Below are 121,844 nucleotides of genomic sequence, written 5' to 3'. Positions count from 1 at the left end.
GTAGCCAACAGTCCCATCTTTCCGGTGAAAAAGAGTGATGGGAGGGGTTATATGCTGGTACAAGACCTTAGAGGTGTTAATAAGGTTGTATAGAGCCAATTCCCCGTAGTGCCAAATCCAGCTGTCATCCTGATGCAGATCCCACCAAATGCAACCCATTTCACTGTCATTGACCTCTGTTCTGCTTTCTTCTCTGTGCCCCTCCACCCTGTCAGTATCTATTCGCATTTACATACAGAGGTGTGCAATATACATGGACACGGTTTCCCCAAGGTTTCATAGACAGCCCCAGTATCTTTTCCCAGGCATTGCACGACTGTTTACAATCTTTTCAACCTGCCAATGGATCTGTTCTAATTCAATATGTGGACGATTTATTGCTGTGTTCTGATTCGTTAATGTCATGTTTGAATGATACTAAACTTTTGTTGCTTCATCTCTCGCATACAGGACACAAGGTGGCTAAGGACAAACAGCAACCGTGCCAATCCAGAGTAAAATATTTGGGACACTGCCTAACCCAGGGGTTAAGACATCTCACAAATGATAGAATCCAGGCCATACAGAACATGACACTGCCGCAGAATCAACAGCAAATTCGTACCTTCTTGGGAATGTGTGGATACTGTAGAATGTGGATCCCAGGTTTTTCTATTTTGGCCTTGCCTTTACAGGACTTAATCTCTTCCTCAAAGCCCGATCGTGTCATACACACAGAGGAATCAGAGCAGGCTTTCCTTAATCTTAAGGTTAGTTTGACAAAAGCACCTGCATTGGGAATACCTGATTATGAAAAACCTTTTGATTTGTATTGTACGGAAGCCGATGGTTGTGCTGCAGGTGTCCCCACCTGTTTGAGAAGTGTAGCAGCTACCACTCTATTGGTGAGTAAAAGTGAGGACGTAGTATTGGGTTATGATATGATTGTATACACTCCCCACGCTGTATCTGCTCTGCTGAACTCTGCTCAAACCAGACACGTCTCTTCGGCTAGGTTTACCAAATGGGAACTAGCTCTAATCGCACCTGCAAACATCACTGTTAAACATTGCAGCACGCTGAATCCAGCAACGTATTTACCATATGTACAACATGATGTACAAAGGGTGGAAGGAGATGAGTTGCTGGCGGAGGGTGAGTTCAGCGGACATAATGATACACACGATTGTATGGAATATCTGAATCAGACCTTTACTGCTAGACCTGACATACACGACACACCTTTAGAGAATGTAGATGTGACTTTTTACCCGGATGGGAGTTGTCATAGACAAACAGACACAGGTGAATTATGTACAGGTTATGCTGTTGTAAATGACACAGACATCATAGAAGCTAAACCTCTTGGTCCTCCTCACTCAGCCCAGGTGGCAGAGTTAGTAGCACTAACTAGAGCATGTGAACTGGCAGCAGGCAAATCTGCTAACATTTACACTGACTCAAGGTACGCGTTCGGGGTGGTGCACGATTTCAGGGCTCTATGGCATCTGAGAAATTTTATGACAGCAGCAGGCACACCAGTTGCACATTCCCGACACATAAAACATCTTTTAGAAGCAATCCAACTGCCCAAAGCGGTGGCAGTAATCAAGTGTAAATCCCATACATGTGAGGATGACCCGGTGTCACTGGGCAACAACAGAGCCGATGAAGCTGCAAAATGGGCAGCAGGGTTAAAAATGTTTTCTCCCACTCAAAAAAATTATGTCTTTCCAAACAATTGATATGCTGAAATTAATTGAGATGCAAAATTTGTGTTCAATTCAGGAAAAGTCCATTTGGAAGTTCAAGGGATGTGGACAAGAGTCCTTCGGGCTCTAAGGGGAATGGACAAGCCAGTAGCCCTCAAGGCATGTTACCCCAGCCTGGCTGAGGCAGCACACGGTCTGACTCATCTGGGAAAGCAAGGTATGTGCAAGTTGGTGAGAGCATACTGGTGCGCACCAGATTTTTCTTCACAAGCAGAAAATATAGCAATGTCCTGTCTGACCTGCTTGAGGAAGAACATAGGGAAAGCGATCACTACCGAACCATCCCACATTCCACCGACTGATGGACCTTTCCAGGTGATACAAATTGATTTCATCCAATTACCACCCTGCAGGAATCTTAAGTATGTATTAGTGTGCACTGATGTATTTTCTAATTGGGATGAGGCCTACCCAGCGGCCACTAATACTGCTGCGTTTACTGCCAAGAAAATAGTTCAGGAATTTGTATGCAGGTACGGTATCCCTAAAATCATTGAAAGTGACAGGGTTACTCATTTCACAGGTGATGTTTTTCAACATGTGTAAGCTGATGGATATTAATAGTCGACTTCACACCCCCTACCGACCGCAAGCCAGTGCCAAGGTAGAGAGGATAAACGGGACTATTAAAAATAAGCTAAGTAAAATCATGGCAGAGACTGGACTAGGATGGCCAGAAGCGTTACCTTTGGTCCTACATAGCATAAGGACCACTCCTAGACCCCCCCTAAATCTGTCCCCATTTGAAATACTGTTCGGTAGACAACCTCATTTGAATATAAGTCGACAGGAAGACTTGAAGGGTAACAACGAGGTAACTGTAAAGTATAATTTCAATGAGTAAGCAGTTAAAACAACAGCAGCAGAAACTGAAATTGTTGTCCAATGATATGCCTGATACTGTCATTATGTTGAACCAGGAGAATATGTTATGATCAGACATTTCTTGTGTTCAGGTTGTTTGACTGATCGGTGGAAAGGTCCGTACCAGGTGCTGCTGACAAGTACTACATCTTTGAAGGTGGCTGAGAGAGATACCTGGGTCCATTCCACTCACTGCAAAAAGGTCAACCAACCAGTGGGGAAACGAGTCGGAGACAAGGCTGATAGCGTGGACCTGTTGCTCGTGAGCTTGTTCCGGGAGGTTTGAAAAGGTCATAGTGAGATACCTGAACTATAAGAAATCTGCAGGTCTTGTTGTGGCAATGGACTGGCCTGCTGTGTTCATTTTCATGTTCTCTTTTAGAGTGTTCACCATCCTGGTCGGTTCGGGAATGTCTGGTTTCGGTGAAGGGGGACCGATTGTGGAGAGGGGAGTTGATGGCAGTGCTGATGGAGTGGAGTCAGAAGGAGTGCAATGCCAATCAGGGGAGTGTCTAACCAATTTTAGTACTGTTATTGTTAAGAGAGCTGTTATTCCGGATACTCGGGGACGGTGTGGAGGTTTATCGTCTGAAGATTCCTGTATTTGTGAGCTTTGTGGGTCCCTAGTTGATGAGAATTGTGTCCAACGGTGCCAGCCTAAATATAACCTGTACTGGGGTGGGTATCCTTTAGAGGATTATCATAGCATGGTAGGCAAAGTGTTAAATCTAACTGATTGCTGGGTGTGTTCACATGTGCCACAGGGACAGCATAATGTAGGGTTGGTGCCATTTCCGCTGACTATCACGGAAATTTTAGAATTACAGAAAGGGAAAACATTGGATGGAAAATTCCTCTCATCCAAACCACCTCATTTCAAACTATATCAATTCCAAGTAGATAGATCACTTTTGTGTTTAAACATAACCAACCCCAATAAACCCGGGAGTTGGGAAGTGACAGGGAATAATCAGACGATGACCTTCTCACAAAGAGCTGATAATGAGTCCATAAACCATGATCTATTACGCTCAAATAAATCTAGTGGGAGACATTTTAGGTACCGGTATACATTGAGTTCCACCAAAGAAATTATTGGTAAGGTGCCAGATTGTTATTGTGCTAAAATAATACAGCCAGAGACTTGCATGTACCAGATGGAAGACCCAGAAATAGGATTGTTTACAAGGGAAATGTGCTTAATGATAATGATGCATACCATTCCTTATGTTCTCCCTGATAATGTATATTTTATATGTGGAAGAAAAGCGTATAATTGGCTCTACCCAAGTTCCGAAGGTTTGTGTTACCTGGGAAGAGTAGTCCCAGAAGTTATGACCCTCACAGATGTTGAAATGCTTGGTATACATAAAAACACACCATCACAATATCTTCACACGCAATATGAACACAGAGGCAAACAAAATATGATACCTGGTGACGTGCATAAAGCCACTCAGTTAATTAGTGAGACAACTGGCTTTCAAGTTTTAGTCGCATTGGATCCCACCAGGATCTCTCGGGGTACATTAAATTTTAGATATATTCAGGAACTTTCTAAATTAATAGATAATATCACCGAGATGTACGATGACACATTCAGGTATACATGGAGAGAATTGCAAGCGTACAAGAAAGAACTGGTGCAACACAGGCTAGTGTTAAATTATTTAACTGCTGTTACTGGAGGGTACTGTGTAACTTTGGCCACCCAATTTGGAGTAAAATGTTGCACCTATGTCACCAATGATACCAGCGACCCCAAGGAGGTGATAGACCGAAAGACGGATGAAATTCTGCAACTAAAATGGGAATTTCGTAAGAACCATAATGCTTATGTGGCTGAAGTAGGGGAGAAGATAGAAGGATGGGTTTCATGGCTGAACCCAGTGAAATGGTTCTCAGGTCTAGGGGAATGGGTCCAGGAAGTGATCACCAGCATAGGCAAATTCTTAATCCTTATACTGATTGTCATCATAATAATTGGTATATGTGTCCGGTGTGTTCCTATTGTGTTGAAGTGTGGAAAATGTAAAAATAGAGTAAAACGAAAGAACGAAATTATGATGGTGGTCAGTAAATACAGAACTGCATTACAACCCTGAACTAGGAAATACCATAATTTAATGTATTATATTTAGACCTGCATAGAATGTATTATTGAAATGTTATTTTAAAACACCTCAGATAATGTAAAGTCTCAAATTTCCCCTTCAAGACTGCCTTTATAGGACTGGTGTATCCCCACACCTTTCACATGATCTTCCAAGATCCGCGGTGTGCGTATAATAGTAGTTTTATGTCCCCACTCAGAGATACATTATTGATGGATTAAGAACCACCTTGTGCCATCCCATAATAACAGTAAATAGTATATAAATGTAAGCCTAAATTATATTTTAAAATCAGATTGTGATAGCATGTTGTTCGCTATCAAAGGGTGGACTGTTGAAGCTGGATAATTGGCTGAGACAAGATCAGTTTAAAATTGGATCGCAGCGATGCCATCTTGCGACTGGCCGCAAGACGCCATTTTGGAAATGAAATCGCAAGACACCATTTTGCGAATGGCCGCCCAAGCGCCATTTTAGATAAACTCACACTTTAGTACATGTGGCGATATTACTATTAGCATCATGCGATTGCATCTTACACCATTTCTCATACACACATTAATACGCACAGTTAACTAGTCGCATATTAGCGAATGCATAAGATCCTGTATGAAAACACCGAATATTAGCTTCATGCACACGCATCTGCCCCAAGTTAACTAGCGTATTTACATCAAACCCCACATACTCACACATTACATATCCACATACAAGGTTCCATAAGCTTTAAGGTATAAGATTCAAGTATACACATTTACTATAATTGCTATGAAATAAAGATTATTTTGTAACTAAGGTTTTATATGTGATAAGTAAGCCATGTTTCGTATTGTACTGATGCGTACTCTCTCAGCAGTATTCCGGTAACATCGATGTAGAGATCGCAACAGGCATTCTCAAATGTACATTATATGACCAACTGTTAGGATTTGCATGAGGCGGGAAACCAGAGACCACCAGTTGTTAGAGGCTGGACTGTGTCTATTTGAACCAACCTGTTAGATGCCTTGTAACATATGCCCTCTCCTTTAGGACCAATGGTATTAGCAACAAACTTCTCTATTGTGTTGTCTATTTCTGGGGGGTATAAATATGTGTGCTCTGACCCTGGGTTGCGCTGATTGACGAGGGGTTTCTTGATGATGCCTACATTTGGTCCAGAGCGCTGCGTATGTATAACTGTACTTGGGTCTGTATAATTCCTTTGCGCTAAATTGTACTTATAACTAGCGTGTAACTGACTGTACTTTTACTTAAATAATACTTTGTGCTTTGGAACCACAGGTTCTAAGTCTGGAGTCTTTATTTGCTGTATAACTGCGTACGCAAAATAGCATCATCCTTAGAGGTTTATAGGCAGGATATCAGAAGGTATAGGCAGGGGTGTATAGATGTTCAAAGGCAGTATTGTTAATTTATGGGGGTGCCCGCTACTGGGGGCACTGTATAGGGGGGGCACTACTGGGGGCGTGGCCACTACTAGGGGCACTGTTTAGGGGGGACTACTACTGGGGGCACTGTATAGGGGGGACTACTACTGGGGGCACTGTATAGGGGGGACTACTACTGGGAGCACTGTATTGGGAGACTACTACTGGGGGCAATGCAGCATAGGGAGGACTTCTACTGGTGGCACTGTATAGGAGGGACTACTGGGGCACTGTATAGGGGGACTACTACTGGGGGCACTATATAGGGGGGACTACTACTGGGGGCAATGCAGCATAGTGGGGACTACTACTGGGGGCAATGCAGCATAAGGGGGGTTAATACTGGGGGCACTGTATAGGGAGGACAACTACTGGGGCAATGCAGCATAGGGGTGATTACTACTGGGGGCACTGCATAGGGGGGGAGGGGGGCTCCAGTCCATTACATTGCCAGGAGCGCTTGGATCCCTAAATACACCCCTGCCTCACATTAACGACACCTAGCTCAGATTATGTGTGCAGGTGCTTCGATCACTTACTATCCTTCAGGAGGGTTAGTGGGTACGCGTAATTGTTTTATATATTAATTTCTGTTTTAAAAATTTGCATTAAAATGACAGTTATGACCTGTAATTAAAACCTTCTAAAAATTGTGTGTTTCTATCAAGCTTTTAAAAAAATAAAGAAAAATCTTTGTTTTCAATTAAATTTATAAGCAATGGAATGGAACAAAAAAATAAGCTTTCAAATACCATATTGAATTTTTTTGGCATTTACTCGTGCACATTTTTTCATCTTGTGGTTTATCATGGAAATAACGCACAAGCATAAAAAATATTCTTTAGTTACATATTTTCCAATTGAAAACTAAACAGATGTAATTTATCAGTACAAGGACAAAGCATTGCTCCATATACAGACTGGAATATTCAAATGTTACATGCAATATTGGAGCACAAGAAATCTTGGTATATATATGCTGACACTTCGGGCCTAATACAGAGGTACATGCAGATGCCGCAGCATCTTTATGCTAATGCTGCGACCAATTCTGATCATACTGAGACGTCCACTTGCAGTGGCGCTAATCTGTCAAGGTATGTCTATAGACGCAACAACAGTGGCACCATTGAATCTTGCACCAGCCCTTTGGCAGGTGCAATTTCTCCATCTGCACATGATGTCCAGTGCCAGCTCTACTGCGTCTTTAGATGTAGTCGCTGTCAGCTCATGTGTCTAAATTAATTCTGTGTCTCCTTGTAGTAGTTATCAGGATGCATGCAAAGTGCAATTCAGGTGCATGCACAGTACTTCCATCAGCCAAATGGTGCATATCAGCAGGACCGCCGTCAGGGGGGACAGGCAGCACGCCCGATTTGACAGGGATGCCCGCTGGCGTCCATGATTCAGACTGCAAACTGCTTATATTTGTTTCTTCCTACTACTGCCACCACACAGGGGTACCGAGAGGCAGTGGGAGCAGGTACTGATTTCCCAAACCCAGGCCTTTTGGAGGGGCCTGGTGGGGACTCAGGCCAGCTGCAGAGGTGGACTATAGTTTTCTTACCAGCACTGCACATAGTATTTTGTATTCTTTTTTTCTCGGATGGAGCGTGACTATACCTCTTGGTTTTGGCCACTCCCCATTCAGCACCCAGGCCCATAGCTGTCTCTACGGCCCTGCCTTCACATATGATCTGCCCCTGTATATTGTATAAATGTGTGTATATATTATATATACTGTATATGACTATCAATCATACGTTAGTGGAACATCCGGAAGGCTCCTGATAATCGGGTAGCCCGGGAAAAGTGGGTAAGTCTCTTGGCGCTCCACCTACCCTTGGACAATCACACAAACACCCCCACAGTGGTGGGGGATGATGCAATTCGCGCTGAATTGCGTCACAGTGGCGGCGCTCCCTGCTTTAAAGTCCCAGTAATCTCGGCATTGTGTAGCGGGGGAGTGGGGCCATTATGATGTGATTGTGTGATCATGCCCCCCACTCCACCCCCAATAAAGCATCATGTCCCCACCACACCCGCTTATGCCAAGCCATGACCCCCTGCTATGGTGACCTGCAACTGGTTAAGAAGGCTATTCTCAAGGTATGGAATGAAAAGACAAAGATACAGCTAAAAGGTCGATAAGCACCCCATTGTGAAAAAAAGAGGACTGTGCTCTGCAGAGCTACAGTACTTAGCCTAATGCTGAGATATCTCTGATATCTCCTGCTTTAGGATGTTGTTAAATAGCCCTGTTACCTAAATCATGTGGAAACTAGTATCTGCATAATTTTAAGGTTAAAGGGTATTGAGAAATAGATCCCTTTACGTTTGCATGCTATGGTCTGTTTCTGTGCATGCTATGGTCTGTTTCTGTGCATGCTATGGTTTTTAAAGTAACTTACAACAGTACACAGCTGAACTGTGTTGCAGGCTACTAGACACAGCTACTAAATCCTGGAATTAGCAAGGCTGTGGGCCTGATGCTGAGTCGGCGGCAATGACGATGTTACACACAATTCAGCAATTTTTTTATACTGGCTGCACATTCATCTAAGTCACACTATGCATGCATCCAGAGTCCGTGCACACAGAGTCACATGTGATTGAGATGCGCGGTGTCTCTGAGATTTCTCAAAAATGTATTTTAACAGAAAGTAACCCGTATCTTATTGGTGGGGGGGGTTTGGCTAGGGTGCCAGGAAACCTTGCTCCGGCCCTGATCAAACGTCCCAACTGTCCTGATTTGTGGGGACTGTTTGGAAAGTTAATACACATATACCGTATATACTCGAGTATAAGCCGAGTTTTTCAGCACAAAAAATGTGCTGAAAAAGTCCCCCTCGGCTTATACTCGAGTCAAGTGTAGCGCTGACCGGACGGAGTTCGGTCAGCGCTACACACTGCCAAACACATAGCCGCCGGAGCCGGCAGCTATGTGTTTGCTGTAATCAGCAGCCGCTGAGAGTCTGTCAGACTCTCAGCGGCTGCTGCTGCTCCCACTGCGGGAGCCATCTTCCGGCTCCCGCAGTGGGTGATGGGAGACACGTTGTCATGACGACGTCTCTCCCATGCAAAGCGGCCGGAGGAGCAGACAGCGGCGGGACCAGGAGCGGACAGCGGCGGGACCAGGAGCGGGAGTTTCAGGTAAGTGTTTATTTTTTTTTTTATTGTTATCACGTCTCTCTCTACTAGGGGGGGGGGACTACAGGGGCGATGACTGCAGGGGGCACTACCAGGGGGCGATGACTACAGGGGGCATTATCAGGGGGCGATTACTACAGGGGGCACTAAAAGGGGGGAATACCACTTGGGGAACTACCAGGGGGGGATTACTACAGGGGGCACTACCAGGGGGGGATTACTACAGGGGGCACTAAAAGGGGGGATTACTACTGGGGGTACTACCAGGGGGGATTACTACTGGGGGTACTACCAGGGGGGGATTACTACTGGAGGCACTGAAAGGGGGGATTACCACTGGGGGCACTACCAGGGGGGGATTACTACTGGGGGCACAACCAGGGGGAATTACTACTGGGGGCACTACCAGCTGTTGCCATTTCCCACACTAGGCTTATACTCGAGTCAGTAAGTTTTCCCAGTTTTTTTCTGTAAAAGTAGGTACCTCGGCTTATATTCGGGTCGACTTATACTCGAGTATATACGGTACATCTGCAGTATATTGTAGTGAATGACAATATTATTTACTTGTAAAATGGTACCACCATCTAGAGGGAATTTTGTGAATTGCAGCCAGCAGTCTTATTTTAGAATGAAATCTCCCAATAAACAGGAAGAACATGATAAGAGTTGGGACAAGTGGCATGATAATTATGTTGTTAACTCAGTGGTCCGAGAACAATGGACAAGGTTCTCTAAGACACCAGCACATTATAATAAAAATGTGTAGATGAGAAAATAAAACATAGGCACATTTTAAACTATAACCTTCTTTATATGTTCTTCATCTGTCATAATCCAATGGGAAATTTTGCTGATCGCTACAAGCTCTCGCCGCATTATGATCCTTAACAGTAGGTTAGACAAAAACTTAGTGGTAAGGGCGTATCTTTAGTGTTGTGTCCAACTTTCCTGCTCCCAAAACCCCAAACATGTTTTTTTGTTAAACAGACACTTCCTTTTAATTAGGTATTTTTGAGGGGCACAATAAATGGAAATTTGGGTGCAAAAGGTGTGCTTGTTGCTATACTTATTGCGCCAGATTGAATCAGCCCCTTTATAGTTTTTAAAAAGCCTACTTAATAACACTGATGTCTATTTGTAGCAAATAGAACCTTACATACAACTCTTGGTTGACCAAAACTAATATAAACCTCTTAAAAATGAGTATAGTTCATTTCCAATATTTACATAACGAAATGTTAGTAATTATTACATACTAGCTTTGATTAATGTTGCACCGTTCAATCTCACTGATTTTACTTGCATTAAACAACTAAAGCACAGCATGTTTGCACATACAGTGCATTAAGAGGGACAGGTTTGTGGGGATGCATAATGTATTCATTTATAAATATCTATTTTTGATCATTGACAATATGGTTTGTGAAATGTTACCACCTTCTAGGGAAAATTGTGTGAATTGCAGTCAGCAGTCTGTCCACTAAGAAATTGTGGTAAAATACTTGACTATGGGACTGATTCAGAGATGGCCCAATGCTGATATTTACGCAGTTTGAGCAATTGTTTGCCATCGTGCATGTGTGTAAGCCGCACTGCGCATGCGCAGTGATTGAATTGTGATTACGCTCGCACAGAGGATTTACTCCCAAAGTGAGTGACAGGTAGAGAATGCGGTCCGCACTACACTGACTTTACCGGCAGACTTGGAGCGCCCAGAGCAAGAGCCCCAGCCGACCTGCCCTAGTTACGCCACTGTCCAGGATGGATACTAACTTTACAGTAGAAGGGGTTTTAATGGCTGAAACAAGAAAAGGTCCAAAGTAGCATTCTGCCAACTTTGATGAAGGATGCCTTAGATTGAGGAATTTGGTGGATAGCCAAACTTTATCCCCAATGTGTAATTGGGAAGCTGATTGACAATGCTTATCTGCTTGCAATTTGTGTCTTGATTGAACTTCTTGCAAATTAAGAGTTAAATGTCTCTTTACTTCACAAAACTTTTCATGCAACTTTTTAATTTGAGGAACTTCTGGTTCAGGTAGAATGTCAGGGATGGCTTGTGGATGAAGCCCATCATTGGAATAGAATATACTTTCTTTAACTGAAGAATGTATTTCATTACTGTATGCAAATTCAGCCAAAGGAAGTATCTCTACCCAGTCGTCATTTTTTTAGGGGTGTAACTAGACCTATGGGGGCCCTATTGCAAACTTTCCATGGATTGTGGACAATGGAAAATCAGGGGATGCAATTAGTAGATTTGTTGAAGAAAGACCTTGGCTGTTTGAGGAGCGTTAGGTAATTTTTTTTAGAGGAATGAAATGTGCCGGTCTAGGTAAATCTATCTACAACAGCATTTGTCATGAACCCTTGAGAAGGAGGAAGCTCTGAGATGATGTCAATGGAGATATCTTTACAATAACCATTTGGTATTGGCAGAGGCTGTAAGAGAGTGCATGATAGGGTGTGCAAGAATTTTTGTCTGGGGCAACTGAGCAGGTCTGCACATAAGTTGTGATATCTTGTGTAAATTTACTAGGGCGATTGTGTTTTTGAGTGACTTCCCATCAGTTTTGCAATTCGAAGACTTACTAAAGGCAAAATAGCCAAAAACCGGACTTTAGAACAAGTTAGAACATCGGACCAACAATCGATACTTTTATATATAGACAACAATAGAATCCAGAGATTTACTAACGGTCGGTTCGGAAAATGACCAAAAACCGATGTGAAACCCTTCCAAACAATAGACCTGAGTTTAGGAAAATAACTGCATAGATCAGTATGATCTGAGCAGACTTTAAAAGAAAGAAAAGTATAAACTTTAAAAAAAAAAAAACACTGCACGGGTCCGCCCTATATTCATAACTAGCCCAGGACCTTTCATCCTGGTTTGGTACTAGAATATTGGTTGAAAAATTGGGGGAAAAACGGCATAGGGTCCCCCTGATTTTCCAATAATCAGCATTGGGCTGAACCAGCTGGGGGCTTACACTACTACCTGCAGTGTCCATGTCCTGTCACTTCAGGTACCAGTGAGCCCTTAATTTCTTGGAAGGCATGATATCTTTTGTAGATGTCCTCCTGCTTGAAGGCAGAATTTGGAAAAAATAATCTAGAAAACAACAAAATGAAGTCTTTGAATTCCAGGATATTGAATTATGATCTTGTTTTATTCTTTAAAAGTCTTGGAAGATTTAGCTATTCTAGATTGAAAAGTCTGTAAGCCCAATTAGGCATTTATTCAGGTGGATATTTTCAAGAACTTCCTATTAGGGCAAAATTTACTAAGTGGTGGGTTCTAAACCCCGGCGGTTTGGCAGCGGTTTGGAGGAGCTTTTACTATCCGCAGAATTACTAATACCAAATCCACTGCTAAACCGCCATCAAAGCACACTTTAGAACAGAATTGAATATCAAAGCACCATCAATGTTTTATAGACCATAGAAAGAATAGAATAGAAAAGAAACCCCTAATTTATCAAGCAGGGGTTTTGAAGACCACCATAAAACTGGCAGCAAACCCGCCCAAAAATTGACTATCCTTAGACATGCATGTTTGCTGAAATAACAGGTAAATTAATTGATTTTAACAGGCAATTTTGACAGTAATATTATCCAATTGGACTATGGAAGATTATGATGTATCTAACCAGACATGACTGGTCTTTAACAGATATACAAAAATAAATAAAAATATAAAACAAAAAATATGATACAAACACACAATCACACTGCACTCACACACACAAAACATCACACACAGGACTTAAAAAAACTCACTATGGAAAACACATCTCAAATAGAACATACAGAACAAGAAACAAAATAACATAAAGAAAAATCACCACAATTAGCAATCACTTTATATCTTTCCCCTTATACTTTCCTACAACTTTCTCCTTCTCCACCTACACTCCACACAGACTCACAAAGTGAAAGTAACCATCTGTCTGTTTCTATGATGTCAGGTGGGTGTGGATTAACAGATAGACAGTAAAAAGATACACAATGTCTAGATAGACACCAGATGTTAGACAGTCAATAGGTCGACATGTAAGAAGGTCGACTGGTACAAGTGGTCAACAGTCAAAAGGACAACATGAAAATGACATGGGTTCCGGATAATAGATAGACATGAAAATGATCAACAAGTGATTATTTTTTAGCCCTAATATTCACCCTAACCTTCCCCTTGGTGCCTAACCCTAACCTTCCCCTTGGTGCCTAACCCTAACCCTCCCCTTGGTGCCTAACCCTTCCTCCTGGTGCCTAACCCTAACCGTCCCTCCTGGTGCCTAACAATAACTGTTGGGGCATGTGCCTGACCCTAACTGTCCCTTCTAGTGCCTAACCCTCCCGCCTGGTGCCTAATCCTACAGTAAGTGCCTAACCCTAAAAAAAATTAAAATCATGTGTCGCCCATTTTCATGTCGACCTTTTGACCCTGTCTACCATTTGTACCTGTCAACCTTCTTACATGTCTACCTTTAGTGTGTCGACCTTTTGTCCCAGTCAACCTATTGACTGTCTAACATCTGATGTCTATCTAGACATTGTTGACCTTTTACTGTCTATTGTCCGGAACCCTTGTCGGGTACATACTGATTCTGCAAAAGCCCCATTAAATGAATAGAAATAGAATAGTATCTAATCCACTGTGGTCTGTTTCTATGATAAAATAGTTTGCTGCTTTCTATAACAAATAAATGACGAATAGAATAGCTTCTATTTCTCAGTGCTCTGTTTCTATGATGTCAATTGAATGTTCTTTGTATAAAAGCACTATTAAATGAATATGAATAGAATAGATTCTAATTTGCAGTGTTTCAATAGAAAACAGTTAAGTAGAATAGAAACCACTATCAAATCGAACACACCACGGCGTCTCGTTTAGAAACCACCGGGGATCGGCGGAGTTTCAGTCTAGACATCAAAACTGACCTTTAGTAAATGCTGTCAATTAGAAATAGAAACCGCCATCAATTGGTGGTTTATGGCGGTTTCTAAATTACACCAAAACCGCAGCTTAGTAACTTTAGCCCTCAGTCTTTTAATATTGACGATACAAAACATGGGAGAACATGTTGTTTTCTCTTCTTTGGGACAAAAATGCACCACCTGCAGAACTTGAGACATCTACTTCAAGAGTAAACCGTTGAGTTGGATCTGGATGTACTAATATAGAAGCAATTTGAAAAGTCTTTTTTTTTCAGACTTATAAAAGGCTTTTTGAGCTAAACCAGACCACATAAAAGGAACGTGTTTATGAGTTAATTTAGTGAGAGGCAGAATATTTGAGATTTTTTTTAATGAAATGTCTGTAGTAGTTTGGGAAGCCCATGAACCTCTGCACTGACTTCACATCCTGAGGCACAGTTCACTCTTGGAGTTTGGATTCAGGGCCGGAGTTACTATTAGGCAGCTGCCTAGGGGCGCCGGCCCCTGGGGCAGAGCTGGCCCGAGGCATAGGCAACAGGCAAATGCCTAGGGGCATTTCAAGCCTAGGACAGGTACTAATAATGAGTCAGACTGACTCATTATAGTACGCTGACAGCCACGTGCCGTAATGAAGAGACAGAAGGAGCTCCACTCACCTCTGGTCATCTCCCCCCTGGCGCCGCCTCTCTGAGTGGATCCTCCCCTCCTGCAGTTGCCGCCGGGGATTTACTTTTTTTTAACTGTCCCCGGCGTGACAAAAGAAAACAGAGAAAAAAAAAGAGAAACCCTGCTAGCCCAGCACAGCCAAACCAGCCCTGTGACCTGTCTGCCTGTCCTGCCTTGCCTGCTCCCGGTAAATACATGTCCTCTGGGTGGGGAGACGGGGGGGGGGGCATTCTGTCACGGCTAATGTGTTTGAATATTTTCCTGTGTGGGGCAATGTATTTTTTCCCTGTGGGGGAAATGTGTATGATTTATTTTTCTGTGTGGGGCAATGTGTTTTTTTTCCTGTGGGGGCAATGTATATAATTTTCCCCTGTTTGGGGCAGTGTATTTTCCAACCACCAAGCCCAGCAAGGACTAGGAGCCGGGAAGCAACTGCAGGGGCAGACGTATGGCAGCTGCATTCTCATATTGTGTTTCAGCAATCAGTTCACAGGTAGCCTGGCAACTCTTAAGAGTGAGGTTTTTACTTATGCAGGGTACCTACTAGACTATATGTCATCTGATCTGGCGGATCGGATGACATATCTGGCACATTGGCCAGTGTGTACCCACTATGTTGCTGACGATGCGTGCTCCTGCGCATTGTCAGCAACTTGCCCGTCGGACCTGCATACAAGTCCGACAGGCGATATTGTCAGCGGGGGCCATGCTGCTGAATGCAGCATGGCTTCCGTTGTTGTTGCCGGCATCGGTAAGCGTGTATCCATTTGCAGATGTGGGCACCCGCTGGGTTCTGCTGCATGCAACATCAGCGCTGGGTACACGTCGCTAAGTGTATACCCAGCTTAATATGAGTGAGGGGTGCTGTGTTCTGGCCAGGTGATGGGTGATCGATGCTGCTGCTGTGATCTGTGCTGCTGGGTGAGGGGCCCTATGCTGGTTAAGGATTGCTGTGGCCGAATGTGTTGCTGGCTGCTGCAGTGATCTGTGCTGCTGAGAGAGGAGTGCTGGGACAGAGGCGGAACTAGTGGCGGTGCTAGGGGGCACCAGCCAAAATTTTGCCTAGGACATCAAATTGGTTAGGGACAGCTCTGCCCTGGGGGCCCCACTGAAGCCATCAAACTACAAAAATGAAGGGTGTCCCTGTACGATACATCCTCCTTTTACATTGCACTGGCGGCGTTTGTAAGTATAATCAGCTACAGCCATTGCTATCAGGCTGTGCTGCCTAGTGCCACAGCCTCAGTGCTTCATCTGGCCTGGCACATGTAAAATCATGTCACGTGACAGCATATAGAAGGCTGTTGTAATTAGGGCTCCCAAGGGGCACCACTTAGAGCATTGATGCACCTTCTCCAGGCATCTGGATCCCAGCTTTCCAGCAGCACGTAACTACTTATTTGCATCCGGCAGTGTTGCTGTAATGCTCCTGCTGCCTGTCAGAGGAACCTTGCCAATGAGGAGAGAAAACAAGAAAACAGCTAAAGGGTTTTTTTGCGGGACCACACGACAGTACAGATCTTACAGCCCGATAGGTGGAAGGGGCACTAAGAACAATAGGGAAAACACAGACACTGGGGCACAGTGCCTTCCATTGTCTGTGCTCATAGAGTCACTTGATGGTAACAAGAACCCTACCTGCTCAATGTCTATTGCATAATTTGGTGGATAGCATAGCACAATATGAGACACTTTGCTTGGATTATATATCAAAATTCCACCAGATTTATCAAGACACCTGATCCTAAATCTTAATAGTCCAAAAGTGTATTCTCAGCAGCAGTCTGCGTAGGCAGCAATGCAGTCAGAAGCCTGGAGCAAAAGTCATAGCCAGGATCCCATGGGAAAAAAAATTGTAAAAAAAACCTCATGAATCATATATTGTTTAACACCAACATTAAAGGTTACTTACCCAACAGCCACCCCTTGGGGATTTCTTCCACCTCAAACTGAATAGAGGGATGAGTGTCTGAGGATAAAGGCATTGTGACACGAACCAGGATAGCTAGCTACAACACTCATTATTTGTTTTGCATCACACCACCTGCACATTCATGAAATAGGCATGGTGCCTATATATGTAACTATCTGCCCTATTCTCAGATCGTCGCCTTCAAGTGTGAGGGCAATCTATAGCTCTTAGGACATTAGTAATATCTACAATACTATAGAAAACTACCCTTTGTTCATGCTGCTGTAACTCCTGGGAAGCAGATATAGGGCTGCCATGACCTGGGTGAAATGGCTGCTAAAAGTTGGCTGAGATATGACCAGTACTGTAGAGGTGACTGACTGGAAACAAAGTGGCTAATAAATGCCAGCTTGTGCAGGACTGATACGACATGTGACCATACAGTGTCTGGCTCAAGCTGATAATTAAGTTGTTACGGTTGAGGCAGAACATCTGTATGACCTTACTATTAGACACTGCTTTGAGGTTTGACCACCCACAGAAGAACCTAGACCTGTGTAAGCTCTGCTGTATCTCATAAGTTGGTGATGGTTCTGTTTCTGCCTCCTGGTTCCTCTCAGTAAGGTGGTGGTGTGCTGCATATTTCAGGTAAGTGCAGAGCATAGGATACTCTTGAAAGGCCATAGTTCCTACAGGCAAAGTGCACCACATGGTTGTATCCCTTTCTATAGGCATCATGAAGCTATCCCCAATAGAGAGGGGTTTTAGTACTCAAACACATCTCTCAGTTGGTAGTCTGTTATTTGCAAACCAATGTTTATAAATCTGCAGTAAATTAGGTCATTTGGTAGGTTTTACTTTGGTTTTGTACTTTAGTAGTTGAACTGATTGCAAAACCGATGGAAAACACCCACAAAAAAACCCCAACCTTTATTAAATATACCCCTAAGAATCCAATAAGTTATGGGATAGATGCCTAGTATAGTGTAAGACCCCCTCTAACCCAGTGAAGTGCAGCAACTCGATGTGGCATTGATTCCACAAGTGGGCAGAAGACCCATGCCATCTGGATAGCTTCCAAAAGCACCCTTATATTTGTAGGTGCAAGATCTTTTGCGTGAATGGACCTCTCCATCAAGTCCCATAAATGCTCAATTGGATTCAGGTTAGGCAAATGTGGTGGCCACACCCTTCGTCAGAACTCTCCAGAATGCTCCTCAAACCAGTTTTGAACAACTTGGGACCGTTGACACGGCGCATTACCCTTCTGGAATATTCCATTGTTGTGGGGGTGCATGAAGTCTATGAAGGGCTGCAAATGATCATCAAGAAATGCAACATAGTGGCTACCAGTCAATGACGTGTTCAGACAGGCCAACCACCCAACCCATGCCACGTGAACACATCCCACACCATTATGGAACCAACCCAAGCCTACATGGTGCCTTGTTGACAAATGGGGTCCATTACTAAATAACAACCACTACCCCAGTTGGATAGGGAACATCCCTGGAGGACAAATTCAGCGTATAAAAATAAATTGCGCAGATAATGAGGTGTTTGTTGAACAGAGTGAATTACTCAAGCAAAAAATATTGGAAAGAAATACCCAGAGCAGCTGATCAACAAAAGTTCTAGACCTTGAAAAGGAAAACTTAATACAATCCAAAAAAACGGAGCAAGGTCCACCTAAAACATTATCATAACTCAGTTTAACAGTTACACAGAGGGCCTAGAATATAGCCTCAAAAGACACTGGCATCTATTGAAACTTGGACCAAGATTTAAAGGATATAATTCCACCAAAGCCAAACATTGCGTACAATAGAGCTCAAATACTACAAATCATTCTCACTGCAAGCTGCATCCCTCCTGAAAGAGAAAAAAATCACACAAGGCCAAAAAGGATAACACTACTGTCTAAATTGTAAAGGGTGCAAAAACTCTGTAAACAATACAGGTTCAGATTCTCATATCCAAAATGGTTGAGACCAGGGGTATTTTGCATATCTGAATATTCCGTATTTTGGAATATTTGCATACTATAATGAAATTTCTTGGGAATGGGACCCAAATCTAAACACAGTGTGCATTTATGTTTTATATACACCTTATACACACAGCCTGCAGGTCATTTTATACAATATATTCAATAATTTTGTGGCTCAAACAAATTTTGTGTACATACATGAAATTCAATTATGTTTCATATACACACAGCCTTAATGTAATTTTATACAATATTTTTAATAATTTGTGCCTTAAACAAAGTTTGTGTACATTGAACCATCAGAAAGCAAAGGTTTCACTATCTCAGTCATGCTAAAAAAATAAAATTTTTCGGAATATTCCTTATTTTGGAATATTTGTATATGGGAGACTCAACTGTACTACAAGACCAATTATTGAGTTTAATTTCAATAGTAAATATAACAACTTTGAAATAAAACAACACTTAAGTTGCAACATGGTAGGTAAGTTGTATCTTTTGGAATGTGCATGCGGCCAACAATATATTGGGCCACACAAGAAAGTTGAAGTGAGAATTGTAGAACACATAAATATCATAAGGACGGGAGTGAAAACCCAGTGTCTCTAACCACTTCCTTTTGCATCACCAGAAAAATCCCAAAGGACTTCAATTTTTAGCCATAAGGAAAATTAACCATGACTGTTGTCGAACATCTAGAAAATATATCCAAGTCTGAAACAGAATGGATATATAAAATAGGGACACTACACCCAAATGAATGAAATCTGGATTTTGACCTTGAAGCCTTTTTATAAATATGATTTTTTTTTAAATATGAAATATTAGCACATGTGCAAACACATTTATACCTTTCTTTACTTTTAATATAAAATTTAGTACTTTTATCTATTTTATTTCTATTTTTGTTTATTACTTTTGCTATGAGGAAATGTGATACATTGTTGCGTTGACTGATGTTTTATTAGCAACATGAGGAATATAGCCCAATGTGGTTAAATACATACTTACCTTATTGTTAACATTAGTTTTTAAAATAATTGTTATATATTTTTAAATATCTTTTAACACTGTACTATGTTACACTAGTTTTTATCAATAAATAGTATTACTAGCACGAAGAGTCAAAGAAGACCCCCTTTTATTTTCCAGATCCCGTCAACCAATAGGAATTAACATACAGGGATAAAAGGAAACCATGTTCAATAGTAAAACACTTTGAAAAAGTCACGGACGTGACGAAACGCGTTGGTTTTACACTCACTACTCCACTACTGATGTCACATCACAGCACATGTGACAAGTGAGCACCGAAGCTTTCTACTCCGGTGCACGAGGACACGTGGCAAATAGTCACCCCGGGACTACTATATTGGAAGACCGGCCACCCATATTCACACAGAGTGGTCGTGCCTATCACCACACAGAGGGGTCTAGCAGTGGACAGCCGGCTGAAGCAGAACTATAACTTGAGATCTCCAGAGAGTGACCTGTCAATTGTGAAATCTACACCATGGATGATCGCATACATTTCACTATCCATACTTGTTTGTTTGTTTAACAAATACTGTGGAGTACACCCCCAACATACATTTGCACTAAAGGGCTATAAACATGTTGCTAATTGCCATTTATTTTTATTCTATATGCAATTACTCTGCTTTCATTTATTATTTAGTCTGTACTCTTGGATTCCGTAGGGACTCCTATGCATTGAAAGTAGCTTCAGAAACATTGGGAGCGCTGGATTAAAATATTTTTTGTAACTGAAGTCCATGGCCTCATGGGTCTGCATCACAGCCGAACCCTACGATCAGTCCTAAACAACTGGAAGTGTGATTCATGGGACCACGCAAGTCATCCAGGGTCTAATTAGTGATGTCATGAGCCTATGGTAGGCACTGTATCAAGTGTCATAGTGTTAACAGGCACTCTGGTGGGTCTTCTGCTCCCATATCTCATGGAAGCTAAACAACTGCTGCTGGATATGCATCTGGTACCTCCTGCATTGAATGTGGATGTGATTTGAGCCAGCATTGCTTGTCTGTTACCAATTCTGCCCAGACCTGCTGGTCACGACCATTAAGCCCCTGTGCTCGGCCACTGCGCTGTCCGCGATTGCCACCTGAGGTGGGATGGGGAGCCCTCCTGATACCCCAGATAGAGGGGAAAATCACCTGATGTGGGGTTTTGAGGACTGAGGGGTCTATTTACTAAGCCTTGGATGGAGATAAAGTGAACATACAGTAGATAAAGTCCAAACCGGTCAGCTCCTGTCATTTTTCACACACAGCCTGCGACATGGCGGTAAGGAGCTTATTTATTGGGACTTTATCTCAGTCCACTTTTTCTCCATCCAAGGCTTAGTAAATAGACCCCTGAGTTTGAGTCAAGAGACTGTAAGACTGCTACTGTGATTGAACTACAAATCACAAAATGCCATCTACTGCCGACTGCTTCACATGCCAGGAAGTTGCTCCACCAAAGATCTGCCCCCAGACTCAGTTTCTGGTGCCCCAGTCCCCACCTCCCATGCACTCTTACCCGCATCTCCATCTGGTGCATCCTTGGTCACATCCAGCTCCTGGAAGATCTGCAGCTGCACTTATGCTCGGGCCTGCCATACAGGTCCGCGGCTTGAGCTGCCACCAGGAAGTGGGATGGGGAGTTGTGGGTGAGGGGGGTTCCCAAGTCTTGTCACACTGGCATGAGAAGCTTCCAGCAGTGACATAAATGAGCAGGGACAGGCTATAGCTAGACAGAAGCAGCATCTGATGGTATGTCACAGAGCCCTCCATTAGTATTGGTTATGGTAGCTTCTTAGGTGTCAGGAAGAGGTGCCATGTATTGGGCTGCCATGACGGTACTCTCCGGGTACATATTTACAGCCCTAAGTGGAGTGAATATATTGTGAGCAATGGAGGAGGTGCTCCTTCAGTGCTGGCGCCCGACAGCAGGCGCCTCCATTGTCTCCCATAGTTCTGCCCCTGTTAGGCTTACAAATCGGTTGGCTTATAACTAAAGGCCACAATTATCAATACTAGTCCAAACACACAATTATATACTTTATATAAATATATACAGTATATACATACATTATGTCTGTGACTGGTTCATGTGTTTAAGGAATACTACAATATGTTTCTACAGTCCAAAAAAATATGTTTATATAATAATAAATATACTCGATACAAAGATATATTATCCTGGCTCATTTACTATGTGGAATATTCAATTTCTATTCAAAATTGCAACCTGATATATATGCAGTCTGTACACATAATTATAATGATTCCAAGTTTAGATGTGAAGCCCCTGCTCTATTTATTAATATTTTATTTACAGGTAAGACGAATCAACAGAATATATATTGTGCTTCCTTAATTACATAACACAAACAGATATTATACAAACTTAAACAATTACACATAATCTTGCAAATTTTTTATATATATTTACAATAGTGATCATGAGTGAATTATACATATCTACCTTCTTACGTTCTAAGGATCATTATTTCTCTCTCCAGCACCAGCTAAAAGTGAAGTGACCCTCCCTCTTCCTCTCCTGCTTCTGTGACCTCTGTTCCCCCTCTCTATTTCCAAGTCCCTAATATTTATACCCCTAACTTAATCCATTAACTGGCTGGCATATTCTCATAGTATGTCCAATACTATAGATAACTATAGATTTGCCAGTTACATTCCAATGTGTCATAAACAATAAGGCTTGTTGTCCCCCAGGCAGGTAAAGTATAATGAAATTTGGAATTTCTATTATCCAATATTTTCCTTTTGTTACATTTGATTTGTAAATAAGCTCCCTCATGCCTGAAGTGGGTTAGACCTTGTTCTACCAATAAATATGACCTCTTGCTGATAGTAAATTGATCTACTGTTTGGCTTGTCATACACTGTCACAACAGACAAACCCATTTATAATTGCTTAGGTATTCTGAAGCTTGATACTGATCTAACTGTACAGTATACACTTCACACACCTATGCATACCAGTGTACATTCAGTTACTTTATGGACTAAGCAGGGAAACTTGTTGAAACTATCTCCCCTAGCAGTCATATATTTCCTGTGAATCAGATATGTACATATTGATTATGTAAGTGATTCACTATTTGATACATTTATACATATAAACTACTAGCAGATGTACCCGGTTTCACCCGGGTAGACCGTAGATATTTACTGTTTCCATTTCCATCTCACCTAATAACACATTGGACATTCCCCTCTCTCACCTGTATAGTAACACATTTTCCTCTCTCACCTCTGTAGTAACTGAGAGTCTCCTTAACACTACTGTACACTCCATACAGTTCACTTACCCCATAACCCTGAATCCACTACTATATGCAAGTGATGTGCGATCAGGTGAGGCAGAGCCTTTCCTGTCATACTTAGGCATTCTCCCGAGTTTTGACTATAAAAATTCTAAGAAAAATGTAAAGAAAATATTATAAATATCTTCTTTGTATTATTCTAATCATTTTTATAGTCAAAAGTGTATGGCAGGTGAGGTACTGCCTCCCTTGTCTACCTTTTCCGCACATACCTGATAAAAATGCACCAACTTTCCAGCACTATATACTGCTGCACCTTTTTATAATGCCCACATGAACCTTTGGGTTCATATATGTCATGGTTGCCGACTTGCTGGCTGCCCCTTCCGAGAGGAAGCAGCCAGATTGACAGGGCAGGGGGCGTGGGCGGCACAAGGGGGCATGGCTGGACAGATTATGGCCGTTTGTGGACGGGGTGGGCAGGGCTACCAGATCGCGTCATTTTGGCCCAGCCCCCACGCTACACAATGCTGATATTACAGGCATTATGGGGTGGGGCCAAAATGATGCGATCAGCGTGAATCGCGTCACCGCCCCCCCACCACTGCGCAGGTTTCACAGGCAATTGCAGGGGGCACAGCTGGGAGGCTTGCCTGCCTTTCTGGGGGGCCGGGAGCGGCACCCGATTTTCGGGAGGCTCACGGCCGCATTGGGAGGGTACGCAAGTATCTCATATAGGTATTTGTAAATCTGGTTCTGATAGCAGCCAGTGCCTCCCCAGTCATTTAGCTTAACAAACACTCCTATATGCCTACCCCCTAACCCCACTGGCATAACTACCGTGTGTGTTTGGCAGGGCAGGCACATCTGCCTTCCCGGTTGGCTCTGCCTCCTCCCAGCATCAGTCAGTGAGGAGAGATGGAGGTGTGCCTGCCCTGCGCAGCACACACTGAAGGTGCAACCACGGAGTAGAGCCTCTACTGTAAAGGTAAGTTTAGAGCGGGAGGGGGAGAGTGCGGAGGGGACCTAGGGGGGTCTGTAAAATATTTGCTATGGGGCCTCCTAGGTCAAGTTATGCCCCTGCCTGAACCCATTACTATATATTTACCCCCTAACCCTGCACCCAACACTGTGTTCTTATACCTCAACACTTTACCCAATACTGTACCCTTATCATCTAACTCTACTAACAATACTGTACCCTTACCCCATAACTGCACCCAACATTGTATTCCTGGAGAGGGGGACCTCCAGGCCGGGGATTCCCACCTTCCCAGGGATCCATGGCCTGGGCTGACTAGCAGTCAAGGGTATTGCTTTGCCCGGAGGACCTGGTGAAAGGGTTCCCCTAGCTGTGGCATTACTTCCCTGCTAGAAAGGGTCTGGTGCTATTTTGGATAATACAGGCGACCCCTACGCTTATAGCCCGGTGTTGGTTGTGCTAAATACAGGGGACCCCTATGTTGTTTGTCCCCTGTATTTTCACAACCTGTACCGGCTGTGAAAAGCCCGGGACTGGTTGAACTTTGGGGGGGGTGAGGAGACACGCCGTTTTTGAAAAAAAAAAAAATGTCTTGTTTTAATTTTTTTAACGCAGATGGATGGACGGATCTCACTGTTCCATTCATGCAACTGTGTCTTATTGATTTTTTTTTATCCTCAGAAGAATGCTGCACGGATTGCACTGGTCCGTGCATGCATCTTTGAATCATTTTTTTTACACAGCTGCCTGCATCACAGATCTCACTGATCCGTGCATGCAGTCAGCTATCTTTAGATCTTGCACGATAGTTCTTATGTCAAAATGTGCTGTTTAAGCACCATATTGTATCCTGGAGTGCCAGGGAGAGTTCAAAGTAAACTGTTCATGATATCGCATCGTGAGCACATCCTTCCATGTGTAGGGGCCTTAAGAAGCAGTTTACAGCTGGGATCATCAGTGCCAGTGTGCCACTCTGTCCCATGCTGCTTCCCCTGTGCACTGCCCCGCTGCTGCCACTGCTCCGCACCCCCGCTGCTGCCCCTGTGCACTGCCCCACATGCCTGCAGCCTGCCCACACAGCCGTCTCTCCCTCTGCACCCCCAAAACACCTGCGTGTTGTCCCCTCCACCACCAGCACTATTGTACCATTTTGTCACCTTTCTCCCCTGCAGATGGCCCAATTTGCTGCTCCCATCCCTAATGGCTAATAAAAAAGCAATGAAATTCCATAGACAAAAATACCTTACGGTTTTACATGTCCCATTAAGGCTTGTGTATTCCAATGAGCACACAATTCTGTGAATTAGCAGCTCCGCCATTTTGTGAGTGACAGCAATCTCATTCTGTGAGTGCTGAATCTGCAGTTAACCACAGGGTGTGATGGCATACCATATCTGTATTGCGAAAGGAACACGTCCATTAAACCTTACTGATTAGAATTTCATTGCTTTTTTTTAAGTTTGAGTGGCAGAAAATTCAGTAGGTTTTGTGAAATTTCAGATCATGTCTAGGAAGCCTTAATGGAACATATGAAACTGTAAGGTTTTTAGTATATGGAATAAATATATATATATATATATATATTGTGACGCAGTTCGGTTAGGGGGTCCCTCTCCTGGGTAGAGGACTCCTTCCTTACACACACACACAGCAGCAGGGAAGCAGCACACCAGTCTGGATGCAAGTACAAGCTGGTTGGCGCCAGTCTTTATTGTACAATGTCAGAAATAACATAAAGAAAACATAAACATAAATCCTAGCCCTGTCGGGGCACTAACTTCACAGGTAGTTCCCTCACTACCAGAACCTGGCAAGGCCTAATACCCTCACCAGCAACAAAAGCACAGCACAACACTTACAGTTAGGTTTTTTCAAGTGTCTCTGAGCAAACTCCCTGTCTGCTCTCCCAGGTGAGACAATCAGCCCTCAACACACTAGGCTTATATTGGCCACTCTCAGGTGGGAACCCAATCAAGCCTGTTACCAGGCTGCGAGAACCAAAACCTGGAGTGGCCGTGGGTGGAGCCCTCCCTCTCCTCTCACCCACAACCCCCAGGTCCCAAACCGGCTTTTCAAAAAGCCGAAACTCAAGCCTGCTACACTGCAGACTTTCTCCTGGGGATTTTAAACACATAGGACAGGAATCTGGGATAAATGTCCATGCCACAGACCACTTTACCAGTGATCCTATCACATATCACCCCCTTTGTTTCGACCTATGGGGCGGAACAACTGAAGCCCCCAAACAATGAACGCGTGACAACGCGTCTGCTTTAAACAACAGGCCCCCTGGCCTGTGTTCCACCAAAAATTTTAAAGTTTGTAACACCCACTTTATGGCCAACGCCTCCTTCTCCACTGTGGCACCGGGTAGGCATCGAATTTTGAAACACTGTTCAACTTTCGGAAGTCATTGCAGAAACGTACACTCCCGTCGGGCTTTGGAATCAACACAATGGGACTTGACCATTCACTATGTGATACTTCAATAACCCCTAACTCTAGCATATTTTTAATTTCTTACGACACCGATGCTCTTGGTGCTTCTGGTAACCTATAGGGCTTTAGATTAACTTTAACCCCTGGGTCAGTGATGATGTCATGTTTAACGACCAAGGTTTTCCCAGGTACGTCAGAGAACAGCACCCTATTTCTAACCAGAAACTCCTTGACCTCTCGTTGTTGAATTGCCGACAGGGTTTTTGTCACTGTCACTTCGGGAACTAAGGGCCCTGGACTTACTGGAGGGGCTCGGACGGCCGACAGTACCGTTCTATCTTTCCAGGGCTTTAACAGATTTATATGGTATATCTGTTCCGGCTTTCTTTTCCCCGGTTGGTAAACTTTGTAATTGACCTGTCCCACTCTTTCTAAGATTTCAAAGGGCCCTTGCCATTTAGCCAAAAGTTTATTTTCCACAGTGGGAACCAACACTAACACTCTGTCCCCAGGAGCAAAGCTGCGTAACCGAGCATTGCGGTTGTATACCCTCTGCTGTGCCTGTTTCAGGTGCTCTCTCACTATCGGCACCTCTATAATAGGCAATGGAACTAGTGGTCCCTTAGAACGTGACCTGGGAGCATGATACTGACACTCAGGGCAGGATGCGCAAAAGTCAGATACCTCTTTATGAAGCCCGGGCCAGAAAAACCTCTGCATTATTCGCTCAGTGGCTTTCTCTACCCCTAGATGGCCTGCTGTTATATGACCATGGGCAGATCCAACACTGTTCTTCTGTAGGCTTTGGGAACTATTAGTTGTTCCACAATATCTTCCCCCTTCTTAGTCACCTGATATAACAATTCCTGACACATTACCATGTGGGGATAGGATAAAGGACTATCAGGGTCTACGGGTTTACCATCAACTACTTTTACATTCTCCCTGGCCTTTTACCAAAGTAGGGTCATTCAACTGCTCCACGGCAAAGACCTCTCTTCTGACCTCTAAATCAGGCAGACGATCACCTGGCCCAACAACACTTCCCACCTCAATGGGAGGCACATCAGTTGGCGGGCCACCATTCACGCTCCGCATTCTCTAGTTCGCCAATCATAGTAGATTTATGGGAATAACTCTGACTCAGAAGAAACTCCCAATTCCACTACATCGACAACCTTCTCAAATGGATCGGGGTTGTTCACCTCTGGAACAAAACGGCTTTCCCACAACTTCCAGAAGTGAGCAAAGTCTCTCCCCAATATTGCATCGTACATCAGACCATGCACCAAACCCACCGAAACTATAGCTGAGCCACATGGTGTCTCGATGTTCACCTCGGCCGTAACATAATATCGAGTATCCCCATGTATGCAGGTCACACCAACAGTTTTCCCTGTATGCCTCAAGGGGTTCACCAGCTCAGCTTTTATAAGTGTCACCAAGCTACCAGAGTCTAACAGTGCCTCTACTCGGTTGCCATCTACAGTGAGTACACACATGTGCTTATCAGTCTCAGCCTGCCGGTCAGCCGTACAGGCTGTCTGTGCAAAGAAAGACCCCCTGCGGTAGACATGAGCAGTATCACATTGCATAGGTTCAGTTGTAAGTGAACAATTAGCGGAAATATGGCCGAAGTCATCTTTTGGAGGAAGTGACTGGCTCATACGGAGTGAGTGGTGGTGGGAGGACCAGTATTAACATCTCTGGGCCGGGCGACCAGGTGCTGTACCACCTCTCTTATGGCCTGGCTGTTTTCCGCTAAGGCCTGGCGGGTTTCCTCAATGGCGACCTGTTGTTGCCCCCGGCGCTGTCTCAAAGGCCAACAGTTGCACCCTGGTGGCTTCCTGCTGAGTCCTGGTAGATTCCTGCTGAAGATTGTTCGTCTCCTGCTGAGCTCCTGTAGCTTCCTGCTGAGCCCTGGTAGATTCCTGCTGAGCTGCTGTAGCTTGGAGCAAGGCCTTAATAATGTCCTCCATTTTGTCCTGGGGTGTAGGTTGGAAGCTGAACCTTGCCTCTCTGAACATTGGCTGACGCCTCCTCTATGGGACTCCAAGGACACAGCGTTATTTCCACACTCACAAATTGGGGTGTCTGTCCCTTTAATTTTTAAACGGAAAGTTTTCCTCTCGCTGCAACTTCAGTGTGTGTGGGTGCCCGCATTCTCCACCATATTGTGACACAGTTAGATTAGGGGGTCCCTCTCCTGGGTAGAGGACTCCTTCCTTACACACACACACAGCAGCAGGGAAGCAGCACACCAGTCTGGATGCAAATACAAGCTGGTCGGCGCCAGTCTTTATTGTACAATGTCAGAAATAACATAAAGAAAACATAAACATAAATCCTAGCCCTGTCAGGGTACTAACTTCACAGGTAGTTCCCTCACTACCAGAACCTGGCAAGGCCTAATGCCCTCACCAGCAACAAAAGCACAGCACAACATTTACAGTTAGGTTTTTTCCAGTGTCTCTGAGTAAGCTCCCTGTCTGCTCTCCCAGGTGAGACAATCAGCCCTCAACACACTAGGCTTATATTGGCCACTCTCAGGTGGGAACCCAATCAAGCCTGTTACCAGGCTGCGAGAACCAAAACCTGGAGTGGCCGTCGGTGAAGCCCTCCCTCTCCTCTCACCCACAACCCCCAGGTCCCAAACCGGCTTTTCAAAAAGCCGAAACTCAAGCCTGCTACACTGCAGACTTTCTCCTGGGGATTTTAAACACATAGGACAGGAATCTGGGATAAATGTCCCTGCCACAGACCACTTTACCAGTGATCCTATCACAATATATATATATATATATATATTTGAAAAGGAAAGGCAGTGGCACTCCAAGAATTAATTTGATCAAGTTCTTATCAATAAGTACATCTGCTCATAATACAGTCAACGTTTCAGAGCTTAGCTGGCTCTTTTGTCAAGGCGAGCAAAAGAATCATAAGAATACAGTCAACATCTCAAGAAACATACATCTTACCTTAAATACTGAAGAGTATCCACTGAGCTGGTGCAGACCAGGCCGGGGGGAAAACCACGACGAGCAGACGCCCGGGAGTTTCTACCCGATGACGTCATAATGGGGTGCGACGGTTACCATGGTAACTTGCAATACTTCAGACCGACTACTGCCTCCCCGGCCCACTACCAGCCACACCTACAGGAACTCACTCAATACATTACATGAAGCATAAACGTTGCTCAATACATTACATGAAGCATACACAGTGCACAATCCTTTTACACTAGACTGTGTGTAACACAGTCTATCTCTAGCAAATCTAGCAAGGTACTCAACAAATTCAAAATCACCCTCGGCGACACATCTACATATACTGACATGATGATATTTAATAGCATCATGTGGAGAATCTGCAATAAATAGCCAAGTTGAATATTTGCAACTTAAATGTGTAATGTGAGTCTAAGGTGTATGCACATGCCGCATAGGCTAATGTTCACTTATGATTTAACTGCAAATATCCATCACTGGTCATTTAGATAATGGCCATGAATCACAGAAGTTAAATAATTTTGCTAAAATCCTTTACTAATCCCTCTCTGTAGTCAACATCAATCGACTATGTAGGAACTATGGGTCAGCAATATAGTGCGCAATTGCATAAGATATAAATCTATTGATAAGATATTTAGATATCTATGTATGGTAATGTCTAGTGGAGAAGCATGTAACACCAGAACAATGGACATGAATAGAGTTCAGGTAACCATCAGCCAAATTATCTTGAATGTCTTTGGCTGCTGGTTACCTGAATCTATTCATGTCCATTGTTTTGGTGTTTTGCTTCTCCACTAGACATTACCATACAGATATCTAATTATCTTATGAATAGGAGATTTTTCTTATCTTAGGCAATTGCATACTATATTGTTGACCCATAGTTCCTGCATAGTTCTGGGGGTCACCCTTGTCGCTGGAGTATATTCCTGGTCTTACTGGACTTCACAGGTCACTAGATGAGGGGTTGCCCAGTCGACATGGTCTGTTCACTCCGGTTCCCGTCCAGTATCCTTGCATATCATGTTCCTACACAGTCACTAGTGTATCTAGCTCCAGTTCATACCCATGAGCCTGAGTTTATCAAGTCACCTCGTTTCCTATGCACGTTGGTCAGACCGTGACAGTTTGTTCAGGCACAATAATTGTGGAAATAGAAAATGAACAGCGCTAATATTTCTGACAAGATTATTATACCATATAAGAAATAAATAATATATTGTTCTGGAGTAACTTAGTGATGAATAAAGACATATAATAAAACAAATATGCAGGCAATCGATAATGCCTAACCAATTGAAACATAGCATGAAACATATGACTCTTATACGGCTTGGTTGAGAAATTGAAAAAAAGCTATTTATTGCTGCATTTCATAAATTTTAAAAAGCAAACATACATTAGTGAGATAATAATTAATAAGTCCCAGTGATTATACTGAAAAGCATCAGTAAATGGTAATTGTATGAATAGTTAGTAAGGTGAGAGTCTGTTAAAATGTATCTTTAAAAATATATACAATATATTCCTGCATGCCATCGGGACGTGATCTTTACAAGAAGCAAGTCTGGTAAATATTTACTAGCTGAATACTAAACTGAATAACTTCATTGAGGCCAATAACTGTCTACCACTAAAGTTATTATATATATTTTTTATACATTTTTAAAGAGACTTTTTAACAGACTTAACCAGCAATTACCATCACTTAAGTACCCTAACTAGTTCAATTAGGGCTAATACTAAACTACCATAATGATTTCCGAAGTCAGCCCATCTATTTCTGGGGTACAGAGTGATTTGCCCCAATTCATCCTGCGCTTTGTGGCTGTTTCACATTCGCCGGGTCCCGTTTTTGCCTGTTTGGCAATTGAATATGGAGTAAATCGGGAGTGCGCACGAAAAGTTTTAACGACCTAAACAGGAGAAGGTGGCAAAAAGCCAGGCAGGCGAAACTTTCTCGCCGATGCGAAACTAATTGAATACGCCCCTTAGTGTTCTAAAATAATTTTCCTCACTAATATTATAACTTTCATTTTCCACCAGCATCTAAGGCTAGGTTCACATCAGTATGATGTACAAAAGACGCAATGGTCGTTCCAATTTCCCTTCATCCCAGAACACATGACATAGACTGTACACACTATGCAATCTTCCAAACGACGGAACAATATATCATGTCGGAGCACTGTATCCAATTGATCTTTTCTCCTGTACACACTATGCAATCATCGTGTAGAATCAGTTCAGGTGATGTCTTCAGAGGAAAGATTGGCCCAATATGTTGCGTGGTCTTCCAGTTGAGCATACACACTGCACTATAATTACGGATCGCTATTGTGATCACAGCAGCGATTACGCATGCAGACCCACTGTGAAAATATGCTAATGTTTGCAATCGCAATGCCATAGCAGCCTAACATAAGGACGTCCACTTCCCCTTAATCACATCCGTAATACATTGCAAGTCTGCAAAACCATCGGTAACATCGAGTACCATCGGAGCCTCATGCACAATTACAACAGGTCTGACTTTACTCAGATTTTGCTAACCTCATCGCATGCAGTGGAAGCTCAAGCTGTGTATGCCATCGCAGTGGATAATTTATGCACACCCCTGTAACAGCATTCAAATGCACTGACATGCATGCGTTTCGATGACTACTCCCCATCACCACCCCCAAACGGTCACTTCCTGTCAATCACTCTGTGATGGGTCTGTGTGGACACTGCAATCGCAGGGACCCTTCAAGCATGCGCACTGCAATGCATGCGCAGTACACAACAATCGTCCGTCTGTATGCGTAATCGCAGTTGCGATCCGTGATTAATCAGGCCCTATGTGCACCACATCCTTCATGACATCTTCCCAGCTGACGTGCAGCACATCCGATGTGAGATTGCAATGAACTATGCAATTTGCCTAAAAACAACATGTTGCCTAATGTGTGCCCAAAACAGAAATCAGTGTCTAGGATAGCGCTAATTGTATGTAAAGCCTTAAATTAGGAAGGGAATATTCATAAAACACCCATCCAATACAAATAAAATTATATAATTTATTCAGACAAAATTATTAAAAACAAGAAGAATATCACAGACAATAACATAAAAGAGGAATCGGGATCCTAGATAACAAAGTCTCACCAAATGGGGATGCTGCGGTGGGTTAATGCTAATGGTTAGCAAAGGGTCCCCGACCTAATTAGCTCGGTACCACCGCAGAAAGCTTTAGTAGTCCAAATGGTGGCAGGATCCCAAAAAGACGTTCCTCCTGGTTCACAAACTTGCACCTCCTGCAAGGAGATTCGGACCTCTCAGGATCCTTCCTCAGGCAAAGGTAGTTTGTGATTGAAGAGCAGACCCTATTTATCCCCTGCAGTGGTTCCTTATTGGTACTCCAATTCCCGCTTTTTTCGCGGCAGGTGTCGTGATGACGTCACTTCCGGTCTTCATCGGAAGTAATATGCGTTCCATGGCGCGATCATAGCTCTCTCTATTGCAGCACAAAGAGTTGCTAGGGAATGAATGCCGGGCTCCAATCGCAGCCATCTTTGCAGGGATTTTCTGCGGACTTGGAGTATTCATTAGGTGTGTTCCACTGATTGTAAAGCTATGCCGTACTTAGTATTCTGGCAGAGTCCATCCCTCTCTCAGTGGAACATGGTTATACACCGCTCCCAGCAGCAATGTGTGCCCAGCCTCACACAATCTGAGACAAAGCTTCATCTCTTATTTATTACCAGTTATTTATATAGCACACACATATTCCACTGTGCTTTACAGAGAATATTTGGCCGTTCACATCAGTCCCTGCCCAGTGGAGCTTACAATCTATGGGCCTGATTCAGAGCCGTTCGCTATTTGCGGTCGTTCGTTCAAAAACAAGGGGTGGCTATTCAAATGATCCGTTCGCAAATTGTAGTCTGTTCACGCCTCTAAGTCTGAACGAGCGAGCAAAACATACGCTCGTTTATTTGTTAAAAACGCCCCCTGGACGCTCGCATCCTACGTCATGTCCGCTATTTATTAGATTAATCGAGTACATCGACCAGCGTATGAACTGCTCGCTATTCTTGTGGTTGGTGTTTGCTACCACAAATTTGCGAGCAGTTCTGGCTATAAAATAACCCAGTGACGTGGTCAATGACGCTGCTGTATTAATTATGCACACCCATAATACGCCCGTTTTGACCTTTAAGCACGCCTGCGTTCGGATCTCCACTCCCCATTTTCAAACACCTTCCCCTGTTACCACCCACATACGCCTCATTCTGTCACTCAAAATAGCAGGCACTCGCTATATAGCGTACAAACGATTTTTGGCCGCACTGACTGGTTCGCGCATGCGTACTAAAAACCGTACGCATGCGCAGATGTGCAAACATCGCTCGGAACGAGCGTACTGCCGCTAACGAGCGGCTCTGAATGAGGGCCAATATTCCCTATCACATGCACACACATACACACTAGGGTTAATTTTGTTGGGAGCCAGTTAACTTACCAGTATATTTTTTGGAGTGTGGGAGTAAACCAGAGTACCCAGAGGAAACCCACGCAAGCACAGGGAAAATATACAAACTCCACACAGTTAGGGCTGTAGTGGGAATCGAACCTACGACCTCAGTGCTGTGAGGCAGTAATGCTAACCATTATATCTCTTAAACACTATAAAAGGCTTAAATATAATTAAGCCTTTTATAGTATTTAAAGGATCAAGCTTGGGTCTCAGATACTGACAGATGGATAATTAACCCTAGATCATGTTTTGTTGGAAGAAAACTGGTCGAATTGAAGAATCGCATCTTATGTGCAGTTTAATATTCAGCCGTTTCAACAGGGTCAGATCGGACCAAAATGGCTGTGAGTGTGCACCTTAAGCAACTATTTTTTATAAAAAAGCATTTAAAGCAGTACAATTGATATTTAATTGTGTCTGTACTTTTGCACCAATCTCAATCGGTCAGCACATAAGGGACCTCATTCAGACCCACTCGCAAGCGGGTCGATGGTGAGGGCCTGTGCACGCGCAGCGGCCGCAGTTGCGCTAGCTCTGGAGTGACAAATTCACTCGCTCCGGGGCTCGCTACAAAAGTGGCGTCTGTCGATGTTGATCGACAGTTCGCCCCGTTTTGTAGGCGGGGAGGGGGGGTTGGCAGGACAAACGGAGGCATTCCCAAAGGAATGCCTGCAGTGATGTCAGTAGGAAGCTTCCTGCTCTGTTACAGCAGGAAGCTGCCTGAGGCTTGCAGTAGACGAGACCCGACCCCAAGGGTCTCGTCACAAGCCCTGATGGTCGCGATGGTCTCAACCATCGCGACCATCACCTAGTCACTCGCTAAAGCTGTGGGTGGTAACCCATAGCTTAGCGAGCTGCCAGGAGGCCGCCTTTCAAAAGAAAGCGGCCGCCCTCATTCAGAGCGAGCGCTCGCATTTTGCGAGCGGCTCTGAATGAGGTCCAAGATGCGACCCTTCAATTTGACCAGTTTTCTTCCAAACAATAACATAATCGAAGGTGAAAAATAAAGATAAAGTGGTGAAAGACTGATAGTGTAAGGGTCAGTATTTTAAATAAAGGATTTATTTTCACATGTTTCTTTCCATCATTTCTCTTTGATGTATTACTGGTCCCATCATGCCCAGGCAGCCATGGATAAACCGCAACTTGTAGTACTAGAAGACCCTTTAAATGTGAACTGGGCATGCTGGGACATATAGTTTGAAAGGGAAAAAATATATATTTTCTATATTTGGAACATTAACCCAATACCCACACCCCACAGGTGTTGAGAATAGCCCTAGTGCACCTACACCACCGGGCTGTTATTTTCAAGGAAGGGGACCCATATTTCTGTTTTACTTACCTGATACCCCTAGGAAATACAGCCCACTCTAGGGTTGGTTTGTCACTATGGCAGGAGTACCTGTGCTGCCGATTTCTTGCCATAGTGCCACCAGCCCTTGCTGGCAAAGCTGTGACATTTTCGATGGGTACCTTACACTATTCTTCCCCTCAATCTTGCTGTTGGCAGCACTACTGTAGTTATTTATGGGGTTTTTTTTTATCAATAAAGAATACTTCTGCACAGATGTAAAGGGATCTGTGCAGCTCCTATATGGAGTAATCACAAACATAAAATGTGTCTCGTAAAAAAAAAAAAAGACGCGTTTTGCTACCTATGCAAACCGCTTAGACCGATTACACGCAACTTACGTCCAACTCTGTATGAGCCCCATAGTGAGTGTGTAACAGATTTGCATGCCAACATACCAATAGAAGTAGTCCTAAAAAGTAGAACAACTTTTGAAGTCACTGCATAAATGTAAAAGGTGATAAAAACATAAACTTTATTAATTATTAAAAGGTTTATAATAAAAATATTGAAAAACAATAGATGACAGTGAAACAGAGTATGTATTCTCTTTTAAAACATTTCGAGTGAGGCAATTTTTCATGTTACATTATGTACACTGAGAAATTAGTGGACCTCTCCCATCAGTTTTGCAGTTTGTTTCCTCATGTCAGGCTGCTGAGGTCTGGCCCTGGACTTTGTATATAGGTGTGTCACTTTGGCACATTTATTGGCATTAAACTTTTACTAAATACAATCATTCTGTCTGGTTTCAACTGTGCTTTTCAGCCATGTAGTTATATAATTAGGTAGATTGTTTATTTGTGTTTCCCTATGTTTGGGGACAAAGAGCAATATTTACTAAGCAGCAGTATGCAAGAGGTTTTGAAACCGCCGAGACCTGCCGCAGTTTGACAGCAGGCTCTAAAGACATTTACTAAATGCCTGAGAAAAAGAGAAATAGGGACAGTGCTCTCCTAATATCACCTTGCACAATCAAGTAGGGTACTCCACCTACAGTACATAACAATTATGAAAATAAAACTGGAAGACCAGCGCACACCAGAATGTGACAAGCAAGAAAAAAAAAATTTTTTATAACAAAATGAGCATACAAGGTAGGTATGTTTCAAGAATTTATTAAATCTATAATTAAAAAGGTCTGACAGGTATAATCAATCTAATAACTAATAATCTAAGTTCTTTTTTATTTTTTTCTTGTCACATTCTGGTGAGCGCTGGTCTTCCAGTTTTATTTACTAAATGCCTGTTTGACCTTCTAAAGAGACCTCACTAACGATCCCTGTCGGTTTCAAAACACCTATACTGCCGCAAAACCAACAAAAACACGCTGCAAACCTGCAAATACTGTCCATAGGCTCCCACAAAGCAGAGGGGATTTCAAACTCATCGCTTAGTACATTTCCCCCAAAGCTAATTTGGATTCATGTTTCCCAGTACAGAGAGCACACATCATGACTGTGCTTTTTGATATAAATACATGGAGGAAAGCACAGAGGGATGACAAAGCGTATACAATTTATTTAATAAATGTTGTAGGATATGTGGAAGCATTACATTGTATTTGGACTTCATTTAGCTCTATGAAGTCATTGCAGAAGTATTTCAGGTTTTACAAGTATCACAATAGGGGTGGCAGGGTTGCTATTCCTTCGATATTCCTCCAGTCTTGAAATCAGAAAATCTATCCGGAGTATGGAGGGTTACTAATTCCACAATTTGTCAAAGTTGCCAAAAATCGGAAGCTTTGACCGATGGATTTAACACGGCAACAGTAATAAATTTTACAGTTTAGCATTTATTTCTGATGCTGTTTTAGGACCTGATTCAGATGATGTACTCTAATTTCACCACTGCTGCGCCTTTGTATGCACTGCTGTGCAAAATTATGCAGTAGCCGCAGGAGGCATCTTAAGTAAAAAGACGCAGCATCTGATCAATTGTGTGAAAATTGCACATCTGAGTAATGCTGCCCATCCACTACTAGATGCGGGGACGACGTCGCCCCCCTAGGGGTGAAGTGCATGCACTGAACGTTCAGACGTTCAGTGTATGCAGATCAATCATCCCCGAACATGGCAACATGACGGCGGTCGTCAGGTTGACCGTCATGTTCGGGCGATGATAGATGTTAAAAACGACCAGCGGGCACGCGCATTCTGGTCGTTTTTAACATTTTACAGCCCGATTTGTGGACGATTTGCAAGCGATTGCACGATAACGACGTCGTTATTGTGCAACTGCCTGTCAAAATCGCCTAGTGGATGGGCAGCTTAACCCTCAGGTCACTCCGGATGTCCAACAAAATCATGGTGCTGGGACAGTGAATCTGCGCCTGAGCAGACAGCCTTCGACACACCCAGAAAACTGGGCAGAGATCCCATTTTCTAGGACACTTCCGTCGCAGCCACAACGCCAGCAGCATGTGAAGCAGGTGCAGATCTGTACATGCACAGTGCGGCTCTTGCGAATCCTCAGATCATTAGACATCAGTGATCTACGTAAATCTCTGAATCAGGCCCAAACGAGCTAACCAGCTAACGAGCTGACCAGCGGTGGCTTTGTGGAATAGTAAATCTAGCCCTACATCTTTATTTCTCTGTAGAAACACTTTTGCCTCTTCTTTAGGTACAGCTGACAAAGGGACTGATGCTGAGTTGGATGTACAACAATTTGCAGAATGAAAAATACACAAATTGATTCTGCACAAAACAGGCAAATTACATAAGCGCATATACAGATATGCTTGCACAGAAACTTGCACCTGGTGTTTGAGGTGTGGGAGGAGGGAACCCATGGTGCACAATTAGTGCCTACCATCAACCACCTCAATCTAGCACAACTCTTCATAAACTGTATACTGTATATGTCCCTGACCCCACACATATTTTAGTAGGCCGATAGTTACCTATGGTTGTGGGACACATATTGTATCGCCTTTGTGCAGGCAGATGTGTAAGTATTGCTGCCTGTAAGTCACTACCTCACCCACCGAAATACCTCTTACCGTCAACAATGCTGTATACAAAACATCTTACAACTAGTACTCACAAATACCATCTCTCAAACACTGAAATACCCCTCACTTGCCGACCCCATACACATGGGCGTCAAGGGGAGGAGGGCGGGTACCAATTATCCGAGCCCAGGCTTGCCTGTGTCCGATGACCCCCTCCTTTACCGGTCACAGCCAAGCTCACGCTGCTGTGTGCTAGGCTGCAGTGGGAGACAGTCTCCTCTGCCTGTAGGTGGGAACAATCACACGGATTGGGCCCCCCCCCTGGATTTGCGCTGGGCTGAGGGCTCACAGCACCCCCCTCCCCCGAGCACATCGCTGCAAAATTGATTTTTCTCCCTTAGGGGGCATGGCCAAGCCTTCACCAATTAGGCCACACCCCCTTCCCCTGGGCCAGCTCTCTACAGCTCTGCCCATACAACAGCCACTGCCACTCCCTGATCCACTGATTTTTCTATTATAGGGTATATTTTATAATTATCTTTTTTATAAACTAATAAATATGTGCTATTACCTTTATTGAGTTCTATATATTATTCCCCTCAGAAGGTAAGGATATTACATATTTTATAATCTACAACTACTTGTTTATCTATGTTTTCAAGATTGGGCGCCATAATTTTATCTCTACCTTTTATAAAAGCAGAAGATGTGCTCATCTTCCACTGGATCCAGAATAACGTGCCAAGGCAACCAGCCCCATCCAGAACAGATTAGTTGACTGGAGAAGTATCTGTTGTTTTATTGACAATGGAAAAAAGAGAATTAAATCAGTCTATTAAAAATGGCTAGGAAAGGAATACATGCAAAGATGAGAGTGTTGTACTTTGTTTTAAGCCCGTATTGTGGGTAAGAAGAGGAGACTTACTGGTTTTACCTTGTTAAAGTATAGCTGTAGTGATATATTCTGGGGGAACCCTGGAAACTGGATGGGGTGGGGTCATAGAGGTGTTTTCTGACCATGGTTTGGGGATTATTGTATACTGTATATTGTTTTAGATTACCAGGATGGGAAGTCAGATGGCCAGCTGATTGGTCACTGTATATATGACCCTTGGATTTGTTTTACATGGCCAATTGGTTGCCTGGTACACCCTTTAAAATAAAAACATTGGCTAAATACTCTCCTCAGCTTGATGCCATGTCTGTTATTGAATAAGTGACTACTGTTGGACAGATAGTGTATATTTCCCTTCATTCTGCTATCAGTGTATTAAGGACATTCTTACCCAGGAGACACCAGAATTTGGAGGGAGTTCTCCTGGACCCACAAAGTGTGCCACCTTCCGCAGCCTATCATTTCTCTGTTAAAGGGGGCAGGGAGGGAGCATGATGACGTAATCCACTATGAATTGGTTTATTGGGTTCCGGACTGAAGATGACAGTAATTATATAGACAATGTCTAGATAGACACCAGATGTTAGACAGTCAATATGTCGACATGGACAAAAGGTTGACTGGGACAAAAGGTTGACAGGTACAAATGGTCGACACAAAAATGGTTGACACATTTTTTTAAGGCTAGTTTTAGGGTTGGGCACTTACCCCCACGGTTAGGCAATTACCCAGACAGTTATGGTTAGGCGCCAGGAGGGAGGGTTAGGCACTGGAAGGGATGGTTAGGCACCTACCACGACGGTTAGGCACCAAGGAGAGAAGGTGAAGATTAGAGCTAAAAAAAAAAATCATGTGTTGACCAATTTTTTTTGTCGACCATTTTCATATCGACCTTTAGACCGTCAACCATTTGTACCTGTCGACCTATTATCTGTATAACATCTGGAGCCAAAAATAATAGGGTGAGAGTTTAGCAGTAAAACTCTCACACTAATACATTGATCGAGTTGTATTTTAAAAACAGGAAACAGCTGGATGAGAGTTTAAATCTTGAGTTTTTTGAGTCTGAAAAACATGCAAAGTTTGCATGTTCTGTGACTTTACTACACTGGCTGAGTTTCAAAATGTGAAATTTTTCTCTTACATTTTCTAAACTCTCACCCTATTAAATTTGGCCCCTGGTGTTTACCTAGACATTGTCTATCTCTTATATCACACCTGGTTTATTAAAGCCCACAGGCTAACGCTTGCACCGTTCAATATTTTAGGGTGCAAGGGAGGGGTTCACGCACACTCAGTAGCAAAACATTGCTCAACTCTATGAACATCAAAATCAGTTCCTTCATTTCCAATGTCCCAAAAGTGCCCAGCTCCTCTCAGAACATGCCATGTTTTCCGTTACCGTGGGCAACAGTTACAGCTTTAGAATGTAATAGAAGCTGTACTGCTGGAAAAGCCAGATATGGAAAATGAGGAAGAGATAATGACCCTCACCAGGTGAAAAGAATCAGGGGAATAGTCAGAAGAACCATGATTTAAGGGCCTATGGTCCTCATTCAGAGCCACTCGCTATTTGCGGTCGTTCGTTCTAAAACAAGGGGTGGCTATTCAAATGAACCGTTCGCTGTTTGCGGTCTGTTCACGCCTCTAGGTCTGAACGAGAGAACAAAACTTGCGTTCGTTTTTTGGAAAAATACGCCCCTTGGCCGCTCGCATCCTACGTCATGTCCGCTATTTATTAGATTAATCGAGTACATCGACCAGGGTATGAACTGCTCGCTATTCTTGTGGTTGGTTTTTGCTACCACAATTTTGCGAGCAGTTCTGGCTATAAAAGAACCCAGTGACGTGGTCAATGACGCTGCTGTTTTAAATATGCACACCCATAAAACGCCCGTTTTGACCTTTAAGCACGCCTGCGATCGGATCTCCACTCCCCGTTTTCAAGCACCTTCCCCTGTTACCACCCACATACGCCTCTTTCTGTCTCTCAAATTATCAGACATTCGCTATTTTGCGAGCACATGAATTTCGGCCGCACTGACTAGTTCGCGCATGCGTATAACGATCCGTACGCATGTGCAGTTGGGCAAACATCGCTCAGAGCGAACGAGCTGCCGCTTACGAGTGGCTCTGAATCAGGCCCTATGTATTAATAATCGCTGTACTGCCGCGATTACTAACAATCCAACTTGCCGTGAATATTTTAATTTTTAATCAAAATATCCCAGCAATGTACTACCGGGAACTCGCAGGGACAGCGGTTGTGGTAACTGCTGTCCACTCCCTGCAAGTTATATCCCCGGCAGTTCAGAGAAGTCTTTCACTGAAGATCTCTCTCCTGCCCATAGGCAAACAGTACCTAAACTCCGAAAAGCTTAGCTCAGTGGTTCCCAAACTTTTTTGAATCACAGTACCCTAGAGTATCAGCATTGTTTTTAAGGCACCACTAGGCCAAAAGTGTGTTAATGAGAAATAAAAACAAAAAATATTAAGTAAATTGTGCTTACCTGTCATCCTTAGGCTCAGTTCTGTGGTGGACAGGTTTACGCATCTGTTTACCCCCATATTTACATTACATTGACCATAAATAATTTGATTTGATGCTGGTCCACCAAGCTGAGGCACCCCTGCAAGTGTCCTGAGGCACCCCAGGGTGCCACGGCACAGTTTGGGAACATAGGGGTTAGATTGTAGTCCCCATTGATAATGGGGACTGCATCTTAAGTGCTAATTAGCACTTTGCAGGAGATGTTTGTGAATTCTCCTGCAAAGTGCGATTAGTACATAGCATCGATATATAAAATTATCCAGAAACTGCATAATTTTATGTAAAAAAAATGGCTTTATACATAGGCCCCTAAAAGAAGAAATACAATCATTATGCATCAGACTAAGGACAGGCAATGTCTGACACTCCAGCTGCTGTGGAACTATACATCCCAGCATGCCATGCCATAGTTTTAGCATGCCCTAACAGTGCGCCATGCTGAGTTTTGTGTAGCACATTTATGTCATCAAACGCCACTGCCACGCCCGTGCCAGCCAATCTGCACCGTTTTCCGTGACCCAAGTAGAAAACGCTGGGTCGCACCCTTTCACACAGCAAGCAAGATCCAAGTTGACCCTTTCACACAGAAAAATTAGCAGTGTTGACCCGGTTCGTGCTGGAAATTTATTGGGTTGATTTCTGTCTAAAAGGGGCATTGGCGTCTTTATAATGGGTGCAAGGTGTGCGGTACGGGAGCCCACACCGCACATCCATAGTTAATAATATACTTACCTCTCCGCAGATTCCGATGTGCTGCTCCGCAGCGCCAGCAAAAACTCACTGGGAAAATGGCGGAGGCCATTTTCCCAGTGATCTGCGCATGTGCAGAAAAGATGTCCCCCCAGGAAAATAGTTGCGGGTACCATTTTCCCGGAAACCTGCTCGTACCCAGTAGATTCTGGCACGAAGCCAGAATCTACAGCACTCAAGATCTCATTCAGAGCTGCTCGCAAAAAGCGAGCGCTCGCTCTGAATGAGGGCGGACACTTTTCTTTTGAAAGGCGGCCTCTTGGCCGCTCACTAAGCTGTGGGTTACCACCCACAGCTTTAGCGAGTGACTATGTGATGGTCGAGACCATCTGGGCTTGCGACGAGACCCTTGCGGTAGGGTCTCGTCTACCGCAAGCCCCAGGTAGCTTCCTGCTCTAACAGAGCAGGAAGCTCCCTACTGACATCACTGGTGATGTCAGTAGGGCCGCCTACAAACGGCAGACGTTCCTTCAGGCCACCCACCCCGCCTACAAAACGGGGCGAGCTGTCGATCAACATCATCAGCCGCCCCTTTTGTAGCGAGCCCAGGAGCGAGTACATTTGTCACTCGTTCCGGGGCTTGCGCACGTGCAGTGCGAGCGCAGGCCCTCACCATCGACCCGCTTACAAGCGCATAGCGCTTGCGAGCGGGTCTGAATGAGGTCCTCAGTGCACTGACAGAGAGGAGGGGGCCCAAATGGAGGCTGCACACGGGCCCCCTCCTCTCTTAAAACGCCCCTGGAAAGAGGTATGACTGATCGCTGCTCTCCTGGCAGTGGCGTAACTACAGCCCCCGTAGTGACTTGGGGCGTGGAGGCTTGTGGGGCACGGTGGCTTGGGGGCTGCAGATGCCATGCGGACTTGCCATCCGCATGAAATCTGCTGAAAACATCCCTCCAAAAATGGCCGCTGCCTAAGAGGAGACAGATGCTAGAGGTCCTACTGGACCTCTAGTGTGTTAGGCCAGCTCCGCCGCCGCATCGGACCACCCATTACGCAGGCTCTCTGTGTGCCTGGCTGCCTGTGAGAAGAAGCGCTCAGTCGAAGAGGAGCAGCATGTTTACAAAGGAGCAGGCGGACGCCGCAATCGAATCACCTGACTGAGGTACACGGGTGTAGGTGGGGGATCAACTACAGGGGACACAGCATATGGGCTCAACTACAGGGGACACGGCATATGGGCTCAGCTACAGAGAGTATGGCATATGGGCTCACCTACATGGGGCATGGCATATGGGCTTAGCTACAGGGGACACGACATATGGGCTCAGTTACAGAGGGCATGGCATATGGGCTCAGCTACAGGGGACACTACATATGGGCTCAATTACAGGGGGCATGGCAAATAGGCTCAACTACAGGGGGCATGGCATATGGGCTCAACTACAGGGGGCATGGCATATGGGCTCAACTACAGGGGGCATGGCATGGGCTCAGCTACAGGGGGCACGGCATATGGGTTCAGCTACAGGGGACACAGCATATGGGCACAACTACAGAGAACACGGTACAGGGGGCATTGCATAATAGCCACTGCTACAGTGGGCCTGCATAATGGGCACTGCTACAGGGCCCAGCCGCATAATGGGCACTACTATAGGGGGCATTGCATAAGGGGCACAACTACATGAGGACTTCTGTGTGGCATAATTTGTTATAAGGGCATTACTGTGTGTCATTGTTATACGTGGCATTATTTTGTGGCATGTGTAAGGGCATTATGGTGTGGCATAATGTGTTATAAGGGGCATTATTGTCATAAGGGACATTACTGTTTCATGGAACTACACACCCTAAACGTCATATTTGGGTGTTTTTGATTTATGGCCAGGGGGAAGGGGGGGCGTCTGAAACTTTCTTGGCAGGGGGAGCAAATTTTATAGTCACACCACTGTCTCCTGGGTGAATGGGCAAATAGATATCCCTCCCTGCAACGTACAGAATGCTACTCTGTGCCACGAAGGCAATCACTGCTGACACTGAATGATGTTTGTCTCTAATCTATCTATCTAGGCCGTAGTGGCGCAGATCGAACAGTACGTTACACGTAACAGCAGCACCAGGTCTGTCCCCAACAACACTAGCAGAGCAGAGCCGGGCCCTATGCCGGCCGCCCCCTCCCTCCCTTCTCTGTCGCTCGTATCCTCTTCCTCCGCCCGCTGACTCCACCGCTAGTGCCGCGCACCATCTCCCCGGTACCCAATGGAAAGACATGAGCCGAGTTCGCAGCAGCCAATCAGAAGGGAGGAGTGTCGGCAGGGTGGCCGCTGATTGGATGGCGAGATATGAGAATACAGAAGACCCGGGCGAGATTCACAAATAGCGAGGGAGCTGCATACAGTGCGAGGAGGAGGAGGCTGCACTGACTGAGAAGCAGCAGTAGCAGCAGCCGCCGCTAGGGGACTAATCTCTGGTAAACCTACTGGAGGGGAACAGCTCATTTCTCTTTACAACATCTAATTTACACACACACGTCTGCGGAATGGGGGGGCTCCAACTCTAATCCCTCCCGGTGGTCTCTTAGAATTAGCATTAAGGAGGTGTTTGTGGTTTCTTGCAGCCAAGATGCCGAGTCAGGTGAGGACATCGGCTAAAGTAGCTCTGGAAGAAGAGGTGGTCACCTACCCCCCTGTAGAGTCCCTGCAAGAACATGCACACATCCCATGCTTCAGCAGATACCAGGAATTGTACCAGAAATCCATCAACACTCCGCAAGGTAATTCTATGTGTGTAGTAAATAAATGCATTTCTAACTAAGAGAGTTTTGTACATATGTATAATGTATGTATTTGTCCAGTCACTGTGCTGATAAAGAATTGTTTGATTACATGTAATTTACTAGATCTCATATGATACATTGTGAAGCACTATGGTCAGAAATCACATGAGCTAATACTTGATGCTACAACAATGGTGTTGATAGAATGATGTTACCCAGCTTTGTGTTAGATTGCATCTCTTTTGCACGTAAAGGTATTTCTCTTCCTCATACCTGTCTTCCTTGCAGAGTTTTGGACGGATGTCGCCTCGGAATTTTACTGGAAATCTCTTCCGCCAGGGAAAGTGCTGGAATATAATTTTGACATCACCAAAGGCAAAATCTATGTGGAATTCATGAAAGGGGCAAAAACCAATGTTTGTTACAATGTTCTGGACAGAAATGTCATGGAGAAAAACATTGGGGACAAGACCGCATTTCTCTGGTAATATGTCACAGTACAGAATGCGATACGATAACATAATGCTATATGTAAATGTGCTGGCTGAGTACAATAAGCCAGTGTGGGTTCATACACAATGATATTTGAGTTTATAAGTGATACAATAACTTAATTTCAAATATTCGGGCTATAAAAAGTATATGCAAGCAATCATATAAAGTCACTCTATGGTCACTAATGATGCGACAATTGCAGGAGCTTTGAAGCCTGTAACTTGTATTCTTACTGTGTCCGATAGAGAGCCGCATTTAAAAGTGACTACAGAAGAAAGATATCTAGCTGACAGCCTAGCTGTTGTCTCTCATCACATGTGATTTCTTCTAAGAGTGCAATGTGCCTCTATTTCTGAGCAACAAACGTTCTGATAGATATATTGAAAGTTGTACATGGTGAAATTGTGGCTGAACTCCAAATACATTTGTACTTAAGTGGAATGTTAATAGGTAATGCAGCCAGTATGATCAGCCTGAGCCCTTTTGAAATGGACGATATACCCTTCCCAGGCTCTGTAAGCGTCTTTCTCTTATGGTATCCGGAAAGAAGATCGACATTGTAAAGGTTGGCATCAAATTGTCGACATGCAATAGGTCGACAGGTACAAAGTGTTGACAATGCAGAAGGTCGACAAGGTTAAAATGTCGAGGGTTAGGCTGCCGAAGGGGACGGTTAGGGTTTTGCACTAGGGGGAGGGTTAGGTTTAGCCACCAGGGAGAGGGTTAGCGTTTGGCACCAGGCGGAGGGTTAGCGTTAGGCACCAGGTGGAGGGTTAGTGTTAGGCACCAGGCGGAGGGTTAGCGTTAGGCACCAGGCGGAGGGTTAGCGTTAGGTACCAGGTGGAGGGTTAGTGTTAGGCACCAGGTGGAGGGTTAGTGTTAGGCACCAGGTGGAGGGTTAGTGTTAGGCACCAGGTGGAGGGTTAGTGTTAGCCACCAGGTGGAGGGTTAGCGTTAGGCACAAGGCGGAGGGTTAGCGTTAGGCACCAGGTGGAGGGTTAGTGTTAGGCACCAGGTGGAGGGTTAGTGTTAGGCACCAGGTGGAGAGTTAGTGTTAGGCACCAGGTGGAGGGTTAGTGTTAGGTACCAGGTGGAGGGTTAGTGTTAGGCACCAGGTGGAGGGTTAGTGTTAGCCACCAAGGGGAGGGTTAGCGGTAGGCACCAGGCGGAGGGTTAGGATTAGGGTTAAATTATACAAAAAAAACCATGTCAACCTTTTTTTTGTGTTGACCATTGGTACCAGTTGACATATTGAGATGTTGACCATTTGGCTGTCGATCTTTACATTGTCCTTACATTATACCACACCCTTCTCCTATTCCTTACTGTGCGGGAGGTTATGGAATCTCAGTTCTCCAACACATGTTGAGTCGAAAAATTAATGAGAAGGTTTTCCAACATGGCTGGTGCTAGTAGGTAATGGGGATGTTTTGTATTAAATTGGTTAGACATGTATTTTAAAAAATAAACTCAAGTCCCAGGTTACAAACACATCATACATAGTACTGTATATTTGTAAATAAAAAACTTTGCGACATCTGAATTCAGCACTAACCCTGCTGGCTGTAAAATTGACTCTGCGGGTAAATGCTTTGATTGGGGCAGAACTTTACAACTTCGACTTTTATGTGAATCCTAACCCAATGTGCCTTACAGTAAAGGATAACAGTGTGCTTATAAGCATTCACTCTGGAGCAAATCAGAACAGATAACTAGAAATAGAGACTTTGGCAAAATTATACTACAGAACTTAGTTTAGTGCTTGTTTACATATTTTAATGACTTGAGATTTGTGAGGTATTCAACACTGTCAACTTCTTTTCCAACAATCAGACAGACTTTTATGGTTGTCACATAAGCTATTTAAAACAACCACTCATTGAAAATATATGCTGCAAAAGTTATGATGCTTTTGTTACATTGTGTATGTGATATTTCCATTTGTCTTATGAGCTTGATTCTGTCTTATGATGAGAAAATGTTCTTGAGCATTGTTGGGCTTATCTTGCTTAACATAGTGTTACGGCAGCACCGTTGCTAATACACTTTAAAAATGTACACTGGTTACACTGAATTTTCTTTGGCTCCATAATATAATGATTGTTTTATCACCAATTGGTCACAGAGAACATATTGTATTCAACGCAAAATAGAACATAAATTTATCCAGGTACCTTATGGAAAATGTCTAGGACATACTGGATAATTGACTAGTACAGAAACATACTTTGTTTCTTGTTTTTTAAAGACATATACAGTACATCAGAGTATGTAATAAATGGGCAGTTATATGATCGAATACATACAACCCATATGTATGTTGCTATTTATGGGAACACATCCCACAGGCTAATCTGTATGAAGTTTTTTTTTTTTTATTCATTTTACAACTCTTGAAAATGAAAAAAAAAAATAATTGCTTATACACAGTATGTGCCATAAAGACTCAGTTGTCATTCCCATGCATGTGTGTGATTACTGGTTTTTCTTTGTAATAAGGAAAAAGTTGGTGAAGCAAAGTAGTGATTTCTCACTAGTTGCTTCTACTCCTGGTGCGCAAAACTATATATAAATATATATATACAGTATTATAAAATCCAAATTTGCTGCTAGTCAGATAAAGCCATTTGCTTGTCTGGCTATAAAAGAACAAAAATAAAAAGGGAAACTGACAGGGGTGTATCTAGGGGTCTGAGCGCCCCTGCCAAAGTAATGGACTGGAGCCCCCTCCCCCCATATTTTCTGAATAATTACATTCTGCCTCCCCAGCCATCCCCCTTCTCTCTCCCCAGCCATTCCCCCTTCTGTCAACCCCAGCCATTCCCCCTTCTGTCTCCCCAGCCATTCCCTCTTCTGTGTACTCAGCCATTCCCCCTTCTGTCCCTAGCCATCTCTCTTCTGTGTCCCCAGCTTTCCCCATTCTGTGCCCCCAGCCATCCCCCCTTCTGTCTCCCCAGTCATTCCCCCTTCTGTCTCCCCAGCCATTCCCCCTTCTGTCTCCACAGCCATTCCCCCTTCTGTCCCCAGCCATCTTTCTTCTATGTCCCCAGCCATCCCCCTTCTGTGTCCCCAGCCATCCCCCTTATGTGTCCCTAGCCTACCCTCTTCTTTGTCCCCAGTCACCCCCTTATACCCCCCCCCCCACATTCAGCCCACGTAGCCACACAGATACTTAACATTACTTGTGGCTGCGGCAGGCAGGCTCCTCAGTGAGTGCAGCAATGCGGCGCGCGTGATGTCATGACCTGGTTTTGCCTTTTAAATGATTGTCATTTTAAAACATCGAACACACTTGCCGGGATCATGCTGATGCCTACAAGTTGCAGGCTATTACATTTACCCCATGGGCTGATTCTGAGTTGATAAAAAAAAAGGCGTAACTGTGTATCTTTAGTAACAAAAATGTTGTACTGCAGGTGGAGCAGCTTTAAAATGTGCAGCTATATCTAGATTTGGGAGGGGCGTGTTTCAGCTGAAATCTAAATTGCTGTTTAAAAATAAAACTGGACAGCATTTGTGAGATACATGCAAAAGCAGCTAATTTACCCGGCATGCTACAAAAATTAATGTATTTGCACCCCTGGCATTAGAGCATGGTTTTCATGGTTTCTTTTGTTTGCTGCCAACTCAGACTCAGCCCCACTTAAAGGTGTTTGTATGTATTTATAGTAGAGAATTAACGGTATCCAGATGCAAAAATCAACTGTTTGAGATCAGTGGCATCACTAGGGGAGTGCAGGCCGCACCAGGTGACACCATCAAGTGGGTGACATCAAAATAGCAGAGCAACTGGTGTCACTGTGCAACAGCGGTGATCATCCACACCCCCCTGTGTTTGGAGAGTCTGCTCCAGGAGCGTTGGGCAAACCCCCAGCATGACGAGAATAGGGGCGTGACACATGGCCAAGCCCCTAAAAGGTACACATCAGGGGCGTGTTCTCCTGTGCGTGAGGCCACCCCCCCCTTGATAATTAATTAGGTGCCGCACCAGGTATCACCACCCAAAGTGACTCCACAGTTTGAGATTTAATTGAAAACAGTTGATTGTTGCATCCGCATACAATGAACCATTTGTCTTTCTCATGTTTTTTCAGGGTTGAATAGGAAAGAACTATGTATGACGTTCAGTCTAATCTTACGTAATTATTAAACAATTCAATGCTCATTGTGAGATATATATATATATATATAGAACAGTGACGGCATAAAAAGGGGAGGGCCTATTTTTATTGTGGTTATTACTTTGTAAATGTTTGAATTTGGAGACAAGGCAATGATGGTGAGTAGGAAGGTTAATGTGGATAGGAACACTTCTCAACGGTTTTCAATAAAAACAATAAAGAAACACTAACCATAAAATGCAAAATATTATTTTTGACCTTAATTGCTAAAAATAAAAACAGAAGCAATATCATAAGAACTTTTCATATACAGTATTTGTGCATATTATTATTAGGTCCTCTATAAAAGGCACCTTTATATTTGTATGTGTGTATATATATATATATATATATATATATATATATATATATATACACAGTATGTGTGTGTACTTTTGGTGTTTTGACTTATTACTTGCTTTAAGTTTGCAATAAATTCCTCCTATAATATTCTATTCCACGTCACTAACGCAAGGCCCGGGGAAGGACTTGTTTACGCAGAACGTAATAAGGATCTGTATCCCTTTAACTGCTGAAATGCCTGAGAATAGTTTGTCTCAGTGCATCATAGCCAACTGTTTCTTCTAACTTCCAGGGACAATCCAAGGTTTTAAAGATTTGTCCTTGGAAATGTACCCATGTTTAAGTGTCCAACTGTATAATAAAAACACTCCCATTCTACATGCAGATTGCAATTCTTATATTCACACTCTATACATTACATTTATTGAAGAAAAGTATTTCACATTCAAAAAGTATATTGTATATTACAATTGCATTATGAATGGTATTGTAGCATTTCCAAGTCATCCAAGCCAATATAGTGTGTGACTGCTGAGATTCACCAGCTCAGCGGGAAAGGTTTCCTGGTAATTATTTGAAAATGCCGGCAACTATGATAGTGTATTATTAGCGGATGCAATCTCTTAGAGATAAAAATGTGTAGTATGGAAGTCAAGATATTCAACATCTTATCATAAAGACACATAGCTAGTCCACATCCTGTTACTTTGCTGGTATGTACAGGTTGGCAAATTTATGCTCATATAAATAATGGTAGAAGTAATACACATATGATGATTTATTTGTCCTGTATTCCTAGTATCTTCGATATTTCGTCATTTCAATTTCTCCTGGAACTTTTGAACTTTTTTTTCCTTTATTCAGGGAAGTTAATGTTTTATAAACCCCTGTTTATAGACTTGTGGAGCACAGTCATCCCTGTTACTGCTGCTAATAAACATGATTATATGCAAACTATTGTATATGACCATCCTGTCAGTAGCTAATATGTCACCAGGACAAGATAGGGTCAGGATTGTGAGTCTGCTTGAGGAATTGATTGGTTGTGTAGTATAGTATATTGATTAGACACTCTTGTTTGGTGAGGGTGAAGGGCATTTTACAGACTTTACTAAAATACCTGAAACAATAATTAGAATACAATGAATTTAATGTTTATTTGTTCAGGTATTATAAAGCATAATATATCTTGAAACTGTACTACACATAATTTGTATTTGTGCTTAGATGGTTCTAGTAAAATTTATGGGATGTAGTTATAATCCCAACAGTCAGGATGCCGACGCTTAGAATGTCGGCACCAGAATCCTGACACCTGTCAGAATCCCGGCGCCAGCATCCCGACCACTGGCATTCTGACGGTAAGTACCGGAGTTAGGGGTTAGTTTTATGTTGTCCATTTCTTCAAGCTACTGTATGAGCAAACTGAACCTATCTTCCAGTTTCCTCTGTTATTATATCTCCAGCTCCAAGACAGTGCCCCCAATCCATTGTATTATGTGAGGATTATTGCACATGAAGATTGACGGGAGGGTTTGGGAAGGTGTAGGTCCAGCAATAGGAATATTATTATACCTTTGCGTGTAAATATTGGAATTAGACAAATGCTTCAGAATGGCTAAGAAATGTAGTGATCCCTTAGTAAATCAGATGTGTTAGTCCGCATAGAACAATTGTTATGCACTGTGGTCACACTGGTTTGCTTTCCGCAGTTTGATACGGTTTTTTTGCTTCAACATTATTTGCAGTAAGGAGCAATAGAAAAAGTGTAAAATGTAAACAAGTAAAATTGTAAAAAAATATGCTGTAACACATCTAGCTACTAAGAAACTTGTTTAATAATTGAAGCTAATAGCTTGGGGTGTCACGCAGTGCTTTACCAAAATGTTGCAGTGTTTGTTATTAAACTACAGTATATGCAATTCTGAGGAAACGGCGTTATAGACAAAGAAGTATGTGGCACATGTCACCAGTCTGTACAACATACCTGAATATTTTTTTCAGGCTTAGTTCCACTTACATGTTAAGGAAAACATAACACTGTCAGCATAACACCGACCATCAGCAGGTTGTGTGAGTGTGGTATAAAAGGTTTCCAGTATAAAGGCTACCATTCAGAAGGTCTACACCAAAAGGTCGACTGGTTCTGATGTCGACAGTAAAAATGCAGACTTGGTCATTAGGTCGACCATCTTTCTGTAGACATGTATTTAGGTCACCATGGTTAAACTGTCAACACAATCAAAAGGTCGACATTTAAAAGTCGACAATAAAATGTTGATGGAATGTAGATGAAATATCGGCGGCCGTTATGTCGGTGCTCAGGATACCGGCGCCGGAATCCCAACACCAGAATCCCGACCGCCGACATCCCGACAGTATGGGGAGGGTCAGGATTAGGATCTAGGGGGAGGGTTAGGGTTAGGCTGCGGGTGGGGGTTAGGGTTAGGTTGCAGGAAAAGGTGGGGTAGAGTGGCTACTTACCTTTGGGCGTTGGGATTCTGACTGTCGGGATGCCATTGTCGGTATTCTGGCTGCCAGCATCCCGACCACCAGGATCCCATGCCCAACCCTATGTGGTTTTTGTGTTATTTTAACCTAACCCTAAAATTCATGAAAAACCATGTGTGGACATGTTAAATGTCAACCGTTTGACTGTTTTATACATTTAACCACGTCAACCTAAATACATATCTACAGAATGATATTCAACCTAATGTCTATGCCGTCCTTTTTACTGTTGACATTCAGAATGTTTTGACTTCTGAATGTCAACCTGTTTTATTATTATTATTTGTTGACCAATTGACCGGTATCCGGTTGTCCTCCTCCTTTCTGGGAACCTCCAGGCTTCTAAACAACTGAATTATTTTCAGTTGTCAAGTGCAATAAGATAGATACTTTTTCATTACAAGAACATATGTAGGGGGCACTTCCTAGGAAGGTGTCATGTGCGGAACCAAGTATTCCCTATATTGGCACACAGAATAGCTTGATAAATGGATAATGGGATGTAGTTATGAGAGCGGCGGCCACGATGCCGCCTTTCTCAATACCGACAGGGGAATCCCGACAAGGGTCTTAAGATAGACGTTGAAATACCGACGCCTAGCTTAATCTTGACACCGGAACGCCGAAGGACGCCAACCTGAATGAGGTAAGTCCAGGCGCCATTAGCGTTAGCCGCGGGGAGGGGGAGGGAGGGAGCGTAGCAGGGTTAGGGTTAGGTTTTGGGAGGGAGGTTAGGGTTAGGCACCCCTGGGGGGGGGAGGGTTAGGCATCACTGGGGTGGGTTAGGGTGCGCGGTGGAGAGGGTTAGGGTTAGGCTACAAGAAGTTACAGTTAGGGAGGGAAGGGGGGAGGGTAAGTATACTTACCCGACCCCTGTTGGGATACCAACCATCGGGATGCCGCTATCAGTATCCTGACAGGCGGCATCCCGACAGCCGGCATTACATACCCATTCCATAGGTAATATCTGACAAGCTCTGCATGTGTTTCTGTGAATTTAGTGGGGATACAAGTGTCCTTTTTTTATTTATTGCAAAAAACATAGGTTTAAGACAAATGCACTGACATATCCATGAACATATACACCTATAATACCTAGATTCGTGATGAGAAAAAAGCTTTGGAGATGACAACAAGATATAGGGGGGCTGTATCAGGGGTGGAGTGGGGAAGTGGTAGCTAGGTAGGAAACTGGAGTAGTGGAGGGGGGACTGGGAAGAAGGGGTGTGCACAAAAATATTTGAATTTCCCCTGAAAAAGCAAAGTGAGTTTGGAATTGGGTTGCAATTGAAATTTGTGGTGTGAGTTCTCTGCAAGAATGGCACGCACCTAATTGGTTTGACCCCTAAAAGTCAGATCTACCCAAAACTACTCAGATCCACTATACCCATTGGATATGTAATTCTGCAGTGTCTTTCACATTTGGTGGTACTGGGATTGCCTGTGGATCGCTCTCTTCCAGCAGGATATCTTTTGGATATCCTCTGTTGTCATAGGATATGAGGTTTCAAAAGACCCCAGCATCTGGCTACTCCTAAACACCGATATCCTATCTCAGCCTACAGGAAATATCTCTTGAAGAAGTTAAACAGTGCAGCAAAAGCCATTTTACCTGTTCATTGGAGATCCAATAGACCCCCAACTATTGTGAACTGGTTCACTAGGATCCTTTCATATTAATACAATTGTGTACAATTTACCTATATATTCTTTAACTAGCTGTTGCCATTGGCTTCGCCCTCGATGAAATCGCTTATGCCAACATTTGTTATTTGAGGTCTTCTAGTTTCATTGCGTTCCATAGGGGCATATCGCGGGAGTGGCCCACATGATCAGCAGCACTATAAAGACTGGTGGCAGCAGCGCCTTCACCCACCACTCACACCAATGTCACTGTATGCCATGTGCACAGACTGTGAACGCGGGCTCAAAGCACCACTCCCCCCACTCCTTAACAACCAGGTGCATGGTGCCACACCTATCTCTTGCATTGATGATGTCAATTAATTTTGTTTTTGTTATTGCTCAGCTTAACTTGACAGATCAAGATGAAACAAAGTGCAGGTTATTTCTAGGAGTTTTCATGAAAATCGGTTCAGCAGTTTTGCGCCAACTTGGAACACACAGACAGACATAACGTTCTTATTATATTAGTATAGATGCATACATACATATCATTTGATTGATGCATATTGTAATACAAAAAAATGTGTTCACCTTAAACTCTCTTTAAAAATTTAACTTAAAATATTTTGAAGGGTTAAGTGGTTAAAGGTAATGTGGAAGTGTTCTAATTTCTTAGCAAATCTCAGCAAATCTGATGCAACAGGTCATTCTGTTTACAGACTGCTCTTTCCTGCTGACTATTGGAAGCTGAATAATCACACGATGACATCACAGTGCCCATGTGACCTGTTATACAATGTAGAATGTCACTAGCATGTGAATTATTTTAGATAGAAAATATGAAACTCAGGTATAATCACAGTGTAATGGTTATGTGTATAAAATATAATACATGACAATCAGGGCCATATATGTGTTAATTACATATTCCTTTTTTATTCTCGCTTACTTTCAGGGAAGGCAATTCACCTAGTGATTCCTCTGTGATCTCCTATGCCGATTTACTGAAAGAAGTCTGCAAGTTGGCTAATGTCTTAAGAAATTTAGGTAAGTTTTATGTTTGCTCATGATGTTGCGTGTTACCTTTATGCTTGCTGTTCTTTTTCTTTCTGTTGAAAAGTAACAAAATACAATACATGTGAATGAACATGATATCTTTTTAAGAGACACACATACATGCTGTAACATATTGCTGACCATAACAATCACAGATGTGGAAGATATGGAATTCTCTGTCAATGGTTTGCTCCTTTTGTAACTGTGCAGTAATTTTCTGGTAATTGTAGTAATTGATTATTCTCTCTGGTGACATATTCAATAAAATAACTGTACAATCAGACTGTAAAAACAGGTATTACTATATGTAACTGTAATTGGGTCAGCTTGTTAAAGGCACCTAATTATGGATGCTATTGAGTCACTCAGAGAATATTGGTCTGTAGATGTCTGAGAATAATTAGGGCAAAATTTACTAAGCGGTGGTTTGACGGCGGTTAATATCGTATTCTAAACCCCAGCGGTTTGGTTTCGGTTTCTATTCTATTCTAAACCCCAACGGTTTGGTGGCGGTTTCTATTCTATTCTAAACCCCGCGGGTTTGGTGGCAGTTTTGCAGCGGTTTCTAAATGACAGCCCTGTTTTATTCTATACTAAAATGTGTTTTGATGGCAGTTTTGCAGTGGTTTTCCCCTTAGTAAATCTGCAGATAGCAAAACCGCCGCCAAACCACCGTCAAAACACATTTTAGAATAGAATAGAACAGGGCTGTCATATAGAAACCACTTTAAAACTGCCACCAAACCCCCGGGGTTTAGAATAGAATAGAAACCGCCACCAAACCACCGGGGTTTAGAATAGAATAGAAACCATCGTCAAACCACCACTTAGTAAATTTTGCCCTTAGTATTGACTTAAAATGACAGACCATAAAGGCAGCCTGCACAAGAGTCTTTCCATTATTTGATGCCATTACACACTTTGTGCATCAAAAGTGCATGACTACTTACAAAAGTGCAACTGGTAGTTAATGCAATTGTGTGTTCTATTCAAATTGTGGAGTCTCTAAGGATTCATTGATTAGCCTATAAAATACAGCAAAAGCAATATAACTGCATATCAGTATGGTTCTAGGAAGCTGTTTAATCCAAAATATGTCTTTTGGTGATAAATAATCTTAGTTAATAATATTATTTACTTTTAAAGGTGTGAAGAAAGGAGACAGGGTAGCCATCTATTTGCCAATGATCCCAGAGCTGGTATATTCTATGTTGGCATGTGCCCGCATTGGTGCAGTTCACTCTATAGTGGTAAGTATATCTTTCACACTTGCATTGCTGCTACATAAAGCCACTCGCATGGCATTCCTCCAAGTCACCTCCCCCCCATTGTATTTATAGAGCAGAGACACCGGCTTGTGCTGGCACAGAACATTCACATTAGTTTGGCCTAGATTGGCATGGCAGGGCATCCTCCCAAGAATAATGATTCAGCTTGTAGTTGTTCCTAACTGTTATTGTTCTAGTTAGAGTACAACACATGGTAATGATGTCTGTCCTGTTTGTCATTTGCTATAATTTCATGCATAATAATAATCTCAGTATAGCACAGGCTCTTCTCTATAGAGTAAAGTCTAACAATGGCTTAATTTGCTCCTGCTATTGCAGTTTGCAGGCTTTTCCTCAGAATCACTGTGTGAACGAATACTGGACTCCCAGTGTGCTGTCCTTATTACCGCAGGTAAGGATACACTTCCATATTTCCAGATTATACTACATAACATACCTCTCAACATTTTATTCATAAATATGGGACAAAATAAGCCCTGGCCATGATCCACCCAAACTATGCCTCCATCATCAAACCCTTGCCATATAATAACAGAAATGCCCACTTTTGGGCAAAACTGCCTCTTTCGAGGTTCACATATGAGACTGTCCCAGCAAAATAGGGACAGCTGAGAGACATACGTAATACTCCCTCTTTGCATGCTTTAGTGACGTAAACACTATTTTTTTCAGATGGTGTGTTCAGGGGAGAAAAACCCATCAACTTGAAACATATTGCAGATGAGGCGATCCATAAATGCAAAGAAAAGTATGATCATTTTATTTATTTCTTACAGTTTGTGCAGAAATATGTATATACAGAATTTACAATGAAGGAAAAAAAATAAAAGTTATTGTCAATGGATGCAATTGGCTAAATGTTTATATATTTGTCTCTTTGGGGCCTATTCATCAACACTAACTTAACGTTTTTAAGGACATTTTCCTTAAATAACGTTATTTCTACTTCAGGGTCCATAGGGTATCCACAGGATACCTTGGGGTATAGGTGTGACGTCAGTCGCTGGGCACCATAGAGTTAAGCTTTTCAGCCTCCCAGGATGCACTAGGGTCCCCCTCCTATACCCCGCCCCCGAGCCAAGGCACCTCAGTTTAGTTTGGTGCCCGGCCGGAGTCGGGTGCACCTGTCGGAGTGGGGGCTAGAAGAGCCCCTGAAGCTTTCTTCAGTGCAGCTGTGGCTGCACATCTGGATGTACAGCATGGACAGTCAGTCCTGACGTCCATGCTGTCTTCCCTACACCCCCGCCGGTACCAGAACGCCGGTACCGATCCGGGGATGCTGGTGAGCATCTGGGGTCACAGCTAGCGGTGACCCCAGATGTTCCGGACCATGGCCGGATCCAAGGGGGACAAAGGTAAGCAGCGGGGTCCCGCGGTGGGTCCCCGCTGGTCACATGGTCCTAAGTCCCCAGGCAGGGGGCTCCCTGGGGACTGGCTGCAGCGTGGTGCCAGGCGACCAACCTGCGCTTTCCACTACCCCCTGGGACAGCGGACCGCAGCAGAGCGGTAGCGCTGCGGCGTCCCAGGGGTTAAATGCATGCCAGGGGAGCGCGCCTTCCCTGTCTCACAGCCGGCGCCTCCCCCGCTGCACACAGCCCTCTCTGCACTGTGCTGACTGGTCCTGTGTCAGCGCTCCTCCCCCAGGCCAGCTTCTCTCTGCTCCTCGGCGGCCATCTTCTCTGCAACGCATGGTGAACGCTGCTGGAAGCCTGGAAGGAAGCATCGTGGTCTGGGTCCCCCCGCATACCTCTCCTCCGCTGTGGTCAGGTCTGTGTATGCAGCGCTGTGTCCTACCAGGCCCTGTGTCTGCGTAGTTGAGTGATCAGCGCTGTTAGTGCAGGAATTGATTTTCTTTGCATTGTATGTGACTGTGCTAGTGCTACTGCCTGTAACTTTTCTCTAAACTGTCAGCTTTATTACTGTCCCTGTTCTTTCTGCTAAGCCCTTGCGGTGCAGTGCTGCAGGGTGGTCTCTCGCCTATTTAAGTTATAATTGGTGGGAGAGATCACATACGTGGTGCCATCATGTCCGAAAGTGATTTTTCCCTCCGGCTACAGTGTACTACGTGTAAAGTACCGTTAGCGGAGGGGGAGGGTAGCGCGGAGGGCCTTTGCCGGCAGTGTTTGTCCATGGCGCGGCCTCTTACGGTTACAGCACCGGTACAGGAGCCGCCCTGGGCTTGTTTCGCTCAGGCGCTTACAGCCTTAGTGGGCCAGTTAGCTCCGCAGCCCGCGTTTACACCGATGGGTTTATCCCAGTAGACAGTGGTGTCGTCACCCATGCAGGGTTTCCCACGACAATTGGTGGTACCCCACAGTCTCCCTATTTCCCCGCTCCCGGTTTCTCAGGAGCCAGCGTGGGTTAACTCCCTGACGAGTTCTGTACAGCACTTGTCGGATGTGTTGCAAGGGGAGTCTGTGATGCGGCCGCATAAACGGCCGGTGGCGTCTCTGTCGGCTCCTTATGAGGATGACGAGGGGACGTCTGATGATGGGGAGATTCTGGATCCTTACAATCAGGAACCTCTCCATACTAAGGACGCTGATGCTAAGTCCAAAGTATATATTCCTGGACTAATTCGGGCGGTCCGCACAGCCTTGGTGATTGAGGACGAAGTTCCCCCAGCAGCTAAATCTAAGTATGCCTTTTTCAAAGATGTGAAGGGCGATGCCACAGGCTTTCCTCTTTCGGGTTAGTTGGTGGACCATTTAGAGGAGGCGTGGAAACAGCCTGGCAAAAGATACCAGCCGCAGAGACGCCTGGCGGTGGCTTATCCGTTCGCGGATAATTATTTTGCAAAGTGGGAATCCCCTCCACAGGTGGATTCTCACATGACCCGTCTTGTCCGTAGTGCCACATTGCCGATGCCATCTATGTCCTCCCTTAAGGATGCTACGGACCGCAAGGTGGAGATCTGCCTGAAGTCCGCTTACTCCCTTGCGGGGGGGGGCAGCACGGCCGGCTATGGCCATTTGCTGGGTTGCCAGAGCGATGGAGCGCTGGGCGGATTCATTAGAGGCTTCTTTTGATTCCGACTGTCCGGCCGAACAGGCGGAGTTGATTGGTAATCTCCGTGATTCGGCCACTTATATCAACGAGGCGGCCCTAGCCATTAGTACTCTGGTGTCTAGAATTTCTTCAGCAGCGGTGGCTGCTCGTCGTACCTTGTGGCTGCGATCCTGGAAGGCGGACGCAGATTCCAAAAAGGGTCTGGAGGCGTTGCCATTTACCGGAGAAGTTCTCTTCGGTCCGGATCTGGATAAGATTGTGGCCACGCTGGCGGCAGCCAAATCGGCTTGTCTCCCGTCGGCCGCTGCTCCTTCTGGTTCTGGACCATCGTCCTTTCGGTCATCTAGGGCCCAGGGCAGGCCCAAACCACAGTCGTTTCCTCGACAGGCTGGTCCTAAGAAATCGGCCAAGCCCCGGAAGCAGGCATGGAGTACCAGACGTCCGGCCCCCAAGCCAGATGACAAGCCTGCGGCCTGACGGTCCGGGCCTCCCTTTGGGGGATCCCAGGGTGGGAGGCCGCCTGCTGCAGTTCGCCCAGTGTTGGTCGGCCACTACGACAGACACTTGGGTTCTGGAGGTGGTTTCCCACGGATACGCCCTCTCCTTCCGGCACAGACCCCCGGCTCGATTCTTCACCACGGGTCTACCATCAGACCGGAACAAGGCTACGGAGCTGCGGAAGGTATTGCACACTATGCTCCAGGCTGGAGTTATAGTGCCTGTTCCATTCTCCCAGAGGGGCCAGGGTTTCTATTCAAATCTATTTTTGGTACAGAAACCCAATGGGTCATATCGTCCGATTCTCAACCTCAAAGCACTCAACAAGTCTTTGCGGGTCCCGAAGTTTCGGATGGAGACCCTACGGTCCATCATTCTGGCCCTGGAACCTGGGGACTACATGGTGTCATTGGACATACAGGACGCTTACCTGCATGTCCCTATTCTTTTGTGCCATCAACAGTTCCTCAGGTTTGCAATCCGCAGCGACCACTTCCAGTTTTGGGTGTTACCTTTTGGCCTGGCGACAGCACCACGTGTTTTCACCAAGGTGATGGCGGTCATGGCGGCTTCTCTGCGGCTGCAGGGAGTCCGCATGTTGCCGTACTTGGACGACCTGTTATTGGTGGCAGGATCTCCAGAGCTCCTGTTACGCCACTTGGACCTGACCATTGCACTGCTGCAACGGCACGGCTGGCTAATCAACTGGCAGAAGTCCACTCTAATCCCGTCTCGGAGGATTCTGCATCTTGGAGCCTTATTGGACTCGGGACAGCAAAGGATCTTCGGGACGGAGGACAAGATCTCTGCTTTACAGTCAAGGGTGCGCAGTTGTCTGCACAGCCGCCGGGTGTCCCTACACTCGGCGATGAGGTTACTGGGCTCCATGGTGTCGGTGTTCGACATGGTGGAATACGCCCAGTTTCACTCCAGACCTCTGCAGCACCTGATCCTGTCCAAGTGGAACGGGCTGCCTCAGTCTCTGAAGTCCCAGACGATTGTGATCACCCCGGAGGTTCGCCTGTCCCTTGCGTGGTGGTTACAGACGACCCACCTCAACAAGGGACGTCCGTTCTGGGTTCCAAATTGGGTCCTGTTGACAACGGACGCCAGTCTTCGGGACTGGGGAGCAGTTTCGGGTCCACACTTGTTCCAGGGCAGGTGGACGCCGACAGAAGCGGAGCTTCCAATAAATATCTTGGAACTCCGTGCGGTCTTCAATGCTCTCCAGCAGGCACATCGGTTTCTCCAGGGTCACCCGGTGCAGGTCCAGTCGGACAACGCTACCACCGTGGCCTACATAAACAGGCAAGGAGGAACTCGCAGTCGGGCGGCTCTCGTAGAGGTCTCTCGGATCCTGGTTTGGGCGGAGCGCAATCTTCCGGCCATATCAGCGGTCTTCATCCCGGGAGTGCTAAATTGGGAGGCGGACTTTCTAAGTCGCCAGGACGTTCATCCGGGGGAATGGTCCCTGCACCCGGACGTTTTTCAACTGCTGGTGGACAGGTGGGGTCTTCCAGAGATCGACCTCATGGCGTCCCGGCACAACAACAAGTTGCCGGTGTACGGGTCTCGCACAAGAGACGAAGGGGCGTCTCTGGTGGATGCTCTGTCCGTCCGGTGGACGTTCCGGTTCGCATACCTGTTCCCTCCGGTCTCCCTTCTTCCACGGGTAATCCGGAAATTCAAACAGGAAGGAGGGACGCTCCTGTTGATAGCCTTGCTTCTTTGAAGGTACAGGTTTCGGCCCTATCTGTCTGCTTTCACCGTAGGATTGCTACAATCCCGGATGTGCGCACGTTTATGCAAGGTGTTCTCCGCATTCAGCCGCCCTTTGTTCCACCTGTGGCGCCTTGGGATTTGGCTGTGGTCCTGAGGGCTCTCCAAGGAACGCCGTTTGAACCACTGGGCTCAGTGGATCTTAAATGGCTAACAGCTAAGACTGTTTTCCTTCTGGCCATTGCTTCGGCCAGACGTGTTTCTGAGTTAGGGGCTCTTTCTTGTAGACCCCCTTTCTTGGTTTTTCATGGGAACAGGGCAGTGCTCCGCACTCGGCCCGAGTTTCTTCCCTAAGTTGTTTCCCAGTTTCATGTTAACGAGGAAATCGTTGTTCCGGCCTTTAACTCACCGGGTCTTTCCGTGGGTGAGGCCTCTTTGGATGTTGTGCGGGCCTTAAGGACTTATGTTGACCGCACTTCTTCGTTTAGGAAGTCAGACGCTTTGTTTGTCCTCTATGGCTTCCGTAAAAAGGGTTGGCCTGCTTCAAAGCAAACTTTGGCAGCCTGGATCCGTATGGCTATTTCTGAAGCTTATCTTCATGAAGGCCTACCGGTCCCTCCTTTTCTGAAGGCTCATTCCACTAGGTCTGTGGGTCCTTCGTGGGCAGCTCGACGTGGTGCCTCGGCAGTTCAGATCTGCAAGGCTGCTACGTGGTCCTCTGTCCATACCTTCGTGAGGTATTACAGGTTTGACACCTTCGCCTCTCAGGATGCTTCCTTCGGGCGGCAGATTCTCCTTTCTGCACAGGAGCGTCCCCACCCTTAAAGGATACTGCTTTGGGACATCCCCAAGGTATCCTGTGGATACCCTATGGACCCTGAAGTAGAAAATATGAGATATGGTAAGAACTTACCCTTGTTATCTCTATTTCCTACGAAGTCCATAGGGTTCCACAGGACTCCCGCCCTGTCGCACCTGTGCTGCAGATGGGCTTAGCTCTGGTCACCGGTTTTCCATCTCCCTCTGGTGAGACTGTGATTCTTGTATGTGTCCAGATCTTTTTTCTCTCTCTTCCTTCTCCTCCTCCGGCCTATGGCTTGATAACTAACTGAGGTGCCTTGGCTCGGGGGCGGGGTATAGGAGGGGGACCCTAGTGCATCCTGGGAGGCTGAAAAGCTTAACTCTATGGTGCCCAGCGACTGACGTCACACCTATACCCCAAGGTATCCTGTGGAACCCTATGGACTTCGTAGAAATAGAGATAACAAGGGTAAGTTCTTACCATATCTCATATTTTTAGTATTCATGAAGCCACTTAGCACAGGAGATATCACTGATCTCTCCTTGCTAAGTCCCCCTGCGTTAATTTCCACACTCCCCATACATTAGTACATTAGTATGGGGATATGTAAATTATGGTATTCATCAAATTCCGAAAATTATGAATTTTCGGAATTTGATGGAGGTACTATCCGCCACTGTGAGGTGGCGAATAGCAGGTGAAACTTACCTGCTTCCAGCTGGACAGGTCCCCCGACATCTTCCTCTGGTGGTCTGGTGCGTCCTCTGGCTCCGGAGGCTGGTCGGACACTGTGTTCTCCCAGCAGAACACAAAAAAGATTAGGGAAAAAAAAACTTTCTTTTTTTAATCTGTACTGTGGTCTGCTGGGAGACCATGTGACAGACCAGCAGGACGGAGCCAGAGGCTGCTGCGCGGACAGGTAAGTGCTGAAGGGGGGGGAAGGTGAGCGGGGGGGGGAGGGGGGCAGGTGAGCGAAGGGGGGGGGCACAAATTTACCGCATGTGTAGGCAGTGCTGCGCATGTGCTGGGTTAACGAATTTAACAGCGCTGAAAAGCTGTCATCGCAAAAATGACAGCTTTTCGGAATAGATAGTTATAGGGAGGAGGAATGATGAATTCCTCTGGTAATTAGGTAGAACTCCATGCGAGTTCTAAACCTAATTACCTCCAGGGAAAGTTTAGTAATGATGAATAGGCCCCTTAGTGACTTACTTGTGGAAAAATATTAGATTCAACTTGGTACCCAAAGGAAACATAGGAACAAATAAAAAGTATGAGCCCACATCCACATAACACATAAAGATATATTCTAGTATCTAATCTTAGGTATTGTATATGAATCCATTATTAAGATCGTGGCAGGAATTTTATAAGCAGCAGTCACACAGTATACAGCTATAGTCTGCTTGGTAGATACTTTAGGTAAGACACAGTAATGCAAGTCATATAGGCACACCAGGCTCGTCACATTGGCACAGATGCACATGGTCTAATAATATTTTATGTTCATTAGTACAGTGTATTTTACCACATAATGGTCCCCATGCTGTACATATTCGTATAACTGTCATGTTAAGATGAAATCCATTTTAAATGTGATATTTTGGTAGACAGGAGGTACACTGGCACAGCTAACTTATATATTATGTTGTATTTTATATAATGTCACAAATTGTATCTTTTTGTTCTGTTAAAAAGGGGACAAGATGTGAGGAACTGCATTGTGGTTAAACACCTTAGTAGAAAGCTGAACAACCAAAACGTATCAAAAGTCCAGGTAACATAGCAAATAACATATGGTTTATGCCATTTCATATATAGCCTTATATTTTCAGCGCAAGATTAGTATAGTTATAATTATGATGATTATTAGTATTATGATTAATGTTTTTTGTATAACAAGTATATTTTGTGTACAACTATTAATACATTTTATTTATTGTTGCTAAGCAGAAATGTTCTCCAATATATCAGTTAAAAGGAATTTGTGCATATTTCCTATAATCTCATTATGAACTCACTGTCCAGCACCATTACGCAGTATGTCAGGCATCAATTCGTTGACAGCTTTGGTTATTGATGAAAGTTTTCGCTCTGCCTGCAGACTGCTTGGAACCCAGATACTGACAAGTGGCTGGATGAGCTGATGGCAGAGGCAAATGAGGAATGTGAGCCTGAGTGGCTGGATTCAGAGGATCCTCTATTCATCCTCTATACAAGTGGCTCCACTGGAAAGCCAAAGGTAACGATAGGATGATCTCATAGTACCATACCAATATGAGAAATATTTATTGCAAATTGTTTAGATTTAAAAACAAAGACCTGGTTGAAACATACAATATAAATTGTGTAGAGCCTGTGCAGAAGTAATACACGGCATATATGACTTTGGCGCATTGTCTGCCTTTCAGATGAATATTTAAAATATAATATGTAGCAGGGTAAGATAACTAAGATGTTGGTTATCCTTACATGTCTGATTATTTACACGCCACCATTCAAGGAAATAAATGTCTTTTCCCCCAACACTTGCTAAAGGTATAGGACCTGATTTTGAGTTGCACGCAGCTCCGTGTGCGGCTGCATTCAGAATGCGGGTATTTAGCTGAATGCTAATGCAACTATACACACATCATGCATTGGCATCACACCGCCCACTGTTATCCATCTGTAATCATGATTAGTGTCACCACTGATACCTACCCCATGCTGGATGCAAGATATCCGTATGAGAAAGGTGTCCCCTCGGCATATGGTTGAATAGGATGCAACTTTGGCTACACACCCATGACACTTCCACGAGATGGTTCTCTACTGTGTGTCCGCCCAGTTGCAGCTCAGTTGACACCCAGAAACATGTGTGGAGAAGCGATCGAGCTTCTTTTGACTCACATTTGCCTGGAGATACGCAAGGATACGTGTGTTCACTACTGAGTATGCACAGTTTGCTAAAATTCACTACATGTAGCCTTATATGGCCCTGTGTGCGATTCAGAGCTAAGCAGAAAAGAGCAAGTAACTTTGCACCTGGGCAAAACCATGCTGCACTGCAGGTTGGACAGAATTAAAATGTGCAGAGAAATGTCCAAACTCAAATGTAAATCGCAGTGTAGGGTGCGAATGCCACAGGAGCCTACATTTCTGCTGCAGCCCCCTGAGGTAGCAAGCAGAATTGTGTGAAAAGTCTGGCTTTTGGGCACCCAAACAGCAATTTTCGCGTTGCACCCATTAGTTTAGATGGGTTTAGCCTTTTTGCGCAGCTAAACCCGGTGCTTATGGGCACGACAAGTGTGATAATTAATGGGGGCCCAAAACAATTGAATTGCTCCATCAGCTGCCCATGAATTATTGCCGTCCAAAAACAATTGAATCGCCCCCTTAATGTGCAAAGATATTTTGCACATTAATAATTAGCCTAAGCTCAGGGGATAGAGCAGTCAGTAAAATATAGTTCAACCTTTTTTATTAAACAATCTTGTATTGTCGCAGCCCATTACAAGAGAACACTGCCATTATTCTTGATTGAGAATGATTTCTGGAAGGTGTGTATGGTGTTGTCTTAATACATTTGTTAGGATTTTCTCTATTAAGTTATTGTCCAGCTCGTGTAACATGAGCACTGAAGCATAAAACAAAGGAAATTTAAAATACATGTCCACATGGAAATGGTTTAAACTATAGTACTAATACATATTCCTAAAAGGCCTCTATTCACTTAATTGTTAAAAAAAAACCACTAACTGCCTAATGTAGAAAATCACCCCCTTAATATATTTTGAAAAGTTTCAAACCAATTAACATACAAATCTCTATAACTCAACCCAACTAAAAATTTACTTTTTATAAAGGCAAATAATCTATCTAGCATTCTTTATAACAAACTGGTGACGTATCAGTGTCCGGAAACTCACACAAGAATACTTGCAAGAAAATGTCACGTCAGTTCTGCCACATCACATGTGGTGACATTTATAAACACATTCTTTGCTTTGTGACATGTACAGGCAGCACCACTCCCTGTTTAAACAGTCTATCCAGGTCAGTGCGACAATTCTATTTTCATACACAGTATCTACAAAGGCAGTTTTACAATATTTGCTTATGATACATTTTAACAGAAAAACATTTCCGTGTTTATAGTTGCAACATATAATTTAAAATAAAAAGTATCAAAGACAGAAAATGCCTGTTGTTTCAGTGCTGGTGCCCCTAAGTACAGGTAATGCCTGTTTCAATACTGGTGCACCTGTGTACAGAAAATGCCTGTTGTTTCAGTGCTGGTGCACCTAAGTACAGGTAATGCCTGTTTCAATACTGGTGCACCTGTGTACAGAAAATGCCTGTTGTTTCAGTGCTGGGGCACCTGAGTAGAGGAAATGCCTGTTTCAGTGCTGGTACACCTGAGTACAGGAATGCATGTTGTTTCAGTGCCGGGGCACCTGAGTACAGGAAATGCCTGATGTATCAGTGCTGGTGCACATGAGTACAGGATATGCCTGATGTTTCAGTGCTGGTACACCTGAGTACAGGAAATGCCTGTTGTTTCAGTGCTGGTACACCTGAGTACAGGAAATGCCTGATGTATCAGTGCTGGTGCACATGAGTACAGGAAATACCTTTTTTTTATTTTTGGTACACTTGAGTATAGAAATGCCTTTTTCCTTTCTAGACCTTGTTTATGACACGTTGGCCATGGCTTGGTGCAGAATCCTATTTAGTGACCTTATGCTCTTTGAGTTGTGCTCCTGGACTTCCACTAAAGTACATGGAGCAAGATTGCGTTGTTTGCAGGGGAATAGACATTTCACAGGCAGAGTGAGGTAGTTCCTTGCAAAGTATTGAGGAGGCGCACTTGTTCACTTCATATTGCAAAAATTAGATTTTGCTTTGGAAATGATTGAATTGAAATAAATGGGTGGAGAGGGAGCTTATTTAGTGGTCTTCCTTGCTTTGCAGAAGGAGAATATTTCCACTCTGCAAAGGATTTACATTTTGGAGATTTGCTCACATTCTTCTAATAGGTTGGATTTAGAATTTGTGTGTGTCTATTGCAGGGTGATGTGCTGATTCGGCTGAATATGAGCACCCTGACACCATCTCATGAGAAGTTACTGTTTTTTCTATCTTTTTGCAATCATACCTGCTAATATATTAATGTATGTACATACAGTACGTACGTTTGTAATAAGATTTATTTAGTGGATGCGGATGTGACTTTGATGTAATATTTACACTATTTCACAGTTAACTCTCCATAGTCAGTAAAGTGTGCGTTCACATTGACAGTACACTGAGTGGGTAAGGCAGGTGCAGCAGTGCATAAACAAAGCCACTTGTAGTCTTCACCATAAATGACTCCTGCCTATAGTACTAGGTGACTAAAGGGAGAGATGAACATTGCCGGTGTAGGGTACATGCTATCAGAGACTATCATATCAGGGCACATTAGCCTTACTTATACCTAAATGAATAGTAGTACATGTACGTAGAGTTTCATTGTTCGAATGTTTAACATGGTAAGTATAAGCAAGTATTTTACTATATTTCTCCTTCATCCACTAGGGGACACTGGAGTTCAAGACAGTAGGGGTATAGACGGTGGTAGAGTAGAGCCTGGCACCTTAAATAATTTAGAAGTGTGACTGGCTCCTCCCCCTCTATGCCCCATCAGCCCCAGTTTTTAGAATGTGCCCGAGAGAGCCGGTCGCACATCAGGCTGTCTCCAGCCTTTTTCATATTTTTAAATTTTTATAACACTGAGGACAGGCAGGCTGCTTGCTGTGGCAGTCTGCCTGCTACGTGGGAGCCGCCGGGAAGGGCACCACACGGCTACTGCAGCCTGTGTCCGGTGACCCTGAGGAGGGGGCACACACAAAGGAGTCATCGGACCCCGAGAAGACCCGCCACTGCTGACACCGGCATGTGTCCGGGTTCCTCTCCGCCCCCTCAGCCCAGCATCCCGGCCGCAGCAGCTGTAAGTATGACCACTGCTCCTGATTAGCAGGAGCAGTGGAAGTATAGCTGGGCTCAGTGACACTGTCACTGTTAGGAGGGCCCGACTTTCCCCTGCCCCCGCACCACCCTCTCCCCGACTTCGGATACCAGGTCAAGGGGGTCACCAGGTGCTGTAGTCACGAGGGCGCAAATTACAGCCCCGGTCGTTGCTGGGGCTGCTGTAGGCGCGTCATGCAATCTAGCGGCGCCTATTATAGTCGGGCTTCCGCCGCGCTGTGTGCACCACGCGGCTGTCGGCGCTGCTGCATAGAAGAGCTCGTTAGCAGCGCCGATCGCGCTTGCCCTCCTCACACAAGGCGGGCTGCTGTGGCTACTAAGTCCCGCTGTCTTAATCAGCGCACGGACCCGGCGTCGAGACCCGCCCTAAACAAACACTTATGGCGCGTCCTGCAACAGCGGCGCCATTTGTAAGGGTTCTCCCCCTTATTGCTCCGCAGCAGCAATAGCCGGCAAGCACAGCGCTGAGTCATTTCACTGGAGCAGTGGACATCAGCTGACGCTCTCCTCTCCTGCTTAGCAGGAGAGGTGTCCTTTTAAGAGTATGCAGCGCGGACCAGCGCCTGCAAGGGAGCGCGCTTCCCTCTTAAGGAGAGGGGACAGCTTACAATATAAACAACTTCCCCTTTTATTAAGAGTGGTCCGTTGTGTAGCATAGCGCTGACTCACTCCTGCTCGGGGAAGAAAAGGGTCCCGCCGCCGGCTGAGTCCGGGTCTCCTGCCCCTCCCCCCACAAGGGGGAGATGTGTATTGAAGCTCCGTTAACTGTAGGTCAGGTAAGTGACAGACGGCTGACTGCGCTATCACTTACAAAAAGCGCTGGAGCTCTCACTGTAGGTACAGCGCCAGTCGCACTGAGGCAGCCTGTATATATTTAACAGGGCAGCACAGACTGTGTAATGGTTAGCATTGCTGCCTCACAGCACTGAGGTCATGGGTTTGTTTCCCTCTATGACCCTGTGTGGAGTTTGTATATTCTCCCTGTGCTTGCGTGTGTTTTATAACAGCGTAGCTGTTAGTCTGCTGAGGCGGTGCTTTAATGTATAAGCTCCGGCGCTAGCTACTTCGGGGCACTTGTGTTTAAGCCGCTTCGGCGCCCTCCACAGCAGTATAGCTCATTGCCCTAACACCTGCTGTTCTGATGGATATGTCTAGCCTTTTGCTGCCCCTCCCTCAACCTTGCGCTTAGCAGGTGCACTATGACTCCGCTTTATGCGGTTCTGTTGAGGGGACAGCTTATGTTAGCCGGGACTCTTCCAGGCTAGCATGGACATTTTGCGCACACAGCGCGGTATAACTTTACCCTAGCGCAGTGTAAGAGTCATCTCTGTCACTTCTGCAGATCGCTCCCCGTGTCCCGGCGCCTACAATGTACGTGTTGTGTGTGTGTGTATGTAGATGTATATGTAATCCCATATAGGGATGTGTATATATATATATATATATATGTATATATATATATATATATATATATATATATATAGTATGTATGTGTATATATATAGTATGTATGTGTATACCTTTTTTCTACTCTGCTAATCGGGTGGTCTATGGACAAGCCTTATTCCAGAGAGGTTAATTAGCACACTGCGCAAGGTTGACAAGCGTTCCAGTACACGCTTTGGCAGCACATATACAAAAATATTGAAACGATATCTGTGGGTGAGGAGAACTCTCCATTGGGTTGGGTTTCAACCCAGCGTTGGCTGAGGGGGCAGGCCTTGGGTCAGGTCCTCCCGAATCATCCATTCTCAGGAACGAGAATCCCATATTGGGCTTACCATCCCTGTGGCCCAGCATTAGAGGCTGGGACGGCCACTTCTTTAGCTGTGTTAATAACAACAGCAGGCCTTTATCCCCTGTTTAGATGGGGGGATTGCGCTGTGGTTTTTCCCAAGGGACAGGTCTCCCTTTTAATATGTTGGGAAGGCTCTGTTAGAATACAGCTCACTTTTTGGGGACAGTAATCCCTTAAGTTTGTGGATTGTTACTCTTCTGCACATATATATAGCTCAACTGATTAAGGCGAGCACTCCAGTAACAGAAGGGTCCCAGGTTCGATACCAGTCTGGGACAGCACACTGATAAAATATCCTGCCCATTACACCGTAGCAGGCTGATGGCTACACGCAACACTTGAGCAGTCTCCCTGCGTTGAGGTAAGCCACATGTATTTATACTAAGCCCTGCTATAGAACATATACGTGTATTGCTCATGTTCTAATTTTAAATATTATCGCACCTACTAATCTTGTATGTAGGTATGCATATGTGGAGATATATATATCGCTTCTTATCCTTATAAGGCAGAGGTAGGATCTGTTATCAGTTTTATGTCTGGTACCTAGCTTATTTAAAAGAAGGATTCTGCAATTGAAGTCTGGACTCTCCTCATCCAGTAGTTGGTACAATAACTCCGCTTTACACCATCTCTCCCTAAGGATTTGTATGTGGGTGTGTGTACGTACCTATATTTCCACGGATGGGAAGCCGCCTGCGATTACCAAAGCTGTCAGCTTATCCATATATGTGTGTGTGTATATATATATATATATATATATATATATATATTTATTAAATGGTGGCTCTGTAGACTAGAGTCACGTTCTGCAGCTTACATAGTGATAGACATTGCTTCTATTATGAACCCTATACATGACTGGGGCCTTCTTGTATATAAAGATATGTACTTACATCCTCCTGGGGTTATAGTTCCTTCTTGTTAGTCCCTATCTATGGCGCCCCCCTTTAGGGTGATCTATGATTATTTTAACTTTGCACTTGGTAGCAAACTTATAAGACACTGAGAATGCAGGATATAGCAGGACATATATAAATATAGCATGCTGATCTCCCGATGCAGGAGTCTGACAAGTTAACTTGCTATGTTGGCACTACTCTTCCCTTTCAAAGAGATGGCCTTCTTATGCAACTAGGTTTATCTGTATGTACGGGTGTATATATACTCATATATTCCCATTACTTGTATGCTTATTTTCTAATAATTGGCAAAACCTGGTTTTTAACCCTATTGGTTATCACTACAGATATGTCTCTTCCTTTCTCGGGATAACTAATGCACTCTGTCTATGTACAGGTACCCTTCTCAGTATAGATTCCGGTACTCCATATTATTGTCTTGTCACATATCTCAATAACATGAGTCTCTAAAGGGCCCCTAGGTACATTCTATCTGTACATAGAGAATCCAGGTTCTATTCTGTAATCAGGGATTCATTTGTTAAATTACATGAAGGCCTAGGGCCCCCGCCGATATAGGCAGGGTCAGGCCTGGATTTTATTAGATTGATGGGCGTAATACACACTTCTCCATTATAAGTGTTAATGTACTGATACTTAAACTAGTAGACCGTTTTGTGGTATAGGTATAATGTCTATATGGATACACATCCCTAATATAACAAGCTCAGGTATAGAGTCCTGTTGAACGACCTTCCTGCCTCCACTAACATTTTGCTAGTTTATACAGTGTTTTCTACTGCAACATCTCCAGACTGAAGTCCGTGCTGTAGAGCATTGGGTCTTAGCCCACTGAAGCTATTCCCTATACCTGACGGGGCAGGTTGCTGTGAGATGAAAAAGGTCAGTGACATTCTACATAGCGTCCAGAGGGCTTTTGGCCGCTCACAGGTAAGCGGGCTTACCCCACTAATGCTCAACCTGTCATTGCATAGCCGCTTTCTCCCTTATGCACCCTAGCTGCGGTCCTAGCAGCCATCTGCTTTTTTAATCAGTTGGCTCTACACTTTAGAGCTTCCCTGGTGCATAGTTTCAACATTGAGATTAGTGACACTCTTCTACTAGATCTGTTGGGATTATGGACTGAAGCGCTTTGAGGGTCTAGTGCACATCTTTACATTAAAGTGTGACAGTCAATATGTCCTACGCAGGGGGCCTGGTGGATTTCCTGTTCAGTCTCTGTGGATGTTTTCATCACATTGACGGGTACCTGACTGGTACCTTCAGGGTTGTCCTAGTGCTCTAGCCTTGTGGTATGGAATGCTTCCCTATATTGGTAGCTTCCTGCGTGGCTGTTGCATCCGTGCTCTATAACTACTAGGGTATCCTGGTTGTTCACCCTATGTTCAGGCCAGCGGTTGGTACTGCCTACGCACTTCCATCATGTTGGAAGTTGTCTGTTGTTTTGAAGTTTGTGGCTGTGATTTGCTTTTCGACTGCAGGTGTTCAGTCGCTGTTTTCTACTCTGTTTTCAGAATGGGTTGTTCTGCTGTCTGACCCTCTGACAGGTATTGTAATCTCAATCCTCTCGAAGCTGCCTCGGCCTCATTCCCAGTGTGATCTCCACTCGTTGGAGACTTCTATGGTCCCTCCCTTCCGCTGGTTTACAACTTTGTAGTAGTTGGACTTCCAGAATGGTTCATGGTGACTGTTCGGCCTTGACTTTTACCTCTCTGCATACTCTGTTAGGAGTCTGTGGACAGGATCAGCTCTGTTTCTGTAGATTGGTATCGTTATACTTGTATCTTTATGACTATGTCCAACAGTGCTGGTATTCTGCTATCTGCGACTGTTGCAGCTTTCTGTTTCTGAATCTGGTACGGTTTTCTCGAGTTTTGTTCTCGGGTTACTGCCCTTCTCATATGGATTCGGGTTGGAATTCTCTGCTCCCAACAGTCCGGCTTGGTCTGTTTTCAGCTGAGCTTACAGCGTTAGGATGCTTCTCACCTGAGGGTGTTTTCTCGCTAGCCGCTTATTCCATTATATTTACGCTGTAAGTTGTGGTATTTCTGTGTCTGTTCCGCAGGGAGTTCTGATTGTCTCCTGGCTCACGACATTTGATCCTCAGCTCTTGCCTTTCCGTTGAACCTCTGGTTCTTGGCGGTCCCTGTTCGGTTGGCCAAAGGGTTGGCATGTTCTCAGCGCTTCCCACCCAGGAGGTTGGCTTTGGGACGTCCCCACTGTCTTGAACTCCAGTGTCCCCTAGTGGATGAAGGAGAAAACAGGATTTTGGTACTTACCGATAAATCCCTTTCTCCGATTCCACAGGGGACACTGGACGCCCGCCCAGCGCTGCATACCTGCCAGTTGTTTCGTTCCTTCTATGGTTGTGTGACTGCATGATTCCCTGCAGTGGTTTCCTCTGTTCTCCTTCAGTCGGTCTTGTTCCGTTCTGTGGTCTTCTCCTTCTCCTCGTTTTCCTGTTGTCCTCCGTCTCTTCTCGGGCTCAGTTCTTAAACTGGGGCTGATGGGGCATAGAGGGGGAGGAGCCAGTCACACTTCTAAATTATTTAAGGTGCCAGGCTCTACTCTACCACCGTCTATACCCCTACTGTCTTGAACTCCAGTGTCCCCTGTGGAATCGGAGAAAGGGATTTATCGGTAAGTACCAAAATCCTGTTATCATTATAATAAACAGTTATAGATAGGATATAGTTGTCCTGTACAAATCCAAGGGCAGTATAGAAAAGTGATGTAAAGAAATAAACTGTTACCAATATAATAATAAAGTAATAATTATCTGTAGCATTTATTCTTATGAGTACTGATGGAGCATAATTCTTTTAACTGAATGGTTGTGGATGGGGTCCAGTAATACTGTGCATCCATAGCACAAATCACATGTGTGGATGTGGGTTACGGCATTCACAGCATTTGGGGTTTGCCAGATCATGCCATTTATGGTAAGGCAAATGATCCATCTGTATGATTGCTTCAGTTGGTATATAGTACATCTGACTTTTTAATTTTTTTGTATGGATAACGCTGAAGGTACAGTGTATAAAACTAATATTATTATTAATAATAATAATATAATAATACTTCCATCTTGGCTCTTCTCTAATTCTCCAGCATTCACTATAGATTACTCACCATATTGATGTATATACTTATCGCTGCGCTCTATTATCTTCAGGGTGTTTTGCACACAGTTGGAGGATATCTACTTTACACTGCATTAACATTCAAGTATGTCTTTGACTACCACGAGGATGATATTTATTGGTGCACAGCTGACATTGGATGGATCACTGGTCATTCTTACATCACTTATGGTCCATTAGCCAATGGTGCTACAAGTGTGATGGTAAGTTGCCTAAACTATATTGTATTTTTTTTTAATAAATTCTTTATTTTCAAAAAAAATTTCAATATTCATATATAATATTGGAACAAAAATAGAAAAATACTTAAAAAACATTTTTGTTCAATATAAAAACAGAAAACACACACAAAAAAAATAAAAACAGGCACGACATCCAACTTGCGTAATCGAAATAAATTGCAAAAAATACAATCAATAGTCAGAAACATTAACATAGGGAAAGACAAACATAACAGTGATACACAAGGGAAATATATAAGGGAGGGGGATGGGACATTATGAATATTAAAGAGCAGAACACAGACATCTGAAACGTACATTAAACATATGTGGCCATTCAAGATCTAGTTAGCAAATATTTAACAAAAACTACATCTCATATCCCATCAGGGCTGATACTGTATAGTAATTTGAGGTTTGTTCATGGTTACGTTTATCCTCCATTTAGTAGGGCAACATTGCTTGATTTCTACTTTATTGAGTGTTAGCACCAAGGGTGTAACTAGACCTAGGGGGGGCCCCATAGCAACATTTTCACGGGCCCCCATAGGTCCCCACCCCACCCCTAAGTCCCCCCACACCTCAGCACTCACCTCTCCCCGACTTACCTCTTGTGGTTGCATCCTCCTTCAGCGTGTGCTGCGCAGGGCAGACACACCTCCTCTCCTGGTCGGCTCCATCTCTCCTCACTGACTGATGCTGGGAGGAGGAGGCCACGCCTTCTCCCAGTATCAGTCAATGAGGAGAGCCGGAGGCGGAGCCGACTGGGAGTGCAGATGTGCCTGCCTTGCGCAGCACACTGGTGGAGGATGCGACCGAGGCTGACCTGGCACCTTAGGAGGCCCGAACCCCATAGCCGCACCTCCTGCACCTACGGTAGTTACGCCAGTGGTTAGCACATCACATTGTCTCATAGACTGGAATTGCTCATCCAAAAAACATTTGTCAGATGGTGACACTTTTTTCTGTTCCAAACATGATACATTATATGGCTGAGCATAGCTGCAGTACAATAAAATGTCTTCAATATTCAGTAAGTCAATACCAATATCTTATATAAAATACCACTAACCTAAAAATCATTAACAAAAGTTCACCAATGTACATCTGTTCCCTTGTCTAAAGATATCTCCCAAAGCCACTCCTGCACGTTAAAGAAGATCTGCTCCTCTCATCCTCTATTCCCCTTATTTATTAACCATCATTTATATAGAGCACAGATATTCTGCAGCGTTATACAGAGAATATTTCAGTCATTCACATCAGTCCCTGCCCCAGTGGAGCTTACAATCTATATTCCCTGTCACATGGACACACATACACACACAAGATGCTAAGTGTATTTTGGATACAAAAGTGATAGTAGAGCTTTGGAGGGCAAAGTAGATAATGTAGAAATTGTAAAACAATGTTTTATATATATATATATATTATGCGCCACATTCCGCATTTGTGAAATCTCACAATTTTTGGCTTCAAGTTTCTCATAAAAATTAAATGGCGCACTATCAGTGCATTCCTTGCCGTGCACGCTGCCTTGGTGGGAAACAGGTCTCGCCCTTTACTATTGGAACAAAGCACTTCCCATTTACCGTGCACAGTGTAATAAAAATAAATCTGTAATTTCTAAGTAGAGTGCTCCACCACTACCTCGCCAAGCGCTAGGTTACCTGCATTAGGACTGGTAAGGATTTGGGTGGGGACACAGCATTGTACATGGGGAGTAGCGGAAGCCAAAGTGGAACGTGAGGATCCATGGTATACGCACCCCTGCAAAGCGTCCTGTTACACCGTGACGTACCATTAGAAGGACATCTTGCTGCAGCTTTGCTCACCTCTAGTGACCACCATGGAAACAGAGCAGTGTTAGTTGGTTGGATTTGAAAATACCCAGCTAAATGTTACTAATGAAGATCTGTTTTCCCAGTAGCATTTTAATGTGTTGTTTTCTGTATGTTTAAGTTTGAAGGTATTCCTACTTATCCACATGTGGGGAGATTTTGGGAAATTATTGAGAAGTACAAAGTGACCCAGTTTTACACTGCACCCACTGCCATCCGATTGCTGATGAAATATGGAAATGAAGTCATACAAAAGTGAGTCATAGTTGAGGGTGGCTCATCATGGTTTATGAGTTCCTGTGTACTTGTTACAGACCAGTGACCTTGTGCCTGCCATTCAGTGTGATGTATATCTCTGGCATATAGGTGTCACACAGGGTAAGCGCTGTGAATATTTCTGGGTATAAGAAACTGATGCCTCTTTCACACATATGGGATGGGAAATGGGTAAAATGCATGAAGAATAAAGTCCATAAAGTACTGCCCTTTGTCCCAATATAACCTATTTTACTAATAGTGACAGAAGAGATCTGATCAATACTTTGTTCTGTGTTCTAAAATGTTAAACCTGACATGCATTAGTGGGAATCAGCTTTTTATACTGTGATTGTCAGGCCTTAGTAAGCAGCTGGAAAGCACAATAGGCCTGATTCAGACATGTACCCAATGCTGATATTTACGCAGATGGAGTGATTGTTTGCCATTGCACATGTGTGTAAGCCATTGTTTTGCGACTATGCTGCACGCGCACAGTTGGCTTACACGCAAAGTGAATGACCGGTAGTCAGCGTTTGGGGGAGGTAAAGGTGGCTAGGCAAACGCAGGCGTGTCTTACCGTTTAAACGCCATTGCAACCTCCTTCACATTTTGAGAGCTCTCTGCGTGTCAGGAAAGACGCTGTGTTTGAGACATGTCAGAATTACCATATATGCTGCATGGCTGCCCCAATCTGCGTCAATGTTACTGATGTTAATGCTGGTGCGTGACGTCAGACGGATATGAGAAGGGAGCAGTGGGCGTCCCTACAGTATGCTCGGGTAAGCTTTGAAAGCTTTAGCATATTTTGGCAAATTGCGTACCATGCAAAATCACAGCCGCGATTGCATTAACGTACATCGCTGAATCAGGCCCAATTTCAACAAACCAGTGTAAACGAGCACTAAGAAGCCATGTTTGATGGATTTTATTATTTAAATGTGGTCCATGAATATTTATTTTACTACACTTTTATTTAGAAAAACAATAGGGTGGAAACATTTTTAGGGGCTCACACTGAAGCCACAGATTGTCCTGCACATTATTGCCAAAAATGTTTCTTATCTTATCTAGGTACGATCTAAATTCTTTAAAAATTTTGGGTACTGTCGGAGAGCCTATAAACTCAGAAGCTTGGATGTGGTACTATAATGTTATTGGCAATCAGAGATGTCCTATCGTTGACACTTTCTGGCAGACCGAAACAGTAAGTGTTTCCTGCATACGCTTCTGTCATTATTATAGTTTGATGCAATAATATCTGCGAGCTATAAAAGGCTTTGCTGTAGCTAAAGGTGGCTCTGCTCTAGGGCAACAAAATGAGCTGAAGCCCTTTTACTCTACTCAGTGTCACTTACACCTCCTCGTCTCTCTTGCAGCACAATACACATTCACCTGCACAAATTACGTAAATATTACACATGCATTGGTTACATATGACTCCAAGGGCTCGATCCAATTAGGCGCGAAGAATGCACGTTGCCGTTGCAACGGCATAGAAATGCTGGCAACGGCACCACAATTCACCCAGCCCCAGGCGGTACGGTAAGCATACCTCTGAACATGACCCACTCCAGGAGGGACAAAATGCTTGGTTCCTGTACTTCCCTCTTTATTTAGGATTACCTATGGTGAAACACCTTTCTTATCCATTAAATAATTCAACGCAGATGACAGCAATGATAAATTAAGAGAGAAGCCAAGGAACCGAGCATGTTGTCCCTCCTGGGTCCTGTTGCGAGGTATGCTGTAAGTGCGCGAGGGAACATGCACCTGATTGGATTGAGCCCTTTAACGACAAAATTAAGTGACATTTAGGAAGTCTTTATTTTAAGCTTTATATTCCTGTTTTGTCACCTTAAAGTCCTCAGTTTTCTTGTGTCGTGGTGTATCGTTTAAGTCTAGGCCAGGCAAACTGCACCTCATTAAAGTAATGGTTAAAGCAGTCACTAAGGCGGCAGTGGTAGGCTGCTAGGCAAAGAAGTCAAAATATTTTTTTTCCTTATCTTACCACTTAATAGCTGATGTATGTATCATGTGTGCAAATCTGTCCCAGAAGAAAGAGTTGGCCTTTCACAAAAATAATCCCAGTTTAGCTTGATCAACCTTGTAAAATGTGCCACAAGCGCAACAATGATAAACAAAACAGCTTTAGCTGTCAAACATACTGCATGTACTGGGTGCAAATAATCCATAGAGACTTTAAAAAACTGCAGCCTCTTTGGTCATTTGAATAAGAAACCCTCTTCAGTGCATTATTATAGAACAAGTGACTGATTCTGAGTTAAAGGCAAAGTGGCTGTATTTGTGGGCAGCCACGGAAGCCTGATAAACTACCTTATGCTAATGCAAGAGTCCGTCCATCTAATGTGGAGGTTCAGGCGTCTACAAGAGGAAACCTGTGCCTGCCACTGACTATACGCAGATGCCGCAACCGTGATTATTGGTATCACCACGTGCACCAGCCCCATGCTAGGTGCAAGAGATCTGTCGGAAACAGGCTTCCCTTCCCCGTATGCACGGAGCTGTTGATGCACACCCACTACACCTCCATGACACTATCATAACACTGCAGGGTGGTGCCATGCACTGTGCAATGTTGCGGTCCAGTTGCCACCCTGAAACACCTAATTTCACAGGAAAACAGATCCAACAGAGTTCCGTACGACTCAGAATAGAGATATGCAAAAATGTATAGTTTTACTAAAGGCAAACTCGCATTGAAATTGCATGTCAAACAGGATTTTAGACGGCAATAGACTTCATTAGACCATCAGACCAAACAACGTATGGTTTACATAGACAAGGATCGAAATCAAGGATTTACTAAGAATCATGTTGTCAAACATGATCAAAATCGCATCAGAATAGAAGAAATAGACCTTCCTGTGAGTTGCGGGCTTATCCAAAGCACTTCACAGATCAGTGTGAGCTGTGCAGGCTTTTGTGTTACAGTGTAAATAAAGGGTTATTATTATTATTATTAATTTTTATTTTTTTTTATGTATATGAGCCCGGTCTGATACTGGAGAATTGGGGGAAAATCGGCATGGGGTCCCACCGTTTTTCCAGTAACCAGCACTGGCCTGAACCAGCCGGGGTGCTTATACTATAGCAGGGAGACACACAGCGTAGGGTCCAGCCGCCATAGTGTAAATCCAGCCCCAAACTGATCAACCCAGGGCTGGAAATCCTTGGAAAGTCAGTACCTCCCGAGAATCAAAGGGCTCTTCCCCACATCCCTGGTGGCATTGGATGCAGGGGTAATTTTGTAATATATAGAAAATAATATTGTTCTTTACAGTGGGACTACAGGTCCCAGCAAACATGCAGTCACTTGTGGAACATCATTCTGGGCCCGTTGTCACCTGTAGTCCTATTGTAAAGAAAATAGTTTAAAAAAATAACAGGACATGCACGTCGAATGTGGAAGTTCTTTATTCATTTTTTTCTTTAATCCATACTCACCATCTCATGGATCGGATCCTCTTGGGTCCATGTAGAAGTTCATGATGTTCTTGAATCGAAATTCTGAAACCTATCAGGTCGGCACTGCAGCACAGCCGATGCACATACAGCTGAAAGATATATCGGTGTATCTGCATGTGTGCATGGGCGACCATACACTGGCTGCAGGGACCGCCGACACTGGCATCACAAGTGGGCAGGCAAATTTAAATGCCTACCCAGTTGTGATGTCTGGCCCAACATATCGGTAAGTTTGTAGAGAATACAAATTGGCAGATCGATCTGCTGACCGATCCGTTGTTTAATTTTGTACCCATCATCACACAATGTATTTAGCCTATGTTACATTTTGAGTATGGACATTGCATTTTTAAAAATACAGAAGTACTATTTATGTAATTTGCATGTTTTGTAGTTGCTCAGAACAGTACATTGTATGATTGTTATTTTCATCACTTTCTGAGCATACAAGATTGGCTGCACAGCCACACAAAATAATATTCAGGGTGGGTAATGTAATAGGTCTGGAGAATAACTACAGTGAAGGGGAGTTACCTGCTTTTCACAGCTGATAATACCAGCTGTGGATCTCTTGTGCCTGCAGTTGATTATAAGAAACTCAACAATATAAGAAAAATGATGGCACTCCTATCTAGCAATACAACAATCATCCCTTCATTTACACATAAGTCTTCCTTGCGAAGTTGCATAGTGATAGAGGAATGAGTCTCCAATGAGTGCTTCACATTTTACAATGCTATGTGAGGGTAATATGGATACCTCAGATAACTATTACAGTGCATCTGGAACGTATTCACAGCGCTTTTTCCACATTTTTTTTTTATGTAACAGCCTTATTCCAAAATGGAATAAATTTGTTTTTTGTCCTCCAAAATTCTGCACATAATACCCCATAATGACAACTTTAAAAAAAAAAATTTAAGTTTTGCAAATGTAATAAAAAAAAACAGCTAAGAAATCTCATGTACATAAGTATTCACAGCCTTTGCCATGAAGCTCAAAATTGAGCTCCGGTGCATCCTGTTTCCACTGATGATCCTTGAGATGTTCCTACAGCTTAATTGGAGTCCACCTGTGGTAAATTCAGTTGATTGGACATGATTTTGAAAGGCATACACCTGTCTATATAAGGTCCCACACTTGACAGTGCATGTCAGAGCACAAACTAAGCATGAAGTCTAAGGACTTGTCTGTAGACCTCAGAGACAGAATTGTCTCAAGGCACAAATCTGGGGAAGGGTACAGAAAAATATCTGCGGCTTTTGAAGGTCCCAATGAGCACAGTGGCCTCCATCATCCGTAAATGGAAGAAGTTCGGAACCACCAGGACTCTTCCTAGAGTTGTCCGTCTGTCTAAACTGAGCGATCGGAGGAGAAGGGCCCTAGTCAGGGAGATGACCAAGAACCCGATGGTCACTCTATCAGAGCTACAACATTCCTCTGTGGAGAGAGGAGAACCTTCCAGAAGTCAACCATCTCTGCAGCAATCCAACAATCAGGCCTGTATGGTAGAGGGGCCAGACGGAAGCCACTCCTTAGTAAAAAGCACATGGCAGCCCGCCTGGAGTTTGCCAAAATGCACCTGAAGGACTCTCAGACCATGAGAAACAATATTCTCTGGTCTGATGAGATAAAGATTGAACTCTTTGGCGTGAATGCCAGGCATTATGTTCAGAGGAAACCAGGCACCGCTCATTACCAGGCCAATACCATCCCTACAGTGAAGCATGGTGGTGGCAGCATCATGCTGTGGGGATGTTTTTCAGCGGCAGGAACTGGGAGACTAGTCAGGATAGAGGGAAAGATGAATGCAGCAATGTACAGAGACATCCTGGAGGAAAACCTGCTCTAGAGCGCTTTTGATCTCAGACTGGGGCGACGGTTCATCTTTCAGCATGACTACGACCCTAAGTACACAGCCAAGATATGAAAGGAGTGGCTTCAGGACAACTCTGTGAATGTCCTTGAGTGGCCCAGCCAGAGCCCAGACTTGAATCCGATTGAACATCTCTGGAGAGATCTGAAAATGGCTGTGCACGACTCTTCCCATCCAACCCGATGGAGCTTGACAGGTGCTGCAAAGAGGAATGGGCGAAACTGTACAAAGATAGGTGTGCCAAGCTTATGGCATCATATTCAAAAAGACTTGAGGCTGTAATTTCTGCCAAAGGTGCATCAACAAAGTATTGAGCAAAGGCTGTGAATACTTATGTTCATGTGATTTATTCTTTTTTTTCTTATTCTTTTTTTTTTTTTTAAATATCTTTTTATTGAACAGCAATAAAACAATTATACATTGCACAATCCAAGAATTAAATAAAATAAAATTATCTGATAAACGACTAGTCTGTTTCTTGGAACAAACAATATACAAACTACTGTTAATCTTTTCAAACTTTTTTGGAAAATAGTACAAATATAGATTGAAATTATGTCAAAGTACAAAGAAACAAAGTACTTGAATATAATATAATGTAGAAAATTACAAAATTACAAATACTGTATAAAAAAATCGATATAGTACACCGTATAGAAATGCAAGTAAATATACAATCAATGTCACTCAAACTATGCAACTTATAGAGCCAGTGTAAGCAGCAATTGAATTTGAGTTAACCAATTATCACATCAACTTCGGTATATCAGTCAATCGTTGCGTCAATATAATCTACATCAATGCAGAATTATATTAGAAAAAAGGGGAGAGTTAGAATAAAATGATAAAAGAAACAGAAGAAGAAAGAAAGGTGAAATAGAGGGGGAATCACTGACAAAAGGTGAGAGATACCTTGTCTGGGGGGATTCACAGAGAGCTACATATAAATAGCAACAATAGGGGCATTTTAAGTGATATTTCTTAGCATAAACCATTCCGTGTGATCAAAGACTTTCCATATGTTATTCCGAATCTGGACCGGTAAACATTGTATGTATGGTTCCCATTTTTTGGAAAAAATCCGTACCCCTCTTTCGATGTTAAAGATAGCCATACGTCTCTCCGCATAAATTACCTCCAGCAGCGCAATTTTCCATTCCATTAGTGTAGGTGCTGATTTTGAGATCCAGTAATTAAGGATAAGTTGTTTAGCTACTGTAACCATGACTCTCAGAGCAGGTTTCCATGGGCCCAAGGAGGACTCAGACTCCCATATTCAAAATTCTGCGAAAATAAGAGCTGCCGCATTTTTGGACAATTTAAGATGTATTGTATTATTTAGATAACACAAAATTTTATTCCAAAATCTATGGATCTTTCTGCAGTACCAGAGGTTATGCTAGAGAGAGGCATTAGAGCAGTCACATTTCACACAATTTCCCTCCTCCAGTGGCACAAAATGTCTCAGTTGGGCCGGGGACATATATGTACGATTTAAAATTCTAAGATGAATTTCTTGAAGTCTCGCTGACTTAAGACAGGGTAAAACACGATCCAGATTCGCAACAAATGGCTCCAAGTCACATAATTCGGGTATCTCTGTGTGCCAAGCTTCCGCAACTGGATTTTTTTTCTTATTCTTATTAAATTTGCAAAAATCTCAAAAACTTTTTACACGTTGTCATTATGGGGTATTGTGTGTAGAAATTTGAGGATAAAAATAAATTTATTCCATTTTGGAATAAGGCTGTAACATAACAAAATGTGGCAAAGGTGATGCGCTGTGAATACTTTCTGGATGCACTGTATATTGCTTTGTGCTGCATTCAGGGTTGGACTGGCACACAGGGGTACAGGGGAAATCCCTGGTGGGCCCCACTGCTTCAGGGCCCCAACACTTGCTCTAATGTCAGGTTCCAGACTGTGCACTCAAATTATACATTGTTACTCTATTGTAGGGTCAGTTTCATGGCCAATGTCAGTCCAAGCCTCTGTGGGGGCTGACCTCATCCCCTGTATTAACTGACCACACCCCAAAGCATGGGCCCCTACCATTTCCTCTTGTATTGCTGAGTACAGCATTGGAGGGCGCACATTCTCCTCATTTCCTCTTGTATTGTTGAGTGCTGCATTGGAGGGTGCACATTCACCTCATTTCCTCTTGTATTGCTGAGTGCTGCATTGGAGGGCGCACATTCTCCTCATTTCCTCTTGTATTGTTGAGTGCTGCATTGGAGGGCGCACATTCACCTAATTTCCTCTTGTATTGCTGAGTGCTGCATTGGAGGGCGCACATTCTCCTCATTTCCTCTTGTATTGCTGAGTACAGCACTGGAGGGCGCACATTCTCCTCATTTCCTCTTGTATTGTTGAGTGCTGCATTGGAGGGTGCACATTCACCTCATTTCCTCTTGTATTGCTGAGTACAGCATTGGAGGGTGCACATTCACCTAATTTTCTCTTATATTGCTGAGTGCTTCATTGGAGGGCGCACATTCTCCTCATTTCCTCTTGTATTGCTGAGTACAGCATTGGAGGGTGCACATTCTCCCAATTTCCTCTTGTATTGCTGAGTACAGCATTGGAGGGCGCACATTCTCCTAATTTCCTCTTGTATTGCTGAGTACAGCATTGGAGGGCGCACTTTCACCTAATTTCCTCTTGTATTGCTGAGTACAGCACTGGAGGGTGCACATTCACCTCATTTCCTCTTGTATTGCTGAGTACAGCTTTGGAGGGCGCACATTCACCTCATTTCCTCTTGTATTGCTGAGTACAGCATTGGAGGGTGCACATTCACCTCATTTCCTCTTGTATTGCTGAGTGCTGCATTGGAGGGCGCACATTCTCCTCATTTCCTCTTATATTGCTGAGTACAGTATTGGAGGGCGCACATTCTCCTCATTTCCTCTTATATTGCTGAGTACAGCATTGGAGGGTGCACATTCACCTCATTTCCTCTTGTATTGCTGAGTGCTGCATTGGAGGGTGCACATTCTCCTCATTTCCTCTTATATTGCTGAGTACAGTATTGGAGGGCGCACATTCACCTCATTTCCTCTTGTATTGCTGAGGACAGCATTGGAGGGCGCACATTCACCTCATTTCCTCTTGTATTGCTGAGTGCTGCATTGGAGGGCGCACATTCTCCTCATTTCCTCTTGTATTGCTGAGTGCTGCATTGGAGGGCGCACATTCTCCTCATTTCCTCTTGTATTGTTGAGTGCTGCATTGGAGGGTGCACATTCACCTAATTTCCTCTTGTATTGCTGAGTGTTGCATTGGAGGGCGCACATTCTCCTCATTTCCTCTTGTATTGTTGAGTGCTGCATTGGAGGGCGCACATTCACCTCATTTTCTCTTGTATTGCTGAGTGCTGCATTGGAGGGCGCACATTCTCCTCATTTCCTCTTGTATTGCTGAGTACAGCACTGGAGGGCGCACATTCTCCTCATTTCCTCTTGTATTGTTGAGTGCTGCATTGGAGGGTGCACATTCACCTCATTTCCTCTTGTATTGCTGAGTACAGCATTGGAGGGTGCACATTCTCCTAATTTCCTCTTGTATTGCTGAGTACAGCATTGGAGGGCGCACATTCTCCTAATTTCCTCTTGTATTGCTGAGTACAGCATTGGAGGGCGCACATTCGCCTCATTTCCTCTTATATTGCTGAGTACAGCATTGGAGGGCGCACATTCGCCTCATTTCCTCTTGTATTGCTGAGTACAGCATTGGAGGGTGCACATTCGCCTCATTTCCTCTTGTATTGCTGAGTGCTTCATTGGAGGGCGCACATTCGCCTCATTTCCTCTTGTATTGCTGAGTGCAGCATTAGAGGGCGCACATTCTCCTCATTTCCTCTTGTATTGTTGAGTGCTGCATTGGAGGGCGCACATTCTCCTCATTTCCTCTTGTATTGTTGAGTGCTGCATTGGAGGGTGCACATTCACCTCATTTCCTCTTGTATTGCTGAGTGCTGCATTGGAGGGCGCACATTCTCCTCATTTCCTCTTGTATTGTTGAGTGCTGCATTGGAGGGCGCACATTCACCTCATTTCCTCTTGTATTGCTGAGTGCTGCATTGGAGGGCGCACATTCTCCTCATTTCCTCTTGTATTGCTGAGTACAGCACTGGAGGGCGCACATTCTCCTCATTTCCTCTTGTATTGTTGAGTGCTGCATTGGAGGGTGCACATTCACCTCATTTCCTCTTGTATTGCTGAGTACAGCATTGGAGGGCGCACATTCTCCTAATTTCCTCTTGTATTGCTGAGTACAGCATTGGAGGGCGCACATTCACCTCATTTCCTCTTGTATTGCTGAGTACAGCATTGGAGGGCGCACATTCTCCTAATTTCCTCTTGTATTGCTGAGTACAGCATTGGAGGGCGCACATTCGCCTCATTTCCTCTTGTATTGCTGAGTACAGCATTGGAGGGCGCACATTCACCTCATTTCCTCTTGTATTGCTGAGTGCTTCATTGGAGGGCGCACATTCACCTCATTTCCTCTTGTATTGCTGAGTGCAGCATTAGAGGGCGCACATTCTCCTCATTTCCTCTTGTATTGTTGAGTGCTGCATTGGAGGGTGCACATTCACCTCATTTCCTCTTGTATTGCTGAGTGCTGCATTGGAGGGCGCACATTCTCCTCATTTCCTCTTGTATTGTTGAGTGCTGCATTGGAGGGCGCACATTCACCTCATTTCCTCTTGTATTGCTGAGTGCTGCATTGGAGGGCGCACATTCTCCTCATTTCCTCTTGTATTGCTGAGTACAGCACTGGAGGGCGCACATTCTCCTCATTTCCTCTTGTATTGTTGAGTGCTGCATTGGAGGGTGCACATTCACCTCATTTCCTCTTGTATTGCTGAGTACAGCATTGGAGGGCGCACATTCTCCTAATTTCCTCTTGTATTGCTGAGTACAGCATTGGAGGGCGCACATTCGCCTCATTTCCTCTTGTATTGCTAAGTACAGCATTGGAGGGTGCACATTCGCCTCATTTCCTCTTGTATTGCTGAGTGCTTCATTGGAGGGTGCACATTCGCCTCATTTTCTCTTGTATTGCTGAGTACAGCATTGGAGGGTGCACATTCGCCTCATTTCCTCTTGTATTGCTGAGTGCTTCATTGGAGGGCGCACTTTCACCTCATTTCCTCTTGTATTGCTGAGTACAGCATTGGAGGGCGCATATTCACCTAATTTCCTCCTAAATTGCTGCGTGCTACTTTAAATGGAGCACATTCGCCTCACTTCCCTGATATTGTATGCTGCATTGGAGGGCGCACATTTGCTAGATTTGCAGTCTTTCTTAGGTTCCAGTTAGGTGGCTCATAATCACTTCATTGATACTGAACGTATATTGTAAAAGCCTGTAATGTGCAGAGCCACTCAGGGCAGAACTTTGAAACAAACAAATTATAGTGTTTTACTTAATCGTCCCTGTACGCAACAAATTATAATTTAAGTGGACAGTTATTCCGGCATAAAGCCACACTGGTGTTATTTAACATCAAACAATGATACATGGTGAAAATTGATGGTAAACAACTCTCATCCCTCCAAAAAACTGTTGTATTCCTTGAAATTTAATTTATATAATTTTATTTGTCTAGATTATTATTCTGAATCTAAATCCCTCTCTTATTTGGATTGAGCCATATAAAGCAATAGTTAAAAACCAGAGTGGTAAGTTAAAGGGTAACATCCAGGCCTAGTACAGTCAGCGGACCAGGTCCATAGTGGACCCAGTAACAGTGCAGTGAATATCCCTTGTGGCCTGACCGTGGTTCCCAATAATGTTTAGAAAGTTGTCAACAGGAAATCCTTACATGCGAAAACCATAACCTACAGTAAATGACAAGCATGATATTCAGTCGTTTTGAAGAAGACCTTTTTTTTATCACTGTTAAACCTCAAGGAAAAACATAACATTTGTATTATTCTGTTTTCAGGGAGGCCATGTAATAACTCCGCTGCCAGCTGCTACACCGCTGAAACCAGGATCCGCGGTAAGTCAGTCATCATTGCAGTAGACCATGCAAACTAATATCTCTCACAATGGAAAATCTCACTCTAGTCCAGTCTTGGCTAACCTTGACACTCCAGCTGTTGTGGAACTATATATCCCAGCATGCCCTGCCACAGTTTTAGCATACCCTAATAGCAAAACTGTAACAGTGCATGCTGGGTTATGTAGTTCCATAACAGCTGGAGTGTCAAGGTTAGCCAACTGCTCTAGTCAGAAATATGCTCATACATTTATTTGTCTAATAATCCTAAAGCTATATGGATAGTCAAAAACTAGAGTTACTAAGTACGCTTTATGGGGCCGATGTATCACTCTGAATTTCGCATAAAAATGCGATTAAAATAATTATCGCAATATAAATTCTATAATGTAGTATCAGTCATATGCATTGAGCAGGAAATTAAAGGTTTGAAATGGAATAGTTTCAAATGTATCATTGAAATGTTACAAATATTTATTGGCTTTTCTGGCTCCTGTTTATTGCTTGCCCCGGATGATGTGTAGAAATAGCTTTTTCTTAATAATAAGGTTTATTACAGGGGGATCTGAGAGCCCACCAATGTATGAGAAGACCTCCCATTTGGTACAGCTCCTCCTTTTCCTTGGCCTACTTGTTACCTCTGAGCAGGAGCCCTCATCACAGTCCACTTCAATTGAACCATTAATTATAATTAATTATTTGACACGTGCAAGTAAAATGATCCACAACATATAATATATTTTAATTGATAAATTAAATTAATAACATTAAGCTTCTCTTCCGGAGCGACGACACAAGGGAATTGTTTGTGGTTTTGATGAATGTACATGCTCCATTTCTTCCTGGCACATGCACAATACTTCAGATTCCAGGGTGTTGGTCAACAAATTTGCGATAAGAATTAAAAAATAATATCTCATCTTGGAAGTAGTTGATCAGCCGACAGTGGTTTTTGCAATGGGATGTTGCTTGCAAAACTTTTGTTACATTCCACCGATTACATTTTTTTTACGCATTGCAAAACTGCAATAATAGGAGGATTGTTTTTGCAAAAATTATACATAGGCCCCTATATCTGTCAAATGCAAATGTAATGTTGATACCCTCACTGCAGGGAGTACCATCATTTTGAAACCATGGCTCGCTGAATTTCCGTTGACCATGAGATATCACATGTCCTATATTTAATGTAATATGTTTGCTACCTAGTAATGGTAATGTGCTCCTTGCTTACTGTGAATTTCTAACTGGAAAAATGGTAGTATCTACATTATAGTCTGTGATGAATATTTAATTTGTTATAATGTGGTGGACATACTTTAAATGTAACTGCTTTATGTTAATATTAATGACTAAGGAGGAACAACTAATGAAAATATTGGATTTACTTAGAAACTGACTTTGAAATATATTTTAACTTATATCTGTAGGGAAAATTGAAGGGGTGATTTTGTGTTTGGCTTGCAAACTGCCACACATTGGATGCAGTTTCCAAGTCCAAACTGCAGGCTTTACTATACCTGTATTGCATTTTGTAGAATAAAGACTCAAAGCAAAATTGATGTGTTGCATTCTGCAATCCCCTAAACCGCATGCAATTTAGCCCAAAACACGTGGTAAATAGAGAAAAAAGGAAAAAACACAGCTGCTAAATATTAATGTATACAGTGTATGTAAATCAGTGTAAATCTCTGTGTTATAGTATAGTGACAATTAGTAGCTTCCTATTGGAGGAATGCAGCCCTAGTTAATTTGCATGTAAACAAAAAAGAGCGTTAGGGAATTGCTTCTATATTCTCATACACTCCGGTTCTCAATATAAAAAGATATACTGTATAATTATATAATGTAATTAATTAGATGTAAAAGTCTAAGGGGCCTATTCATGATTAAGTAATCATCTCTCTGCGAGGGATACTTAGGTATCCAACTCGCAGCGGGTGATAGTTTACACCGGAGCAATCCATCATTGCTCCGGTGCGGGGACAGCTGCTTCGGAAAGCAGATGTCCCCGCGGTTAGTAGCGCAGCTACAGAAGTAGTTGCGTTACTTAGTAGTTGCGTCGGTGAGAGAAAGTGCTGTCTGAAGATGGCGCTTGTTCTCGTTGTAATTCCTACACCGTTCACCTGATTTGATGTAATTACCCTCAAATTAAATGTGAAAGTCTGCAGTTAAAGCACATCTTGTTTGTTTCATTTCAGTGTCATTGTGGTGGTGAATAGAGGCCAAAATATGAAAATTCTGTCAATGTCCCAATATTTATGCACCTGACTGTATGTCTGCAGGCATATCTGTCCACCTGTTGTGCAGCACAGCCAATGCGATATGTCGGTGAACGACGACGTTCACCGACATATTGCGGCTACACACTGGCCGACGAGCAGCGAATATATTGTCCGATCAATTGATTGGCCAATATATCTGTCAGTGTGTACGCAGCATAAGTACATCTACTCTAAAGTACCAACCAATCAGCTCCTGTCATCTTTCAAACACAACCTGTAAAATGACAATTAGGAGCTGATTGGTTAGTACTTTGGGCATGATTCAGAGATGTACAGTATTCCAATATTTTACGCAGTTGAGCAATTATAGATCGATTGCACATGCATCACGGTTGCACTGCAAACTCGCCCAGGTATCTTTGCTATTGGGAGTGGTGGCAAAAAACACAAGCGTGTCACATCCGCACATAGTGGCTCTGACGTCTCAATTCAGATGGCCATTGTGCGTGACCATAGGGTTACTCAGATGGCCGATTAGTGAATGATCTGCAATGGTGGATTCGTATTTGTACGTACTAGTGAAGCTGCCGGCGAGCGTCTCATTACATTTCCAGCCGGTTACAGAATTTGCATATTTTCGCACAGCAGCTGCGTGCAGGATCACAACTGCGAATGTATTAGCCTACATCTCTCTATCAGGCCATCAGGTCTCTCTCCAAGGCTTGATACATCTCCCCCTTATTTTGTAGCTTAATGTTGCATCTGTCAGGCATTTGTAATGCACGGAACACAGATGGAAAATGTAACGGTGTGAATGGACCATAAAGCTTAAAATGGCATAATAATGTATTGCTGGAATGTACAGTCTGTGTGTCATTTACACTACTTCATTCAATACATCCATCCATAGTCCTGCATGCTTATATCATGTTCTGTTTATATGTCCACTCCCGCATTTACTAACAAAGAGATAAATGATGGGTTTTTCAGACTTTTCCATTTTTTGGAGTGGTTCCGGCTGTCCTGAATGAGCACGGAGAGGAACTGGAGGGCGAGGCTGAGGGGTACTTGGTAAGTTTTCATTTTGCACTGTGCTGACAATCACTATATGTCACATACAACTTTTTCACACACATATTTATCACTATTTCCGTTGATATAAAGTGACCAAGTAAACCAATAATATGCGTGAAACACATTACTACATTATTTTAAATAGTAGATGAAGTGAATGAAGGACAGAAGTTAGTTATCACTGAATATATCATATGTCGGGCATACATTGCCAGATAAAATGCCTGTCAGCCTGCAGATATCATGGGCATACATTGTGAGATATCTCAGTGTATTAGCCCCAACATCTGCGCTCCGCACCCAGGGGAGGAGACATTTCCCTGTTCCTTCTTTGGGAAGGAACAGGGGAAATGTCTGTCTGTTGGCCGCGGCTGGGCATGCAATGCCCGATGCGGCTGACATTTTTACCTTGCAGATATCGCATCGGATTGGCATGCTGGACAATCCGGCCTGCCTGACCGATCGATATTTAACCCTCGGTCGGCCACACACTACAATGATCAGGGCGATCCGCGGATATCGGGCGCATCGGCCCGATAATTGTAGAGTGTATTCCCAGCATTACCCTAATCTGTTTGTCATTTTTCTATGTTTTCGTAATGTAGGTCTTTAAGCAGCCGTGGCCATCTATAATGCGGACTGTGTATGGAAACCATGAGCGCTTTGAGAGCACGTATTTCAGAAAGTTTCCTGGATATTATGTGGCTGGAGATGGTAAGATACATCTGACAGAGAATGTAGTTTCGCCTGTTTACAAAGTAATGTCTCCTGCAACAAACCTGATATATTTCCAGTTACTGACTGAAGTGACATTATTATTTATCTGGAATATAGGTCAGAGAAATCAGGACAGGTCTTGCTTTATAAATTAAGATTCTCTCTTTGTGGCCTACTAATGATATCCCTCTCAGTCAGCTTAGTACTGGGAGCACACAAGGTCATTGTGACCTGTAGACTGTTAGCTGATACTAAATACAGATGTGTCCACATACATCTTACTTCACTGCGTGTTAAACAGCCCTTCTAGTCGCGCCATGCCGTGGTGTGGCTCGTGGCATGCTAAACACTACGTTATGGTGTTACATAACCTAGTATTTCACATGCAGATACACCCGCAGTCAAGATGTATTGTGGACACATCTATATAAGACACTAGAGAACTTTGCATCATAGATTTGGTGTCACATGGACGGTGTGGATGCTGATCGTACACTTGGACTTGGCACAGACCCAGAACAGAGGCGCAGAGTCTAACGTATATAGGTGGCCTTCACCAGGGAACCTGCATGGGGTTCCATAAAGGATTAGTCATTTAAGCTGAGCTGCGTGACTTTTCTTATTATATTCACTGTTATTTTATGTTTAGTGACCCTTTAGTGAAAGCCCTAGCATTAGCTTCTTGTTAGTAAATTGTATTTTAATAGAATTTTCAGAGCTATACTTTGCTGCCACTGACGAAGTTGCTTTGAATCCAAAAACTTAATCCAGTGAGCAACTCCTAAAGTATACTGTATTATTTATAATAGTAATAATAATAATACTAATAATAATAATGTAAAGAGCACTTTGGGTCTGGTGGTCCTTTCATTATGCTATGAGAATGGGAATAGTAAGACATCTATCTCTTCCCTTCACACTTTCTTGTCTGATTAATAGGATGCAAGAGAGACAAGGATGGATATATATGGATTACAGGTCGGATTGATGACATGCTGAATGTTTCAGGTATGTGTATCTATTTAAACATATTGTATTTCCTGTAAAAGGATTACTAAACCCCCAAAATGCCTTTTTCATCTGTGAACCATACCTGTAAAATACATTGTTCAGTGTTACCCTGATATTCCATTGCAACTTTTCTAGGAAGCAGAGTATTGCCTCCCACACGATACAGATAGCTGAATCACATTCAGCATCATTCGAACGGCATCCTAATGGGATCTACTGTATGTCAAAAAGTTAAGGCTGCAGTCATTTTAGCTGCTGTGACATCACTCCACACCAATCCACACAGTGCATTTTTGCAAACCTACTAATAAGTCTATCAACTCTGTTAGTGAAGCACCTCCTGCCAATCATGAATAACTCCTACAGGGGGCCGTTAGAGAACATTATAGACATATTTAATGGAATATAAACAATTTACTTATTCATTTATTTCATATATTATTCAGCTTCATAATACACAGCCTTTTAAATGTCTAATAATGGATTTACTAGCTCTTTAAACCTGTCATACCCTCCACTATATACTTTAGCAGTTAGATTGTACAGTGAGTGTGAACTGTTTCTTATAGGTCACCTACTAAGCACCGCCGAGGTTGAGTCTGCCCTGGCAGAGCACCCGGCAGTGGTAGAAGCCGCAGTAGTAAGCCGCCCTCACACCGTGAAAGGGGAATGTCTTTACTGCTTTGTCATTTTGAAAGATGGGAAGAAATTTACAGAGCTGGTCGCAGAAGAACTTAAAAAACAAGGTAATCTGGAAATACTGTATACTGTATTCATCGTATTATTGTGTAGCTATGATAGTGGGAACCTGTCTGGTTTTAAGAAGGAACCTCTTGGTATGTTTTAAAATCATATCATGTTAAGTAAGCGGTTATATACAATTGCATGTATAGTTGTCATTGCTAACAGATTGCATTTCATATAGGTGTATTATAGCTGAATGTTTCTATATAAATTATATGTCCTGTGTTTCATTTATGCAAATGTAGTAAACTTGATAATCTAAATATTTGCAGTTCGTGAAAAAATTGGGCCAATAGCAACACCTGATTTTATACAAAATGCTCCTGGACTGCCAAAGACACGATCAGGTAAACCTTGTTTTTTATGTTTGTCACTTATAGTGGGTAACTACAGGCCCTGGCATTTTAAGCACACAGGCCCACTTTGGAGTCAGCATCTGGCTCCTGAAATAGACCCCGGTCCCCGTACCTTACTATTCCTGACTCCTCCTACTTTTTAGTCTATGCTCTTACAAATACAATTAATATTAGAACAACATACAAGTGTACATCATTTTCTGTATTAAAATACACACAACAGAGCTCATCCTGGAGGGGATTCAAACATGTGCCAGAATCAGACATTTGATTGGTTCTGTTCCAACTTTAAATAGGGAGAACGCGTATCTTCGGCGTGCACCCAAAAAGCGAGCGTGATCTTGCTGGGAAGGGGCGTGACTACACAAAAGTACCTCCAATTCAAATTACACTGCACAGTAGTGTCCCTTATTCCTGTTATGCCACACAGTAGAGCCCATTCATGTTATTCCATACAGTAGTGCCCCTTACACCACCTTATGCCATGCAGTAGCAATGCCTATTACACCATGTTATGCCCCACACAGTAATGCTCACTGCTCCACATTATGGTCCACGCAGTAATGCTCACTGCACCACATTATGGTCCACACAGTAATGCTCACTGCACCACATTATGCCCCACACAGTAATGCCCACTGCACCACATTATGTCCCACACAGTAATGCCTAATGCACATTATGCCCCACACAGAAAATGCAAAGACCACACCGACCTTCAAACCAGATGCCACAGATCTGTCCATGTCCATGGAGTCCTGTGTCTGCAGCTGGCATCCGTCCAGAGTCCCGATTTCTCATCACCAGCCTCTTCAGCACACTCGCTTTTCATAGAATACGTGGCTGCGTATGACATCACGCTGCACATTTCTGAAACTCCCCCCAATGAGCAAAGGAGGCTGCCTTGCAGACGGTCAGACCGGCCCATCTGGCCATCGCCCATACTGGCATTTGCCAGAAGTTCCAGATGGCCAGTCTGGCTATGGTGTTATGGCTGAGTACTCGTTCTTCATGGAATAACTGCTGGCTTTCAATTAGATTTATCATGTCAGATCATTCCTGCTACACAGAGAGCTAAGCATCTCTGAAAATGATTGGCAGGAGTTCTAGCTATAGCGACAGTTGTCATCCTGCTAAATACAGAGAATGTAAATTCTAGAGATGGGGGAGCTACTAAAATGTATAAATTGTTATTAAAACCTCTTTAACCCCTTTGCTGCTGCAGCTATTCTCACCCCTGTGCAGAGCCTAGTTTGGCACATTGTGGGTTGGTCACACTCCAACATTAATATCATAATTTTTTATATGCAATACTCACACCAATTATAATAATTATTATTTTTTTTAAAACACTATGAAGTTTCAGAAAATACCATTGGTTTCTTATACCTCATAACACGGCAAGTAAATCTATCCCAAATGGCCAAACAAGTGTTTTTTTTAAATTGAGTATTTTTATTGAGTTTTCGAACAAACACCCAACAACAATTGGAAAATGCAGAATATTCGAGTCAAGGCAGATGTGAAAGCACATAAAACATACATTGGGGAGAAACATATAGCAATATACAAGCAAAAAATATGGTAGTTGCTCAATCAGCTTAATATACTACAGGTGCTTGTAAAGGGCGGGGTTTACACTGAACACAGAAAAAAGAAAATTGCCCTCCAGCACACTGCAGATAAATCAAAAATACTTGAATCCTACATGATAATAGAAATTCAGAGGTATTGGTTTACATACATTTGCAAATATATGAATAAGCGCTGGGCCAAACGTCAAGGCTCCTCTATACCAGCGTCCCTAAAATTAAGGGGTTCACATCCGAGAAGCAAGGCACCCCAAAAAATTCCAGCCAAGGACCACCCCCAGGGCATCACACGAAAAGGGGAAAAAAAGGTGATAGTGAAGTGTTAAAGGATAGGTGTGTAAAGATAAATCAATAAGTGTTAATGAGATGTAAAAGAATTAAAATGACATAAATAATACACAAACGCATAGAAAAAAGTGAAAAAATATTCTATGTGAATTAAGTGGTGATGCCATGAGCAAGGTCCAGCCAGAGCAATCCCGGGGGCCCCACTCCCAAACGCTCACCCCAAAATAATTATTGCTACATAATAGTAGCACCCACTCTGGGTCATATAATAACAAATTGATGTACTGCATGATAACAGTACATGTATGAGCTGAGAGCTAACTTACCTTGGAGGTACCCCAAAAAACCTCCACATGGCACTATAAGGATCAGCACCTCCTCCTAATGCTGCCTCCTTTCATGCCTCCAAACTGCAAGCAAAAAATATGGTAGTTGCTCAATCAGCTTAATATACTACAGGTGCTTGTAAAGGGCGGGGTTTACACTGAACACAGAAAACCCCTTAATTTTAGGGACGCTGGTATAGAGGAGCCTTGACGTTTGGCCCAGCGCTTATTCATATATTTGCAAATGTATGTAAACCAATACCTCTGAATTTCTATTATCATGTAGGATTCAAGTATTTTTGATTTATCTGCAGTGTGCTGGAGGGCAATTTTCTTTTTTCTGTATATAGCAATATACACAGGATTATAATATAATACATAAATATCAGGATACGTTAAGTACTCTCTAACCTAAGATCTTGAAACAAAAAATTACTTGAAGGCGCCAATCAAGCCAGTAAATCCGGAGATATGAGAAGTAAAGTGTATAATCCTTGAATCTCCCCCTTAAATATTACAGATAGCCCAACACTACCAATCTTAATATAAGGATCCCATATCAAGGCTACACGGAATATCTTAATAGAAATACATGCACCTCAATCCAAATATCAAAAGACATACATATACCCCAAAGGAAATAAATATAAATCAAACCTCCCCATAACCCCCCACCCTGTATGGCCTAACCCCAACCCAGGCATACTTGGATCCCTTAAAAGTAAACAAGTGTTTTTTAATTGAAAATTCAAGATGATAAACCTAAAGCAAATTTGTATATAACTACTTTGTGGTTCTTGCTTTAGCATCAAGCAACCTTTCCAAAATGTCAAAAATCAAGATCGTACACATACTGTAGGTTTACATAACAAAATCTGCATTTGAAAATGATAATTCATGTTTTGTTGCTAGTTTGCACTGTCGTGAATGAGGTGCATAATATGGGTAACCCAACCAGGAATATTATTTTGAAAACTAGAGGACCAGAAACATCACATGAGGCAGCACCCGAGACTGGAATTTGATAACATCTATTGTCATACCTCTATGAATTGCTTCTCGTCTTCTAAAAATCATTATGCCCAATTTGTAGGGGTAGCCGTACTGATTAATGTGTCAGTAGTACAAATATACAACAGCCCCTCTCTATGCTAATTTAAATGGACATAGTAGTAATTGTCTGGTGATTACTTACTAGACCACAGGTTCTCAAACTCGGTCCTCGGGACCCCAAACGGTGCATGTTTTGCAGGTCTCCTGACCGAATCACAAGTGAAATTAGCTCCACCTGTGGATCTTTTAAAATGTGTCAGTGAGTAATGAACACACCTGTGCACCTGCTGGGTGACCTGGAAAACGTGACCTGTGTGGGGTCCTGAGGACCGAGTTTGAGAACCACTGTACTAGACAATATAATGCAAAGGGGTCACATCATGTTAAACAGGGGAATCCCTTCTTTGAGTTGAGAGTACAGGTGGTTGGGCTCCCACCCGTTTCTTGGCTCTTCATATTTTTTCCTGTAGTGTAGTGGCTGAGCACTGTATGCTTTGTATCATTGTGTACTTTGTGTCATAATTCGGCGACTCTTCCCCCTGGTGCCCCCACCAACAAGTGATACACACTGTTTTGTCACTGCAGGAATTATGAGTATTATTTTTACGGCTTTGAACCCCATGAGTGCTAAGGACAAGGAGGACTCAGAGGTATATAGGGCTGATGAGTTCTTCTCATCCTTAGCACTGAATGGGGTTACTATTGCTTTTGGTGAATACATTTAGTCTATTATTAAGAATCTTCTCTGTTAATCACCTTAGTAAATGTTATCTTACCCTTTAAATTGAACTTCTTTGCACCCATCAAGGAGTGACTAGAGAGGCCTGTATCCCACTATGTAATAAATGATCTTGGTTCACTACTGAAACTTATACTCCCTTTGGTGGCTAATAATGCCAATAACATGATTCTGTGCCAAGCATTTCCTTGCACTTTTTATAGTATAATGGTATTTTCTTTTAAATGATTTAGGTATGTTTATTTTTATTTATTTTTTATTTTTTTGAAACGTTGGAATTTTATGTTGTGCTCATCATTGCATTCATCTGTCTGTCTATATGTATGCACTCAATATACATGGCGTATGACATTTAATTGTATTTATGAATTATTAGTCAAAGGACATCGCCGTATGATGATCAGCTTTTCTACAGCTTGTTCCTTCCATTACGGGAAATGGTGCAAAACTGACTGCATGTGGCTCTAGAAACCTGACTTTTTTTTTTTATACTTCCAGGTAAAATAATGCGGAGGGTCCTCAGACAGATTGCTCGGAATGAGAAGGATTTGGGAGACATATCTACTCTTGGAGACCCAAGTATAGTTGAAGTCTTGTTCAGCCAGCGATGTGAAGCAGCAGCCTGAAGGGTTTTCAGTACCGACCTACGAAGGACAATCATACCATAACTATTTTTCATGGTTTTTACCTTAATCTTAGTGTATATATTTGAAAATCCATCGATGTAGAGAGCCATCCACATTAGGATCCGTCTACATAAAGAACTGTCCATGATGTCCCTATAATCATTTTCTAAATTGAATAACTTAAGCATTTTATTTCTTTTTAAAATCATTCATTTTTAAGCTGTAACTTTTTGATACAACTTATTTTCTAAGTAACAAAACTGACGGCAATGAATATTGAAGGTAGGATTTTTGGTGTTAGTCCTACAACAACACATGTAATATACTGAAATTTGTTACAAAATTGTAGAGTAAATTAATGTAAAAATGTGATAAAAATGGAGTAGAGCTTTTTATGTTGTACAATTACAGTGTGTCTCTGTGGCATGCATTACTGCCTACATTCCCAATTAGACAATTTGGTCACAATATGCCTCAACCCAGATCTGTCCAAACCCATTATATCTCCAAACCACACTCATTTTGGGAGACCATCCCCTTTTCTGGCAGGCCACACCCATCTCAGCTGCCAAAACCATTACTGTACTGAGAGAATTGGAACTTTGGCATGTGGGACTTTTTTGTGTGTGCATGTGCTTTCTCTGCCAAACATGGGCTGCCAAAGAGGAGAGGACATTTGGGACAGATAACATGTATGGTTAGCCTAAGACAGCAAAATTAGGATATAACTGAGACCAGATCAATAATATGGATTATTTTATTTTTGGCATTAAATGGCATATTTAGTCAATAATAGCACAATTGTCTCGTTTCACATACTGTAGCAACCAGTCAGAAATTTGCTTTAATTTGTGTAACTTGGACTAGACTGAACAAAGCAAATGTCTGATTGGTTCCTATAGATTTGACAGCAGTTTGCAAATATATTTTTGAATAATATTATTCTTTGGCAAGAACATACACCCCTCTCCTTATTTTTATAATGTTTAGAAATATCTGGGGAAATTGTTACCAATTGTATTTTTATTACAACTGTTTGTTTTACGTTGCCGTTTTCTATTTGTAGGTTTATGTCAGTATAGCTTTGGGGTTTTTTTTTTTTTTTTTTTTGTTATGCTATGTAAATGTTTAGCAGTGGTCTGAATTAAATTTATTTACAGTTGTGACTTTTAAGAAACAATGAAGGTGGCAGAAAGATGGATAGGCTGCCAGGGAGTCAGAAGCTCCCCTTAATGTGTAGATAATTAATTACCCAAAATAAAAAGCACTTGAAATCTGCTGTACAGGTTCTTTAGGCCTAAGTATAAAGTCCAACCAAATAGCCTATGGGTCCTTTAAACCTTTTTTTTGTGACCCCCAATTTTCAGGTTCGTTCCACAAACTCTGTTGGATGATATAATTTTTGAATGGTCAGTAGACATAAACTGTAGTTATAACCGAAATGTGAAAGTTCTACAGAAATGCTTAGACAACACTGCAATAGAGAAATAATATTACTTTAGTTCACCAACTATCTGTAACATGGATATGGGCTAATTGCAATGCAACTGCACTACACCTATGTGTCTGGTCTGACCACAGGGAACAGCGATTTAGTGCTTCATGTTGACATATCTTGATTTATCTCTTAATGAGGAAGTGTTATGTGATATGGGACATCCTAAAAAGACACTTTACGGCGTGTTACTTACAAGGTGATTTTGTTCAGCATGTAATGTGGCAGGAAGGATATTACTGATTTTAAATCCATCTGTTTTATGAAAAACAATTTACTTGAATAGTTCTATTTACCGTCATACAGGACATGAACTTCTGTGAAAAACATACAATATATATATATATCATTGCACAAATTTAAATAATTGTTTAATGTATTTAAATCTTCAATGTTATTCTTTTTTATGTTGTGTAACTATATTTTAAATGTTTGGGGTAAGAATTACTTTTCTATTCTTGGTGCAGAGATTTCAGATTTTTATGATTGTATTGTAATACGTAATACTATGACAGTTGTCAATAAGCTTTTCAGTTAATAAATACTATACAAGCTCAATGTGCTGCCTTATTCATTTCATATATTCATGTAAGTTGTATGCAGGGTCAGTTATTGAGCAGGTCACAGGGCAGGTGATTTACCTTTAGCCTTCTCCATATAAAGCTGATCATACAATGGCCAATCGTGACACCCATTCCAATCATAGAGTGAGTGTTCTATTGAATTTGCCCATACATCTGCATAAACGAACGGGTAAATTTAAGTCTCGTTTTTTTGCAATTCAGTACCAACAGGCATTGATTTTTTGAAGCCCCAATCCCACTGCAAATCCTAAAATATTAATTCTAAGTATTACCCAAAGCCCACGGTTGGTTGTTCTTAGGGAGGGGAGGCCCCATTTTTTTTTTGGGGGGGGGGGAGGGCACTTTCCTATTGCTTTTAGCTCTGGGCTGACCACATTTGGCTGAATGCCACAATGAAAGGGAGATTCCACGCTGCCTGTCTCCTTGCTATCGTGCTGGTTATTGAAAAATAGGGAGGACCCCATGCCAGTTGTCTCCCTATTTTTCAATATCAGCATTGGCTAAAGAGGCCTGATGCTGGTCATCATTTTGGGGGATACCCCATATATTTATTTTTTTTAAATGTGTCCGTTTTACACTCTTTACACAGCAAAGCCTGCATGGGTGGTAGTGACACACATTAAAGTAAATTAGAAAAAAACAGCACTTCTACACTATGTAGACAAAAGTGATTGGACATGGACAGCAAATAAATCAACTAGATTTTATTGACGTTAGTACTTTGTAGGTCCACCACGTGCAGTGATTACTGCACACAACCTTCTTGGCAAACTGTCCACAAGTTCCTGGACAAAAGCAGGTGGTATGTTTGCCATTCTGCCTTAAGTCCAGTGACAAACTGTGAGACTGAATAAGGTCCAGTTAGCCTAGAATGCACCCATCGCTCCAATTCGTCCCAGAGGTTCTCAATGGGGTTAAGATCTAGACTCTAAGCTGACCAGTCCATCCGAGTTACCAAACTTTCTGTATACCAGTACAGCGTCACCCTGGAAACATGACAGGTGGCATTGTTGTCCTGATAAAAACATTTGTTTCCGTAGAACTGCAAGTGAATGGGCCTCCCTACGAAGTGTTCAGAAAAAAACAGGTGTGGCCTTGCTGGGAAGGGGAGTGACCACACAATAGTACCTCTGATTCAAATTATGCCGCAGAGTAGTGTCCCTTCATCACATTACACTGCACAGTAGTGTCCCATTGTCAAAATACACTGCAAAGTAGTGTCCCATCGTCACGTTACGCCACATAGTAGTGCCCTTTATTCACTTTACGCCACACAGCCCATTCATGTTATGCAACACAGAGCACATTCACGTTATGCCACACAGTAGTACTCCTTATAAACATTATGCCACACAGTAGTAGCGCCCCTTATAACACATTATGCTACAATGTAGTAGTGCCCCATACAAATTATATCACACAATAATGCCTTTATCCCTTATAACACATTATGATACACAGTAATGCCTTTTACACGTTATGCCACACAGTAATGCCCCTTATAACGGTCTCTTAAGGGCTGCTGATGCTGTGACTGCATGCCTGTGCGCCAGCTGTAATAAGTTGGCGGCCCGGCAACAATCTGCCAACACTGCTGCAACCTGGGCTCCCCCCTCTGCGGCACTGGCCGTACTGGCCCATCTGGCCATTGACCCTTTTGGAATTTGCCCTGGTAGTATGTGACCATATAAAGATCACAATTTATTGTACGTGACACACATAATCATAAAATAATTATATCCATTTAAAATATGCATCTAAAATACAATACAATTGTGGCCACAATATTATTGGGTATCGATCAAACCAATACTGTTAAATCTTCTCCCACCACTGTATTTAAATTGTAAATAAACTTGTGATGCTGTTCTCCAAGTTTATAATATTGCAGAATGCCTGCTGTTGTTAAAACAACACAAGTAAAACACCAAAGAGAATGGCAACAACAGAAACAATGGTTTCTAGTGTCATACTTATTGATATGCATTATAATTGCATTTAACGTCAAATCTACATTTATTTTTAGGATAAAGGAACAAAATAATGTATAATATAGGAAAGTGTGAATATGAGGGCAATGTATAAAAATACTCATATAGGAAAAAGTGAAGAACGTAAAGCTCGTGCGCAAATCCAGGAGTGTTAGGTAGCAAGCAGTAGTCAAGTTCTCATTAACTCACAGTAATGCAGTCAACTATTAAGGTGCCTATCCAGTAGGCGACCTGAAAGACTGAACGTCTAGCGTTCAGACCTTCAGGTCGCCGCGGTGCGGTGCCTGCACTGAACGGCGTTCACTGAATGTCATTCAGTGCAGGAGTCCGACCTCCTATCTCTGAACATGCCGAACCTGACGAGCGTCGTGAGGTTGGCGGGCATGTTCAGTAGACAGTCGGGGTCGGCAAGGACCCAGCGTGCACGCGCATCACTGGTCCTTGTGGGCTATCCATTACAGGACTTTGTGAACAATCTGACCAAAACCAGGAAGTTTTGGTCGCATTGTTCACAAAGTCGTGTAATGGATAGGCCCCTTAAGACAACAAGTCTGTTCTCTTGCTAAGTGTTTTTTTATTGTATGCCATCAGCCTCCTGCTTGTGCAACAACTCTGTTTCCTGAGCAGCTGCGACCATATGGAAAAGAGTGACCCCACTGCAACCACCAGGGGGCTTATGTAAAAGAGTGTGAGCTTGTGCCACTGGGAATTCATGTGAGCATTCCTGTATTTTTTAAAGCAGCAATCATTTTGAAGGCTAAACCAAGCTGGTTTTGCCTTTAAAATGATTGCCACTTTAAAAATACAGGAACACTCGCATGAATTCCCGAAGAGGCACAAGCTCGCACTCTTTTACATAAGCCCTCATGTTTGGTACTGCAAACCAGTAGCCACTCTGAATACAAGACCAATATCAAGCAGTTTGGTGGAGTTGCTACCTATATGTATGATATATAATATACTGTGGCACCTTATGAATAATGGTGTTTATATGTGCGTTTATTATTTTTAATAGTATAACAAATGTGTACTACTATTTGACTCCTATGTGGAAATATAGATTTTGTTAGAGACAGTGTGGATTAAGCTAAGCACTGCATATACCTTACATATACCATGCTACATGATAAATTACCTTTGTGTTCCTACCGAAGCAGTGTGATTATATCTATTCAACATCCAATTGCTGTCCATTTCTTATTGTAAAAATGTGATTTACCTGAACGCAACCCCTCTCTAACATATCGTTAAGTTTAGACACATCAGTAATATTGAGTTCAGGTGACCGTCGGCATCCCGCACGACGGGTTGGGTATAGGATCCCGGTGGTCGGGGTGCCGCTGGTCAGAACACCGACAGCGGCAACCCTATAGTCAGAATCCCGACAGCCTTCGGTAAGTAAGGTAAGACTAACCCTTACCCCTCCCCAATGCCTGACTCTAACCTCCCCCCTTAGTGTCTAACCCTAACCTACCCCTTGCCAGTGCCTAACCCTAACCTCCCGTCTTAGTGCCTAACCCTAACATCCCCCTCGCCAGTGTCTAACCCTAATCCTCTCTCCTTAGTGCCTAACCCTAACCTCCCCTGCCCGGTGCCTAAGCCTAACCCTCCCCCTAACCCCCGATACTTACCTTTGGGATGCCGGCGGTCGGGATTCTGGTGCTGGGATTCCAATGCTGTCGGAATTCCGGCGCTGGTATTTCAACCATCAGTATCCCACATGCCGGGATGCTGACCACATAGAGGAAAGCTACTGCGATCTTCTGTAAATCACCTTCAGCAGCCTGACAGTACTTGTCAGTTACAACAATTGCACATTTTACAAACTTTTCGCCACTCCCTTTGATTATACTCTTATCTTATCTTGTTTCATCAAATTTCAAAATGAATTTCTTAGGAAAACTCTCCAGTAGTTCTACTCCAATTAGTATCCATTATCTTGCTCACATTTTTCCTCATGCAAATGAACTCACCTTTTGACACCAGCTGTTTGGTTTCCTCATATTCACAGCCTCCACCCACTTTTATGTGCTCTGTCTGATTATACTGTATAGCGCTGTGTAATATATACAGCAATATACAGTAAATAATTTACTTTTTGAAGTGTAGATCTCCGTGGCAGTGAACCTATTTCAAAGGAACTATTAGTTTCAATGCAGAAGATGTCCACCAGATGGCGGCATTCTACTGAGATCTTGTGTAAAATAGTTTGATCAGTGTATGGGAGTTAACACATAAAAAAACATTTATTCATAGTGCAAGTAGATCAACTAATAAATTTTTTACTATATAGTGACTTTTTTGCAGATTGTTCGGCCGCAGCATGAGTGCTGGCGTTTTGGGGCGGCGATGGGCGTTACAGAAAACAGGCCTTGTCACAAGTTATCTGTGTGTGCCGAAGCCAGTGGCTGTATCCGGGGGCACACCTTCACTGTTACTGGCTCTGGGATTTGGCTGGATATCTTGAGTAACGTGAGGGTTACTCAGATGTCCGATATCCACACAATTGATCCGACACTGCGTCTTTGGATGCACCCATCAGCTCACAGAAATCGGTAGTGGACGTCTTTTTACTTAAGATGCCTCCTGCGGCTGTTGCATATGTTAGCACAGAGTGCTGTAGTGTACATCTCTGAATCAGGCCGAGATATGTGTGTTCATTATATTTCTGTCTTCTGTACAATATCTGAATGAAAATGTTTTGATTCCTCTGGCTACAATTCTTCATTTCTATTGGATAATTCAATCAGTCTATAAATAGAAATGTGATGTTTTTCCTCTACATGCTAATAAAATTAAATGCAATTACAAAGAGCAGCAATTGATGGGTTTCATATACACAGGATCCAGCAGGCTCGAGGAAGAACTGGACATAAACACTTTAGAAAACCAAACATTCCACCCATTCACTTTATTCATTCTGAGATTTTTCAGCCAATGGTGAGATAGGGGGGAATCCAGTTACCCCTCATGGCAAATTGATAGAAAGAGAATCTCTTTGGTGCAGGTGTACTGAGAATAAAAATATATAAACAGGGTATATAGGATGAAACGGTACAACAACTTTATTCTTTGCGTTTAAATTCAGAGTTACAAGTGTAAATGTTGGAACTTTGGACCTGATTCAGACCCGGACACAAGTGGCCGTTCGCTCGTCCGCCGTACGAGCGGAAAAATTAAAATTTAAGCGCTCGCTCGTATGTTCGCTCATAGCTAACCTTCCGCCCCATATTCTCCCAACCCCTCCTCTAGCTAGCGAGCGTTCAAAATAGCGAGCGTCCGTCTCCACTTTGGTTGCATTGAGCGCTCGCAGAAGTCAATTCCGGAAGTGGCCCTGTCATTTTTCGATTGCCTGCTATTTCATTCTGCAAACATACTTGAATCGATTAATGGCAATCACTATATTAATTACCTTAATTGTTATTCACATGTTTGCAATCCTGTTTTTTTTTTCAATGTCAATAAACTTTATTCTTGTTATTGTGTGTCATTTCTTCCGCAGAATACGTACGGTTTGACCAAGGGGATGGTTTTTCGAAATTAATAGTTTGTTAGAATGCTGCTATTGTTTTGCGTTTTATTTTTATAGGCAGATTTTAATACTTTAATTTTGATATTTAAATTAGCTTACGCATGTCACTGCATCAAGCCTATCATAACTCACATTATATTTGTGAGGGTGTAGGTAACATGACTCATACAATTACCTATAAAATTGTTCCTGTTAATTTACAAAGTACATTAGCCAATCACATTTTTTCTAGGACCTTTATTAAAACTGTTTTGTGTAAAAAAAATCATTGCCATCATGAGAGCCGCCGCTTTTTGTCGCCGTGAGCTCCTGGTCCTCAATGAGGTGATGGACCAGAGAATTACTGACTATCCGCACCCCATCACCAACCTCCGCAAGCGGCTGGCCTACACGGAGGTGCACCGCCGCCTGCGTTTCCTCCGCTATCGCCGAAATATCGGCCAGCTGGAACGCAGGTGGTCGGTTCTGAGGCGCGGATCCCCACGCCTGCTGGCCCGTTTGCGTCTCCAGATAGTGCAAAGTAAGTGTTTCTGTGTATGTTTCTGTCAGTCCCCTCCCTCTCCTCACATTAACATCCCTCCAACTTCCCCCTCCACTCAAACCCCCCTCTCTTTTCCTCACCCTCCACTTCATCCCACATTACCCCTCCTCCTTCCCTGAGCCACTGGCCCACCTCTGATGAGGAGAAATTCGGGGCTCCAGGCCCAGTCAGCAATGTGCCCGGTATGTTTACATTTTAAACTATGGTTTTTTGTTATGTTTGTTTTATTTTGGTTGATGTTGTCCTTTTGCCTGTGCAGTTCAAAATAGTAAAGTAGTTCCAATGTTTTTTAAATATATCTTTGTGAAACAATGTCAAGGATGTTTTCCCCTTACACATATGACACATGTCCAAACACTCACACTTGTGTCTTTCTTGTTTACGCTACCAACAAATGCCGTAGTTTGGCTTATTTTATTTTTTTTTAGGATTTTTTTTCTTCTTTTTGGGCCCTTCTTTATTTTAAATCTTATCTTTTTGCATTCCTTTTGTTTTGGACATGTTTTGGTAACTGATGTATTTTTTTGGTATAGTCTGAATTTTTGGTTGGTTGTTTAAATCTAAATGAAGGTGTCATTTTAGTAATCCGCACATTTTTTTAACCCACAGAGGACCAGAGGCGTAACGAGGCAATTGCTGCCAGATTACTGGATATACGGGGCCATGTAATTGCCATGCTAGTGGCATTGGACCTTCTTTTGGCGATCCTGCGCCACTAATTTTTTTACAAGACAAAAAAAAATTACCCTAAAAATAAAGTTTATTTCGATTTATTTAAGTCTCATTCCTTGTCTGTAAATCTTAGATTGTTGAACCTTATATAAGTCTACTATTTGTCCCTGAGTTTTTAAGTAATGTACATTTGTTTGTAGAAAGCTCAAGTAAGTATGTAAGCTTGCACATTAAACACAATACCAATAGGTTTGTAGAATTAACCTCAAAAAAAGAAAACATTTTTTGGGGGGTAATGTAAAAATTAAAGCTACCTGCTTAGGCCTAGAATGTAAAACATACTGATTCACCATAATACCTTTGGTGTTTGTTTTGAGCAACAAAGCAGGGTACTAAAGTTTACAAATTAAGAAATTACAGTATTAGGCATTAAGCAACTTTGCATTTTTTGAAACAGGTTACACTTGGTTGTAATTTACGATGGAAATGGTTGGGTAACGTTAAAAAATTTTTTAATGCACACAAATAATAAACACCAAGTGAATTGACACAATAAATTCAAACATTGAAAACACACACAAAAGTCCAAACAACACCAAAACCCCCCAAAAAACTAAATCAGGAACTGTTTGAAGAAGTAGCATGCCAACATGAATCCACAAATGAGAAGAAATCAGTGTTCCCGAAGTTATATCCAATGTGTCCACATAAAGTCATTTGTGTTGATCAGGTAGTATGCATGGATTTTTATGGTCATTTTAGGGAATAAAAAAAAATAAAAAATTAAAAGTGTACATTAAAATATTACATGTCTACATTGTGTCAATTAAATAAATTTGTGGAAATAATTACCTAAAAAATCTTGCAACAACTTCATCGTGTATGGCCCCCCCACATACTGACCTCTGACCAACCTCGGGGGGGCCGTCCTCAGGCAAGGCATCCTCTGGCTGCATTGGGACACCACTCCTTATGGCAATGTTGTGAAATATCCCACACAGGACCACAATTTTCGAAACCATAGCCGGCAAATACATGAGGTCGCCACCAGAGCGGTGGAGGCATCTGAATCGGCCTTTTAAAAGGCCGATACAGCGCTCCACTACCTGCCTTGTGGCTGTAAGTGCGGAATTATACTGACTTTGTGGCCCTGGTGTGGGAACCAAATAAGGAGTGAGCAGCCAGGGCGTGCAAGGGTAACCACTGTCTCCTGTGAAAATATAAAAAACAACATCAGGACTATTGTGTACCAAGCTTTGCATTGGTTTCAACAGAAGGTGTCAACTTACCCAGAAGCCACGCATCACCAGCTTGTAGGTTGTTTAATTTGTGCCAAATCCCTGATTGCCGAATGACGAAGGAATCATGTGCACTGCCTGGGAATTTGGCATTCAGGGACAGGATCTGGAGGGAGGCATCACATAGCACCATTACATTCATCGAGTGAAAGTGCTTTCGGTTCCTAAATATAGCCTCCAGCCTTGCTGGAGGCTGAAGTGGTATGTGAGTGCCATCCACAACCCCTATGATGTGTGGGAAGCCAGCAATTTGGTAAAAATTAGCCTTCACCACATTAAGGGAACCCATATCCAATGGCATTTTAATAAAATGATGGAGGTGTTTAAAAAGTGCCTCCATCACTGTCCTCAGGATCCTTGAAAAGGAGGATTAGGATATTCCTGCCACTATTCCCACGGTGGTTTGAAAGGATGATGAGGCACAAAAATGTAACACCAACATTAATTGCGTAAGTGGTGGTATTGCTGTAGGACTGTCAATTTGCCATTCAAGATCACTCTCTATTAATGAGAGAGTGTCTATGATGATTTGTGGCGGAAGACGGTATCGCCTTAACACCTCATCATCTGGCATTCCAAAAAGGGTGATGCGTGTTCTATATATCTGGGGCCTTGCACGCCTACGAGGCCTACGCCTGGGACGAAGTTGAGGTTGTTCGGGTTCTGGAACCATGGCCAATATAATATGACCAACATCAACCTGAAATGTTAAGCCAAGTAGTTATTGTTTTAGACAAATGTGTTAAGAAAAATATACTTATCTTTTCAAAGCAAACTAAAGATTCTTGCAGGCCTGGGTCGTGTCATGTGAAAAGCAACCTACATTTCAAAAGTAGAAAATATTTTTATGATTAATTTAATAAACTAGGAATTAAGCCAAATATAGTTGTCGAAAATTTAGAGAAGGGAGCACACATTAGTTCGCAAAATAGTACGCTGCATTTAGAGTTAAGACATGATTTTACACAGAAAAAAACACACATTAGTTTGCAAAATAGTACGCTACATTTAGACTTAAGACATGATTTTACACAGAAAAAAACACACATTAGTTCGCAAAATAGTACGCTCCATTTAGAGTTAAGACATGATTTTACACAGAAAAAAACACATTAGTTCGCAAAATAGTACGCTACATTTAGACTTAAGACATGATTTTACACAAAAAAAACACACATTAGTTCGCAAAATAGTACGCTACATTTAGAGTTAAGACATGATTTTACACAGAAAAAAACACATTAGTTCGCAAAATAGTACGCTACATTTAGACTTAAGACATGATTTTACACAAATAAAACACACATTAGTTCGCAAAATAGTACGCTACATTTAGAGTTAAGACATGATTTTACACAGAAAAAAACACACATTAGTTCGCAAAATAGTACGCTACATTTAGAGTTAAGACATGATTTTACACAGAAAAAAACACATTAGTTCGCAAAATAGTACGCTACATTTAGAGTTAAGACATGATTTTACACAGAAAAAAACACACATTAGTTCGCAAAATAGTACGCTACATTTAGAGTTAAGACATGATTTTACACAGAAAAAAACACATTACTTAGCGAAACATATGCTAAGACCAACACATCGAATTTGTTAATTCATAAAACCAAAAACACTTACCAAAAACAGGCAAATATCCCAAAGTTAGAAAAGGTCATTTGGTCACTGCCAAAATAACTGTAAAAAAAAAAAAAACATAAAAAAAAATTTAAACTATTTAATAATACATTTTTAGGGGAATTTTTGAAATACTTACTCAAAAATATAAATAAAAATAGCAAAAAAACCCGCAAAAATGCTAACATAAACAAACAAAGTAATAAAAACCCAAACTTCTCAAAAATACAAACTACTCCTTCAAGAAACCACAAACCACGAACAAACCACTACACTGAAAAACCTCCAACAATCCAAAAATGCCACTTTGAATGGATTCACACCAAGCCATAAATAGGCTTTATTTTCCCGCTCAAATTAAGGACGGACAATAGGAGCGCACAAGGAATGATGCGGCCGAATAATGCTGACGCATGTATAAAAACGTCACTGAAGGCCAAAATCGGTCTGCTACATTGAGAAAAGACAATGAGTACAGAGCAGCAAAGTACTAGTCAAGAGGTGCCATGTAATTATTTTATAAATTATGTGAAAATGCCTATGTTTAACATTACATTTTGAAACATTTAACTTTTAAAATTTTTCAACCATTTAAAAAAAAGGTGTGGAGGTTGCCATGGAAGAGGCTGCTGGGCCTAGTAGGCAAACTAGGGCCAAAAAAAAAGACAGCCACAATTCACAAGGAAGGAGATGGAGGTTTTGGTGCAAATGTGCAACGACAACCTGGCACAGGCACCAAGGAATATGGGTGCAACCCAGAGATGGAAACTGTGGGACGACATAGCCAGTGCTGTCAATGGGGTGGGTGAGTTTGAACGTTCAACCCGGGAGGTCAAACGCCGGTATGTAAAAACTACATTTGAATTAAAAATGGTTACAGGTTAAAATACTGCAGTAATATTGCCAACTTTGTAACCAACAGATGGAGCGACTTCAAATATCGGCTTAAACAAAAAATGGCTGATAGGGCTAGGCATGCAGGGGGAACAGGTGGGGGTCCCACCCCTGTGTCACTTGAGCTCACGGATTTGGAGGAGCTGGCCCAGGGGTGTGTGCAGGATGAGGAGGTGTTTGGCATGTCGAACATGGATACCGACATGCCAGACTTTGCGGCTCCTCATGTTGCCCCAGGTAAATGTTGTAATGTTAACAACTCAGAAATGTGTTTTGTAAAATATCTCGTTTTGAATTTGAATCTTTTCTCTTTTTTCACACAGAGACACAGGCGGATGAGTCTGCTCCAGAGGTGAGCTTTCTTCTGGCTCTGCAGGGGAGGAAGCAGTAGATCCGGCTGGGGACCCTGTGGAAGACAGTTCAGGGCATTCCCCCTCGCAGGCAGTGGCCCTCCTCACTGATCTCAATGTTAAAACGGATCAGCACACCGAGATTCTGCTGAGGATGGACGCCAATCTGCTATGGGTGGCGGACGCCCTGGAGCAAAATACTGCGGCCAACGTGAGAATTGCAAATGCCCTGGCGGAAAATACTGGGGCAAACGTAAGAATTGCAAATGCCCTGGAGCAGCTCGTTCACCAGCACATGTTGGAGCCAGCCTCCCTTCCTGCCGGAACATCAGGACCCTCCACCTCTGGCACAACAACACCCATCCCTCCAAATGTGCCTAGCCCTATGCCTAGTCCAGAGGCAACAACATCTGCCTCTGGCCAGGCCAGCCGAAGGAGCTCCTGGGCCCGTTCTGGCTCCCTCCAAACCCCGGCCAAAAGGCCTAAAAGGTGATGACAGCACTGGCTAATTACCCCACAATCCATCTCTGTGTTTGCCCCATATTCCTTCATGACAACAACCTCCCTCTCCTTTCTTGTGAATTGTTTTTTTTGGATTTTTTAAAGTTCAAATGCCACTTATTTTGTGTGTGTGTGGGCCAAATCATTTGTAAGTTTTTTTTCCTTATTAAAAATATGTTTATGGCAAAAAAAAAAAAAAAAAAAAATGGACACAATCATTTAATAAAATTATGATAAAAATCTGCAAAATTCTATTGATGATTTATTCCAAAACGGGATAAAAGGTAATCCCTCAAACAAACTTAGAAGCAATACAACGGAAATAGAAACATTTAATTTTGTAAAACAAAACAAGGGTTAAAAACAATTTATGAGTTTGAATTAACACTTAGCAAAAAACAAAAGGATGATTGGCTTCTTGTCCTCCAAAAAAATAAGCAAATAAAAAAACATGCATACAATATTGTTTCCCTAAAAAAGAAACACTTACAAATATTTTAAAAGCTCCAAAATAAAAAATATTTGTTAGCTAATTGATTGTATGACCCAGAAATTAGCAGCTGAGTAGTTCACCTGCGTTTTGATTTTAGCTACTAAAAAAGGTCTATTTCCTAAACACCTTACAAGCAGATTTGCAATTAAAAGATGATTGTTTTTGTGGCCTCAATTGATAAATCGCTACACCATCGATGAGCCCAGGGAAGTACGAAGAGACCATCGTCATTGTGGTAGACTATACCAGACCACAAGCTGAGCGAGCAGTCTTAATGGAAATTGGATGAGACAGTGACGTATCACTTGTTCCGTTCACATTTGGCGCTCGCATAAGATAATTTATGTACGCCCAAAAAACGCCTCGACAAGCCTGCATTTTCCCATCTCCACCCCCGTCACCACCCCAAAATGGACAATTCTCTCAATCACATTTGACATGTCACTTCCTGTTCGCTGTGTCTACGATCGACTGAAAAATGACCGCAATCAGACGTACGCACATGCGCACTTTTACACCGACGCATATGTGGTTGTACAACATCGACTGACTACGAACGAGCGGCCGCTTACGAGCGGCTCTGAATCAGGCCCTTTATCCAAAACCTCTTACATGGTAACAGCATGATAGGAATAATCCTTTCCGATGCCTCTCCACTCCAATCTGTCCTCAGTGCTGCCCCCGACTCATCTTTCTCTCCTAACGCACTACATCTGCCTCCCCACTACTACAAGCTCTACACTAAAGCTGCTCACACACACATAGCGATATTTTACCCCGATCTGGCCGAATCCGACACATTGGAACTACAGATCGTGTAAAATATGGCCAAATCGTGAGTCCCCACTCACGATCACGATGTGATGTGCGTCCCCGCTGGTCGCACATCACATCGTCAGATCTGCCGTGCAGTAGGGCAGATCTGACAATCTAGGACACTGTAATAAGTCTGGATACAGGAGAGATGGTATGAAGATTGGACACCAAATCGTGCACAGAGCTGCCGGGGAGAGTTTCAAGGGAAATCGTACACATCGGCTGATCGTGAGCACATTGCTATGTCTGTGGGCACCTTAACTCCCCTTCCCCTTCAGAACCCAATTCAAGCTCCTCACACTCATAAAGCCCTCACTCAATTCTCTCTCATTTACATCTCTAACATAAGCTCCATTCACACTCCCGCCCGCCCACTACTGTTACGGATGTCTGAATTTGTTTATCGTGTGGGGACACTTGGGTCTAGTTGAAGCTGAATTGCGGCTAAAACTGGACGGTCTGATTAGACTTATGCTCATCTAGGAAAGACTAGGGGCCTGATTCACACCCGGATGCTAAGTTGCGCTTGCTCGCTCTGAGCAATGGTCACCCGTCTGCGCATGCGTATAAGTCGCAGTGCACGTGCGCAAACTAGTACGAGCGATCGGATTTTGCTCGCTCGCCCTGAAAAGACTGCCCAGTGGAATGAGTGACAGATAGCGCCATTTGTGGTAGTAACAAGTGATGGTGCTTGTGAATGGGGGAGTGGTGCTGCGAACGCAGGCGTGTCTGACCGTCAGAACGGAGTTTAATGAGTGTGCATAATTAGCAAAGTAGCGTCATTGAACACGTCACTTGGTTGTTTTTTACCCTAGGTCACTTAAGTTGGGCATTCACTATACAATTTTCTGTCAGATATCTGTCCAATCTGGCTGGTTGGAATGAAAACCTGGTAATGTATGGAAGCAAATGACAGTCGATCATATGGTTTTAAACACTGAAAAAAGGACAAAAAAATTGTTCAAATTGGTTACATTTGTGTATTTTAACCAATTTGTCTGAACAACCATTTTTAGCTATTTTCCAGTGTTTGTGAGCAAATGGATGATTGTCCCATACATTACCAGATTTTAATTCCAACCAGCCAGATTGGACAGTTATCTGACAGAAAATTGTATAGTGGATGGCTTGCTTTAGACCAGAAACTGGACCGAAGTACGGAACTAGGAACCACAGCACAGTGCCCTGGAACTCCTTCTTGGAGAATTCAAGCCCAGAACCTGAATCCAGGAACATGGAGCTGGCACCCACTATTGGGAACTTAGGCACATATGACAAATGGAAACGCAGGACCGGATAAGATAAAACTGAGTCAAGAACGCAAGACTCAGAACTGCAGCCAGGAATGAGGAACCCAGGTCTGTACTCTGAATACAGAAGTGCAGGCCTGGACCCAACGCACTGAGAAACAGAACTGGAACCTGAAACTCAGCGTTAGCGCCCACCACCAGATATCTTACACACAGAGACCAAACTTTTGCAACCAATTAAATGCTAGCAGAATATCCAGATACTAGTAGATGTTGATGAATGCTGGCTGAACACAGGTGTAGGTAGTAATGCAGGCTGCTTGTCAGAGATCCAGCAGTGATAGTAATACAGACTGGTTGTCAGAGATCAAGCACTGACGGTACATGCAAATGCTTGCTGTGAACAGTCACTAATGGGAAATGCAGAATACTTAGCAGGGGTCCAGACACTTGTAGAGAAACAGCTGGTAAACAGACAGTGAGTGTAGTAGGGTGCCAGCAGAACAGGCATTAAGTGTAACACACTTAGGTACAAAGAAACAGAGCACTGGAAATGGAACCAGGGAGATTCTATTCCTACAAATCAAGTTGTTCTGGACATGAGTGAATCTCTGGGACAAGTTTAGGTAGGGCACTCTGTTCAACCATTGGTGGAGCGATTCATGTGAGCAAAACTCTGGACTCGATTGTACTGGAGAGTTCACCTGACATGATTCCAATATTGCTGCGCCCATGCAGCTAGAAAGTTTGTATACAATGGAGGGGTTGCACTTAGGAGCGCCGTGAGGACCAATAGAAGTGTGGGGAGCCATGATGTGACAGTGTAAATGGTTCTTTGCTCTCCTTCCAACTGATTACTTATTCCCAACTCCAAGATTCTCCTTGTGCTGCTCCCATATCAGACTCTCCACTTCTTTGCAAAACTTCATAAGGCTCTCAAGACTCACTTCTTTATTCCTGCTGTCATCCTAACCCACTGCTCCATGCTCACTGTCTCTAGCCTCTGTGTCACCCCAGTCTGTCAATCACTCCCCTTTAGACTGTAAGCTGTCACGAGCAGGCCCCTCTTCCTTCATGTACTTTTTCTTCTGTCACGTATGCCATCATCTCCTTCCCTCTGTCAACAACAGCACTAATCCTTTGGGATCGGCCACCCGCTGCCTATTTGGGTACTATGACAGCTGTCGCAGTAATGATAAAACGTTTCCATGTCCTGCTATATTTTGGACCGTAAGTCACTTTTTTATTGTTTTGTTCATAATGTTTCTCTTTATGTACTTTGTAAGGTGCTGTGGACCCCTTGTGGTGTCATAAAGGATCATAAAACTTTTTCATTTTCAGGTTATTTCCATAAACAGATGAAACATCAATAATTTCCAAAAATACTGATCGCTCTCACAATGCCCCAGAATAGGGAAATGAATACACACAGAAAGTAATTCCCTGAAGTGATGTTCTAGTGCTATTGTGTAGAACCAGAAAATCACTTCTGGGAGGGGATTATTCCTATCGTGCCGTTTACCATATAAGAACTTTTGTAAAAAGTTCCAACATTTACACTTGAAAATCAACCTAAAAGGTCGGCAGCTCTAAGTAAAGAATAGGAACAAGAAAATATTTTATTTCGGTTCCCTGTAACACTATATATTTGTATATTTTTCCTTCTCTGTACTCCTGCATCTAAAGGACTGTCTTTCTATCGGAATGTAGACACCTGTCAGAATCCCGACGCGATGGTAAGTAGTGGGGTTAGGGGGAGGGTTAGGGGTTAGCCACTATGGAGAGGGTTAGCCACTTGGGGGGAGGATTACGTTTATGCTGCAACGGGGGGGGGTTAGGTCTAGGAACTAGGGGGTAAGTGCCGGCGTCCTATACCCAACCCCTTTCTATCACCTATTCCGTTGTTTGGAATATTCATCCTACCACTGTCTCGGGTTGCTCCTGGTCAAAACAGGTTTACACTATGTTTATGAGCAGTTAGTAATTGAGGGAATTAAAATATATACGTAGAAAATGTATGTGGTGCTGGACTTCTCTACCCAGAAGAGTACAAATCTCTTTGTTCTATGGCCAGGACAATCAGTGGCCTGGAAACTATGCATTATGTACAGCTGAGCACATAAATCACTGCTGTGCACTGGAATTAGCAAGATAACTGGCAACAAGTTTCTTTAGATATTTTACTTTATCTCAAATGGAGACTACTGATAAATGCTCATTTCTACTTTTTTCAGTTACTGGTTCATACCCGTTCACTTGCAACTGGCTCCCAACAGTAAGCTTCTCTTATAGGCTGAATAACTCTTCGTTACATGTGTTAAGGGGCATATCCACTACAAGAGAGTGGAACAACTCTACGATTACAACATTGTAATCGTTCATCATCCTGTGTAGTGGATAATGTCCCCACACTGAACGATATGACAATCTCGTCTGATTGGGCAGCATGTTCAGGCGATGACAAATGCCAACAACGACCAGCGGGAGCGCGCATCGCTGGTCGTTGCTGGCATTTTACTGCATGATTAATGAACGATTAAAAGATACCGATGTCGTAATCGGTCAATTGCTCATTTTTCTCGTCTAGCGGATACACGCCTTTACTGTGCTTTCAATTCCAAAATTTGGAGAGCTCTGACTTTGTATCGTTTTGTAGCTACAGACTTGTGCAAGATACTGTTGGGTTCAAATTCTTGTTACTTTTATGATAGACAAAAAAATTCCCCCAGCACTCAGCACATAGACCAGTAAAGAGATACTGTATATATGGATCCTATAAAATAATACTAATTGCAGAGATTTCAGTACATATATATTTGCAAACATATGTTAAACCACCTAACCACGCCATGGCGTCTCTGCTTTTTGGTGGTCCTATCGCTACATAATAATAGCACCCACTTTGGGTCATACATTTATGCTTTGCTACATGATAATAGCACGTATACATTTATATATTTCTAAATTGAGAACTAACTCACCTGGAGGCACCCCAGGAACCTCCAATATGGCCCTACAAGGACCAACTACTGATTCCATCCATAAATGTATGAATTAAAGTGGGTGCTATTATCATGTAGCGTTGGGACCACCAAAAAGCAGAGACGTAGAGGCTTGGTGACTTAACCATATGTTTGCAAATATATGTACTGAGATCTCTGCAATAACTATTATTATATAGGATGCAAATCTCTTTGCTCTTTTTCTGTGTTACTTTTATGATAGTTAATGTTTGGTCAGATAAAAAAAAATCCAATGGATATCCTTCCTGTAAGAGTTGCAACAGTGACCCACTATATATGTATGCAGTGTCTGATTATAACAAGGGTGTTTGGGTAGGTGGCTAGCGGGATGCAGTCAGCAAGCCGACGGTCGAAATGCTTCCCGACTGTCTAATCCCGGCAGGGGTCTAATGACAGGCGTCGAGATCCCGATGCCTGTCATTTTACCTACTCCGGGAGCCCGACGCCCGGCATACCGATCGAAGGTAAACCGGGAGCTGGGTGCAGACAGCCGCAGGGAGGAGGGTTAGGTTAGGGGCTCCCAAGTTGGACTTAGGGTTAGGCACCCCCCCCCCGGAGGGTTAGGTTTAGGCTAGGGGAAGGGGGGGGTTAGGTTTAGGCACTTACAGGGGGGGGTTGGGGTTAGGCACTTGGGGGAGAGGTTAGGGTTAGGGTTGGGGGGGGGGGGGTAGGTTAGTAATAGATAAAATACTTACCAGTCAGGATATTCACTGCCGGTCTTCCGCTGTTGGGATTAGAACCGCCGGACTATAAAATACCGGTCCCTTGGCTCGCATCTGAAAGACAAGACTGCGGAATACACAGTTGTATTATCCACCTAACTGTAATGGTGAAATCTTGAGGAGAGATAATGAAAGAATTGAGTGAGGAGACATCAGTATATTCCAGTGAACTTCGTGGTACATTGTAAATAATTATGAGCAGTGCTGTACCTACATAGTTTTGCAGCCCCACCCACTGGTTCACACACTTTCATATGCCATACATAATGGCTCAGTCACTGTTCTTCCCTTTTTGGCGGGAAGGAGCAGGCAGCCTTCAGGTACGAGCAGCTGTGCTACCCCCTCGGCCCTGCCTTTGGCATTGGTTGCAGCACCCTTGATAAAGGGAATTGTGTATTTTAACCACATATTTGGGATTTTGGATGGCTTATATGCCCTGGCTAGTACTAGTTTTACACTGCATCTTTATGCATATTATAGTATAGGTAAGGTATTTATGATTCTTATCAAACACTTCACCAGTGGGTCATAAACTAAGACAGATGTCGCCAGCCCCATTGTAAGTTTAAATGTTACTTATTACAGGAAATAATTTCAGTAACATGCTTTGCTTTATTCACTTTAATCTTTAAACTAAGCAGTATTGTCTTTAAAATCGCTGAGCTGAGAATTAATTAAAACTTACAAAGCAAATATTGTTGTACCAGAGACAAGTTCCACTAAGTGGAATAAAGTATGATGAGTCATGTAGTTCTGTCCCCACTCCCCACTCCTCTGCAAATACCTCATGGAAGTTACAGTGACATGCATTATGCTCTCTCTGCTCGGGAGCCATACTGCAAATAGCCAGATAAGTATTGTAGGGAGGTTACAGTAGTGATCAGAGGAGCATGCTGGGCTGCATCACCGGAAGCAATGCTACAGTGCACAAAGTAGTTTCATGGTCCACAAAAGCAGCATTCTACACTCATGGAAATGAGCTTTTAGTGTTTCACATGTAAGTAGAAAAACAATCAAAATAAAAGGAGAAGAGAAAAAGAAGGAAATAGAGTTTAAAAACATCATAGAGACAACATACAACATGACCCTGCAAGCAGAACCAAGGTGCCCTACTAAGACCTGATGTAGTTTTTATGGCCAAAGTGAACTTAGACACCCAACGGTTTGCAAACCACAGCGTGTCCAGTATGTGCGTAAGAAGCCTGCTAATCCCAATAACCATCTGATCCTGATATAGCAGGTGTAAGTCAGCGTAGTCAGTAAATTCACTTGAACATTGACCGCATTAGACTTTGTATGCAATTGTCGTCTATCCGCACTATTAGTGCTCCATTGTAAATGTACACGTATGTGTATATGTCATTCTGAGCCTGTGCCTGCAGTTAGAGTGTATAATGGAGGGCAATGGGTGGCGGACTAGATAAAGCTAGTCATTATGACCCTGCCTCCTTCACAATATAGCCTCAATTCTCTGTCAGCGCTATATTGTGGACCCTTGTTTCCCCAGCTGAGCACTCTAACCTTAGGCCATATTCAATTTGAGGCGAAAATGGGTTAACGTAATTTTCGTCTGTTTCGATTAACCCCGTATTCAATTTCAAAGACTTTTCGCCGGTGCGAAGAGTCTTTGTTAAAAAACGGGGATAACTTTTCTCCATGTAATACATGGCGAAAAAAGTGTAGAATTGGGGCTTAGGGGTGCAGGCTTAACAAAAAATAGCCAGCACCCCTGGGAGAGTCCCCTAAAAGTATTCTGTGTCAAAAAAATTTAAAAAAGTCCTCAGGACACCCCAAAAAATGTAATTTAATTTTGGGGTAAAAAATAAATACATTTTGGGGACAAACTTCTAAACTAGTGAAATCGATCCAGGGGGGGCTCCCAAGTATGCGGCAGGTGTTTTCAAGAATGCGGCTGGTAGCAGCAGGTGCATTTTTTAAGAATTTAAAAAAAATAACTTTTGGGACTTAAAAATATGCTTACACCCATTTTCTTGTACCCCAAATTTGATGGGCATAGTTATTTTTATATTAAAAAAAAAGCTGTGCTATTCTTCACTACTTCTTCACAGGCGCATGTATGTACCTGCCGCAGCTATTAAAAACCCCCGATTACCTTCAGCAGGCAAAATCGGGGGTACCCATAGTGATCCCCCATGTCATGACATCTTTAGGGGGGTGCCAGGATGAATTCCCTAAAATTGACAGGACTTTTCGTCACTTACCTTTCCACCTGGTTCCGATTCCGCAGCTTCTGAATTGAATACGGGGATAAGCGGGCACGCGCCCGATACTTTATCCCCTGACAAACCTCCGATGTGGTGCGAAAAGTCCAGCATGTGAAAAGCCCGGACTTTTCGCACCTAATTGAATATTGCCCGGTCTCAATACCGACCCCTGGTTGGAGGTTAGGGTTAGGCACTAGAGGGGGAGGTTAGGGTTGGGGGGGTAGGGATAGGGTACATACCTGCCCTGTCGGGATCTTCTCCCTTCAGACTGGCGGCGTCAGGATATGACTTCATACCCATTCCTTACACAGAAAGGACATGGCGTTGTAGGATCCATGGAACACTGGGCCTGATTCTGATGTGGATGAATATCGCTGCTGCGTCTTTGGATACAGCCGCGATGCTAACATGCAAAAGCAGCAGGAGACGTCTGTAGTAGAAAGACACCTCGAGCATGCTTCAATGATCTGCAGTTGCGTCCGAGGACGTAGCCATCGGATCACTTGCCTGAACATTGGCCATCCGAGTAACCCTCATGGCCGGTGGTTTCACGCTGCCGTCACACCTCCATTTTGTGAAACGGACCCGGTCGCCACTCCCTCCTCACTCCCAAATGGCTGAGGGGGCACTGCAAGCGATCATGCAGGACCCACTCTGCACATGCGCAGAACAGGTCCTGGGCATGCAAGGGCGTCCCACCATCAGATTTGTACATAAACCATTGAGTTTGTG

The 121,844-nt window shown here is 43.2% G+C and overlaps 1 protein-coding gene across 2 annotated transcripts; it reads left to right on the top strand.

Moving 5' to 3' along the window:
• The first annotated feature begins 44,912 nt into the window (after positions 1 to 44,912).
• Positions 44,913 to 101,146, top strand: LOC148526950 (acetyl-coenzyme A synthetase, cytoplasmic-like). 2 transcript variants are annotated; one of them, XM_088469686.1, is made up of 19 exons: positions 44,913 to 44,997; positions 45,145 to 45,300; positions 45,592 to 45,787; positions 55,354 to 55,445; positions 56,601 to 56,704; positions 57,062 to 57,134; positions 57,416 to 57,491; positions 64,470 to 64,548; positions 64,876 to 65,013; positions 74,680 to 74,850; positions 76,831 to 76,964; positions 78,039 to 78,171; positions 88,286 to 88,342; positions 91,558 to 91,638; positions 92,247 to 92,355; positions 93,298 to 93,366; positions 93,939 to 94,115; positions 94,386 to 94,460; positions 98,966 to 101,146. In XM_088469686.1, the coding sequence occupies exons 2-19, from the start codon at positions 45,150 to 45,152 to the stop codon at positions 99,091 to 99,093; spliced, it is 2,043 nt and encodes a 680-aa protein (XP_088325812.1). In that variant the 5' UTR covers positions 44,913 to 44,997; positions 45,145 to 45,149; the 3' UTR covers positions 99,094 to 101,146. The 2 variants fall into 2 exon arrangements, with proteins under 2 accessions (XP_088325812.1, XP_088325813.1); XM_088469687.1 differs by lacking the exon at positions 44,913 to 44,997 and having other exon boundaries at positions 45,008 to 45,300.
• The last annotated feature ends 20,698 nt before the right edge of the window (positions 101,147 to 121,844 follow it).

This window comes from Taudactylus pleione, unplaced genomic scaffold, assembly GCF_031769625.1.
Source record: "Taudactylus pleione unplaced genomic scaffold, aTauple2 ptg000093l, whole genome shotgun sequence".
In the NCBI taxonomy this organism is placed as follows: domain Eukaryota; kingdom Metazoa; phylum Chordata; class Amphibia; order Anura; family Myobatrachidae; genus Taudactylus; species Taudactylus pleione.
This window is presented reverse-complemented; position numbering and strand designations above follow the sequence as displayed.

Excerpts from the sequence above, each read along its gene's own strand:
- LOC148526950 (XM_088469686.1), top strand. The coding sequence starts at position 45,150 with ATGCCGAGTCAGGTGAGGACATCGGCTAAAGTAGCTCTGGAAGAAGAG. Across the intron at positions 94,116-94,385 it reads AGAAGAACTTAAAAAACAAG|TTCGTGAAAAAATTGGGCCA; the intron begins GTAATCTGGAAA and ends AAATATTTGCAG. Across the intron at positions 94,461-98,965 it reads ACTGCCAAAGACACGATCAG|GTAAAATAATGCGGAGGGTC; the intron begins GTAAACCTTGTT and ends TTATACTTCCAG.